This window comes from Chiloscyllium punctatum, chromosome 15 (assembly GCF_047496795.1).
Source record: "Chiloscyllium punctatum isolate Juve2018m chromosome 15, sChiPun1.3, whole genome shotgun sequence".
Classification (NCBI taxonomy): Eukaryota; Metazoa; Chordata; class Chondrichthyes; order Orectolobiformes; family Hemiscylliidae; genus Chiloscyllium; species Chiloscyllium punctatum.
Window position 1 is genome coordinate 58,546,060 of NC_092753.1, and position 144,179 is coordinate 58,690,238.

Below are 144,179 nucleotides of genomic sequence, written 5' to 3' on the forward strand. Positions count from 1 at the left end.
GTGCCAGATGTTTATTTTCCAGGCCTGGGACGAGGTCACTGAGGGCTCTTACACCCTCCTCCACGAGGGCACGGCCTACCGTGTCTTCTGGATGGCGGACGGCTGCAGTGCCACACGTGCCGCAAGGTGGGCCACATACGGAAGAACTGCTCCATCCAGAAGGCTGCCCAGGCTACACCCGCAGCCACGGGTAGTGCCACCACACCTATACCCTCCCCCTCCCCCGAAGGCAACACCACAAGCCCCATTAGCAGGGGGCTAAGCCAGGGGCTACTAGTGCCTTGGCCTCTGCCGGGTAGGTGGGTGAATGTCTGGCTGGACAGAAGGTGTGGAAGAAGACATGTGTCAAGCCCACCGCTGTGGAGACTACCCCGTCCCCTCCCTTGGAATCTGACCCTCACCCTACCCCACCCAGGGCAAAAATGCTCCAATGGCCATATTAGCATCACCCCTGCACAGGAAACCTGACACCCAACCCCCACATTCTGTGCCCGAACCCTTCCCTGTTGTGGCAACCCTTGGGGCGTCAATGACTGGCCCTCACCTGGTGCCACCTGACCTTGGGATCCCTGAGCCTGAACTCTGCCCCACTCTCCCAGGCCCTGGTTCTGACCTTGGGTAACCCACTGCTGCTGCTGCTGCCTAACATCCCACTGCAGCTGTTTCTCCAGGTCCTAGGTAGGACGCTGGGTACCTGCCCCACCATCACCTGATAGCCCAGGGGCGGGACAGGAAGGGACATAGATGGCCCTCCCTGACCTTGCCATGCCCCTTGCCTTCCCCAGCCAATCATATTCAGAGACAAGCTGGGGGGACAAGCCCCAGGCCCCATGACCACCAGGGGGGGAGGGCACAGAAGAGCATTCCCCATGGGCACTGTCACTTCAGGGAAGAGGTGCCACCTGTAGGAGGGGAGGACTTCCCTGCGGTATGCCAATGGCACTACCCCTTCCCAAGGGGTTGCCCATGGAGCCTCCTGCCTTTCCTGCACCGCGGCCTGAACTACCCAGTGTCCCGGGAGTCACAGCAGAATCCCCTGCTGCAGCCATTCCACCAGCCCTTGGGAATGAACCTATGCACCATGTAGGCCACAGTGCTGGCTGTAATAGTATTAATTTTAATACCGCTGGGTCCTGTGTTCTTTAAGGAACTGGTGTCTGCTCTCCTTCCTCGGCACAAATTACAACTTTTTTGGCAGGGTGTTGTTTTCTCGCCTGGCTTCCGTGCTGGCCCAAATGATTCGCCCCGACCAGTCCTACATGGTCCCAAGCCAGAGGATACACGACAATGTCCATTTGGTGCGGGACCTGATCTATTTTTGTCGAAGCGCTGATCTGCCGAGTGCCTTCCTGTCTCTCGATCAGCAGAAGGCATTCAACAGGGTTGATCACGAGTATCTGATAGATAGGTACCCTTCAGCATGGAAACAGGCCCTTCGGCCCAACAAGTCCACACCGACCCCTCCAAAGAGTAACCCACGCAAACCCATTCCCCTATTCTATATTCACCCCTAACTAATGCAACTAATTATGGGCAATTTAGCATGGCCAATTCACCTCACCTGCGCGTCTTTGGACTGTGGGAGGAAACCGGAGCACCCAGAGGAAACCCACACAGACACTGGGAGAATGTGCAAACTCCACACAGTCACCTGAGGCTGGAATCGCACCCGGGTCCCTGGTGCTGTGAGGCAGCAGTGCTAACCACTGAGGCACCGTGCCACTTCTGCTCGAGACTCTGCGGGCATTTGGGTTCGGGACGCAGTTCATTGTTCAGATCCTACTTTTGACCGCCGCCGCAGAATGTCTGGTTAAAGTTAATGGTTCCCTGACAATGGCGCCCCTTCGCTTTGGGAGAGGAGTACACCAAGGCTGCCCCTGTCTGGCCAGCTGTATTCCCTGTGCGTGGAGCCTTTCCTGCGTCTCTTGCGGAGGAGGTTGTCGGGGCTGGTTCTGCGCAGCACGGGCACAGGGAGTGGTCCTCTCGGCTTAAGTCAACGACATGCTCCTCACTTTTGTCGACCGGCTGACCAGGTGACGATGCACGAGTGCTAGGCCGTGTACTCGGCAGCATCTTCCGTCAGGATCAACTGGGCGAAATGTTCCAGACTACTGGTGGGTCCATGGCGGGTAAACTCCCTGCTGGAGGAGTTATGGGGATTCAGCTGGAGTACCACCCATCTCCTCTACTTGGGGGTCTACCTCAGCCCGGCTGAGGAATCCTGACCGGCCAATTGGCAGGAGCTGAAGGCCAAGGCCTCGGCTCGCCTAGGCCGCTGGTCAGGACTGCTCAGAGGGCTATCTTACAGGAGTCGGGTACTGGTCATAAACCAGCTGGTAGCTGTCATACTGTGGTACCAGCTGGTTACTTTAGTCCCTCCTCCTGGTTTTATCGCTGACATCCAGAGAACGTTAGTTCACTTCTTCTGGGACAAAAAGATGCGTTGGGTCACTGCGCAGGTCCTCAGTCTCCCTATTGAGGAGGGCGGTCAGTTGCTGGTGTGCTTCCCAGGTGGTGACTTTCCGCCTTCAGACCTTCCAGCGATACCTTTACGTTGAGCATCCTCCTAGGTGGTGCGCCCTGGCAACGTATTTTTTCTGCCAGCTGCGTAACTTCAACTACGACATGCAGCTCCTGTTCATCGACTGTGACAGTTTGGAGGTCGCCCTCAGGATGCTGCCTCGTCTTTTAACAGGATGTGATCACTGTCTGGAATATGTTCAAATTGCATCGCGCCAGCAGGATTTCGGCTGTCGTTAGGGAGCCGTTGCTCAGGAATCCGCACCTCTGTACTCGCGGGTTCGAGTGGCTGTCGGAGGGGAGGGCCGTGGCTGCGAGGGTGACCAGGATCGGGGACGTGCTGGGTTGTCGGGGCCTAGGCTGGACGCTGTCGCAGGATATAGCGAGCAGGGCAGCGGGAGACGTCCAGTTCATGGCCACTGCCATTCGACACCTTAAAACAGCGATGCTCGGACCCGACGTAGTGCACCAGTTGAAGGACGCTCAAGTGTGCGGTGGAATCCCGTCCACGCTCACCCCTGCCCGGACGGAATTTCACATTGATCCCAAGGTCCGTAGATCCCCTGGAAACCTGTGCCCCACAACCTGAGCTGCCTCCGGAGTTTTAGTTTTGCCCCTTTTAGGGACATAAAACACCGGGGCCTGTTATCGACTGTTGCTGCACACCGTCCACTTTTTCTCCCTCATCCACCACCCGGACACGCCTTGGTGTGTCCATTTATCACCGGGCAGTGGGGATCCCCAGTGGAGGGATCTCTACGCAGGGGTCCTCCCCTTTCACTCGGGGATCTGGGGTGGAGGGTGTTGCACGTGGCGTTCCCCTGCAACCGCAGATTGCAGTGGTTCATGGACTCCCAGCCCAACAGCTTATTCTGTGATGCTGTGGAGTCCGTGGACCATGTAAATGTTGGGTGTGGGTGCTTGCATTCCCTTTTTTGATTTTCTAAAAGACCTCCTTCTCTGTTTTTAGTTGCACTTCAGTTCCACGCTCCTGATCTTTGGGCATCTGGTACGGAGGGGGGAGGGTAGGTCAGAGAACCTCCTCATGGGTCTGCTCCTGGACCTGGCCATAAGCAAGTCCAGGCAGCGGGCTGTGGAAGGGGTCTTACGGTCAACTGCCTGCCCCTTTTCCATGGTTACGTTCGAGCCTGGGTATCTCTGGAGAAGGAGCACGTGGCGCCTACCAAAACCCTCGAGTTTAGATTAGATTACATTACAGTGTGGAAACAGGCCCTTCGGCCCAACAAGTCCACACCGACCCACCGAAGCACAACCCACCACAACCCCTACATTTACCCCTTACCTAACACTACGGGCAATTTAGCATGGCCAATTCACCTGACCTGCACATCTTTGGACTGTGGGAGGAAACAGGAGCACCCGGAGGAAACCCACACAGACACGGGGAGAACGTGCAAACTCCACACAGTCAGTCGCCTGAGGCGGGAATTGAACCCGGGTCTCTGGCGCTGTGAGGCAGCAGTGCTAACCATTGTGCCACTGTGCCGCCCATTTGTTCAGGGAGAAGTGGGCACCGCAGGGTGTGGAGTGCTTTATTTTCCCCCTCCAGCACTCTTGATTTAATCCCTTCCCTCCCCTTCACTGGATGATCACGCAGCATTCCCCTTTCTGAAAGGCACTATTTGTCACTGGCCACTCGGGTTTTTTAAAAAAAAACAGGAATGTCAACCATCCTGCTCAGTCTGAGAGCTGGCTCTGAGGGAGCTGGATCAGTGTCAAGGACTCTCCCTGTGTAGGTGAAGGCTAGCTCAGTGACAGGATACCAGCCTTTGTGGAGTTATTACACTCCTCATCCATACTTATCTATCATTCAAACTTTAATTTCTAAAATTGAAAGTTACATTCTTAAACTTATGAAATACAAACTGGATATTCTCAATACTGTTAAGAAATGCAAAACAATGACATTCACAGTGAGTATCCGTGATTTGCCTTTAAGCTGCAAGTCAGTATTGGCAGTAACAAAGGACATGTAAGGGATAGCAATCACTGTCCTTGACGTATTTCACTGTAACAATATTTGAGCTCAGCTGAAGAATGTAACACTGTTCTACAGAAGTTCAGAGCCGATAAATAATACTTCATTCTCAGTCATCATGTCCTCAGTCACTTTTCATCTTTCTCAACTGCTGGAGGTTGCTTTTCATTGGAGTTCTTGTATCCTGATGTCTCCTTGAACGTTCCCGGACACTTCCTATAATGCACTACAACGTGCCTACCTCCTCTGTCCTCCTGTGACCGAGGCAATTCAATTGTCGCTTCAAACCTCCAAACACTGTTCCGTGTGCCCTCTTATTTTTGGCAAGGGCTTCATTGTATTGCTGCTCAGCTTTGTTGGTTGGCATGGTAACTGGTGTAATCAGCAACAGTCAACTAAGATAGCTGGAATTCCCAGAAGCCATCCATCTGGCTTGCTGTTACCAGGGAACAGACCAAGTGTTGACACTGTCACAAACCAAGAGCTATAGCAGCTCCCTGAGACTTGGCATTAATAAAGAACATGCTTAACATGAGCTGACTCAATATCTGTCCACTAATATCCTTTCTTTTGCATATTTGTATGCCATAGCTTGAGGTAATGGAGTCCAAATTTCAAATGGTTTGCTGTATGGGATGTCTGCTCCTGCGGCTTCATGCCAAAGTCCACATAACAGAACTTTGCAGAAGTTAGCTTCGTGAGTACATTCACAGCAACAGAAACCATCATTTGCATCTAATCTCCTGTGACAGCTCAGAATATTCATGAAAAATAATGTCAGGACTCTCGTTACTTTGACAGGCACAAGCAGATTCACACACAGGGTTGATTGCGTATTCGGTTCACATTTAGGCAACAAATCAACTACAAGTGTAGACATACTTATAATTTATTCTGATGCAGTAGATGTGTTCCTGTGAGTGTTTTATGCGAGAGACTAATGGTACGATGTAATCTATATTGCTTTTCAGCATGCTGCATTCTGCACCTCTGCACTTAAATATAAATAGATCTCAACAATGATACTCATGCTGTAAGCAATTTTCTAGTGAAAATAACAAGAATTTTCTATCCTGGAATTACTTTAAACTTTTTAAAATCAGTATAAGAAAAGATGTGGAATGCTTCTTCACAGATCTGTAGAGTGCAACAACATTACTAATCTGGAATATGCTCTCCGAAGGAGAAGACAAAATTTTACTGCCAACCAGGGGAGGAAATAACTTTGCTACAAAGGATTTAAATTGGCTATAGCAAATAAAGAGCTCGTTGAAAAATTTAGCTCAAATTTGGAAGTGAGAGAACATGATTTTTCTCAGATCCATTTTTCTTCAACTTTTACATTAGACCAAAATTATAACTGAGAATCTAACCCAAAGGAAGTGGGAAAACTAAGTTATAGTGTATTATCTTTATTCTTCTCCATATTTTATAGACTACTTTTCATGTTTGAGTTGAACAGCTATTGTACATTAGGGCTCAGTGAACTGCTTTAATCATCATAAAAAAAACAGTTTTTGTTTCAAAGAATGCTATAATAATCAAGTATCAGAGGACATGAGGGATAGGGGTCTTCCGATGCAGTGGCAATGCCCCTGCCTCTAAGCCGGGAGGCCTGGGTTCAAGTCCCACCTACTTTGGAGCTGTGTAATAAATTCTCTGAAAAAGTTGATTTGAAAGTATGTGCCGTTTTGTCTAAATTATCATTAACAATGAGAGGTCCGTTTAGTCAGGGGTCATTAATTTTGTCAAAAAGGTGATTTTTTTTTACCCTGACTCTCACAGCATGAATCTGAGGGCCGGTTAAAATTTCTCTAGATTACGTCATATTCCCCAATGCGTTGGCTGCTCTTTACATTCTGCAATTATTTTGTTGGAAAGGATGCTTGCCAGTTCATACAGTCATAGAGTGGGATAGCGTAGAAGAAGGCCATTTACCCCCAACATGCCTAAATCTTCAGCAAAGTTTTTGGGAATGTTGGTATATAATTTAATGGGGTACTCCCCTGCTGATAAGTGGACCACAATTCCATGTGCATCCATACTGCTAGGACTGCTTCCTGCCTGTGGAGTGCTTTCCTCATTTTTCCTCACTATTTATCCTTAATCAGTGCAACAAACACCAACAACCCAAGAGCAAATAGCTGCTGACGGAAGGGTACTCAGAAAAGACTTTGTGTCAGGGACAACTCAAAGATCACAACATAACTTTCTAACGATAGCAGCTTTGCCGAGGTCTCAGTGGGGAGTGCTTGTAATGGCAGCCGTTCCCTTCAATTTATTTCTCATCTTTTTCAAGTATCAACCCGTGGTGACTTTCCTTCACAGTCTGTACAGGCCAACAGTCACTTTCGTGGATCTATAGAAGGCTGCCATGTTGCAAGTTGTACTCTATGACCTCTGCTCTCTGGCCCTGCTACCTGCTGGATCTGGGGGACAATATAGAGTGAGGGTGGAGGCAGGGGTTTTATACTTTACCAGCAGTCCCTAAAGTTACTACAGCCCTTAAATTCATTTCTACGGGACCCTTCCAGTCTACTACATTCTGCATCTCCCAATCTGTAAGATTTAAGCAACACAACTGGATTTGTCAGGATTTTAGCAGTAGCTCAGATTCCCTTACATCCAGGATATCATTGACTACACACATGCTGTCAGGACATCAGCCAAAAGCCTTCACGACCTGTTCTTTCCTGACTTGAAATCAAAGTATTGCTATAGTGTTATATCCTTCCCCACTCCCATTCATTCTACACTAAGAGCATTGAACCCATTCAGTGAACTCCTGTACCAATAACATACTGGGAATGCAGACACAGAAGCTGATCTGAGATCACAAGATACATCAAAATGCCAAATGTGGTAATAGCAATAAATTGAAAGTCTAACACAATATTTACCTTCTATTCTCTGATTGCCTTGTCATGTGCAAACCCAATTTGAACATCTGCCCCATGGCTATTTCAGCCTACCTTGCTGCAGACTATTTCACCTTGGAGTCTGTGTGACCTCTTTGATTTACTGGCATGATTGGATGTATTGATGGGGAAGATGGTGAATGAACAAATGTGACTGTGCCACTGTCGCTCCTGGGGCTCTGCAATTCCACTGATTTTCCTGGAAGAGGTTGAAAAGAGAAGAGAATGCTGAGAGACTTTGCCATCTGGTCCACCACTCTGTTCAAGTTGGGCACATGTCGCTTCAGAGGGGAGTCCTTGGTGGCTCTGTGGTTAGCACTGCTACCTCACAGCACCAGGGACCCAGGTTTGATTCCAGCCTCGGGTGACTGTCTGCATGGCGTTTGCACTTTCTTCCAGTGCCTGCGTGGGTTTTCTCTGGCTGCTCCGGTTTCCTCTCACAATCCAAAGATGTGCAGGTTAGGTGAACTGGGCGTGCTAGATTGCCCATAGTGTGCAGGGGTGAGTAGGTTAGGTGCATTAGTCAGGGGAAATGTAGATAATGTATGCTACTTAACTATTTGATCTGCCTGTATTGCTCTCAAGACAAAGCTTTTCAACGTTCCTCGGTATACGTGACAATAAATTCAGTAAGTGTGGTAGGGGAATAGGTCTGGGTGGGATACTCTCCAGAGGGTCTGTGTGGACTTGTTGGGCCAAATGGCCTGTTTCCACACTGTAGGGAATCTACGATAATCTATGATAACCTGTGTGAGCTTCGACCAAACCTACAAACTTAGCGACAGAGACAGTTGTTGTGAGGGTCTTGCAGCAGTGTTCTTGGTAATTACCACACTCTCCCAGTACAAAACAGAGTGTTGATACCACGTGAGATGCCACCATGCAAGTTGTAGTGTACACTTCCATACTTTCAGTCATCATTGCTGAAACCCCTTACTAGGCGTTGGATTATCTTGTAGGAGGTGACAGATTTTCATTTTTTTTAGATTAGATTACTAATCTGAGTAATCTGAGTTCCCACAGACCAGTACCATTGCTTGTATCATGTCCTCTGAAAACGCAGAAACATAGAAACTGGGAGCAGGAATAGACCACTCCATCCTTCCCTGTTCTGCCACTCAATATAATCAAGGCTGACTCTCTATCTCAGTCCAGTGTCATTTTCTTGCTTTCTCTCCATACTCCTTGATGAACATTATAATCTAAATATGAATTCATCATTTTCTTGAATATATTCAGTGAACTGGCCTCCATGGCTCCCTGTGGTACAGAATTCCACAGATTCATAACCCTATGAGTAAAAAACGATTTCCTTATCTCACTCCAAAACTCACTACCTTATATCCTGAGACTGTCCCATGGCTCTCTAACCAGGAAACATCCTCTCTGTGTCTAGTCTGTCCATCCTTGTTAAAGTTTGATACCTTCTCATTCTTCCAAACATAGGTTAATATAGGTCCAGTTAAACCAATCTTTCTTCTTAGGATAGTCCTGCTATACTATTATCAGCCAAGAGAGCTTTCGCTGCATCCCTTCTGGGGCAAGTATATTCTTTCTTAGGTAGGAAAGCCAGAGCTGTAGTAAATACTCAAGGTCTAGTCCCCACAATGCCTTGTATTACTGCAGAGTCAAAAGGTGTGGCACTGGAAAACCACAGCAGGTCATGAAACATCTGAAGAGTAGAAGCGTTGACATTTCAGGCATAAGCCCTTCGTTGGGAACGTAATGAAGGGTTTCTGTCTGAAACATGGACTCTCCTGCTCCTCAGATGCTGCCTGACGTACTGTGCTTTTGCAAGGTCACACTTTTTGTCTCTGACTCTCCAACACCTGCAGTCCTCACCTTCTCCTTGTATTACTGCAGTAAGACATCTGCCCAGGTCTGACGGCTAATAGATGCTTCTCCAGGCATTTTGAAACAGTACTTCATCCTTGTGCTGCGAAAGGAATTCTATGCAGGCCTTCAAAAAGGTCGAGGCAGTTGTAGAATTATTCTTACACCAATCAGTTGTATCTACACTGATGCAAAGAAGTCTGGTGTCACGAAATATCCTTTCATTTTAATATCTGAGGTGACTCGTGAAACATTGCACTGAAAATGAGCAAACGGACCATTTTCCAACACTGTCAGATGGGCACCCTTTCAATCTTATTTAAGTGAAAGCCAGGAGGTTCTCATCAATGATGTTACAGGGCATGCTACCCACTCCAACTCGAGCTGTTTGGTTCCTGCACCGAGTTAAAACCAGAGTTGAAGTCAGAGGAATAAGAACTAATCACAGCCCTGTGTGTGATGCAGTCGGCCAGGCACCTGTGCAATACAAATTGATAGATTAATTCCTAATTACCTTTGACAAATTAGAATAATCCACACTTTATGTGATTTACACTGAGATGCTGAAATCACTCAGGGAAAGCAACAGCTGCTGCTGCTGATATCAAGTAATGCTTTTCTGCACTAAGGTCATCAATTATTTAGGCCCCAAACTTCAGAAGCAACGTATTTCCTTGCAATGTTTGAAGACCCAGTTTCCCAATACAACTTTACCTGGCATTTCACTAGGAAGAAGGAGCTACAGGGAGTACCTCAGGATTTTGCATCTTTGGTAGCTACTACTGTTATGTTTATCAAGTTTGCTACAATCGTTTCAATATGACTGCTTTGCCATTATCTTAATATCGCAAAATAATTGTAAACGGCAGCCTTGGACAATAGCCCCAGGGTAAAATAATATTTCTACACTAATTTACCCCATAATCGTTACTTATTAATATTGATGAATATTGCATTCATTGACATAAGAATTCCTAATGCTAGGGGAATGCAACTTTTCTCCATTCTGCTAATGTTGAGAGTTTTTCGGAAGAGGTATCATTTATGTTGAAAGGAAGGTAAAGCTGTACCATGCCTAACAATGTGACTTGATTGTAACCTCAAATGTGAACTCCCTTGCCTGCTACATATTTCTATCGTTCGCAAACATTAATCCTGGTTAAGTAAGTGGCTGTGATTGATAATCACAGAATGTTTTACGTGTGGATTGAACAGCATGGAGCTGTTCAAATTTTCTCAGTTTGAACTCTGGCAGTAGGCCAAAGGAAATGGTCATCCAACAGTCCCGATAAATCTCGAACATAGGGCAGCAAACATACAACTATCTTCGCCAATTGAATGCATTTGTCTCCTGAGCAATGAATGCTGTGTAATCTGTCCTGAGTGGTTTCAAAATAACTATGTCCCAACTGATTGCCAAATAAGTGAACTGAGTGCAGTCTCACATCACTGCCAGCTACAGGCTGAATTGAATCCATGTACAGCATTTGTAACCCTAATATCAACAAGTTACTTACAGAGAAACAGAAAATACTTGCTCGTATTCATTTCAGCTTCTTTTTGTTGTATTGATGTTTAATAACACAGTCACTAATACTTTGTCAATACCCAGCCTATTTGTAGATCACAAGACTGAGCTGTGATGAAAGTGACCTTAAATCTATGAAAAATTGTTTCCAAATCTGACCAATTTAGGTCAAATTAAAGTAAAAAGTAACAACATATAATTGTTTGAAAATGACTGTGGGCATGTTTAGAAGAGTGAACTGGCTGTTTCCAACCAGTGGGGGAGGGGAGTGAATGGCAGAATGTAATATAGACCACAAATGAACAGATGTCCCAGGATTTTCACCCAGGCTCCGAACTGTGACTGTAACAAAAGTCAATTTACCAACTGCACAAAATCCTTTCTCTATTGAACGAAACATAAAAGCCTGAATCAACACAGCTGTGATCCTTCATATTAATAGCTATTTGAGGCAGCATTATAATTACTGACATTTACAGTGTTGGACCTGTAAGTTTGAAGTTTTGAAATGCAAACAACAAATCTCAGAGCAATTTAAAAAGTTGGTACAACTGAATAATTTTTTTTTAATTCATTCTTTTCTGAAGATAGCAAATGTTGATGTAGAACTTTAGCTTTGTAGTAATTTACGGATAGAGTTATCCTTTATATTATTGTTTCTCGTGTATTACTGTGTAGTACCACCGTTAAATCCAGTGCTGTCTTCAGGTCAATTTCTGATCAGAATACTCTCTACCAAGATAAGGCAGGATGGGGATCAAGAAGCAGGTAACATTCTTTATCACTTCCATACCCCAAGACTCTGATTATACTGTTCTCAGGCAAACCATTTACAGCAACTAACACAATCTATGGGATGTACTGTATGTGATTTTGGCTGCTTCCATGTTGCGTGTTCACTGGGATTCAAAGATGACCAACAACTGGTGGCAACTCAGAGAATACATGATGTGGAAGGTGTCAGTGTTGAATTGGGGTGGGCCGAGCCAGAAGTCACACAATATTAGACTATAGTCCAACAGGTTTATTTGGAAGCACTAGCTTTTGGAGCATTGTTCCTTTGTCAGGTGAAGTGGAGGGAAGTACACAGGCACGGACGTTATTGATGTTGCAAGATAAGTAATTAAACGTGTCAAAAGATAGTACAAACGATGTGAGTGGAGTGTCGACGTGCTGAATAGTAAGTCTTTGCAGATGTTCAAAAGTGTCAAACAATGTGAGTAAAGTGTCAACAGCTGAACAGCAAGTGAAGGGATGACCTAGGAAGGAAGGCACAGAGATAATTACAAAAAATTAAAAATGAGGTAGTGCGAGAGACAACCAAATGGCTAGAATAACATGATAGGTATAAGAGCCACATGCATGCCAAGGGTTTAACCAAAGTAACAAGTAATCCAAAACTGTACAAACCAATTAAGGTAGAGAGATCATATCATGTTATCAAGGAGACGGTGTCAAGATAAGGACAGTAAGGAAGATTTTACAGATACAGAACAATATGGTGGGGTCACATTTAGAGCGACATGAACTCACAATCTCGGTTGAGGCTGTCTTCATGGGTAAGGAGCTTGGCTATCAGTGTCTGCTTGATGATTCTGCATTGTTGTGTACCTCGAAGGTCACCTTGGAGGATGTTTACCCAAAGATTGGAGGCTGAATGTCCTTGAAGTTTTGCGTGACTGGGAGGGAACATTCCTGTCTGACAATTGTTTTGTGCGGTGTCCATTCTAGATGGTGAAAGTGAGGACTGCAGATGCTGGAGATTAGAGTCAAAAGTGCTGGAAAGGCACAGCAGGTTAGGCAGCATCCAAGGAGCAAGAGAATCGATGTTTCGGGCAAAAGCCTTTCATCAGGATTTAGGGTGGAAGCTAGAGAAGTGCATCATCATGAGGTTATCTGAGGGCTTATGGTAGTGTGAGGTACTGATGCATCTGTCCTTGATGGAGATAGTGTCTACAAGGTCTCACCTTGGGGCATCCTTTCCTGCAATGTATGAGGTAGACAACATTCACCGAGTCACATGAGTATCTCCTGTGTATGTGGTGGGTGGTGTTCCCACATGTGATGGTAGTGTCCGTGTTGATGATCTGACATGTCTTGCAGTGGTTGCCGTGACAGTATTGTGTGATGTTGTGCTGTCCTGAAGACTAGGTAATTTGTTATGAACAATGGTCTGTTTAAGGTTTGGAGGTTGTTTGAAGGTGAGAAGTGGAGACATAGGGATCATCTTGGTGAGATATTTGTTGTCATCAGTGACATGTTTAAGGCTGCGAACAACATGGCGTAGTGTCTCCACTCCAGGGAAGTATCGGACAACGAAGGGTACTCTATCCATCGTGTCTTGTGTCTGCCTCATGAGAAGGTCACTGTGGTTTCTTGCTGTGGTACATTAGAACTAGTGATCGATGAGCTGAGCATCATATCCTGTTCTCATGATGACATCTTTCAGCATCTTTAGGTGTCCATCAAACTCCTCCCCATTTGAGCAGATTCTGTGTATATGGAGGCTTGTCTGTAGGGGATGGCTTCTTTAAAATGTTTAGGGTGGAAGCAAGACAAGTGCAACATCATGAGGTTATTCATGGGCTTGTGGTAGAGCGAGGTACTGATGAGTCTGTCCTTGATGGAGATGTGTGTATCCAATACTGGTTCTGAGTCTTCCCTCCCAGTCAGAGAACACTTCAGTGGTCAAGGACATTCAGCCTCCGATCTTTGGGTAAGTGTCCTCCAGGGCGGCCTTCGATATACAGAACAACACACAATCACCGAACAGAAACTGAGCCAAGTTCTGTACCCATGAAGACAGCCTCAACTGTGATCTTGGCTTCATGTTGCGCTACATGTAACCCAACCACACTGTAATGTATCTGCAAACTCTTCCTCACTGTTCTGTTTTGACAACATTAATTAAGATCATAACAAGTTTTCAAGATAATCAGATGATAGGTCATCCCTTCATTTGCTGTTCAGCTGTTGACATATTACTCACACTGTCTGACACTTTTGATCATCTGCAAATACTTATTATTCAGCCTGTTGACACCCCACTCACACCATTTGTACTATCTTTTGACAGGGGAAGTATTGACCAGGTTGGTTTTGTCCTACTTTTTGTGTACAGGAACAATTTTCCATGTTGCTGGATAGATGTCAGTATTGCAGCAATACTAGAACAGCTTGGCTCGGGGAGCAGCAGGTACTGGAGCACAGGTTGCCAGTACTATTGAGGGAATGTTGTCAGGCATACAGCCTTTGAGTGTATCCAGTACCCCGCACTGGTTCTGGATATCATGTGGAGAGAATCAAACTGGTTGATAATGGGCACCTCTGATGCTAGTGGCCTGTGGAAGAGGCTGAGATAGATCCTCCACTTGGCCCTTCTGGCTGAAAATTGTTAAAAATGCTTTGGTTTTTTTTGCACTGATGTGCTGGGCTCTTGCATCATTGTGGTTTGGGATATTTTTGAGCCTCCTCCTCCAGTGAGTTATTTAATAGTCCATCACTATCCATGATTGAATGTGGCAGGACTGCAGAGTTTAGATCTGATCTACTGGTGTAGGATTGTTTAGCTCTGTCAGTTGCTGCATGTGCTGTTTGACACTCATATGTTGGGTTACTTCATCAGATTGACACCTCATTTTTAGGCATGCCTGGTGCTGCTCCTGTCATGCTCTCCTGCATTCTCCATTGAACCAGGGTTGATTCCCCTGGTTTGATGGTAATGGTAGAGTCGGGGTATATGTTGTATCATAAGATTTCATATTGTGTTGGAATATGATTCTGCTACTCACAGTCCAATGTCTACTGGATGCCCAGTCTAGGGGTGCTAGGTCTGTTTGAGGTCTATCAATGTAGCATGGTGATGGTGCCACACAATACGGTGAAGACATCCTCAATGTGAAAGCAGAACTTTGCTTTCATAATATCCATGTGATTATCATCTTACTGATACTGTTATGGACAGATGCATCTGCAGTCAGCAGATTAATATTTTCCTCTTATTGGTTGCCTCAGATCTGTTGCATACCCTGTCTGGTAGTAATGTACTGTACCACTCAACAAGCTCGTCTGCAGTAAGGTTGCTGAGCCACTCTTGGTGTTGACAATGAAGCTTCTCATCCAGGGTGCATTCTGTGCCCTTGTCCCTCAGTGCTTCCACCAACATGGTGTTCATGCTGTTGAACATGTTGAATATGGACATGCTGTTCATTATGGAAGTGCATTGATTGATTGATCAGCTGAGGGAGGACAGTGCATGGTAATTAGCAGGAGGTTTCCTTGCCCATGTATGACCTAATGCCATGAGACTTCATAGTGCTCAGCATCAATGCTGAGGACTCCCTCCTGACTGTGTACTGTTGTGCTGCCCACCTCTCCCAGGGGCTCAGGACAGACCCAAGAATGGTGATGGCAGTGTCTCAACAATGTCAGTAAGGTGGGATTCCTTGAGATGCTTGATTAGTTTGTGAGACATCTCTTCCAATTTTGGTGTGAGTCCCCAGATAAGAGGAAATGAGGATTTTTAAAGGTCGACAGGGCTGTTTATGCCATTGGCATTTCTGGTGCATAGGCTATGCCATGTTTTCCATTCAGTTACATTCCCTTTTTGAATGTTCCAGCGATTTTTTTTTTGGAGGGCAGTTGAGAGTCAACCACGTTACTGTGGAAATGGAATCATATTAAGGCCAGATTAAGTAAAGATGCCAGTTTCATTAATGCCTTTTAGGCAAGGAATCATATGAGTTTTTCTGACAATTGGAAATGGTTGCATGGTATTAATCATACATTGAATTCTATATATTTTCTTCAAAATTGAATTCAAATTCCACCATGGTGGGATTTAAGCATGCGTCCCTTGAACATTATCTGAATCTCTGGATTATTAGTCCAGTGATTATAACACTAGGCCATCACCACCCCACTAACAGCTACATGCTACTATTTGGAAACTAAAAATCCAAAAATGATATTCATCTCTATATATTATACACATTTTATCACCAATGCCACTTCCAAGTTGCTGCCAGCCTCCAGACTCAGTGTGGGGCTGGTTCAATGCCAGAAAATATTGTCAGCCTCAGAAGCGTGCTCTTAAGTGGGACCTTGGTTGTCCAATTGGTTACTCACTATTGTTGGACTGGGAACCTCTGTCGCTTTGAATCTGCCTTTGGCAGCATTGCATGGAGGCAGGAATGCACACCTTCCAAATTTCAACACACCCCTGCGTCCAAAGTCAGATCTGTGGAGGTCATTCTACTCAAATATCTGCCTCTTGTCAAAAAGAATCTATCAAGGAAAACCAAATTGACAAAACAGAAAATAAAACATGTTCATGTTTGGAAACTCTTTCAGTGTAGCCTTTTTGCAGTCACTCACTTATATATATTATCATTCAATGTGGTGAATCTTTTGAAATCTGTCAGTTCCCATGAGGATTTCTGGGACATCTTTCAGAAAATGTATTATTGAATACATTTCAGGCTGGAAGAGACAAGTTCCTGACCTCTTGGAGAATCAAGCATGATGGAGAGCTCATGGGAAAGTGGAGTTGAAGGCCGAGATCATCCATGATCATATTGAATAACCATGTGAAACACTGAAGATCTGAATGGCCTGTCCCTGCACCTACATTCCTATGAATGTTGTGGTCAGCTCAAAGTACCGCATAGTCTACCGCTGTTCCTGCCTCTTATATTCTGAGGAAAGCCCAACTATTCAGCTTATCAATTTAGAATACTCCATGCTTAAAGTCACATTAATTTCTAGTTGTCACAAATATCTCTTTTTCTAATATTAATTTTAGAATGAAAACAGATTTAAACATTATTTTCCAATGTCATGATTATGATATTGAATCTTATGGAATCAAGGAATTTGGAATGATATCAAAACTAGATTAGATAGATATGGAAAATCAGAGTTACTTGAAATAAAATTCTCTTGCACTATCCCAAGTTAATAAACTGATGATTGGCAAGTGGCTACAATAAAATATACGGACAGTATTTCCATTTTGACCATGAGGGGGCAGCATAGATCCAAAACCCGTCAGGACTGCACAGCTGAATCCAGTTACACACACACATAACTTGCCAATAACTGTTTTACCCATATCAGCATTTCTCTATTGCCCAATTTTTTTCCCCTTCTTGCCAGAAGACAGTGACTCATTCTGTGCTTTGATACCTTGCCTATGATGCATTTCATGTGAATGCAGATATTGAGTGTTTGAAGCATTGTGCATCAACCATGCCTAATCCTGTCCTTCGCGTTCTCAGCTGTGGGTTACTAAAGAGCAACAAAAATGGAAATGTGAGCACATTTTTGCTGTCCCAAACTCTGCAGACTGCATGCAAGTGCAATTCCCTCTCTGTAGATCATTTAAAATATTCCCATATACTAGAGAACTAATTCTTTACTAAGAAGTATCAGGTTTCACCAAACCTCCAAGACTACAGTGTCACCTGTGCTGCCATCAACTCCCACCATCCACAGCCAGTGACCCACCTTATGGTATTCCATACCCTAATATGTGTTCTGCTGCACTCACAACAATTAAGTCAGTCCCATCATTTAAAATACAATGTCTTTTGGCTCTAACTACCAGAATCTTTTGTATGTCTATGATACATCAACTAACTTCCTTTCCAATACGTGCACACCCTGGTTACCTCTCCATTGCTCATAGTTCTTGCAACATCCTCTCGTTATTAAAGATCTCAATACCTTTTTTCTTCCTCTGACAATCTACACAAAATTCCTCACCCTCTTCATTACTGTCACATGACTCATAGCTTCAGGCAAACTAACTCTCATCCCGTTATCTTGCTGTATATCTTAGCCATAAAACCAAGCAGTACATATCCTTACAATACACAAACATTGTACAGTCTAATTCAACTTGAGTTTTATCGCCCAAGATACCATATTAATGAAGCAGAAGTGATTTGTATAGGCAAGGGTACAAACATTAGCCAGTAATGCCCACAGCTCAACAATGAATATTGAAATTGTTAAAGATCTCTGCACAAACTCTACAAATGGACCTGAGTCCAGTTTCACCTTCATCACTATTATCATCATCATCCCTTCCCTTCTTCAGCATTATATGTAGTTTACAAGACAGAACTCAGCAGATCTCCTGGGGTAGGCTAGCCACAAGCAGCAGCAGGAAGTAATTATATCCCTGTTCCTTTTCTACACTTTCATCGTTACTCCGCATGCTCCTTTCGACTTCCCGATTCCCCCACTACTTTGATGCACCTGCAAGAATGGCAGGGTACAAGCTAAGAATAGGTGAGCATCATTTGATGGACAGGGAAGGAGGTCAAATCCAAGGTCCAACGTGGTTCCAACTTAAATTGACCAAAGTGTATTACTACCTTCTCTCAGGGCAAAAACACATACCATACCTTAGACTTTTTCCCTTCAGAACATCCATGTGAGTCTTTGATAATAAAATTGAAGACATTTGTCACCTCTACATTTACAAAGTGCAATGTGGTCAGATGTCCAAAGCTCCAGTCTTTGTACGGATCATAACAGAACTTCCCCATTGTCTTCTTTCTTACTTTTATACACTTCTCATTACTATTTATATCTCTGATGCTTCCAGTTCCATTGGATATTCTCACAGCCAGTCACACCTTATTATCCAAGACCCCAAAACCATGTCCTACGGCTATCACAATGGATGATTATCTATCAGTATCCACCTAACTTTTCTGATGGTGTAACGTTCCTTAAATGCTGCCTGACTCCCCTTTGCCCCAGCCTCTATTCCTCCTACATCTGCCACTTGGTAATACAATCACTGCTCCTGAGAAGTCATCACTGTGGAAGAAGGTGGGGGAAGGTGAAAAGACCCTGTCATCTCCCACACTCCGCAGTAATCAGCATCTGTAAAAGGACTGAAGCAATGCAGTCAGGACGTTGGTTTTGACATAGTTCTAACTAAAATTCCTATCCTCCCAAGGATTAATCACATCGAAGCAGAAATGTACACAGGATATGAGTTAGAATAAGAAATACACACAAAGCTCATAAATCACTTGGTGTACATGCTGTGGCTAGCATGGCAGACAGAGAGCAGCTCAGATTACAGTCTGGGATTGGTGCACTAATGTACAGTGTAGGGCTGTTATGTGGCTGGTGGTTACCTCAGTAACTGTACTGACAGAAGAAAAATGGGTAAATGACACATTGTAGTGTCATTCAGTGCTGTGCAATTGAGCATAATGTTATACTGTGCTCTGTTAGTCTGTGCTAAACTCAGGTGTTATACAGTGCAACAATGTGATATTCCACGCTTTACATTCAAATGGAATCTGAGGGGAATTTTAATATAACTATCCAGAAACTTCTCTTGAGAACAAGTAAGATCATACAGTCTAACTTTGGGAAGTATCTACTTCTTCAATTTTATCAAAGAAAGTTTGTGGCTAGTTGGACAGCCAAAGAACTATTGGGACTCCTCAGGGAACCAGCTATTAATTATAGGACACTCATACACACAATTTAAATTTCAAATTTAGAGAGTTGCCCCACTGGTTTCTCAGCTCCCTATTGCACTGGAAATTTGAATCTGCTGATTGTAATGTACACCAGTACCAGTAAATAGCTGATACTTAGCAGTACCTCATGATAATGCTGATTTTGGACCATTAGCCCATTAACACGAAAGACAGAATCATGCAATGAAAATAAAAAATCTTGCCATCAACTCTGGAATTGTCAGTCCAGAAAAAACTCATGAATCATCTGTTATTAACATAAACAACTGAAATTGTACCTAACAGTATTGTTTTTAAAAAAGGAAAGGTGGGACAAAAACCAGAATTATAAATGCAATTTTAAATTCTTTGTGCAATTCCAGAATGGAATCATGAACATTTCAACACTTCATTTTGTATTTGCTGATTAAGTCACTATGTTGTTTTTTACATTTTATTAGTAAAATAATTACACAAAATATATGTTTAAATTTTGTTTCTTTAAAATAGAGTTTAAAAAGCAATCCAATCAAATAAAAGACACATCTCATCCAAGTCAAACTGATAAATAAATACTCTGAAAATGCTATGAATCTGGTCCCTGACTTAATCTCATTCTACTTTCATAAACCTGTTTCATCTTTAAAGATAGCAGGCCCCGGTGCATATATTCACTGGAATTTTAATTCCAAGCATCATATTCTCAATGGTAAGAATGCGGAGATGTGATGAATCCTATCATCACACTCTAGCCTCCATCTTGAGACTGCAGGCACCTGGGTCCTTTTGGAAGTCCAGGCCCTAAAAGGCCTGAATGCAATATCCTTCTGTGGTTAAATCAAAAGTGGGCAGATTAAAAAGCCTTCATCTCTCCCGCAGAAGCTAGTGCCTCTGAGGTGATCAGCAGCTCATTTGTATACAATTGAATGTTCTAACCACTTTAAACCACCTTGACCTTGGTCCCTCACACCTGTCACCTCAACATCTCACCCTCAATGGTTTCACCCTTACCCACTAGCCACTGTATGATCAGAACTCACACAAGCTCTGTTATAACAATTGGAAGCCATTCAATAACCCAAATAAATTCAAGTTGCCAAATAGACTTTTCAAACCAATTGGATAAATGATGTCAATCACTTGAAAAGTGATTAGGGAGTTAGGTTGCAGCCAAGAGCACACAAGCCCCACCCCCCCAAAAAAGTGAACAGACTTCAGAACCTCTGTCTGAATAGATGTCTAGAATATATAAGGAATAAGGAACTAGGAAAACATGAAACATTCATACTTGCTTATCACACTCAGCTACTCTCTCAAGAAACTGAATCCACTACTTTATCCATCAAATCCACATTTTTAATTCATCTAAAGATTTTTTCCACATTTACAATGTTGACCTTTTACTTGACAACTCGCCAGCTGGCAGAACTAACAATCTGGCAATGGTTAGTTATATCTTCCATCACAGCACTGTCACAATTCAGCTTACTGAACCCTGATATAACTCAGGCTCCAACATACTGTGATGAACTGTAAAGAAGGCAAAACCATTTTATTTCTCTGTAAAAGTCTTTCCACCTCTGAGCCATAGCTCATGTCTTGAGCAGCTGGTTGAAAATCTAACAGCTTCTAACATTGAGCTCTTCCTATAAAACTTTTTAAACCTTACCTAAGATTGACTGTCAAAATGCTGTCACTGCTTCCTTCATAGACCCAATTCCACCCTCTTCGGCCCTTGTGAAAATGGGAACAAAGGCAGAACAACTGGCCACCCTGCTCACTGGTCATCTTTTTCAGTCTTCCCTCTATCTGGTCTCAGTTGGGACCAGAAAAACCTTACCCCAAGATTCAATGAATACAATGTCTGCACCAAATATATTTTTGAGTGTGATTCAGTTCAAGGCTCGGATGATATTCATGAGTTTAGCAAGAGCAGTATTCTGAAATTACTACCAGTCATATGTTCTGGTGCCAGCTGTGGTTCAGTGGTAACATTCTTATGTCTGAGTCAGAGTTTGTGGGTTTCAAGTCCCCAGCCAGACACTTGAGTTCAAAATTTAGCTTGACTCTCCAGTGCAAATTGAGGAGTGCTGCACTGTTGAAGAACTGTTTTACAGATCTGATGTCAAACTGAGGGCTTGTCTGCCATCTCAGGTACATGTAAGACATTACATGATTCTGGATCCAAGAACAGCAAAGAATTCTTTGAAGTTGCCGAGCCAATAATTGTCTTTAAGTAACATTGCAAGAAACAAATTATCTGGTTATTACCTTATCATTGTTTATGGAACTTAAGATGTGCAAATTGGCTGCTAGATTTTTTATATTATGACAGTAACCACACTTTAGAGATACTTCACTAATTGTAAGGTCTTGTGGCGGTGAGAGCTGCTGTATAATAGAAACTCTTTTTATTTTGACTCTTTGCATTAGTATCAGTCTAGTGCAGTGCTATGCAGTGCAGCATGCACTTTGGACGATATCTTACTGCATGGTATTATAAAAAGCTGAACAGATAGCCATGTTGTTTCTGTCGATGGAAATTACTTCCAGTACCAACTGTGCTGTTTGCTCCATCATGTTTCCTTTCAATCTTTTTGTTCCACATTGTTCAGCAGTTATTACAATAAAGAGTGAAGGTCCCAATATTACACGTCCTAACCACAAGAAACTGATGCCATCAAGATTGCCTTTGTAAACATGAGCCACAGAAAGGCACGAAGGCATCAAGGCAGAGTCAGGAGCCAGATTTAATTGAACGATGTGATTTAGTTATTGCAACAAAAAATGCAAGAAAATGAATTGCATAACTTTTTATTCTCTAGAAAATGGTCATGAGATTTTTCTCTTCTCTGCATTTTAATTAACTGTCTTCATTTTATCACTCTATGTCATATCGTTCCTCTTAAAAAATACTTGTTGCTAGCTCTAACGACAATGTTTTTGAACTGGCTTTGGTGAGATTCACCTGGGGAGTCAGGATGACTTGTTTTTTTCTTTATTTTCCTTGTCATCCTCATAAAGATATAAAATGTGTCTGTCAACCCAATTTATGTCAAAAGCAGGGATTATGCTGAGGAGATCAGAGGGTAAATATTTCAGCATAACATATTACATTGTAATATTTTTGACTGTACCCTATTCCTCTTTTGAAAATATTTAAAATAGTACCTCTGCTATGAAAATCAGATAGATACCAAAATTCTGCCAGCAAAGACAATTCCAAAAACATCTTTATTTGATAACTCTGCTGTTGAGGTTACTGCACTTCCTTCTAATAAGAGAGGTAGCTTTACATGTTTGTTGAGTTCACCACATAGCTGTTGGTGTTTCATTCATCTTAATTTTGTTCACGTCAAATGCTCCAATAATAACACAACAATGGCAAAAGGTGCCCAGCCTTTGAACTCATCTGTGTAAGTGTTTTCAAGAGACCTTTGGGATTATATTGACAGATTGATCTGTTCTTCTCCTTCACACAATCATTAAATTGTCCTCATCTCAATGGCACCCTACAAAGTAAGTATGATCATTATTCCTCCACAAATACTTCAACAACAATGCCTTGCTCTCTTCTTTTGAATTGCAAGTTATAGAAACAGTTGTTATTGAATATTTCCCTGTCCAGTCATTGAATCCAATTTTCACTGGGTTAAATCATCTTTGCAATAAACAGTTCTAGAGTCATAGAGCTAAAGGGTAAAGAGTCACACTGCATGTAAACAGATACTTTGGTTCAACCGGTCCATGCCAACCATCATTCCAAACTATACTAGTCCTGCACTTGGCCCATGGCCCTCCAAACCTTTCCTGTCATGAACTTACCCAAATGTCTTTTAGAAATTGTAACTGTGCCTGCATCTCTACATATCTTTTTGGAAAGGAATCCCCATAACTATTAGTGGGACATTGGCAATTGTGTATGAAGAAATTCCTACTTGTAGGACCTACATGTTTCTATCCAGCAGTCGAAGGAAGAGAGTTTGGTGCTCCTCCCAAGGCTACCATTGATTAAGGGGGTGGCTGTTGGGCTACTTGATTTTGCTCTCTCTGGTTTACTTGTTGTCATTTGTATGAGTAACATACAGATCCAGTCATTGCACAATCCTTAAAAAGAACACTGGGGTTGATAAAGATGCTATTAAGATACTTGGTTACTCACCTTCTAGCTTTAGTAAATTATTTGGATGGTGCATAAAATTAAGTTTGAGAACTATGCTCCACACCAGGTAGCACAGTAACCTGGGTATTCCTGTACGTGTAATGCAATATGGCATTCAGTCAGAAGCTTAGGGTGTGTTAGGAATTTTTTAAAATCGCAGTTAAATGATTCCTTGAAATCTTGGTTCAAACATGTTTCCAACTGCACTTTTATTCCTCAGCCATAGATATTCTAATTATTTTTATGGCTATACAAAAGAGTCATGCAACCTGATTTCCTGTAAACCCAAGATAACCAAACTTGCCTTCAGGAGATGTTGTCAGTTCTACATTTGGAGAGTTTGTTCCTTAATATTTTGTACATCACATCACATGATACCCAAATTATATATCGAACCAAATTCATTCTCATAAAACTTCTAGACATGACGTAATAGCTACTTGATTATAAGTATTAAGAGGTTAATATTGCTAAAGTAAAAGGATGATCTTGACAATCTCAAATAGTTAAGTGACACAGTTTGTGTTCTACAGTTTTTCCAGCCAATACCTGGTTCCTGCACTGGACGTAGGTTGTAGCCAGCATGTCTGCTTCTATTGTTCTGGACAATACCTACTGTTAACGCAGATTCTGGTTCTGCTAATCTGATTCTGATAATGACATTGAGATGTGATTAATCAGTGGAATCTGGCAAGTCCTATCAGGGAGACAATATAATGTAATTAAAAAATATCTACAACAACAAAACGCTGACCCAGAAATTTTCAAAAATGAGTCTGTCACTGTTGTTACAGTCCAATATTTATTGTTTCTTATAGAATTCCATCAGCAGGATAGTGTTTTCTGTTCCTGGTATGGACAGGTCACTTATTTTCTTAGCAAGCTCTCTATGATGTTCTTCTTCATCATTAACTGAAACGTAAATTTCACAATGGATGAAATGATACAAGAGCTAACCTCACTTCTAGAGATCATCTAATTTCACCTGTGACTGCTGAACTATTCAATTTCATAATCTCAATGGGTGGAATTCTAACCCCTGGAAAGGGTAAATTGGTTTCAGGTGGCAGTTAAAAGCTTGTTGAAGTTTACTTGTTAATCATATCTACAACCTCGTTACAACATGTTCACTCCAGGGATTAGTGGGGGATCTTTTGGATCCAGTGAGAAACCGTTGGACCAGAGTCAGGGATTCAATTATTGCAGAAGCTAATCATTCAATAGACATCCTCAGGAGATCTTGAATGTTTGTAAAAATGTGTTACTTAGCTATAAACTTAAAACCTGCAGTTCCTCAGAGTCAAGGAAACTGACCAAGAAAATTGTCCCATTTGAGCAAAATCTCACACTTCTAGCTGCTTTTTCCTAATGACAAATATTTCGCAGAGTTCTTATGTGGATACAGATTTCATCTCTTGGGGCAGCTAGTTCTATCTATATACATTCATCATTAAGTCAATGATACCTGTGACAGCTTGATTACATTCATCAGATGGATGACAGCTGTTTACCCACTGGACTTTGACCTTGTGGACATCCATACTTCTACTACAGGTACATCAGTAACCAAAATATGAAGAGGGCAGAGACATCAACACAACCAACTGGGAGATAGTTGCTGATAGCCATGACTGTCTGTTTGGAGGGGATTGGGAGAGGCGAGGAATCACGGAAAGTGGCCAGGAAGAGGATCCAGAAGAGAAACCAGTGGATGCTAAACCTACTCAGCAGCAGTCAATTCCAGGGTGAGGTGTCTGACCTGCATATGTCAGCACACATTTTCTCAGCAATGCACAAATCATGATCTCACAGGATGGAATACTGACAGAAGACACTGTCAATGAGATTGAATGTTGGATGCGTTTGACTGTGTCCCTATTCCTGGCAGTGACAATGTGCAATGGTGGGACAACCTTTATGTAAAAGGATGATGTGCAGGAGAGGGGTCATGGATGCAGCTGTCACTACCACAACACAAGGTTTACAGACAGATGTGCAGCTTCCTTAATCTATCAAATGATCCATGTTCCTATTGTCTGAGGTTGTCATGGTGCCAAACATCTGCAGCTTCATCAAAGTTAACTTGTTTCTTTTGCAATTAGCTAAGATGCATTACCAGTGACTGTGTATAACACCATTGTCCTCAATGTACCTCTGGTTCATTTCACGTTGTTACTGATGACATGGGATCTCACAGTCCACTCTAAATAAATGTATGAGGAAGGTGACAGACAGATAGATTGCTAGGCATGAGGGTTTTGTGAAATTCCTCTGTGATGACAGTTGCCATAATGAGCAGCCACTTGAATACATGTCCACAGCAATCTGACCATCATCATAACAACCAGGAGTTTCTCTAAACTGAACAGGATTTGTGTCCACCAGCGATTTCAGTGCAATTGCTGAAAGAGATTGTGAAGCTGTCCAGATGGCAGTTGTCAGGATCCATTTCTGGTAGATCAACGTTTCAGAGCATTTTGTTCCTGGAAGAAGATTTGGAGAACTGGCTCACAGACCGTAAAAGATATTAGTACTGAGCTTGTCTCACTTATAAATGAGGAACTGATTATTGAGGTGGACAGAAGTTCTCTGACCACAGCCAAGTGGCCATTGGTTGTGTTGTCAAGCAAACCAGTGGAAGGTCTGATTGAAATGCTTAAATATTTCTACAGGTACCTTTCAGTACTCTTCAGTGAGGGTGCAGAATGATAAATTCTGCATTCTGCACAACATAGCACACAGAGAGGATCACAGGTGGAGGATCCTATTTACCTGCGACTGCACTTTCAGGAACTATGAACCTGCACTCCAAGGTCTTTTTGTTCAGCAACACCCCTGAGGACCTTACCATTAAGTGTATAAGTCCTGCTAAGATTTGCTTTCCTAAAATACAGAACCTCGCATTTATCTAAATTAAACTCCACCTGTCACTCCTCAGCCAACTGGCCCATCTGATCAAGATCCCATTGTAATCTAAGGTAATCTCTTTCACTGTCCACTACACCTCCAATTTTATTGTCACCTGCAAACTTATTAACCATATCTCCTATGCTCACATCCAAATCATTTATATAAATGACAAAAAGCAGTGGACCCAGCACTGATTCTTGTGGCACTCCACTCCTCACAGGCTTCTAGTCTGAAAGGTAACCTTCCACCACCACCCTCTGTCTTCTACCTTCGAGCCATTTCTGTATGCAAATGTGATCCCTGTATCCCATGTGATCTAACCTTGCTAACCAGTCCACCATGAGGAACCTTGATGAATACCGTACTGAAGACCATATAGAATCATGTCCATCAATCTGCCCTCATCAATCCTCTTCGTTACTTCTTCAAAAAAATTCAACTAAGTTTGTAAGACATGATTTCCCACGCACATAGCCATGCTGACTATCCCTAATCAGTCATTGCCTTTCCAAATACTTGTAATCCTGTCCCTCAGGATTCCCTCCAACAACTTGCCTACCACGATGTCAGGCTCACTGGTCAATAGTTTTCTGGCTTGTCCTTACCACCTTTCTTAAATAGTGGCACCATGTTAGCCAACCTCCAGTCCTCCAGCACCTCACCTGTGGCTATCAATGATACAAGTATCTTAACAAAGAGCTCAGCAATCACTTTTCCAGCTTCCCACAGAGTCCTAGGGTACACCTGATCAAGTCACTGGGATTTGTGCACTTTTATGCATTTTAAGGCATCCAGCACCTCCTCCTCTGTAATATGGACATTTCCACTGTGTCGTTATTTATTTCCCCATGTTCTATACTTTTTGTATCCTTCTCCATGGTAAACACTGATACAAATTACTCGTTTAGTATCTCTCCCATCTGCTGTGGTTCCACACATAGGCAGCTTCGCTGAAATTTAAGGGACCCTATTCTCTCCCTAGTTACTCTCTTGTCCTTAATGTATTTGTAGAATCCCTTTGGATGCTCCTTAACCTTAATTGCCAAAAGTATCTCATGTCCCCTTTTTGCCCTCCTGATTTCCCTCTTAAATACGCTCCTACTGTCTTTATACTCTTCTATGGATTCACTCGATCTCTACTGTCTATACCTGACATTTGCTTCCATCTTTTTCCTGACCAAAGCCTTAATTTCACTACTCATCCAGCATTCCCTATACCTACCAGCCTTTCCTTTCACCCTAACAGGAACATAGTGTCTCTGGACTCTCATTATCTTATTTTTGAAGTCAAAAATCACACAACACCAGGTTATGGTCCAACAGGTTTATCTGAAACCACAAGCTTCTGAAGCTCCTGCTCATTCCTCAGGCAAAAACAATGAAAAACAATACATCAGACACAGAATTTATAAGTAAAAGATAAAAGGGTCATACAACTTATGCTATTGTATTGAACAAACCTATTAAGTCTTTAATTAGTTAGAATGGAGGTGCAGGTTTCGATTGATTAATATGTAAATCCCAGAATTTCTTTCAAGTCACTGGCCCCAGATAACTTCAGGTTTTATCAGAATAAAGGCGACACCTCATGTCAGACAATGCATTTTAGGTGTAAGGCCATGTTTCAAGTCTATCTGTATCCCAACTTGGAGCTAGACTGGTTTTATTTCCAAAGTAGGGATTTATAAACAGTCACATTGACTGACTGCTTACAGATCATGTGCCTTCTGATCAAAATAAAATGCAGCTGCAAATACTGATCTGTAAATGCAAATTCACCCAATAGATTTTTATGTGTGTATGTACGTGCTCCATCTCATTTTGGAAAGCTTCCCATCTTCCAGCCATTCCTTTGCCTGTGGACGTTTTGCCCCCAGTCAACCTTTGAAAGTTCTTGCATAATACCGTCAAAATTGGCCTTCCTCCAATTTAGAAATGTAACTTTTAGATCTGAACTACCCTTTCGCATCACTTTTTAAAACTAATAGAATTATGGTCACTGGCCGCAAAGTGTTCCCCCACTGTCACCTCAGTCACCTGCCCTGCCTTATTTCCTAAGAGTAGGTCAAGTTTTGCATCTTCTCTACTAGGTACATCCACAGGCTGAATCAGAAAATTTTCTTGTACACACTTAACAAATTCCTCTTCATCCAAGCCTTAACACTATGGCAGTCCAAGTCTTTATTTAGAAAGTTAAAATCTCTTACCATAACCACCCTATTATTCTTACAGATAACTGAGATCTCTTTACAAATTTGCTTCTCAGCTTCCCAGTGACTATTGGGTGGTCTATAGAACAATCCCAATAAAGTGATTATCCCTTTCTCATTTCTCAGTTCCACCCATTAACTTCCTTGGAATATTCCCAGGAATATCCTCCCTAAGTACAGCTATAATGTTAAGCCTAAGTAAAAACACCACTCCCCCTAATCTCTTGTCCCCCTTTCTATCCTTCCTATAGCATTTATATCCTGGAACATTAAGCTGCCAGTCCTGTCCATCCCTGAGCCATGTCACTCTATTTCTATAATATCAGAGTCCCATGTTCCCAACCAAGCCCTGGGTTCACCTGCCTTCCCTGTTAGGCCTCTTGCATTGAAGTAAATGCAGTTTATCAGTTCTACCTTGTTCTCTGCTTTATTCCTGCCTGTCTTGACTGTTGGACTTGCTCCTTTTCCCAACTATTATACCAGCCTCAGTCTGATGTCTTTCCTCACTATCTCTCTGGGATCCCCTCCCTGCCAACTTACCAGCTTAAATCCTCTTCAGCAGCTCTAGCAAGGATTTGCCAGTATATTAGTCCCCTTCCAATTCAGGAACAATCCATCCTTCTTGTACAGGTCACTTGTACAGAGATTCCAATGATCCAAAAATGTGAACCCTTCTCCTGTACACCAGCTCCTCAGCCACACATTCACCTGCTCTATCCTTCTATTCTTACCCTCACTAGCTTGTAGCACAGGGAGTAATCCAGATATTACTCCCCTTGAGGCCCTCTTTTTTTAAGTTCCTGCCTTACTTCCTATGTTCTCTCCTCAGAATCTCATCCTTTTCCCTTCCAATGTCATTAGTTCCAATGTGTACAATGACCTCCTGCTGGGCCCTCTCCCCTTTCAGAAAATGGCATAGTCTTACTGCTCTAAAAAACACTGCTCCAGGTTAACAGTGCAAATGTTTTATATATTTCAAATTTAATCAAGAGACAGATCTCAATAAAACATATAATCAAAAAAAGAACCCACTCTACTCACTACTGTAGATTTACGATAAAAACAGCAAGGTTCCACTTTAACAAGCCACTTCGCTGCTACCGTGTTGTGAGCTCTCCCACACAGGTTCCTCCAAGGTCAGCTGTGAGTTTCACTGTTTGCTATTTTTTCTTAAAAGACTCCAAAATCCAGAGATACTTGATATCAAACAGCAGAACAGTCAGCTGTGCAGATTCACTGATGGGTCAGACAGCAGTGCAGGTTTATTTCTCTATTTTATTTGCTTCCCATATGGTATTTACCTTTGTCTGCCTTCCTTTTTAATGTATCTTTGTTTTTTCCTTTTGTCCCCCAAAGTTCCAAAACAATGCAACAGCTTACAAAACTGTAATTACTGTTCCTAGAATTTGAGGAAATCAGCTCAAAAAATACCTCCAAGAAGGAGCAGCTGTTACAGACTAAATTTTTTTCCCCATCCTCCATCTAGCGTAAGAGTGAATTGATACTCAGTATTTAATAATAGGTAAGATATAAAGGTGGTGCTCATCAATAACTTTTATTTGGTGTTTAAAAAAATGGAAAATTAACAGGACATTATGAAAAATGCCCACGGATAAATTCTTGGTGAATTCTGATTTCTATAATTAATGTTCCTCTCTTGCGCTTCAGCAGACAATGAGACTGTCAGCTCACCAACTGCTGAGATACATTCTGGCCAATATTCACCAAGTTTTGGAAACTCTGAGGGCCTTGTGAATGACAGTTTAACAGAGCTGACTTAGCCACAGGGAGATGAGGCAGCATGTCAGCTATTGGCTGGGCTGGGAGATGAGGACAATGCTCTGGATTAGAGAGGTGCTGGAAAAGCACAGCAGTTCAGGCAGTATCCGAGGGGCAGGAAAATCGACGTTTCGGGCAAAAGCCCGACGTTTCAGGAATAGAGGCAGAGTGCCTGCAGGGTGGAGAGATAAATGAGAGGACTCCCTGAGATTCTTTTAGAGAGAGGAGGAAAACGTCTTCAAGGCAGGCATCCTTGCAAGAGGATTCGCAGTAGGGTTAAAATCAACTAGGTAAAAACAAGGACTGCACATGCTGGAAACCAGATTCTATACAGCATCTCCAGTATTTCACTTTTGTTCAGAACTTCTGACTTCCCTGTTGTCAACCCAGAGTTCACAAACAAACTGTTATGCATTGGTGCATAAAATACATTTTTTTGTATATAATTACAGAGCTACAATCAAATTATTTTATCCGCAGACAGTGGTTGTCAATACCCAACTTGTTCAGCAAGAATGATTCCTGGTCTGATCACTAAATCATTTTTATTACCATCCACAGTGCCACTTCTCTTGGCATAGAAAAAAAATTCTAATTCTTTCATGAATACGATCTCTACCTTACAAGACATTTTTTCTTTTTATTTCTTTCTTTTTCAATATCCTGGCATTTCTGCTGCTATAGATGTATTGAACCACTGTTGTAGCTTTATTTTTGACAGCCTTGCTTTCAGCAACTCCACCTGTGTATCTGCTAACATCCTCTCAGATTTCTAACAACCAATTCTGAACGCGCACCATTAATTGCGTTTTTAATACTTTTCCAAACTCAACCCCTGTGAGATCCTCTCCCCATGTCCTTCCGTGTCACTGTACTACTCTTCCTAGTGCTCATGAGGCTTGACATCAATACCTTCCTTCAACAATTGTCCTTTCTCTGGCACAAGTCTTGCCTCCTCAAAAATACAATCATCAATTCTCTACACAAAAAACTCACCATCCCCCATCCATAATATCTATTAGCCCATCTCCGGTTTCCCTGCATTTTCACTCATATTAAGGCAACTTGTGACATGTTATTACATTGCTTTGTTTACTATGCCTACATAAAGTCTTTCTCATTATTCCATGACTACACTGACTAGAAGATGACGGTGTATGATGATGTCGATGTCACTATTTGTACTAAAAACAAGGCTCTATTGATGAAAGTGAACCAAAAAAAAGGCAGGATAAGTCTGTCTATGTCTGGTGTTGTTTGGGTTCAGATAAACATCAGACAAAGGCATAGTAAGTGGATTCAATTGTCATCTGCAATGATCCATAATGCGTACATGTGGGAATCAATTGCTCCATTCACTTTCCTCAGTCCTTCGGGAATCGAATGGACCTAAACATAACACTGCATATGAATGTGCTTTATGACATCTAGGGTATTGACTGGAACTAACCTGGTGATAACAGTTTATCTATACCAGTCCAATATATTTACATGATTTGATTGACATCTCCATTGATAGCTGTATTGATGTGTCAAGTAACTGATCGAGAATGAAATTCTGAAATTTTCTATAATCATTTCACACAAGAAGCTGAGGACAATTATTAAACGAGTCAGTTTTTATCATATAGCAAAACTGAAAGAAGCAGTTGTTTTTTTTTAAAGCTACACACCTTTGGGTACTGAAAGTTGCAATTTGCTATATAGCTTCCCTTGTGTTCAAATGTTCAAATATGTCAACATAAGAATTTCAGGCCTTGATTTGTACAAAAGTAAAAGGGAAAATGACAAGCTGTAGATATCATGCTGCAGGGCTAACTAAGTAATACTAAAATTGAGGGCAACAGTGAGTTCAAGAAGGCAGCTTATCATGTCTTCCTCAAGGGCAATTAGTGGTGGGTAATAAATAATAGTCTGACTTACATCTCATGAATGAATAAATAAAAGTATTGGATCAGGCAGGACATTTGATGAGTACATTTTTCTTGATGAAATCTGCTTTTGAAGAAATTTGATGAAAGACTGTCATGAATAATGATGCTTATCTCATTGTGAGAGAGAAGGCAACGAAGTCTCAGATGCAGGACATGTTGCTTCCTCAACCTGTACGTGCCCTTCGTTACAGACACTTTTAACAGAAATTTGTTGTACGTTTGTGGATATGTACTAAGTGTGGCAATCACTGACAAATTATTCTAATGCATTGAAACAGTTTTGAATTAGAATTAAATCTCTTTGATTAAATCATTTTCTTTCTGTACCGTTATTATACAGTTACACATATTTTAACAAAATGTGCCCATAATTAATTTCCATATGGACAATAAAGTGGAATTGAGTTGAATTAAAACGAAAGCCCATAGTTGTCTTCGTTTAACAGCTATCTGTACCAATTTCTTAATTTCCTTAAGAACATTCAATCACCCATGTACAACTTCTACCTCCACAGTAAGACAGAGACTGTCTTGCTTTTAGGTTCTTTTGTATGCTGTGAACTCCCCCACAGCTACCTGGACTACAAGTCCTCCCACATCTCCCCACCACCACCCCCCCCCCCCCACCCCCCCTGGAAAAATGCTAACCCCTACTCCCAATTCCTCAGCCTCTGCTGTATCTGCTTCCAGGAAGAACAATTCCAATCCAGAACATTCCAGATGGCCTCCTATTTCAATTATGGCAATTTCCCCTCCCACATGATCAAGAATGCCCTCCAGTGCATCCCCTCCATTTCCTGCCCTTGAACTCCACCCAACCAACCTCAACAAGCACAGAAACCCCCCTGGTCCTCAAACTCCACCCCCCAATCTCCGGATTCAATGCATCCTTCCTCCGCTATTTCTGCCACCTATCGTCACATCCCACCACCAGAGATATATTTCCCTCCCCATCCCTATTAGCAGTCCATAGAGACCATTCCCTCTGTGACTCCCTCGTTAGATCCATGCACCCAACTAACTCACCCTCCACTCCCGGCACCTTTCCTTACCACCACAAGAGGCGTAAAACCTGCGCCCACCCCTCACCCCTTAACTCCATCCAAGGCCCCAAAAGATCCTTCTATATCTGGCAGAGATTTTCCTGCACATCCAAACACCTCATCTACTGTGTCTGTTGCACCCGATGTGGTCTCCTCTACATTGGGGAGACAGGACGTCAACTCATAGAACATTTCAGAGAACATCTCTGGGACACATCAATCCAACAACCCCACTGCCCTGTGGCAGACCACTTCAACTCCCCATCCCACTCCGCCAAGGACATGCAAGTCCTGGGCCTCCTCCACCACCAAATCCTAGCCACCTGGTTCCTGGAGGAAGATCGCCTCATCTTCCTGTTATGGACTAGGCCAGCGCACTCAAAACATTCTTAAGCAGGCAGCCTCAAACCATAATTTTGCAATTAGTTTCGGTAAGTGTACAATGAACATTACCCAGAGTAAGTTAGCTAGGTTGACTACAAGATTTTAAAGCAGACAAAAAAAATGTATTCACAAATTGACAAAATGTAACACAAAGATCAGAATAAAGAACCCCAATAGAACTCAACCTATCCAGTTAGACTTAATTATGCTGTTCCAAATACTGTATACACAATAGTCCTAATAATCAAACGCCCTTTAAAACCCAGTATAAATGGAACATATGTTTACGGGTTGAGGTTGAAGGGCAGAAAAGAGAGAGAGTTTCCAAACAGCTCCCCGTTGAATTTCCCAGTTCAAGACTGAACTAAAACTGCTTAGCCCAGCTAAAGAGCTGGGTCATTATACAGGTCACTTCTAAAACATTATCACTTTGGCCTGAAGTCTCATCTGTTTACATATTAACAAAAGGCCTCTCAAAATTCTTTTTATCTCTGTACCAAACCAGACTGATTGGAGCCCGGCTCAGTTTATTGCCCCTCTGAAAAAAATCAAGGACAGAGTCTCCTTGAGCCAAGGAGAAGCTTTAAGGAAAAAAGGGACTAGCTTTGTGACATTCCACCTTAGGACCCTCCAACCACATGGCAGCAACGTGATTTTCCTCATTTCCCATTCCCCCACCTCATCCCAAATCCAACCCTCCAACTCGGCACCACCTTCTTGAACTGTCCTATCTGTTCATCATCCTTCCCACCCATCCGCTCCATCCTCCATTCCGACCTATCACCATCACCCCCACCTTCATCTACCTGTCACCTTCCAAGCTACCATCCCCCCCAGCCCCACCTCCTTCCTATTTATCTCACAGCTTCCTTGGGCCCCCCCTCGCAACACTCCTGATGAAGGGCTTATGGCCATAACGTTGATTTCCCTGTTCCTCAGATGCTGCCCTGACCTGCTGTGCTTTTCCAGAGCCATACTTTTTAACTGTGAACTTGTTATTGGTGTCCTTGTTTTTAGTATCTAAGTGCAATTTGAGGAAGTGATCATTTTCAAAACCCTCCAACTCAATGTAACTTGACTTACAAAACGTTTTGACCAAGTTCTTCATGGAAAATGACTAATTAGGTTACATAAAAATAAGGAACTCAAGGGAAATCTGAGAGTCATTTTAAAAGATAAAAACCATGAAACTAGTTTTTTTAACAGGCAGTTAGGTGTAAAAGATGCTGGGGTAAGAAATGCTGTGTAGTGAGCCCGAGGAATTATTCTGCAGATCTGTACTGTTTCATTGGAGGATTAATGATTTAGATCAGTCACAGAAACTGATCTCAAGAAGGAACTTCCCCTGAACCCATAATACTATTTGGCAAACTATGTAAGTGAATGGAACAAGAGAAGCATGAAGTCTTATAAAGGTAAGTGTAAAACATTGTCTACAGGAAGAAAACAAAATGAAAAATATATGTACTCTATGGAATTTGTTGAAGTAGCTCATGGAAATGTAATCGATCTATTCACTTTACATGTAATGTAGCACATGTTCATTCCTTGTGTGATAACAACCAACAAATCAAATACAATTCTGCTTTGTACAGCCAAAACATTCAAATATAGGTTAGAAGGGGACATGAATGACTGCACGGGAACACCTCCACCTGCAAGTTCACCTCCAAGCCACACACCACTGTCACAAAATTAAAATCCTAGAACCCCTTTCCTAACAGCATAGTGAGTGTTGCTACATCACGTGGACTGCACCATTTCAAAAAGGCAGCTTCTCAAGGGAAATTAAGGGATAGGCAATAAATATTCATCTAGCCAGCATTTCCACATCCTGTGAACGAATTACAAGAATAGTGTGCTGGCTAGATAACACTTCATGAACTGTGCCCAAACCTAACAATTAAACCATTAAGGGCGCACATAACAATGGTAAGAATCCAGAGAGAAGATATAAAAATCATTCCTTACGGCTAATTAAAAGGTAATCCACTCAGCAGAGAACTAATGAGATTGGATCACAACCTGTTTTACCAGGTGTATGTTTTTGTAATTTAATAAAAAATCAATTATGTAAAATTGGTGTTTGTTTCTTGCAGGGCAAGTTAACATAGAATTAAACCCCTAATGTCAAAGTTTTGAGCCAAAAGGAAAGGCTGAACAAACTTGCACTTTTCACCTTTTAAAGCGGTGGCTCAGTGGCTCATACTACAGCCTCACAGTGCTGGGATCCAGGTTCAATCCCAACCTCAGGTGACTGTCTGTCTGGAGTTTTCATATTCTCCCAGTGTCTGCGTGGGTTTCCTCCCACAGTCCAAAGATGTGCAGGTTAGGTGAATTGGTCATGCTAAGTTGCCCATAGTGTTCAGGGATGTGTAGATTATGTGCATTAGTCAGGGGTAAAGGTGGGGTGGGGGAATCGGTCTGGATGGGTTGCTCTTCGGAGGTCAGTGTGGACTTGTTGGAAGGGCCTGTTTCCACGCTGTAGGGATTCTATGATGATTCTTCTATTCTATGAAGAAGGTGGCTGCAAAATGATCTATTGATTGCTTATAAGTTAGTAAAGGATGTAAAAAGAGTAATTAAAAAAAAACTAAACTGTAACACAGGTAGAACCGACTTCATATGAGTACGAGTCAAATGCTGCTGGGGAGAGAAGTGAAAGCAAAAAAACCCTACAATTATTTTGGGAATTGATGCTGTACTAATTTATCTGGTTGAGCTCAGATGGATTTAATCGTGATACTCAAAAAGTCTATGTCATCTGTTGTGGTGTCAGTAAGCAGTTCAACTAAATTTCAGTAATCATCTACAGATGGAACTGAAATATAGTCTTTGTTGTAGTTTGGGCAATGATGCAGTCAATTTGTATACATCAATGAAACAAAGAATCAGATTATCAGTTATGGTGTTGTTAGATGGATAAATTTTACATAGGACAATGGGAAAACTCCACTGCTCTTCTCCAAATAATGCCAAGTTATCTATTTATCTTCATCGGAAGGGTCACGCCTCTACTAGTGTACCACTCCCTCAGTGCTGATCTATTAGGCTCAACTCTGAGACGTGGGGTTTGAACCTTCAACCCAAGGCGTGTGAATCGATTGTAATTACAGGAGAATAGGTCGATTGCGTTTTCTTTCTCTGTGAATTGATTTTACGTTGCACAACATCCATGCAGGGCAAAACCATGCTCGTTGACCATTTTGATTTAAGATGTGTTCAACACTATTTGCAGGATGAGGTGAATGTTCACAGAGGAAGTGATACCAACCTCAGCAACTGAAATGCAACAGCGGATCATAATGATCCCAATACTTTCCAACGATAGGATATCGACGAACACGAACAAACAACTGCAGAAATGAAAATAAAAATTCCCATGAGGCAGGATTGCAATCTTTGGATTTTTTTTATGCGTGTGTCGCCTGACGTCTTTCTCCTCCCCTTTTAACGGAGCCAATTACCTGAAAGAAAGGGAAGTTCCTGGGTGTTTCCGCCAGCTTTCTGTGGTAAAGGATCAGAAACTTTCCAAGTGCTTGACCGGTAAAGTTAGCCTCGGGGTTCCTCGTTCCCAAGGGTAAAATAAACTTTCTGGCAGTACATTAAGTTTTTTTTTGAAGTTTCAGCCTGGAATTCGGTCATATTGCAAGAAGTGTTACCTGGAGACAGACAGCTGTTGGAAAGATTCCAGTTGGGAGTGAAAGAGGGAGGGATTTTGACTTCTCTTTCTGTTTCCCGAGTTTGGGGAGTGTTTGCCATTAAAGGCAGATCCTGGGAGAGGATGGAGCGATCGATGTTACTGCTGCTTCTGGTGGTCAATTGGGGTAAGTGTGGGGGTCGCTGGCTGCAGTGGAGAACCCCTGGATTTCCTATTCCCCCCCCCCCCCCCCCATCTCCCAACCTTACCCTTGTGTCTTCCCATCTCCTTAGAGGAGCCCCGGAGGCTGCGACACTGTGGGACTGGGAGTGAACGCTAAGCCGAGGGCTGTGAGAGGGGAGGCAGGAGCAGCGCGCTGATTCCCGCCGGGGTTGGTGGGGGGGGGGGGGGAAGTGCCGAGTGAGGACAGTGAAAGCGCTTCACTGAACACACACAGTCCGTTGAATCACCCCCAAGCCGTTTGTCCTTTATTATAACTGCCCATCCGGATTCTTTTTGTTCAAGAAGCTCAATAATGCTAACATTGGACTTTTATTTCCCAGTGAATTCGCAATCCGCCTCACCCTTAAAGCTACTGGTCTTGGGGGAATTATTCTCTCGTGAGTTTTCACAGACACTGGCCTCATTTTCTTAGCGCTGTTCCTGTCGTTCGACTGTCCTCGTAATCTTTTCGTGTTTTTTTTTAAATGCGTTTTATTGTCTCTTTTTTTTAAGGGTATTTGAATGTTTTCTGGGATCTGAGATTAATTGAAACTTGGCGCGTGGTACTTATCGTCCTTTTCTGTCCTCCGTATTCCCAGTTTAAATTTTGAGTTTTTCTTTCAACCCGAGAATGAGCCTGGGCAGCGATTCCTGATTAATGATTTGTGTAAATTCGCTGTCAGTATTCACTTAGTTAGTATGGACAATGCTAAGATGTGTTTATTTCTGAACTTCAGTAAAGGGAGAAGGTAGCATGCGACACAGCATACAACGGCCTTCTGCTCACCTTCACCTCAAATCTGACTTTGAACTTTGTCTCTCATTTTGCTCTCCTGGCTGGCTAGAAATTTCTCCCGTGTTGTTTTATCCAGGGTGGTTACTATTGGAGCCCTAAATTGTACTTCAAAAATGCATTATTTATAAATGTAAGGTTCAATAATGTTTGACACATCTCAGCAGTCTACCACCACCTGGGTCCACCATATACCTGAATATAATTACCCATGCTCCTGAAAGGGAAGTCTTAATTGTCATTTACTTTAAACTCATTGGCAATGGTAGACCTGTTTCTATTCTTTGAATTCCAATGTATAAAAAATTTCCTTTTACAGGGTCGTGTTTGGACTTTGAGCCTTGTATTTAAAAGGAAGCTAAATGCAGTCCTGGTGATTAATCTTTCCAAACTGTGAGATCACTCTGTTTCAGTCTGGAGTTACTCACAGCCTGCCCCAATGACTCCCTAATAAATGTGCAGTCTGCTCACTTAGTGTAATATTTGGGCTGATAACGTCTAAAATTTTCTTCCATTTTGATATTTGTACCTGTTTATTTCTGACCACATTGTTGCCATAGCGATGCCCTAAAAACGGTTTTCCAAAAAGGTTTGCAGCCACACCTTACTGCAAACAATTTCTGTGGGATCATAGTGTTGAGTTACCAAGCATTGTTGTCCTGGTTTTTTTTTGCGCTGGTTTTTCTCCCACTTTTTAATTGAAGTATGATTTCACTTCTGCAAGTCACACCCTGTTACTTTGTCCATGTAGTCATTGTTAATTTGTAACTCTATACAACAGTTCAAAATACAACCGTAATTTTATAGTGCCTTTAACTTGAAGTGCCTTGAATGTACTTGAGGGAAAATAAACTGTGAAAAGATTGTCCTGCCACAAGAAGTGACTAACAGGTAAGAAGTATTAAGGAGCGTCTTGAATGTGGAGAGCTTCGAGTCTAGAGGATGGAAGGCACAGATGTCAGTGCTGAGGTACACTGGGCTGGAGGTGCAGAAGAGTCTGCACTTAGAGGAATATAGAATTCTCAAATGGTTGTAGTGTCAGTCCATCTAATACATGAAGATAGGCAAGATTGCTAAGAGATTTGAACATGCAGATGAACATTTTGTTTTGTGATGTTAGTTTGCAGTACTGCAATGTAGGTTATTGAGTGCTGAGGCGTTGGACAAGTGGGGCTTGCTTCTTGTAGTATTTAGACAGCAGAGGTTTAGCAACACTGCAGTTTATGAATGGTGGTTGGACAGGAGGCTGTTGGAATTGTGCACTCTGGGATCGACAGAAGAGATTTGCCAGCAAACTTGTTGGTGATGGAGGCTGACACACGATTGAAATGGGCAGTCTGTGTTGGAGATGGAGAGTTCAGGAGCCCCTGATCTCTGTCCTATTAGGATAGTGAGGTTGACTGCAATCTGTTAGGGGTACAGGGTAGAATTGTTGGTAAAGGCTGAATGTTTGTGACTAGGAATCAAAAGTAACAACCTTGTTTGCCCCACTATTTAAATCCAGGACATTGCAACTTGTCCAAGCCTGGTTGGTGGATAAGCTGTCTGACAGTGGCAAAACAGTGAAAGGATTGTGGAAATAGCTCAAATGTCACTTTATTTTTATTTGTGAAATGTGGGAATCACCTGAGAAGGCTAGCATTTATTGCCCATCCCTAATTGCCCTTGATCTGAGTGATAGGCTATTCTGAAGTCACATATGGGAAAGCAAATCTTAGCAGGACTTGTACACTTAATGGTAAGGTCCTAGGGAGTGTTATTAAGCAGAGACCTTGGAGTGCAGGTTCATAGCTCCTTGAATGCAGAGTCGCAGGTAGATAGGATAGTGAAGGTGTTTGGTATGTTTTCCTTTTATTGGTCAGAGTATGGTTTACAGGAGTTGGGAGGTCATGTTGCAGCTGTACAGAACATTGGTTAGCCCACTGTTGGAATATTGTGTGTTCTGGTCTCCTTCTTCCTACCGGAAGGATGTTGTGAAACTTGAAAGGGTTCAGAAAAGATTTACAAGGATGTTGGCAAGGTTGGAGGATTTGGGCTATAGGGAGAGGTTGAATAGGCTTGGGTTGTTTTTCCTGCAGCGTCGGAGGCTATGGGGTGACCTTATAGAGGTTTATAAAGTCATTGGGGGGGGGGGGGCATGGACAGGATAAATAGACAAGTCTTTTCCCTGAGGTATGAGAGGGGAAAGATATAAAAGAAACCTAAGGGGCAACATTTTTGCTCAGAGGGTAATACGTATATGGAATGTGCTGCCAGAGGAAGTGGTGGAGGCTAGTACAATTTGTAACATTTAAAAGACATCTGGATGGGTATATGAATAGGAAGGGTTTAGAGGGATATGGGCCAGGTATTGGGCCTAGGTTGGGTTGGGATGTCTGGAAGGCATGGCTGAGTTAGACTGGGTCTGTTTCCATGCTATATATCTCTATCACTGATTCTTTATAAGCCAGGTCAGATAAAGGTAGCAGATTTCCTCTCCTAAAGAACATTTGTGAACCAGATTTTTGATATGTGGCTAGTAATGGTAACATGAAAATGGTAATAAGGTTATCATTGCTTTTATTTATTCATCCATCTGATATGGAATATGTTGACTCAGCCAGCATTTATTACCTATTCCTAAATGCTGTGGAGATGAGTGAATTGCTGTTTAAAGATATGACAATCTTTGGAGTGTAGAAATACCCAAATATTGTTAGGAAGGAAATTCCAGAATTTTAATACAGCAACAGTGAAGGAACAGTGATATGTTTCCAGGTTAAGATGGTGAATGGCTTGGAGGGGAACCTCCAGGTGCAGTGTTCCTATGCATCTGCAGCTCCTGTCCTTTAGTGGTTGTGGGTTTCAAAGGTGTTGCCAAAGTAACTTTGAGTTACTGTCGTCCATTTTGTAGATGGTACATGGTGGCACGATGGCTCAGTGGTGAGCACTGTTGCCTCACAGCACCAGGGTCTCTGGTTTGATTCCAGCCTCAGGCCTCTCACACCACGATGGACAGTGTCCTCCGTGTTAAGATGCACCTCCATCTCCGCAAGGACTGTGTGCATTGGCCACTCCTACCAATACTCATGGATGAGGTCAAAAAGAACTTTCTCCCCTTTTGGTCCCTTCCGCACCTATCGGAGGTGTTACCAACTGTATTCTTTACAGTGAACTCTGCTGCTACTGAGCCAGTCTGTGATAGATATGGAAGTCTCCCATTCAGAGTACATGCTGTGCCATTACCATCAACTCTTGTTTCCTCCAGATTGTGTTGTGTGGAGGAGTACTGTTTTGTCAGCTCTCCGGAGGTTTCTTTGCCCATATTTGACCTGATGCCATGAGATATCATGGTGTCTGGAGTCTAGTTTAAGGCCCATAGACTGTGTACCACTGTTGCCACCTCCAGTTGGTCAGTCCTACCAGTGGGACACATAATCGAGGATGATATTAGTGGTTTCCAGCACATCATTATTCTCTTAGAATCATCATATTTTCTAAACAATGTCAGGCTGTTACTTGATTAGTCTGTGGGACAGCTCTCTTAATTTTGGCACAAGCCCCCTCAATGTTGGTAAGGAGGATTTTTGTCATTGTCTTCAGTGCCGTTGTTGATTCTGGGTGGTCGTCTTGGTTTCATTTCTTTTGCTTAGCCTTCATAGCAGTTTGATACAACTAAATTACTTACTGGGTCACTTTTTTTTCGTAGGCAGTTGAAAGTCAACCATGTTGCTGTGGGTCTGTAGTCATGTGTAGGACAACAATAGATTTTCTCTCTGAGAAGATGTTAGTGAACCAGATAGGTTTTTCACAGCAATGAGTGATGGTTAAGTGATAGCTAGTTTACAGGCAGTTATTTTTAGAATCAATTAATTTCAAATTCTGCAATCTGCCATGGTGGGATTTGAATGCAGAACACCCCAGAACCCTATGCCTCTCAACACACCAGCATCTCCAAACCATCATCTAACCAAAATAAAAATTGGGATCTCATGCAAATCTTAAGTTGATTTTGGTGGTTCCAAGTCATTACTGCAGTTTGCAAGGAATGAGCTTGTACTTGGGGATTTTATAATGTTAAGTGTAATTAGTTTTTTGCAATGGGTACTTGGTACAAGGAATGTGAAGACTCCAGGGTCTCCTGGTTTGTCTATGTTGCAATATCATTTGTTCCAGTTGAGTTCTTATTTGCTCAGTGTAGCTACTATTCCCTCATGGATGTACTTCAGAAGGTTTAACTTCCAGCATTTGGTCGACTCTCTCCTGTTGTTTTCAGCAAGTGTAGACTTTCCCTGTCAGTGTCAAATAATCCATTGAAAGCATTGAGAACTTTGAAGAGTCCAAGGAAGAAAAGTTTTTTTTTATTTTAAAATCTGTTGTCAGTGGGCTGTAAGACTTTCTACAAACCTTTTTTATGTTTGGAAGCTTAAGTTTTTTTTTTCTGATGTTGATGCAGGATAAATGTTTGAGAAACTACCTGTCTGTCACTGCTTCTCTCCAATTCTAAAATGTCAAACACCAGAACAAAAATTAGAATGAATCTATAGTTATAAAGATTTTGTTTTCCTTTTTCCAGCCCTCCAACTCTGCAGTTGTTCTTGAGGCGATTCTTGAGAACTGGTTTGAGGTTTGTTTTTCTTAGTGCTAGGAAATGCTTACTTTCTGACAGTTGCAATACCAGATTAGAGACAGCAATGAAATAAGATCCAAGGGAAAATTACTGCAGATGCTGGAATCTGTACTAAAATCAAAAAGTGCCAGAGACCACAGCGGGTCTCAGAAGTTATCTGGTCTCCATGGATGCCGCCTGATCCACTGTGATCTCCAGCACTTTTTTTTGTTTTCAGTCATGGAATACAATCTGACTTTTTTTTTCATCCCAGATTTTCCAAAGTAACCAGAAAGTTTGAAAATGGTCTAAATTTGATGAATAACGATTAAGAGGAGCTGCTGTTTTTCTGAACATAGCGATTCTACTTTACCTTAAACTGGTATTGGTTGGATCCATTTTTGTAGTGTGTGCATGAAATCCTGGCAAAGCGCTAGCCTGTTGACATACTACCTGATTTAAGGTCTGTACAATTTGAGAGTACATAATTGGCCTTGGGATTGAATTAAGGCACTGGTCAGAATCCTAAAACCTTCAATGCAATGTCAAGGTAGTTTTCCTTTCCCACTAAACACTAACTTAGTGTTAGTACCCTGTCTATCCTTGATCATCCCTCGTGAGAATTTTACATTGCAGAATGCATACACTGTGTAATGATTGATTTGACTATTGATGTGCAAAATGCCTGACTCCTGAATCTGGTGAAAAGTATTTTGGGTATCAGCACTGTCAAACGGTGTGCAAGTTTCAGGATAACATTTTAAACTTGATATATGCATAATCATTTTCTACTAGTATTTGAAATGTTTGATATTACTTACAGCATACAAAGAACAGATTGTAAAGGCACACAATACTATCTCTATTTTCTTGTTTAGTATCACTTTTTTTTGAGTCAAGAGGTTGTAATTCCAAACTCCATGCCAGGAATTAAGCACATCAGCTGTTTGACACTTTGGTGAAATACTTTGCGTTTTATAGATATTCTAGATGTTAAATTGAGGCACTAGTTGTTTTTGTGTGAATGTGAAATATTCAATGACACTGTCTAAAGTGCTGGTAGTTCTCTCATCTTTACTCATGTTCTTCCCCTAAATAACCTCATGAAAAATGTAGATTAATTTGTTGATTATCCTATTTTAATTTTGGAACATCGATTGTGTACAAAACCATGATTGTGCCTTAAAACTTAATTGGATATGAAATAACTTGTGAAATCTTGACCTTGTGACTAGGTGTTTGGAAAAAGATGTTCTTTGCTAGATTAAAATATTGTAACAACAACATTGACGCAAGCATCAACCCTAAAATACTTGTCTGTCTTGTTCATGACTTTTGTTTGACTATTCAAATGGTCATCCTCCTGATGACGAGGAGCAAATTTTCAATTATGATATACAATCTGTTACGACATATGTCAAATAGTATTGTGCATTAACATCAAAATGAAATAAAATCTGATGTGATCCTAGTTAGCCTTTGCTTTTTAATTCTCAAGTAATCCCTCTGATGTGGAAAGAATAGGGGCTTGATCTTTGAGCCCAGCTTACCCCCAGAAAACCTCAGGACATGGTCTAATACGAGTGGGAGTTAAAAATAGCCTGTCTGGTATGTCATTTCCCTGACTCCATCCAGCCCCTGGACACTGGATGGCTTGTTAAGGGCCACGTGCTTTCCCCTCCAGGTTTCAGCAGGGAAGAATGGGATTGTTTTAGGTGCCTGGAAGTTGCTCCCTGCTGAAAGGATGCAAACTCTGCTTCAAGCAAACCTGCTCATCTAGGTTTAGATTAGATTACTTAGTGTGGAAACAGGCCCTTCGGTCCAACAAGCCCACACCGACCCATTCCCCTACATTTACTCCTTCACCTAACACTACAGGCAATTTTAGTATGGCCAATTCACTTTACCTGCACATCTTTGGATTGTGGGAGGAAACCGGAACACCCGGAGGAAACCCACGCAGACACTGGGAGAATGTGCAAACTCCACACAGTCAGTCGCCTGAGGCGGGAATTGAACCCGGGTCTGTGGTGCTGTGAGGCAGCAGTGCTAACCACTGTGCAACCATGCTGCCTGGGTTCTTTCAGCTGCCAGCCCCATGTGGATGGGTTTAACCCCTCCTTCCCACCCACTGTGACACTTTTTAAAAATTGAACAAAGTAAGAGGAGAGGGTATCACTTTGAAGCATCCTTTCCCTCACTTATCTTCCAGTGCAGCTTGCTAGAATAGAGAACCTATACCCTCAGGCTTTGATAGCTGACCTGGCAAACATTTCATTGACTGACTACTTGCACAGTGCAGTTCAGAAGCCTTTTTTTTTTCAAAATCCTGTCCTGTCTCTTTCACCCTTCTATATGAGCAGCACAGTGGCTCGGTGGCTAGCACTGCTGCCTCACAACGTCAGGGACCCAGGTTTGATTCTAGCCTCTGGTGACTGTGTGGAGTTTGCACATTCTCCCCATGTTTGCATGGGTTTCCTCTGGGTGTTCCAGTTTACTCTCAGTCTAAAGATGAGCAGGTTAGGCGAATTGGCCATGCTAAATTGCCCATGGTGTTAGGTGCATTAATCCGAGGGGAATGGGTCTGGGTGGGACCCTCTTCGGAGGGTCAGTGTGGACCTGTTGGACCAAAGGGCCTGTTTCCATACTGTAGGGAATCTAATCTAATTCTTGCGTCCTCCCCCACTGTGTACTTTAACAGTCCTTTTGCTTAGTTTGTTTTGACTTTGATCCTGTTGTGCTGATTCTTCTGTGCATGTTCTCCCAGATGTGTGTACACTCATCGACAAAATTATTTCATCACTCGGACCCAAAGATTGAACTTTTACAGAGTGAATATAAAGTCCAAGCCAGTGGTTCTGAAATGTTGCTTCTAGTTGTTTTTTAAATACAAACTTCTCCATTGGCTGTGGTTGGAACCAGAACGTTGCCAGGGTCTCTAGATTAATAGTCAGGTGATAATATCACTAGGTCATAAGTTTCCCAAAATGTTGCTTCCATTTTCTCCTCCAAAGTTCCCTAGTTGTTAACCCTATAATCATAAATTTCACCCCTCAGATTTTCTGCAGTTTGTAGGGGATTGGGGGAATTGCAGTGTACAAGTAGGTGATTTGGGCGTTCAAGCCTATCCTGCTTTTCAATCAGGAAATCTCCTCCTTAAATCCTCACTTCTCTTCCTTTTTATAGCCCTTGTTAAAACCAACCTTTGTTGGTCAAGTTTTTTTGTTTAGCTACCCATGTCGTCTTTCCAGTGCTTAATTTAACATTATAATGCTCCTGTGAAATGCATTGCTTAGTTTTATATTATATTAAAGGCACAATAATTAATTAAGAGTAGCTGTTGAAGATTGTCTGAAACGAAAATGCCTTAGTCAACTTTTGCTTTCTATCCCAGGCACCTCCATTATGTAGACAGGCCAACAAGGGGCGAAACCACATTTAGATTTGGTACTGGGTAATGAGCCCAGCCAGGTGTTAGACTTGGAGGTAGGTGAGCACTTTGGTGATAGCGATCACAATTCTGTTATGTTTACTTTAGTGATAGAAAGGGATAGGTGTATACCACTGGTAAGAGTTACAGCTGGGGAAAAGGCAATTACGATGTGATTAGGCAAGATTTAGGAAGCATAGGATGGAGAAGGAAACTGTAGGGGATAGGCACATTAGAAATGTGGAGCTTATTCAAGGAAAAACTACCGTGTGTCCTAGATACGTATGTACCTGTCAGGCAGGGAGGAAGCTGTAGAGCGAGGGAGCAGTGGTTTATGAAGGAAGTGGAATCTCTGGTCAAGAGGAAGAAGGCGGCTTATGTTAGGATGAGATGTGAAGGCTCAGTTAGGGCACTTGAGGGTTGTAAGGTAGCCAGGAAAGACCTAAAGAGTGAGCTCTGAAGAGCCAGGAGGAGACATGAGAAGTTGTTGGCAGATAGGATCAGGGTAAATCCCAAGGCTTTCTATAGGTGTTTAAGGAATAAAAGAATGACAAGAGTAAGATTAGGGACAGTCAGCATGGTTTTGTGAAGGGTAGGTCGTGCCTCACAAACCTTATTGAGTTCTTTGAGAAGGTGACCAAACAGGTCGAACGCCTTGCTGAAATCTATATACACCACATCATAAGACCATAAGACATAGGAGTGGAAGTAAGGCCATTCGGCCCATCGAGTCCACTCCGCCATTCAATCATGGCTGATGCGCATTTCAGCTCCACTTGCCAGCGTTCTCCCCGTAGCCCTTAATTCCTCTAGACAACAAGAACCTATCAATCTCGGCCTTGAAGACATTTAGCGTCCCGGCTTCCACTGCACTCCGTGGCAATGAATTCCACAGGCCCACCACTCTCTGGCTGAAGAAATGTCTCCGCATTTCCGTTCTGAAATGACCCCCTCTAATTCTAAGGTTGTGTCCACGGGTCCTAGTCTCCTCGCCTAACAGAAACAATTTTCTAGCATCCACCTTTTCAAAGCCATGTATTATTTTGTACGTCTCTATTAGATCTCCCCTTAATCTTCTAAACTCCAACGAATACAATCCCAGTATCCTCAGCCGTTCCTCATATGCTAGACCTGTCATTCCAGGGATCATCCGTGCGAATCTCCGCTGGACACGTTCCAGTGCCAGTATGTCCTTCCTGAGGTGTGGGGACCAAAACTGGACACAGTACTCCAAATGGGGCCTAACCAGAGCTTTACTCACCGGTTTACTCTCATCTACAAGGTTCCCCACAGTAGGCTATTGTACAAAATGCGGAGGAATGGGATTGTGGGAGATATAGCAGTTTGGATCAGTAATTGGCTTGCTGAAAGAAGACAGAAGGTGGTGTTGATGGGAAATGTTCATCCTGGAGTCCAGTTACCAGTGGTGTACCGTAAGGGTCGGTGTTGGGTCCACTGCTGTTCATCATTTTCATAAACGACCTGGATGAGGGCATAGAAGGGTGGGTTATTAAATTTGCAGATGACACTATGGTCAGTGGAGTTGTGGATAGTGACGAAGGATGTTGTAGGTTACAGAGAGACATAGATAAGCTGCAGAGCTGGGCTGAGAGGTGGCAAATGGAGTTTAATGCAGACAAGTGTGAGGTGATTCACTTTGGTCGGAGTAACTGGAATGCAACGTACTGAGCTAATAGTAAGATTCTTGGTATTGTAGGTGAGCAGAGAGATCTGTGTCCATGTACACCGATCCTTGAAAGTTGCCACCCAGGTTGACAGGGTTGTTAAGAAGGCAGTGTTTTAGCTTTTTATTAATAGAGGGTTCATGTTCCAGAACTATGAGGCTATGCTGCAGCTGTACAAAACTCTGGTGTGGCTGCACTTGGAGTATTGTGTACAGTTCCGGTTGCTGCATTATAAGAAGGATGTGGAATCTTTGGAAAGGGTGCAGAGGAGATTTACTAGGATGTTGTCTGGTATGGAGAGAAGGTCTTATGAGGAAAGGTGGAGGGACTTGAGGCTGTTTTCGTTAGAGAGAAGAAGGTTGAGAGGTGAATTAATAGAGACATAAGATAATCAGAGGGTTCGATAGGGTGGACAGGGAGAGCCTTTTTTCAAGTATGGTGACAGCGAGCACAAGGGGGATAGCTTTAAATTGAGGGGTGATAGGTATAGGATAGATGTCAGAGGTAGTCTCTTTACTCCGAGTAGTAAGGGTATGGAATGCTTTGCCTGCAACAGTAGTAAATTTGCCAACTTTAAGTACATTTAAGTCATCATTGGACAAGCATATGGACATACATGGAATAGCGTAGGTTAGATGGGCTTCAGATTGGTGTGACAGGTTGGCACAATGTCGAGGGTCGAAGGGCCTGTACTGCACTGTAATGTTCTATTTTAGGTGATCTAATCTTCCATTTTAAGAAATACGCTTGGCTTATACTAAAATGATCTCTTCCCTGTTTACCCTCCATTACTCCATCAATGCTTTATCCTGCAATTCTTTTCTAAACCAACTACCACCTTAAACCAGTAAAATGAGCTCTTTCCATTTGAGCATTTTTAAAAATCTTTGTTCTCGTCTCATCTCTCCCTGATTACTTTAAACTGAATTGCACTGTTGTCAATATTACCTGGCTGATCACCTAATTAGACACACCTCACTTACCCTAATTTTATTTCACAGAACCAGATCCAAACTTCCTTCCTTCATTGGAACTATATTGAGGAACTAGGTTTAATGGGCATCATTTTATTTCTTTTTCAGCCCTACTCTTAGCAACATGTTTTTCCCAGTCGTTAAGCTTCTTTATTACTACTGTCATTATTGCTGGCAAACTTGCTAATCTAGCTTCTCAAGCTCGAAGAAATTGTTTTTCTCTACCTTCCACTATATTGTCCTTTCTTTCATGTCACTGGTACCTAAATAGGGTTTTCCATCAGGTCAATCTGCTGTGTAGTTTCTCTTAGTGTCACCTTTGGAGTCGCAGGTAGATAGCATAGTGAAAAAGGAAAGCATACTAAATGCCTTTATTGGTCAGAGTATTGAGTACAGGGGTTGGGAGGTCATGATGCAACTGTACAGGACATTGGTTAGGCCACTGTTGGAATGTTGCGTGCAATTCTGGTCTCCTTCCTATTGGAAAGATGCTGAGAAACTTGAAAGGGTTCAGAAAAGATTTACAAGGATGTTGGAGGATTTGAGCTATAGGGAGAGGTTGAATAGGCTGGGGTTGTTTTCCCTGGAGTGTCGGAGGCTGACCTTAGAGGTTTACAAAATTGAGGGGTACGGATAGGATAAATAGACAAAGTCTTTTCCTTGGGGTGGGGGAGTCCAGAACTAGAGGGCATAGGTTTAGGGTGAGAGGGGAAAGATATAAAAGAGAACTAAGGGGTGACTTTTTCACACAGGTGTATAGAATGAGCTGCCAGAAGAAGTGGTGGAGGCTGGTACAATTGCAACATTTTAGAGACATTTGGATGGGTATATGAATAGGAAGGGTTTGGAGGGATATGGGCCGGGTTGAGATATCTGGTCGGCATGGACGGGTTGGACCGAAGGGGCTGTATCCATGCTGTACATCTCTATGACTCTGCCTAACTGTTGGTCTGCTTTGCTACAAGCTGCAGACACAGTAATCAATCACTTACATGAGGTACATTTACATGATGCATCTGCCACCCCCACACTGATTGTCAATTCTGCCCCCATCATGGCCACTCCCACAACCACTTCCGCCCCTCACAATTCCTCATGCATCACATGTAACATCACTTCCACCCCTCCCATCATCGCTGATGCCACACGCTCAGTGACTTCCGCCACCCCTACTCCCGTGGTCACCACCACTTCCGCCCCCACCAGCGCCACTCACCTGCATTCTGCTGATAAGCCCCCCACAGACCCCACTGTCACTATCCCCACCCCCAGAACCCCAAGGGGAACACTACCCCTTCTCATGACTCTACGCCCATTCCCCCCACCACCACACCCACTCCAGTTCCACACCTACATCAGCTCCCAGCCCTGCTGAGTTTTCACCATCCCTCCAGACCTCCCCCTCACTGAGGACAAATGATCAGTCCTCAGCAAAGGATTCTCCTTCATCCCCCTCTGCCCACGCATCAATGAATTTAATACATGCCGTGACGTCGAACAATTCTTCCACCGCCTCCGTCCCAGAGCTTACTTTCACAATCAGAGCTCACCTTCCGAGGACCCCTTCGCCCACCTCCAACACACTGCAGCCACCTGGACACCCCACGCTGGCTTATTACCTGTCCTCAACCTCTTCATTTCCAACTGCTGCCGGGACATTAACCACCTCAACCTGTGTACCCCCACTCCAACCTCTCACCCTCACAACGCGCATCCCTCCAATCCCTCTGCTCCAATCTCAACATTGCCATCAAGCCAGTGGATAAAGGGGACGCAGTGGTAGTCTGGCGCACTGACCTCTACACCGCTGAAGCCAAACGCCAACTCGAGGACACCTCTTTCTACTGCCCCCTCAACCATGACCCCACCCGCCATCACCAAACCATCATCTCCCAGACCATACAGAACCTCATCACCTCAGGAGATATCCCATCCACAGCTTCCAACCCCATAGTCCGGGAACCCCGCACTGCCCGGTTCTACCTCCTTTCCAAGATCTAACAAAGCCTGACCACCCTGGCCGACCCATTGTCTCAGCATGCTCCTGCCCCACTGAACTCATCTCTACCTACCTCGACACTGTCCTATTCCCCCCACATACATTCGCGACACCACCCATGCCCTCCACCTCCTCCAAGACTTCAGTTTCCCCGGCCCCCAATGCCTCATCTTCACCATGGATATCCAATCCCTCTATACCTCCATCCACCGTGACCAGGGCCTCCAAGCCCTCCGTTTTTTTCCTCTCCAGACGTTCCCAACAGTACCCTTCCACCGACACACTCATTCGTTTGGCTGAACTGGTCCTCACCCTTAACAATTTCTCCTTCGAATCCTCCCACTTCCTCCAGACCAAAGGGGTAGCCATGGGCACACGTATGGGCCCCAGCTATGCCTGTCTCTTTTATGGCTATGTAGAACAGTTGATCTTCTGTAATTACACCGGCACCCACTCCCCACCTCCTCCTCCGCTACATTGATGACTGCATTGGCGCCATCTCGTGCTCCCGCGAGGAGGTTGAGCAATTCATCAATTTCACCAACACGTTCCACCCTGACCTTTAAATTTACCTGGACCATCTCTGACACCTCCCTCCCCTTCCTGGACCTCTCCATCTCCATTAATGACGACCGACTTGACACTGACATTTTTTACAAACCCACCGACTCCCACAACTACCTGGATTACACCTCTTCCTACCCTACCTCTTGCAAAAATGCCATCCCGTATTCCCAATTCCTCCGCCTCCGCCGTATCTGCTCCCAGGAGGACAAGTTCCACCATAGAACACACCAGATGGCTTCCTTCTTTAGAGACCACAATTTCCCTTCCCACGTGGTTAAAGATGCCCTCCAACGCATCTCGTCCACATCCTGCACCTCCGCCCGCAGACCCCACCCCTTTAACCGTAACAAGGACAGAACGCCCCTGCTGCTCACCTTCCACCCTACCAACCTTCACACAAACCAAATTATCCGCTGACATTTGCGCCACCTCCAAAAAGATCCCACCACCAGGGATATATTTCCCTCCCCACCCCTTTCCGCCTTCCGCAAAGACCATTCCCTCTGTGACTACCTGGTCAGGTCCACGCCGCCCCCCCCCCCCCCCACAACCCACCCTCCCATCCTGGCACCTTCCCCTACCACCGCATGAACTGTAAAACCTGCGCCCACACCACCTCCCTCACCTCTATCCAAGGCCCTAAAGGAGCCTTCCACATCCATCAAAGTTTTACCTGCACATCCACTAATATAACTTATTGTATCCGTTGCTCCCGATGCGGTCTCCCCTACATTGGGGAGACTGGACACGTCCTGGCAGAGTGCTTTAGGGAACATCTCTGGGGCATCCGCACCAATCAACCACGCTGCCCCGTGGCCCAACATTTCAACTCCCCCTCCCACTCTGCTGAGGACATGGAGGTCCTGGGCCTCCTTCACCGCCGCTCCCTCACCACCAGACGCCTGGAGGAAGAACACCTCATCTTCCGCCTTGGAACACTTCAACCTCAGGGCATCAATGTGGACTTCAACAGTTTCCTCGTTTCCCCTTCCCCCACCTCACCCTCGTTCCAAACTTCCAGCTCAGCACTGTCCCCATGACTTGTCCGGACTTGTCCTATCTGCCTATCTCCTTTTCCACCTATCCACTCCACCCTCTCCTCCCTGACCTATCACCTTCATCCCCTCCCCCACTCACCCATTGTACTCTATGCTACTTTCTCCCCACCCCCACCCTCCTCTAGCTTATCTCTCCACGCTTCAGGCTCTCTGCCTTTATCCCTGATGGAGGGCTTTTGCCTGAAACATCGATTTCGCTGCTCGTTGGATGCTGCCTGAACTGCTGTGCTCTTCCAGCACCACTAATCCAGAATCATTTTATATGATTTGTCTGCTTCATAACTTATTGTATTTCACTATATTGAATAGAGCAACACATGGAATTAATTGATCCAGAATGAACAACTCATCATTTAAGCTGTTGTGATTAACATGTGCAGGGGAATGGGAAACATTGTCCTGGTGAGAACTATCAAGTGCAAATTTTTTCAGTAAAAGCTAAACATTATTTTTTTTGAGGGAACGGGTCGTTTTTGTAAAACTGAGCCCTAACAGCGTTCTAGCAATTATAATGAGGACTTGTACCAAAGAAATTGCTGTGTGCCTAGCTGAGCTGTACCCTTACAGCTACGATACTGACACTTTCCCCAGAATGTGGAAAATTTTGTCCAGGTATGTCCTGTACACAAAGGACAAATCCATCACAAATCATTGTACCATCTATCTGCTCATCAATAAAGGGATTATTCTGTCCTATAAAGTAGCGCTGCTTAAAATTGGAGGTGCTGATGTTGGAATGGGGTGGACAAATTTAAAAATCACACCACACCAGGTTATAATCCAGCAGGTTTAATTGGAAGCATTGGCTTTTGGAGCGCTGGGCCGATATGGCACCTATTGTTAAAGTTCACTTGGGAATGTAACTTTTTTTTTATAAAGAATCTTGGACTTACATAATGAAAGAACTGAAACCAACATGGTCATTCTAAAAGATGAGAGACTTAACAAACAATCCAGGTCTTTTTCCATTATAATTTCAATTGTATCACGCTAAACTTTTGCTATAAATTCTGTGCCTTACATTCTTATACTCCACAACCACCTGATAAAGTCGCAGCGCCTGAAAGCTAGTGCTTCCAAATAAACCTGCTGCACTATAACTTTAGTGTTGTGTGATTTTTAACTTTGCTCAGAAACAGCCTATTTGTTGATACTCTATTTAGGTTCCAGTACCAGGGTCACTGTAGTGGCTCCTCATTACAGTGGGCTGTTTCACCCTGAATGGTGTCAAACTTGGCTCAAACATGTGCAGAAGAGGTGAGGTCAGAGTAATTGCCCTTGACATCAAGGCTGCCTTTAACCAAAGGAGTTTGAGCAAAACTTAATTCAATGGGAATCCGGCAAAGCTCTCCACTGGTAGACTCTCACCTGGCAAAGTATGATAGAGGTCCATTGTTTCATTCCCAGGGTATCATTTCAGGAGTTCCCAAGTATAGATATTTTCTAATCAATCTTTTTTTCGAGATGTTGTTATGCACCTCTGGAACAGGTACGTGTTGAAATCAGATCTCCAGGTTCAAAGGTAGGGACTCAATGTCTGCACCACAAGAGCCCGTAGTTGTCAGTGTAGTGTTCTAGATGCAATCTTCAGCTGCTTCATCAATTCCCTTCCCTCAATCATAAAGCCTAAAGTAGAGATGTTTGCTGAGGATTGCACTATGTTCAACACTGTTTGCAACTCCTCAAATACTGCATTTAGACATGGAACATTTCTGTCAGACTGGACAATATTCCGGTTTGGGCTGAGAAGTGGCAAAGACCATTTGTGCCACACAAGCCTGGCAATGACCGTACCCAACAGGAGAGAAGGTAACCTCTCTGGCATTACCATCACTGAATTTCTCCACTACCAATACTGAGATTGCCATCGACCAGAAGCTGAACTGGACCTGCCTTACAAATACTATGGCTACTTCTTCTGCCTCCCCAAAGCCTATCCATCATAAAGGCACAGTTTGGACATGTAAGTGAGGAGTATTCCATTACCTCAAATGCAGCTCCAGCAACAATTGAAGCTGGACACCATCCAGGTCAAAAGAGCCTGCTTGTTTGGCATCACAAATGTTCATTCCCTCTACTAGCATACAGCAAATGAATATCATCTACAAGATGCACTGTAGAAGTTCAAAGATCCTTAGACAACAGCTTTCAAACCCACAACCAGTGCCATTTAGAAAGAGAAGGGCAGCAAATATGTGGGAGCACCCCCACTTGCCTCCAAGTTCCCCTTCAAGCCACTCTCTATCCTGACTTTGAAATGTATCACCGTTCCTCCGCTGTCACTGGATCAGAATCCTGGAAATTCCCCACCCTAAAGGTATTGTGGGTCCACCAGCACATGGATTTCTGTGATTCACAGAGGCAGCTCATCACCTTCTTGAGGGCAACTATGAATGGCTAATAAATGCTGGCCCGACCAGGGAAGCCCATATCACAAACAAATTTTTTTTAAAAACCATGTTGCAACTGTGTGCAACATGATAAAGCATATTAACTGTCAAGCAATCAGTTGGTTTGCTGTAATCAACTGCTTAATAACTTATTTGTTTTACTGTTGTTTTTAAAATTGGGTTAAACGGTGGATCCTTGGAAATTGCTAGTTCACCCATTATCACTAACATTGTTTACAACTATTCCCTTTTCTGCCCACAACCATCCAGTCTCCCTTGCTAGCTTGTTGTTCCTAATGCCCTGGGAAAGGGTGGGGGATATGATCATCATCCCAGATGCCTACTTCAGAAACACTTATCCATCTGAAATATTGTGAAGGGTTCAGTTGACTTTCGAGTGGTGAACCTTTCACCTGAAAATGCAATTAACAAATCGTAGAATCCGAGTCATACAGCACAGAAACAGACCCTTCAGTCCAACTTATCCATGCTAACCAAATTTCCCAAACTAAACTAGTCCCACTTGTCTGCATTTGGCTGATATTCCTCTGAGCTTTCTTATTCACTTACCTATCCAAATGTCTTTTAAATGTTGTAACTGTACCTGCACCTACCACTTCCCCTGGCAGTTAATCCCACATATGAATCGCCGTGTGGAAAAAGTTGCCCCCCATCCCATATAAATCTATCTTCTCTCTCCTTGAAAATATGTCCCCTACTTTCGAACTCTTCCCCACTGTCAACCTTTTGCTGTTCACCTTGTCCATACCCCTCATGATTTTATAAACCTCCAAAAGGTCATCCCTCAATCTTCTACCCTCCAGTGAACAAAGTCCCAGCCTCTCCTTATAACTCAAACCTTTCATTCCTGGCAACATCCTGGTAATTTTTTTCTTTAACCTCTTTTCCAATTTAATAATCTCCCTCCTGTAGCAGGATGGCCAGAATTGTGTATAGTACTACAATTGGGAAAACGTTAGCACAGCGTTTTAAAAATTTTATATTGTAATCAAGCAGAGTCAGCATGGCTTCATGAAGGGGAAATCAAGCCTTACAAAAAATAATTAGAATCCCTTTGAGGTGGTAACAAGCAGGATTGATAAAGGGAAACCAGAAGATCCAATGTCTTTGGATTTCCAAAAGGCATTGGATAGGTAGACAAAACTATTTAACGAAAGCCCACAGTGTTTAAGGGAGTATATTAACATAGCTTTAAAAAAAATTGGCTAATTAGCAGAAGACCAAAGTTATAACAATGGGACCATTTTCAGGGTGGCAGTCTGGAACCAGTGGTATTACAGGGATCATAAATATTTACAAAAATATATTAAGATGGAGGCTGGTACAATTGCAATATTTAAGAGGCATTTGGATGGGTATATGAATAGGAAGGGTTTGGAGGGATATGGACCGGGTGCTGGCAGGTGGGACTAGATTGGGTTGGGATATCTGGTCAGCATGGACGGGTTGGACCGAAGGGTCTGTTTCCGTGCTGTACATCTCTATGGCTCTATAACTTGGAAGAGGAAAATATATGATCACCAAGTTTGTGAATGATACAAATAAAATGGGAAGGTGAGTAGCAAGGATGACCAAAGAGCCTACAAAGGGATATAAACAGGCTAAATGATGTTTTCACCCTGCTTAGTTTGTGTTGGCACACGTGACTAATGTTGATTATGCCACACCTATTTATGTCGGTATACCAAGTTGCTCAATATAAAAGATCCATTTACATTTATATTAAAAATTGCATCTTCCATCCATGTCATAGTAGTCAACTTATTGCACAAAATGAGTGGCATATTTTGTGTAAGACCCATTAAAGGATTTGTATCTAAAATGGTCAGACCAGGTACATTTAGTAGTGCTGATGCATATGTTTGAACATTTGCCTAAAGAATAGGCCATGAAAAGCCAGGGGTGTTTTGTTTCATACATGGAAACATTAAACATATAAAGGACATTATTTTGCATTTGTATAGAATATTGGTTAGAAAACTGCAGTATTTTGCACAATCCTGGGCACTCCTGTTGTCAGGAGGATTTTGGAATGATGGAAATACAGAGCCATTTAGATTTCAGGGAAATCATGCTTGGAATGGGAGGTTATTGTTGAGGCTTGAATATTGATCCCTTTCTTTAACCACAAGAATGTAGGATTTTGAGTGGATTCAGTTGTTTTTTTTTGGAATTATGCAAGATTTTGAGGAAGTAAATATCAAATGAGATTAGAAAGAGATCTTGATCAGTTGAGTCAGTGAGCTGAGGAGTGGTAGATGAAGTTTGGTTTGGATAAATGTAAGATATTGCATTTTGGTAATACAAAGAAGGTCAGGACTTAGACAATAAGTGGTCGGGCCGTGGGTCAAGCAGGGAGACCGAGGAGTTCAGGTGTATGATCTTTGAAATTTGAGTCCTAGGTAGACTGGCTAGTTAAGGTGTTTAGCATGTTTGCCTTCATTGCTCAGACCATTGAGTCGGGATGTCCTGTTGAGGTTGTACAGGATGTTGGGGAGGCCTCTTCTGGAGTAGTGTGTGCAAGTCTGGTCAGCCTGTTATAGGAAGATAGTAAACTTGAGAGGGTACAGCAAAGACTTACCAGGATGTTGCTGGGAATGGAAGATTTGAGATACAAAAATAGACCAGAAGGATTGGGGCTTTTCTTCACAAGAGTGTAGGAGGTTGCAGGGTGACCGTTTATTGAAGTTTATACAATTGTGAGGGGCTTAGGTAATGTCTATCATAAGGGCAGTTCAAGACTAGGGGGCATATTTTTCAGATGAGGAGAATGGGTTTTTTTTCAGTAGCTTGTGTGGAATAATCTGTTGAAGTGGTGGATGCAGGTACAGTTACAACATTTAGATCAGATTCCCTGCAGTGTGGAAACAGGCCCTTCGGCCCAACAAGTCTGCACTGACCCTCTAAAGAGCAACCCACCCAGACCCATTCCCATATTCACCCCTGATTAATGCACCTAATACTACGGGCAATTTAGCATGGCCAATTAACCTGCACATCTTTGGACTGCGGGAGAAAACCGGAACACCCAGAGGAAGCCCACACAGACACGGGGAGAATGTACAAACTCCACACAGTCACCCAAGGCTGGAGTTGAACCTGGGTCCCTGGCATTGAGACAGCAGTGCTAACCACTAAGCCACCGTGCTGCCCCAAGACATTAAAAGACACTTTGGATAAGTACATCAGTGGGAAAGATTTAGAGGGATATGGGCCAAAAACAGGCAAGTGGGCCTAGTTTAGTTTGGGAACATGGTCAGCATGGACTAGTTGGACCAAAGGTTCTGTTTCTATGCATGCATGACTGTCTGACTACATGAAAACCTTTTTCATACAGTGGATTGACTGCCTACAAAAGTCATATATTTCAAGGTTCTGACAAGAGGACAGTTGAGGAAGGTTGAGGGAAGTAAAAGTTATGCAATGCTTTTCTCGAAGTTAGTGAGACAGAGATAATGATGTCACTTTAAAGTGAAATTGGCAAGGGATTTGAAAAGGCTGAATGCAGGAATTTTGCAGCCAAAGATGGGGAAAATAGAACTGGAATGAAGAGCTGGCCAATTGGCCTCTTCCCAAGATTGAAATTAATCCTGTTTATACCCATCCATAATTGTTTCTGTTTAAAATTTTTGGATGATTTGTTATTAAATGAATCAGTCTAAACTCACTGGAAACATTGGTAGAGTGTCATTGTGGATATTATTGGGCTTGTTTTTCTTGTCTATATTTCTTGTTATATCAGATAACAGCATTTTGGCCAAGAATACAACTTGAATTATGGTCAACTTGCTTGAAATAGATATTGGATCTACATAACTCTATTTGAAATGGGAAGCATGTTCCCATGTAAGTACTTAGTTGTGTGGTTAATTGGAGATACTGAATTCCAGTAACTGCCTAGACACTCCTGCAATAGAGTCAGAATAATGAGCAAGTGCTGATATGAGCTCCAGTAAAAGTTGTAAATGAGGGAAAGTTCTTTCCACACAGTAATATGAACCTATGTTGGCTAGTGAACTGAAGCCAGGATTGAGCTAACAGTGAACAGATCTGGCGATCTACTTCACTGACTACTGCTACCAGCATCATGTTTTTTGCTTGATGCTTGGGAAAGCCCATGTCATAAGGGTGTGGATATTGAAAACAGCATAAATAAATCTCTCTGCAATATGGTTTTATATAGCAAAATGCAAGCCAAGCAGTCAGCAAATGATTTGGCCATTTAAGGTTAATCACTGGCTTTTTAGTGATTTGAAGGGACAGTGTCCCCTCCAGTATGCAGTGTTTGTATCTTCACCAGTTCATGAGTTTATACTGGGGCCCCAGTGTTGGAAGTTGTCTGTGCAGTCACTAACCTGTTTAGCAAGGGCCACTCGACATGACGATTGAAAGGCTACCATCTAACATTGGGAACTTTGTTTGCGACTCCCTATCTTTCCTATTCCTTGATCCAAAGAATGTCTACTGATTGGCTCTTACGAAGACTTGACCATTTTGACTCATGACGTGAAAATGGGCAATAGTTGGAGTGAGTGTTTCATCCCGGAGTGGAAAGTGACGTGTAACAAGTGGTTTAGACCTGGGCATAGGTTTTTGTCAGTTGGTGTATGTGTGTAAATTGCTGTCTGTGAGGAAGTTAGCAGAAGTGTGTTGAGGGGGTTCCAGTTCAATAAGACAATGGTACTTGATGGATTTAATGAAAAACACTTTTCGTACGCAGTTCCATCCGAGCCAGTCACCTTTAATGAACTGAATCCTGAATACAGGTACTAAAGGAGAACTTGGTCTTTCAGTTGGGACATTAAGCTGGGGTCCCAAATGCCCCGTCAAGTAGGTATTAAAGATCCCCTGGTATTGTGAATGAATGGTGGGCAATAATTGTTGACCTTGCCAGCTATGTGCATGTCCTGTGAATGACTTTAATTTGAAGCATGGGAGTTCTTACTGGTGTCCTGGCTAATAGGTACTCCTCACTAACCTCAATCCAGTTGTTATTATTGCTGTTTGTGGGATATTGCTGTATTTGAAAATCTGCAAGTGTCAATTCAAAGTTTGACTTTTCCTCCCATTTCTAAAAAAGTTTTTTTACCCTGGATGTTTTTAAGGGATTACAAGCGCAATCCCAATATTTGCATACAATCAGGCTTTTCAAGACTCTGCTGTGATGCCAGAATATATCTGCATAAAATTTTGGAAGAACTGCAGTCCACGTTGTAGGGTCTTCAGCATCAAAACTGCCTCCAGTTATTGCACACTAAGATTATGGATGTGTCCAGGGTTGAGAGCACCAGGTGTTAATATTGAAAAGAATGGGGGAGGGGGGGGGAGGAGACTGAATATGCTTTCAATGAGCTTATTTTCATATTGTGATTTTTAAAATAATTATTAATGTTCCACTGGGGTGTGATTGGTTGTTAATTTTAAAAGCAAAATAATCAAATGAAACTGTGTGGTGGCAGAAACTGAATCAAAACATGTTGCTCAATCCTGATTGCATTTCTGGTTTGCAAGAGAATTAGTTTTGATGATTCTCCTCCACTAACACCTCTTAAATCTGAGGTACTAGTTTGATCATGTTCATTGATATTGATCAGATTAACTGATGCGTTCAAGAAAGTATTCTGTTTTGGTTTATGGGGTTGTTTTCACTCTATACTCCCAACTGAAGAAGTGTTCACTGGGGAATTCTGAAATATCATTCAGATTCTAGGGACTTTTCAGTTTATGCCTAATTTTTTGACAGATTGTATGATGAAATGCTACAAGGAGTTCCTCACAAGGCTGGCTGTAGAATAACAATAAACAGATAGCATTATACTAGGGACACCGGAGAATTCATCCTCTGGTGAATTCTATTTTGCTCCAGACTATTCTTCATTTTCGAACTTTTCAGTTTTCTGCCTCCATTTTATTCAAGCAGAGATCTAGTGTCCAATTGGGAAATATGAACTGTAACACTTCAAACCTAAACTACTTTATGAATCTTGCTATCCTTGCTCTTTTCAAGATTAGAGTGGTGTTGGAAAAGGACAGCAGGTCAGGCAGCATCAGAGGAGCAGGAAAATCAACATTTTCAGGCAGGAGTCCTTCATCAGGAATGAGGCTGGAAGCCTCCAGGGTGGAGACATAAATGGGAGGGGGTGGGGCTGGAGAGAAGGTAGTTGAGAACAATAGGTGGATGGAGGAAGTGGTAAAGGTGATAGAGAAGAGGGTGGAGCGGATAGGTTGGAAGTAAGATTTGACAGATGGGACAGGCCATGAGTATGGTGCTGAGCTGTAAGTTGGAACTGGGGTAAGGTTGCCCTGGGGGACGAGGGGAGGGGGAAGGGTGGAGGAGGGGTGTGTGAAGGGGATAGGAATGAAGATACTGGTGAAGTCCACATTTTAGTAATAGGCTAGCTCCTGAATCTGTTTATTATTTTCCTTACTGTATGCAATCTCAATATTGATATAAACATTTGCTTTTAGAGAGTCAATTGTTTGTTTGTTTTTTGCCTCTGGATCAACTATTTCAGTTCCCATCTGGGGAAGCAAAACCAGGATTGTAACAAACCCATGACAGTTACATTTTAACAAAAATGCCGCTTGCAATACTCAAGGTAGAGCACCATTTATGTAAATTCTAATTATTACACTCACTCACTCACTCTACAGACCCTGAAAGTAAAATCAGGAGGTATATATTTTGTGCCTGATTAATCGAAAATGGTTAACTCTTTCATCTCTGACCTCAGTCAATGTGAACCCACAATTGTGCTGTAAGTGGTGCTTCATGTGTATTGCTGATAATAGTACTCCTTTCCCTTTGGTGTTGAAAATTGTGTTTTCCTTCTGTGTTCTGGTGTTGGTGCCCTCCCTTGTGTATTGCCTTTAATGGTTTTCTTTTGCTCTCTTTTCCTTCTCCTATTTACAAGGGAAGATGAGAACAGCAAGATTTTTCAAACCTCTAATAACACAAATATATGATCAATATGTAATCCGCTTAAGTTCAAGAAAAGGCTATTCAGCCTCAAAAACAAATTACTTCCTCAAGAATAGATGATTTATATCCTAAAGTGTTTGGACTTTTTTTTAAGTTACAGATCTGCAGTTCAGTTGTAGCTATAAGGAAGCCATTGGACATGGAGAGGCACCAGTAGGATGGGAAGAACATGTTCAGAAAGGGTGGCAATAGGCAACAGCAACTTGAAACTAAGGATTAATTCTCAGGAGTAAATGAGAACACATCTGTATAGTAGCAAGCTAGTAAACAGTCAATATTGATGCAGTAAAGCATGTTGCCACCTGACTTAATTGAGTAGCTGTCAAACCTAATATATTTTCAAGTCACATAATATATACCTCAATTTCTATAAATTTTGATAAATGTATCTGCAAAGATTCATCTTTTTAATCCTTTTTAAAGCTGAGGAATTCAGGATACATCTGGGAATGCCTTCAACCAAACACTTGTTCAATGCTAGTAAATGACTGTCATGGGTCTGTTACTATCCTGGAGTTGTCAGAATGTTACAGATCTGGGCAGGGGGTGAGGGGGGATGGTAGTGGTCATTGTTGGGGAAAGCTCTGAGTGAATAGTTGTTTCTGATTTGACTTATTGTTGTATATTTACACCAAGTAAGACTTAACACGTGCTCAGCTGTAGCCAGCCATTATAAAACTAACTTCAGCAACACCTAGCCAGTAGAGACAGAAAGATAGCAATATTCAGATCTTGCAACATAACATTGTTTAAGTGGACAATGGTACAACCCACTGGGGTATCATGCTAAAAGCTGAGCCCTGTTATTCCTGGAGTTGTACAACATATTAAGTTTCTTTTTCAAAGTGTGTACACTATCCCAATTTACATGAGGTTTGGATCCAGATTGATGGACAGCACCGATCAGATTTCTGGACTGAACACTAGTTATTTATTAAAGTAATTAATCTATAACTATAGGTGTACAGGTACAAACCGTTGGCATGTAACAAACTAAAACTCTAGTCACCCTGAAATTCTCCCTAATACACAAGCAACAAATAGAAAAAAGCAATTATTAGAGTCATAGAGATGTACAGCATGGAAACAGACCCTTCGGTCCAATCAGATATCCCAACTCGATCTAGTCCCACCTGCCAGTACCCGGCCCATATCCCTCCAAACTCTTCCTATTCATATACCCATCCAAATGCCTTTTAAATGTTGCAATTGTACCAGCCTCCTCCACATCCTCTGGCAGCTCATTCCATAAACATAAAACCCTCTGTATGAAAATGTTGCCCCTTAGGTCTCTTTTTATTATCTCTCCCCCCCCCCCCCCCCCCAACCCTAAACCTATGCCGTCTAGTTCTGGACTCCCCGACCCCAGAGAAAAAAAATTGTCTATTTATCCTATCCATGTCCCCTCCTAACTTTGTAAACCTCTATAAGGTCACCCCTCAGCCTCCGCTCCTGGGAAAACAGCACCAGCCTGTTCAGCCTCTCCCCATAGCTCAAATCCTCCAACCCTGGCAACATCCTTGTAAATCTTTTCTGAACCCTTTCAAGTTTCACAACATCTTTCCGATAGGAAGGAGACCAGAATTGCACACAGTATTCCAACAGTGACCTAACCAATGTCCTGTACAGCCGCAACATGACCTCCCAACTCCTGTACTCAATACTCTGACCAATAAAGGAAAGCATACCAAATGCTGCCTTCACTATCCTATCTACCTGCGACTCCACTTTCAGGGAGCTATGAACCTGCACTCCAAGGTCTCTTTGTTCAGCAGCACTCCCTGAACCTTACCATTAAGTGTATAAGTCCTGCTAAGATTTGCTTTCCCAAAATGCATTTATCTGAATTAAACGCCATCTGCCATCTGGTCCATCTGGTTACTGTCATGTTGCAATCTGAGGTAACACTCTTCACTGTCCACTACACCTCCAATTGTGGTGTCATTTGCAAACTTGCTAACTGTAACTCTTATGCTTGCATCCAAATCATTTATGTAAATGAAAAAAAGTAGAGGACCCAGCACCGATCCTTGTGACCAGTGGAATGCCACAGGCCTCCAGTCTGAAAAGCAACCCTCCACCACCACCCTCTGTCTTCTACCTTTTGAGTCAGTTCTGTATCCATATGGTGAGTTCTCCCTGTATTCCATGAGATTTTACCTTGCTAACCAGTCTCCCATGGGGAACCTTGTTGAACCCCTTACTGAAGTCCATATAGATCACATCTACCACTCTGCCCTCATCAATCCTCTTTGTTATTTCCTCAAAAAACTCAATCAAGTTTGTGACATGATTTCCCACACACAAAGCCAAGTTGACTATCCCTAATCAGTCCTTGCCTTTCCAAATACATGTACATCCTGTCTGTCAGGATTCCCTCCAATAACGTGCCCACCACCGTCAGGCTCACTGCTCTATAGTTCCCTGGCTTGTCCTTACCACCCTTCTTAAACAGTGGCACCATGTTTGCCAACCTCCAGTCTTCTGGCACCTTGCCTGTGACTATCGATGATACAAATATCTCAGCAAGAGGCCCAGCAATCACTTCTCTAGCTTCCCAAGTTCTAGGGTACACCTGATCAGGTCCTGGGGATTTGTCCACCTTTGTGCATTTCAAGACATCCAGCACTTCCTCCTCTGTAATATGGACACTTTGCAAGGTGTCACCATCTATTTCCCTACAGTCTATATCTTCCATATCCTTTTCCACAGTAAATACTGATACAAAGTACTTATTTAGTATCTGCCCACTCTCCTGTGACTCCACAAAGGCCACCTTGCTGATCTTTGAGGGGCCCTATTCTCTCCCCAGTTGCCTAATTATTGGCAGAGATTGAAAACCTGGAACGTTGTTGTTTCAGTTCTGATATTGAGGTAGTTCTTTGACTGTCCAGGCATTCCTTTATTGTTCAGATATCTTTTTTTTTTCTTCTTCGGGTGTGTCTACTAGTCTCTAAGAAATAGAGTAACTAATTCAGCACACTTGATTAGCACCGCATCCACAAGCATCTACTCCTTCACCACAAAAATCAGTAGCGGGAGTATGCACAATCGACGAGATACACTGCAGAAATTCAACAAAGATCATTAGCCGGTCTCTTCCAAACCTATGACTGCTGTAATCTAAGAGGGCAAAAGCAGCAGTTACCTGGGATACATATTGCACCTGCAGGTTCTCCTCCAAGCCATTCCCCACCCTGTCTTGGAAATATGTTCCTTCGCTGTTGCTGGGTCAAATCCTAGAATTCCTGCCCTATGGGCATTGTGGATCAACCTTCTCAAGGGCAACAAGGGATAGGCACTAAATGCTGGCCAGCCAGCAATTCCCACATCTGAAGAATTTTTTTAAAAAACTCGGTTGGAACATGTCTTTATCAATGTAAAAGTCACAGTGACTGCTGTAGAAAAAGTCACTGGTGTTCTTCAGTGTTAAAATTGGTTGTTTTGACTGCACAGAACAGGTGGCTTCTAGGCTGGGAGGAGACCTGGACACTTCAGTCCCTCTCTCCGGTCAGTTATGTTCTTGCTGGTCAGTAACTCTTTTGTAACTTGTTTCCAGCTCCAAGTTGCTCAGCCACTCTAGACTCCATCTCAGTTGGCAAGCAGGTGGTCAATCATTGACCACTGCCACCAAGAACTACATCAGTAGGCGTCCTCCCTTCCCAGATGTTCAGGAAGTTTGAGCTTACAAGTTAGGTGACTCTTTGTTAAATGCAATGTTGCTAGAAATTTGTTTAAAAAAAAACCCACTTGCTGGTTCAAGTGGGGTTGTTCAAATTACCTACTGTGGATGTCCAATTATCTGCTTTCAAAACTGCAGCCGACTTTTCCAACACTGGTATTGAAAACAGTTTCTCATTTCAGTCCACTTTTTAAAAATAAAAAGTTTAAGTCTTCACAATATGTAACAATTTTGCAGAACACTTGTCAGAAGAAATATCAACCATACCTGAAATGTAACAGATTAGTTTGCACATTTATTTTTTTTAGAATAATCACAACTCAAATATTCATAACTGTTACAGTCGGAGTTTTTTTTTGAACCAATTTCTAGCAACATTGCGTTTAACAAAGAGTCACCTAACTTATAAATATTGAAAAGGACCACTTTTTTCCCCCTTCTTTCTACATGCTTTCAATTAACTTACCTGACCCCCTTCTTTCTGCTGAGATGTTTCCTCTTCCATGAGCTTGACTTTGAGAAAGTAAAGTCTTTGAATGTGAAGCCTGAACTTAAGGCTATGGGTAAAATTTCTACTCTTTCTGAGAGATCATTTTCTCTTTCTCGTAAATTTTCTGCATGACACTGACCGTGTCTGTCTCGAGTATTCATTTGAGATGTAAATGCACCTAGTTTCATTTTTACAGCTACTTCTCCCAATTCTTCTAGTTTCATATTTGCCATGCCAAGGATGTTTGCTGGCAGATGAAGTTAGTGGTTTTTGTAAACTATGGTCTGATGCTCTTCAAGTGACAGAGGTGGTTGAGCATATTGGCATTTGCAATGTTTGAGAAGAATATAAACACAGATGACCTGTTAGTGATCTACCTGGAGTGGCTGATCTACTAGATTGCTCCCGATGCAGTCTCCTCTACACTGGGGAGACTGGGCACCTCCTAGCAGAGCGCTTTAGGGAACATCTCCGGGACACCCGCAACAATCAACCACACTGCCCCGTGGCCCAATATTTCAACTCCCCCTCCCACTCTGCCGAGGACATGGAGGTCCTGGGCCTCCTTCACCGCTGCTCCCTCACCACCAGACGCCTGGAGGAAGAACGCCTAATCTTCCACCTCAGAACACTTCAATCCCAGGGCATCAATGTGGACTTCAACAGTTTCCTCATTTCCCCTTTTCCCCCACCTCACCCTAGTTCTAAACTTCCAGCTCAGCACTGTCCCCATGACTTGTCTGGACTTGTCCTACCTGCCTATCTCATTTTCCACCAATCCACTCCACCCTCTCCTCCCTGACCTATCACCTTCATCTCCTCCCCCACTCACCCATTGTACTCTATGCTACTCTCTCCCCACTCCCACCCTCCTCTAGCCTATCTCTCCACGCTTCAGGCTCTCTGCCTTTACTCCTGATGGAGGGCTTTTGCCCGAAACGTCGATTTCGAAGCTCCTTGGATGCTGCCTGAACTGCTGTGCTCTTCCAGCACCACTAATCCAGAATCTGGTTTCCAGCATCTGCAGTCATTGTTTTTACCACCTAGATTGTGGATGTGGCAACGCCCCGGAAGAAGCCATCGTTTGATCCCTATCAAAACATAGTGTGACTGTTTGTTTGACAGAGCTCACCAAGTGAACCTGAAGTTGGAGAAGGTTACAATTTAATATGTAAAATCAACTACATTGACCTGTCCATATCGTTGCATGGCTTTTACCCAGGTCGTAAAGTGAGAGCTATAGCAATTGTGCTGCAACCAACAGATGTAAAAGCCTGGCAATGATTTGGAGTTGTCAACTGTTTGGAAATTTCTTAGTCAATTTTATTTTCCACTGGAGTGTGAACCATTATGTGAACTCTGCCAAGGTCATACAGTGGTACTGGAGCTCCGAACAAGAATTAGTATCGACTAAAATCCAGGACCCCAGTCACAGCAATACCAGTGCTAAATTATCATGATCTATATGAGGGAGACAGGGTGTGAAACAGCACTAATGTAGGAAGGTCAACCAGTTGCATTTGCATCCATAAAGTATGTTATGCCCTGATCAAGAGAGAATGTCCAGACCTTGTTTGTTGCTTCTGAATATTTTCATCAGTTTGCAAGTGGAAGAGATAAAGTGACAGTTGAGTCTCAATGCAAGCCACTTCAGAGCATCTTCCTTAGCCACCACCCTTTGCTCCACTTGCAGCAAATGTTAGGGCTACCATCCAAATGTTACACACCAGTAAGGAAAACTGATGTGTATTGCAGACATGCTGTTGAGAGCACACTCAGTAAAGACTGCACGGTGCTACAACAGATTGAAATCTTCCGGATTCAACACAAATCAGCAGTCAACAACTGCACAGAGACTCTGAATATAAGAGGCAAGAGCCTTAGTCCAATCAAACAAGCTATCCAAGAAGATGTAAATCTCTAACCTTAAGTATTGCAGGAAGCTGTGATAAAAGGATGGCTAGGGAGCATTAAGTGCACATCCTTTTGCTGTATTGGGTACATAGAGGTGAATTGACAACCTAATATAACATGGACAAAGGAAATAGCTATTTCTCCTGAAGGAGTTGAGGAGAGCTGTTTAAAGCCCATCCATATGAGTCACCAGTGATTGCAAGTAAAGTCTGAGGAAATCAAGAAATATCCTTTTTTACTGGCCAAAAATGAGCAATGAAATAAAGGGCCATATCAGCTAGTACAGCCTGCAATGAATACCAAACTGAGCAAGCTAGAGAGTTGTTGTGACATCCCAGACAGACTGTGGATGAAGCTGGGTATAAATTTCTTCATGCTTAAGAACTGATTTGTCTTGTCGTAGAACTGTACAATGCTGGGAGGTGGACTGATTACTTCAGTCCTGAAGAACGGTTACACCCGAAACGTTGACTTCTCCACCTCCTGATGCTGCCTGGCTTGCTGTGTTCTTTCAGCCTCCTGCCTGCCTACTTTGGATTCGAGCATCTGCAGTTTTTCTGTAAAATCTGATTACTTCAGAAGCTGCTGCTGAGATTGTTAAATGCCTTAAAGTGCACCTCAGTCATTATGGCATTCCTGATATTGTTGTGAGCAATGAAGGCCCTCTACTCATGAGTGAAAAAATTCAATCACTTCATGAAAGGTTGGGAAATTTAACACTGCACATCATTTCCACACTCTGTCCCCTGTCAAATGGAAAGCTTGAGGTGGCAGTGAAAATTGAAGGATAAATGAATCCCACAAAGATAAACAATCCCCAGGTGGAGAAACACAATCTGAAGGCATGGAGAGTAGGGCAGGACAGTTGTCACCATGTATGTGTTTTTCTACTCTAGCTTCCAAAAGTTGAAGTGAGAGAAAATTAAGTTGAAACATCAAAATTTTCACTTCATTTTTGACAAGACTGTGTTTAAACAACTTATGATTTGGAGATGCCGGTGTTGGACTGGGGTGTACAAAGTTAAAGATCACACAACACCAGGTTATAGTCCAACAGGTTTAACTGGAAGCACACTAGCTTTCGGAGCGATGCTCCTTCATGTACCACCTGATGAAGGAGCGACGCTCCGAAAGCTAGTGTGCTTCCAGTTAAACCTGTTGGACTATAACCTGGTGTTGTGATTTTTAACTTTAATACTCAACTTAATTACTTAAAGTTAGCGAGCCAGTCAGGGTGCAAACATTCAATGCTCTCCTCAAAAGCCAGTCCATGTAGCAACTTGGGATTTGTATGGAGCAGTTGTCAACCTGATTGAACATGGTGAGTGTGAATGATGAGCTATGCTGTTGCAACTGCAGGTACATCCACCCAACTGCAGAGGGCAGATCAGGAAGAGGAAAACACACCACTGACACTGAACACTGCTCATTGATTGGACCCAGAGGCTCATTGAGAAACAACTGATAGCACAATAATAATACATGACTGGAATGTTACAGACTGGCAAAATAACATCATCCAGATGAACCACCACCAACAACAATATGCAAACATACTTTTTTAAGAGACTAACGCAATTTTATAATTCCAGTGTCGTGCATATGCAGACACTGTTGGCAATAATGACCTGCTAGGGCCTAAGAACAGAGTAACTGTTGGGTTACTAAAAATATACATGATCCATGTCATTATTCTTGTATCAAAAGGAAGGTGTTTGGATTGAAATGCAAATGTAGACAAATGTCAGTCCTAGTCTGCCATAATCATGTAAAGCCTACATGAAGGTATATACCCTGTAGCCAGTCAATCTCAAACTTCACCTCCGGTAAAGTCCTCATGTTGAACACTCCCTCCCTCTCTCTGCTGTGTTATGGACTCTGGCAGTCAGGAATTTCTAGGAAGGAGGGCAAGAGTCACTTTAATGTCTAAGAAAACCATTTCAACAGACACGAAAAGATTCTCATTACTGCACTATGTATAGTTGTGGAAATGTTTAGGAGCTGTAAATTTTAGATTAAAAATAAAGTTTCTGTACATAAATGCATTTTGACATCTATCTTCCTTTTTAGAAAGGAGGATGTGATTATATCCTCTATATCTGGATGATTCAGTGTATTAATTGTTTGTGAATCTTCAATTCCAGCTGTTTGCTTGTACAAAATTACTGCTTCAGGAAATTTTTATATGAAGATATAAATAATAGCTATTACCTATTCAGGCAGATGTTGAAGTTTTCATGTAGTGACATGTAAATGTGTGAGATGTAGCAACGTATGGATAGCACAGCACAACTTCAGTCTGTGATGTCACTGGATTCATTTTATAGAGAATAAATGTTTCAATTGCTGGGAATATACTTTAAATATCCTGTACTGTTGATGCATGCGTTGGTTTCTTTATGAATTTTTAATGCATCGTTTTAATGTGGCAAAATTGATACTTGTAAAAATATGACCCACTCCCTGGGATAAAGGGAATGCCTTTTATGGATGTTTTCAGTTTCAGAGCAGTAGTCTTGTTGTCACTTAATGACTAAATGTAGCTGATTTTTTTTTCTCTTTGCTAACCATGAGTTTTATAATTAATGAGTCACAATGGCATTTTGACTAACAGTTACATGCTGTACACCATATGATCTGGCAATAGTGTTTATGTAAATTTTATTGCTTTAAATTTGCATTTATTCATTGCCTACAGACTCCAGACTTCATGTTTTTCTTTACAAAGTAGTACTGATGGCACAGAAGGAGTAATGAGAGCATTCTATTTTTATTGCTGACCGCTCTGAAATCTAGCTTAACTCCTTTTTGAGCTACTGATTCTTTGCAGTTGCTGAAGGCTTCAGCTAATGTCATTGACTACAGCAAAAGATTTAAGATAAAATCAATGTATGCTGTGGGCAAACACTGTCTTCAATATGGGACTTTGGAATATTTGGGATTTATGGGACGTGGAAATTATGTATGTGATGGTACTTAGAATGTGACTCAAGTCCATATTAAATTTAGCTTTAAGTATTCCACCAGTCCATATTTATACCAGATGTTTCTTTTTATGGTAATTACATTCCATTTAAGTAATGGAAATTGTGCTTGTTCAAGGACCATGGGTTGAATTTTGACCCTATATATTCGATATAAACAGAGTACACTTCGCTGATCCAACATTTAACCTGCAGGATTGTGTACCATCTGTCTACAGAAGACCTAAGATGATCAGGGCCCTATTATTCACTTGATCCTGAAGGCAAAACTGCTGTGGGTTTTTCTCCTAAAACAGAACCAATTTTGTGGTTGGTCTGAAGGCAGAAGAAAATCATTACATTGGCCCAAAACTTTCCATTTGAGACCAAGACTAACTCTGAGACGTGCCAGGAATGTCACGGCTGGAAATCTGTTGATGTAGTTTCCCACTCCCTGTTCCAAATTACAATGTTCCCAAATGCAGTGATATGGAAAAATTGAATAATTGCTTTGCCATGTGGCGCATTTGGTTCACTGACTCAATTTCCAGGCTCAGAGTCTGGCACAGCATTTGATTAAATGCCGCTATATCCTTTTGTGTTGCGGTTAAAACTTCACCGATCAATCTACAGAGCCAAAGTAATAACAAACCACCAATTCAGTCATCTTTTCAAATGTATTTTTGGGTATTCCTTATTTACATCACATCTTCTGTCATTTGATGACCCAAAGGGAATCACAGTGGTGTGCCAGAGGGTCTGAATGATTTGATTTCGGCTGGTATTCTTGAAATAAGGAAATATTCTCTTTTAAAGACCTTTTTTTGGAAAACTGAATCCCCTTCTGAATGTGTTGGACTCTCTATGCAAAGTTCCAACCTGCTCAGTCCAAAAATCACAATTGTAGACGTTTCTCATCTGTGTCATTTCATTGATAGGGACTCCCCCACACCCCCCCTCTCCCCATGACATGATTTGATTATTTTTACATTCTTACTCCTCATAGGACATAATGTGAGGTTTGTGTTTTGCAGGCTGAACTATCTGCTGTTAAGATGTCTATAATCTTAAGTATTAAGGCCAATTGGGGAAAATGCACTAAGGACGCCAACATCTGTGCACTGTTACTTTTGCTCATGAAAGATGTGAGGGCTGTTACCTTTTGAATTAGACAAACAAAATCAAATTGCTTCATGTCAAAAGTTCTGCAAGATCAATGTTGTCATGAAAATATCTGGCTTTTTTTTTTAAATGAAGACTACCCTGGCCATGGAGAAAGCCAAGATAATGCAACTGGATCAACATGAGCTGTTATTTATCAACACTTAGTAGCTTTCAGAAAACTGTACCTTTTTAACTCTGAACTGTTTCAGCTTTTCCTTCATTTATTTCCAAATAAGACGTTTTGCAGATCTCCCAGTTTCTGTACAGTTGTATGGATAAATAATTCTGCAAAAGTGGTTTGAGCACTACTGGATGGTATATCAACATGATTGCCAGCTTCATATCAGCATGTGCTTCCTAAAGAATACAGATTATTTAATTTCAGACAGCGGCGTGATCCCATCTGCATTAGCATTATTGTATGGTGGGGTATTCGGTAGAAGAACAATGCAGTCAATTCTATCACTTTTTTTTCTTCACCAAATCCAACCTTGTGATCCATTAATTTAATTTATTCATGTATCTTGTATCAGTGCTGTAAAATTACTGAATTCACTGCACAGAAATAGGCTATTCATCCTACTGCATTTCTCCCAAAAGGGTCAATTAATTTGATTTAAACCAATTTTTCTGCTTGTTTCCATTTTTATTTGTGATTTTACATCTTTGTTTTCAAGTAGCTTTCCCTTTGTTTCTTGAGGGCTATTCAAAAAAATTTGAACTAGAGAACTGTGCTTTTGTAAATGGGTTGCTTTGGTTACACCATTCGGGCTCTACAAGTTTTTGACATTGGAATTCAGGTTCCTAAAAGTCAGTGAGGAGGAGGAGGAAGGTGGGGACTGTACACTTTTTTTTTGTTTTGGATTATATCTGACTGCAGGCTAAGTTAGTACTGTGCTTCATGTAGAATAGTTAGTGAGCCATATCCACACTGTTAATGTTTTTAGTTTCGACCATAAGCCTGGTCTATGTATAATTATATTCTCCCTAAAATATGCACATATTTCAATTTGCGTAATTTTGATCTGTATGCTTTTAACATCTGTAAGCAATAGCTGTGGCTGTCTCATGGAGATGTACACAGGTCCTTGCAAATTACATGCACACCAATGCCCTTCAGAGGGGTTGCAAATGGTGCTGAATATTGTGCAATTAGCCAACATCCCCACTTCTGACCTTTTTTTTAATCATTTGAAGATAGTTGGGCCTCGGATGCTATCCTGAGGATCTCCTGCAGAGATGACGGAGCTCCAGCAATCATAACCATGTGCTAGGTATGACTCCAACGAGTGGAGCATTTGATCCCATTGATTCCAGCTTTGCTATTGTTGCTTGATGCCAAACTCTGACAAATGTGGCAAAGACATCAGGGGCTAGAATCTTCCTCTCCCCTCATGTGCCTAGCTTTGTTCCTAAAACTAAGATGAGTATCTCCTGTAGGACTCTTTGGCTTAGAAAACTATCCTGGACACATTTCAAGATTTCTGTCTCTTCTAAGTCAGTCATAGAGCTGTACAGCATGGAAACAGACCCTTCTGTCCAATTTGTCCATGCCAACCAGATATCCTAAATTAATCTAGTCCTATTTGCCAGCACTCTGTCTCCAAGTTAATATCTGAGGTACAGTTTGGGGATGGAGAGGAATTGAAATCCCCTTAATTATTACTCCTCCTATTAGCTTTACATTTCTCTGATTATTGCCTACAGGTGTCTTTCTGTCTTTCCAGAGTGTGTGTGTGTGTTGGCCCTTTTTAATTTTTGTTGAAAAGATTTAAAGTTCTACTTATTTGGCATCATTTTGAGGATTCATCTCTCCTCTCCTTTTACTGGAGTAATTGATTATTCTTTGATTAATCATTGTGACCCCCAACTCCCCTCTTCCACCCTGCCAATGCCCACCTGACTGAGCTGCCAGTCCTATCTCTCCCTCAACCATGTCTCTGAGATATCAATGAAATCCTATCGTCATAGGCTAATCAATTCTGTCAACTCCTCTGCCTTACTTGCAAGACTGTTGGCATTAAAATAAATGCCATCGGCCTTGCTATTCTCCCTTCTGCTTCAACTTGACTATATTTAGATTGCTTTCGAGACTGACTTGGTCATTCACCCATTCTTGTCTGTGCATGATAACCCATTGCACCTCCACTCTGTATCCACCACCCACTCATCTGCTAAATTAACTTAGACTCCACCAGCCACACTAACTAACTTTCCCACAAGGATCTTGGTCCCATTCTGGTTTGTGTACAAACTGTCAGACCTGTACAGGTCCCACTTTCCCCAGGAATGAATCCAGTGTCCCGGAATCTAAAACCCTGCCTTTTGCTGCAACTCTTCAACTATGCATTCATCTGTAATAACCACCTGTTCCTCTCTGACGAGCAGGTGGCACTGGGAGTAATCCAGAGATTACTTTTGAGGTCCTGTTTTTTAATCTGCTACCAGCCTCTTTCAATTCTTGTTGTGACAACCCATCCCTTCTATTGTTGGTCCCAATATGAACCACGATCTGACTTTTCACCCACCCTATTCAGAATGCCCTGCAGCTGCTTAGTGACGTATCTGACACTGTCTCTAGGAAAGCAACATACCATCCTGAAGTCATGCCTGCAGCTGCAGAAATGCTTCACTATCAAATCTCCTCCATCAGTTTTCCCCCTCTGTTTTCTACTCCCAAACTCTCCAGAGGAGCCATCACATTCATGTTCTGAAGCACCAAAATCTCTTCTGGAGCTTTCCTGACGATCTACCTGCCAGGCTTATTCTTGCCGGTCACCCATTCCTTCTGACTGCATTTCCTTTAAGGTGGAGGGTTCATCGCACCAATATCTAGATGCAAAATGCACCATGAAGGTACAAACATTGCTATAAACATTATCCTTCATTCCCCATAAACATATCATAATTGGGGTATTTCCAAAGTTTGAAAGAAGAACTGAAATCAATGGGTGAATTAGTCAGGTATCTTTTTGACGTTAAATTACTCAAGCTTTGCAAAATGATTGCAGATTCTAGCTCCCTCACTTTTATCTATTTATTTGTTACTAAACTCCTCTTTGAAGTGACTCCTGCTTAATTCATAGACACTAATTTCAGTTCCTCATGAGAAGGGCAGTGTTCATGCTTAGTCAGATTCTCCTGGTTTAATGCCATCTGCTTCAATAAACCAGTTTTTATGTAGGGGCACAAACAAAGCTTAATTGTGGAATAGGCCATTGCCATTTCATGAAGGGTGCAGCTGATCATATCTGAAAGTTAGTTATTTTGAGACCTCCGATGTGGTGATTTATTTTGGTGGGTTTTTTTTTGTTCATTTAGTAGATGATATTGAGAAGGGACTGCCAGGATTTGACCCAGCAATACTGAAGGAGCTGTGATATATACTCCAAGTCAAGACAGTGAGTGACTTAGTGGGAACTTGTAGCTGATGGTGTTCCCATGTATTTGCTGCGTTTGTCCTTCTAAATGGAAGTGGTTGTGGGTTTGGAAGGTACTGTCTCAGGAGACTCTGTAAATTTCTGAGGTGCCGTTTGTAGATGGTGTACACTGCCCTTGAGTGGTGTGGAGAAAGGAGATCTTTGGGGGCATGGTGCCAATCGAGCAGGATGCTTTGTCTTGGATGCTTTCAGTTGTCTTGTGTTGTTGGAGCTGCACACATCTGTACAGTGGAGTACTCCTCCACAACCCTAACTTTGCCTTGAGGTGATTTTCCTCAAAGCTCAGAAATGGAAGATTATTTAATTGCTGTATTAGCTGGATCATATATAATGGGAATAATTTATAAATTTGCCTTGTCTGATCTCTCTCTCTTGCAGGCTGAGTTTCCACATAGTTTATGACTCCTGATTTGGTTTGTATTTGCTGGGACATTTATGTCCTGACTTATTTGCCCATTTAACTTTCCCATGTGTAGTGTGACTGCTACTTTTCCCCCCTGTAAGTATACCTTAAATCCAACTGAGAGAAATCCTCAGAAGAAATTGACATGCCCACTGCACACAAGCTGTATATGTTAGCTTCAAAAGATATGTTGCAGTTAATATCAGTATAATTTTTAAGAAAAATGCTGCTTTTATTATCAATTGACTTTTACAGTATAAAGATCTAAGGTTCCTTGAATATGACATTGATAAAATACTGCTACTTGTAATCAAACAACTTAATGTGAACCCAGACATGGATGTGCTTATGAATGTCATATTTGTACGTTTCAGTGAGTTCAATAAACATCAGTTAGATCTTTTGATCTTTCTTTCTTTCTACGCAGTTCCTAGTTTATTACCGTAGGCATTTGGATAGCAGATAGAGAGCCTGCTTGGAAGCACATCCTAAAATATCTCTGTACTATCAGGACTGGCCCTAAAACCCCTGTTTGTGCCTGGAAAAGCTTATTCCCTAAGGCCATTATTGATGATCAAAACTTTAGAAGCACTGTAAACTGAGGCCAGTGCAGAATTTCACAAAATGGTCAAGTTGCAGTGAACAGATGAAGTTCAATGTGGAAATATTTTGGCACAAAGAACATGGAGAGATTGTACAGCATAAAGTAAGTATTTTTAAGTGAGAAGCAGGAATACAGAGACCCGTGTGTGTATTTAAATAACCCATTATAGGTGGCAGAAATTGTGGAGAGTTGTTAAAACATCTAATATTTTAGACTTCATTAATAGAGGCATAAACTATAAAAGCAGCAAATTTATGCTGAACTTAAGACACTGGTTTGACCTTAGCTGGAGTATGAAGTACATTTCTGGCTGCCACACAGGAAGGATGGGATTGCTTTGGATTGAGAATGGTCCCACTGATAAGAACCTTTGTTATGAAGGGAAAGTTGAAGGAGTTGAGTGTTTTCCTTTTTAGCGGAGAAGGCTTAGGGGAGATTTTAGTTGACATTTGTAAAATTGAGAGATCTGGGCAGAGTCGATATGGTGAAACTGTTCCTGCTTGTAAAAGGATCGGGTTTCATCAGGCATTTGCTTCTACAACAACACACAATCTGTAAGTTAAGAACCAATTTGCCCATTATAGTAATTAATGAGTCCTGAGGAAGGGTCCTGCCCAAAACATTGACTCTCCTCCTCTTCTGATGCTGCTTGACCTGCTGTGCCTTTTCCAGCTCCACGTTTTCTCAACTCTTGACTTTTTAGCATTTGCAGATCTCACTATATCACAGTGAATTGATTGTGTTTGGAATGCCCTGTGTGGAAATGTGATGGAGGTACATTCAACTGAGGCATTCAAAACAGCATTGCCATTCGTTAAAATCCTCCAATGTGCAGAGTGATAAAGAAAACCCAACACGCCAAGTCAAATGCTCAAAACAGCTGATGCAGACATGATGGGTTAATTAGCTGCTTTCTGCACAGCAACTATTCTGTGGCTTTGTGATTTAAAATTTTTTTACCTGTTCTGGGAAAACAAATTGTTCCATAATTTGCTAAGTGATAATGGATGCTAACAGAGTTTGTTAATTATGTGAAAGTAATACCCAACTTCAAGTAAAGAGAATGAGCTGGTGTATATGTGGAAATTCAAAACTTGTCCAAAATGTTGGTCTCTGCTCTCCGATTTGTTTTGCTGTCTGCCTGCTTTGCAGTTCAAATATTTCAAATAGTTTGAAGTTGCTTCATTAGTGTTGGATGTGCACTAAATTCACCTGAGAAGATTAAGTCTAAGGGTTGAAAATATTCTTTTAATGATGTTTGAGCCTTAAACACTGCCAGTCAACTTTGGCACAGAAATGAACTAATTATAGGTCTCATTCTTTTAAATTTAACTTTTTTGAATACTTTTGAAAATATCACATTTTAAGTTCTTTTGTTTTTAAGTTTGGATTGAGAGAAAATAAAACCATTTTGTCCCTTTTCTGCTGTGGTTTATTTGACTTTGAATTCACCCACTCTAATTTCATTTCCTTCTCCGTTTTTGTACTGCTAATTTCACAATTGTTCAGTCTGATTAAGGAGATGCAAATAAACACTGTCTCCAGGTGCCCAGTTTCCTTGATGCAATATTGAGCTTGTTTCTTAAATCAATTTTCACAAAGGATTGTGGCAATTAAAAGGGAAAGGCTGACAAATAGCAGACATTGAAATGCACTCTCAAATTGTGGCGCTTTGTATCGTTGATTCTATAGTGTCATTATTCATGTGTAAGCCCTAATCTAGACGTGTATGTCATGTAAATGAATATTGAGGTCAAACATTAGTACAGATGTCTTTCTTAATACAGTTGCTCATGTCTGGATTCCTGAATAACAACATTTAATAGCTGATGCATTAGTCAATGACATCATTTATGGCCTGAGGTTTGCATGGAGAAATAGATGGCTCAAAATTTAAAACATTGGTCACAATGGAAAGAGATGTGATTTCATCAATCATATTTTTAAGGAAATCAGTAGAGCTAGCAAGTGCTACTCTTTTTTTTTCTTTTTAAAATACACTTCTCATTTGACTTTTAAGAGCTAATTATCTCCTTTTTCACCATGTATGACCAATTTAACTAAAGCAATCATAGTTCAATCAGTTGAAACCATAGATTAGTAAGATATTTACAAACAAGCATAAACATGCTTATTGACTTTGTTTGTAATGATGTGGGGATTTCTCCTCTGGCTTGATGTTCTATATTGAGACGTTTTCATGTTTGGGTACTCTTCTTCTTGCAGGACTGATTTCAGGACGGGTTGTGAAAGTCCCATCGGGCCCTCTGTACCGTATTGTTGGAACTCCAGTGAGCATTCCCTGTAACGTCAGTGACTATCAAGGGCCGGCTGAACAGAACTTTGACTGGTCTGTGACCCGTGCAAACAAGCACGTTGGGATTGTCAGCACGTTGGAACCTGAATTTTCAGATCCTGAATACAAGGAGAAAATCCAGAAGAAAGAAATTTGGGTGGAGAGAGTTAATGACTACTCTGTTGAGCTGCACTTCAAAAGCGCTAAATTTGAGGATGATGGGAGATATCAGTGCCAGACACCTAGCACAGATGAAAATAGTTCTGGAAATTATGATGACAGTGTGTTCTTGCAGGGTAGGTTTTACAAAGGATATATTAACTGCTATTTTAATCAATTTCCAGTGGATGCATGGGTTACAAGTTGGTTGCATTTGTATTTACACTCACTATATTAACTTGAGGCAAAATATTAATTTTTTTCACACTTTTCTTTCTGTATCCCTTAAATTTTCTGCTGGATAATGGGTTATAATTCTGGCAGCTGACTGCTAATTCCACCAAGTACCAAGTCTCGACCAAAAGCAAGAGTAGGATGTTCGGCTATGGAAGTATTGTTCATTATTATTCCAGTTTATTCAGAACATAGCTTTTTATTTGTACATGTGCAAATGCATATTGCCTTTTTGGCTGTTCCTGGTTACTGATCAGAAAAAGGAAATCCTTGGCCTCTATTCTTCCCCCTCCACCTTATCCCCTCAAGAAGGGTTCCATTGCTAATTCTTATACTTGAGTTGACCCCCTCTTAAAAGTATCTGTAAATGTTGTGATTTTACATTTTGTCTCCACACCTGCACAAATTTATGGGTTGCCTTGGCACACTGGTCTATGTTCAATCGATTGCAGAGTAGCAAATATGTTGAGATTTAATTCTGGACAGTGCTATTTCAATTAAAAGGACATTAATAATAATTAGTGGAAGCTGCAAAGAATCCAATACCAAGAGAGTTCAAATGCAGATTTTGTGATTTGAGTAGTGATAGGGACTTGACCAATGTTGTCCAGGGAAATTAACTGTTTCTTTTCAATAGGCTGTAGTCTGGACAGGGGAGAGTAGTTGATGTTTTATGTTGTCCCGTTTTAAAGAATGATTTTGATAGAAAGGAGAGCTTCCTTCAGAAAGTATTGGTTGAGTTGGGGGTTTCATGTTATAACTAGATGAATCATTAAGTATTTGTGTCTTGTAATGTTGTTTCACAGTTACTGACACTGCTTTGTTGTTACTTGTCAGTTTGAAAATGCTAAACAATCCATCTGATATCCTTGTAAAGATCTTGGGAAGCTGCCAGTTCCCATAATGAGTTTCACTGTGTAGAATGGTTCTTTTGTAAATGAGTTCAGAAACATAAAGTCAATGAAGTTTGAAAGAGTTCATAGAGTCTTGGTGTTCCAGTCTCTACATTGCAGGGTACAAATTACAAAAAATAGAGGTAGTGTTCAACTTGCATGGATCGGCTTCAAGTCAGATATTCTGGTCTGTTTTTTTTTGGGCATCTTCTTTCAAGAAAGCAGGCTTAACCAGAGAAAATAGAGGGTTTCACTAGGATGACAGTGGCATTTTTCAGAGATATTATAGGTGGGAAATGGTTGGGAGAAATCAGAAAGACCAGTTTCAACTGCCATCCAGTTGGTTACGAGAAAGTGTAAATTTAGAGAGCACTGTCAAAAAGCAAACTTATAAAAATTTCTTAAGTTGATGAAACTGGAATGTTTTGTCTAAACTCAATGAAATCTAGCATATAACAGAATCATTGCAAAGAGTATTGCTTCAAAGTGTTCTATCTATCACTTCATTAAAGTTCAAATGATAAAGAAATTCCATTTTCCTTTACTGCAACATTCATATTATGCTGAGCCAACAAATTTCCCAACTATTGGGGTCGGGAGGGGGGGAAAAGAGAACTGAAACTAGTATTGAAATAAGGCATTGTTATTGTAAGAGTTCAGGTAAAGCTCTTGGCTCTACTTTGACTATTCTTTTCAAGTATCTTCTTCGTCTGGTTTTGTTAGTAAATCCTGATGCATTATTCTTCAAACAGTGATCCCAGATGGACTGAGTGTATCACCTAGAAAGTCCCGAAGCACAGTGCCTGTAACTTACTTAGAAGGGAAACCACTGGAACTTCAGTGTGTCGCAAGGACAACTTCATCTGTTTCCACTCACCTCTCTGTCACGTGGCAGTTAAAAGCAAACAGCAATAAGAGTGAGAATCTTCTGTCATTCACTAAAGACCGTTGGATTCAGCCTGGTGATTTGTACAAGGAAAGGTATCAGAATGGAGATATTAGAATGGGATTTGAAACAAATGGTCTCTTCAAGTTAATCATAACCAGTTTGCGACCTGAGGATGAGGGTGTTTACTCTTGCGTGGCAGCAGAATGGGTCAAAGAAGATGGCTTCAACTGGAAACTGATTCAAGAAAAAACTGCAGACATTGCAGTGATTGAAGTGCAGCAGTTGGGTATGTTATTCTCAAAGTAATCCCAAAATTTGGAATGGATTAAATCATCGTGCAAACATTATTGAATGATCGATCCCTCCTCCTTCCCTTGGGTTAAGGGTGGTTTGGATGGAGTCACTAGTGTTAGTGTGATTTTAAATAGTGTTCACATTGAATGTTTCATAAACATTGCCATTTAATTGATTCTTGTCTTTGGCAGCGTCAAAAGTTAATTTTTACATTTGAGTTTAAAATTAAGCTAATGGGTTCCCTCCATGTTGACATGGTTTAAACTCTTATTCATCATCCCTAATGGGGGAGGCAGTGATGTCTTGGTAAACCTCATCTCCTTGGAATCAGGATTACTAGCCCAATGTTCTGGGGCCACACATTCAAATCCAATCATGGCAGGCTGGTTGAAATTTGAATTCATTAATCTGGAATAACAAGTAGCTACCATGTGACCACTGATGTTTTATGATTTAAATAGTATGATGTTGCTTGTTTATTACAGCCCAGACATTAAATGTCTCTGCGATCGGCCAGAAACTCACCTTGAATAAAGGTGATGAAATTGATCTCATCTGCAACGTAACAGGAGTTGAAGACACACTGACAGTTGAAGTTTCCTGGTATTTCAGCGCATCTGCAGCAATGCATCCTCCAAGTGATAAGATCCTAGTGAGCTTGAACCGGGCAGCAGTGGTGAGCGGTACTGATTTTGTCACATTGACCAAGATTAGTAGCAGTGAGTACCGACTGAGAGTGCAACAAATTGATGAAACAGACAGTGGATATTACTACTGTACAGCCTCTGTGTGGGTGCCATATTCCAGTGAGAGCTGGCACAAAGCAGCAGAAGGAACATCCCATCCAATTGGTGTCAATGTTGATATTTTAGGTAATTTAATTCTTCAGTATTTTACAAGTGCTAGAGTACTTAATTAAAGCCCGTACATATGAAATTAGAACATCCATAGAGAATGTCTTGTATTCTATTTCATCTGTTTGCCTTGGCACATATATTGCATGAATGTGAATAATATTCCAGGACCTTAGAAGGAAGCCAGTAGCCCTATGCTCCTGTTTGAGATGGTGGATTAAATGTTTTCTTCTGTCGTCTCCACCTTCAGCCATTCACAAACACCCTTGACTCAGCTCATTTGGCTGCTTGCTGGGAGAGATTGAGGATCCCAGTAAAAGCCCACTTCTGCACTTGTCCAGCTTCTACCTGGCAGTGTTGCTGTGTTCAGGTAAAGCATTTTGTCCTCCATTTATTTAAATAAACCCTTGCAATCCATTTCCAAGTTGAGGCTTTTGAGACCTAAACTGGCTTCAAGATAAAAATTTCCCTTCCAGGCTCGCTCATAAAATCTGTAAGTAGGAGTAGGAGTACATTTTGCATTCTCTCAAATTTGCTTCACATTTAATATGATCGAGGCTGACCTTTGGCCTCCACTTTAATATCTACTCATTCCTAGGTTCCCGGAGAGTCCAAACATCTGTCCATCTTCATCTGAAATGTATTCAAATATGGAACATATACATTCTTAAGGCACGAAATTCCATAGATTTGCAATCCTTTTGAATTAAGAAATTTATTCGCATCTCCAACCCAGATGTTCACTTCCATCTTGAGGCAGTACTCTTCCTCTATAGATTCCCCAACTACCAACTAGGAAATGACCTTTTTTGTATCTATCCCCTTCAGCAGCTTGACTGTTTCAAAGGGATCACCGTCATTCTTCAAAATTCTCAAATGTAGGACCAATTTAACCTAGTCATAGGACATTCCTGTTATCCCAGGAACCAACAGAGTGAATACGTGCTGGACTACCTCTAGTGTAGTCCTGTTGTGGATGTGGAGACCAAAACTGCATGCAGTAGTCTCCAAAGGTTTATACAACTATAAAACTTTACAAGCAAGGCTTTCTTGATACAAGGCAACTGTTGTAATAAAACAGAAGCCAGCAAGCTATTTGCTTATCTAATTACTTGCTGTATCTGAGTGCCAACTTTGTAATCTTTGCATAAATACACCCGAGTCCCTGTGAATATTATTTGCAAGTTCTGCTCTTTTAACGAGATCTTCTGATTTTCCATTCCATTCCATCCCCATCAAAGGGCGCACTTGTTGCTTACTCATTTGAATCTAGTTATTATCTCCTCTTCCTCTTTGTTTCTACCTTGCAGTCTAGCTTTGTATTGTCAGTAAACTTAGGTTTTTTTTTTTTGCTGTCTGTTCTGCTAAATCATCAATAAAGAGTGGAAGTATTTGAGGCCCTGGCACTGATCCTTGTGGCCTTACACTAGTCACAGTCTGCCGAGTGGAAAACTCTCCATTTTATTCCTAACCGTTGCCCACTTAACCAATGCGTTACCTTAACTCTTCCTGGCGTTGTATTGAATGCCTTTTGGAAGCTCCGATTTTACTACATATACTGGTCCTCCTATTAGCAACCTTGCTAGTTGCATCCTGATAAATGTTCTAATAAATTTGTGAAACATGATTTCTGTTTTAACAATGCACTTAGGAAAAAAAAATCACCTTGAATTCCAGTAGGTTCCCAACAGTTTGAGAGTCTAACTGATCTTTTGTTCCTGTTTTTTTTTGCTCTTTCTCCTTTACTTTTGAGGACAGTTGCACTTGTACCACACTTTTGCCTGATCACTGCCAGTGTCTGATCCTGCATTGAATCTCCAGGTTCAGGCAACATTTACATCTTGAAACTGCAGCTTCAGTGTGAATGTGTTGTAATGTTTTCTTGTGGCAGAGTTGTTTGCTCTTGGGTTAGTGTGGCCCATGTTGCACGTTTTTTTTTACCTCAGTTACTTTTGAAATAATTAAAATTTTTCCCACAGTTCTTTGCATCTTGATGGAATGTTTTGAAACTCTGGCATGCAAAGAGTTCCCTTTAACAATCTGCAAACAAGTCTGGAGATTCAGACCTGGATATAAAAATGCTGTTCTAAGTGGAATGTGTTCTAACACAGTTTTCACACTGAACCTGTTTACTGATGAAAATTAATCCAGTGATCCAGATAATGTTCTGGGGACCCAAATTGGAATCCCACCATAGCAAATGGTGGAAATTGAATTTAGTCGAAAAAGTACTGGAATTAAGAGTCCAATGATGGCCATGAATTCATTGTTCGGAAAAACCAGTTTGGTTCACTAATGTCCTTTTTTAGGGAAGGAAACCACCATCCTTAGGTCTAGCCTACATGTGACTCCAGACCCACCGTAATGTGGTTGACTTTTAATTGTCTTCTGGAAAATTTAAGGATCAGCAATAAATGCTGGCTTAGCCAGTGATGCCCACATCCCATGAACGTATTTTAAAAAATACAACTGCAATTTGTCAACATTTTCAAATAGTTACCTATACAATCAACTGTATCATTTGAACTTTTTTGAAGTGTATAACTCATAATCTGCATTTTAATTGCATCTGCAGATCCTACATACACTGTTCAGTTAAAATCCATCAAGGTACCTAGCTCCCCAGGGGAGTCAGCTGAGCTTGAGTGCCGGGTGTTGGACTTACAAAATGCAGATGACACAAAGCTGACTGTAGCCTGGTATGTCAGCCCAAAACAGTTGATTGGAACTTCTGAAGTGACAGTACCTGTAGCAACAATGGATCCAGATTGGACACTACAGTTGTATGGTGAATATGTAGAGCGTGCAGAAAAGGGAGAGATCATTTTTATGAAGTCTGAACTACATACTTTCAAGTTTCAGATGCAGCAGGCTTTACCCTCTGATAGAGGAAAGTATTTTTGCAATGTTACTGCCCAGATTAAACAACGAGGTAACACATGGTTAAAAAAACAAGAAGTCTCTTCACTTGCCATTGATATTGACTGGAAAACCGAAGGTAAAATATTTCAACAGTTCTTTTGTAAGGTCTCCTCTGCTCTTTTTTTTTAGAAAGTCTGATGTTTGGCTGTGTATATAAAAATGCTTTTCTTTGAAAATAGAGAAAGAAAATTAAAATTGATCAACACTTGTAAGAGCTAATGTAGACAAGATAAAGCTGTTAGCTGTTGCTTTCGGTTGTCTAAACAGGCTAATATTGGCTGGGTCTAGTGAATTTATTCTTTTCCATACTACCATCACCACCACCTACAGAATTTCTTGGCCTTTATTTATTTTCCATAATTATGTGGGACATTGGGAGAGTATGGTGTGGGTAACTATGGGTGGTAATTGTCAAAATTCTTTTTCCACTAAAGCAGAATGTTCTGCACACTCTAGAACAATTTGTGACCAAAGTTGGTGTGTGTTAGACATCAGATAAATTGTCTTTTAGATTATAACAACTGGTTTAGAAATATGAAGACCTTTTTATCTTTTTAATTGCACTTTATAGCATTTCCTTTCTTTCATAGATCCAAGCCTAAGTATTGCAGCAATAGAGGAGAAACCAGTATCCACACGAGGCAACACTTTTGAGATGATCTGTAGAGTTTCTGCAGAGCATGTTGAAGTTCCTCATTACTCTGTGGCTATAGCAATGAATGAACCAACTTTTATGGACACACAACACAGTAAAAAACTTATTTCATTGACTCGAGACTCGGTGGTCAAATTGGAGAGATGGGATGACAAGGACCGATCAGAAGATGTTGTTTTGGAAAAAGTTGGTGATGATGAGTTCCGTTTCCGTCTGTACAGGACTCAGTTTTCTGATGAGGGATCGTATTATTGTATTGTCCAAGCTTGGGCTCCAGATACAAATGGACAGTGGTCTGAAATAGTTACAAATTCATCCAACACTGTTGTTGTCACCTTTAAAACAGCGGGTAAGTTCTGAATTTAGTTTAATCAAATTATTGACAATCCTCAGCAGATAAGTTGCTGTGTCTTTCAGATGTGGTTTAATAGAAGACTGCTGAGTATAAAACAAAGTAGCAGTCTTTCTAACGCAGGGATGATTTGAATGTTTTACAACCTAGAAAACGTAGACCGGGAGTCCCTGATTTGTGAATGTCCACACTTAAAATTACGCCCCTGTAATTAAAAGTATTCATAAAAGATCCAACATATGAACATTTCCTGTCCTTGTGAACGATTCCTTTCAAGTTATCCTGCATTGTGTTCTGATTTTGCCTTCAAATTGAAATGCAAACAGACCCAAGAATGGAACCTGTTCACACCCCAGAGACTCTCTGTAATCTCTTTTGCAGTCCAAATGTTACATCTGTTTTCAGAAGCCGATGTTATCTTCTGTTTTGCCTGCATTCAATTGTGGGAATTCAAGTTCCATCAGATTTGAATTTTGTTTCCAAGTTAAAAATTTTAACAGCACTGAAACTTTGGAAACGTTTTGTGTTAAGTATTATAAATTAACCCCGAAGTCCTAATGAAGCTTCAATGTGACCAAAACTCGTTAAATGAATCTTTAGCACTTTAATAAAAAGGCAGTGGAGGGGATGGAGGTTAGATTGGAATAGTTGGTTTTGCAAATGTGTGAACTTGCTAAAAGTACGGTGCAATTTGTTTTTAAACTGTTGACCGTACATCAGTTTTATTTTTGAACACTCAATATTTAATCTGTAAATGACTAATCTAGTTCCTGTATTATCAGCATCTTTTAGTTGCCGTGTTCAAATCTTTAACCTGGATGTGTTTTTGAAACACTCTCTACATTCCTGAAATAATTAACAGAAAACTATAATTATTACTGCATGTGATTTGAGGTTTCTGGGTTTTCATGAGGTGGCAATGTAATTTTACCTGACACTGGTATTTTAGACGCTATATTATTTCCAGAATCTTTGCATTAGTGCACATAGTTTCAGTTGTGGCTGCCCAGTTTAGCTTTTTATAGGTGAATGTTCTGCCAGTGAAATTGTTGGTGGCATATTATTTAGTACAGAATAAGGGAAATGCTGTTTTTAATCAAGTTGCAACTCCCACCACTAAAAAGATGCAGGTTTTCCTTTTATTCTAGAGCTGCAATACGTGTGGTTACCACAGAGTTCAAATTAATTTTTTACTGATTTCAAATGTAATTGTTCATTCTTCACCTTGTGGAGTATCTAATTCAGCCCAGTTGAGGAAATAGAAGTATTCTGAAACAGGACTAAATAGTACAGAATGTGTTAGAACATTTGACTTGGCATACCGTAACTAACCATTTGTAACATCAAACTGTACAGACTGGAAGTTTTCAGATTGAATTAGCTATGTGCTTGGGCTTGGCTGTAAAGGTTTATACAATTCCCCCGGCTGTCCATTCCCATTCAAAAAAAAACACTGCATCAGAAAGTGTCCTTCATAAATTTGGTTGGAAATTTTTGGTCAATGAAGGAAAGACATTTTGAAGGATGAAGTTGGAGGTTAGCCTGTGGCAACAGAACTGCATGCCAGCAAGAGTTCAATGCCTTCAGTGGAGGACGGGTTGGGAGAAAATGTTTTTAAAAAGTGTTTCACTCTTTGACTTATGTTCAATGCTGCTGGCCACTGGCAGTAAATGCACCCTCTTAATTTGGTTCATGGGTCATATGTGACTATGTAAACAAGTCAGAAGGTAGAGCTGGTTTCCTATTTAACAACCCCTTGGCTGTAACAGATGCTTATTTTTAGAATGTGGTGGTCCTGCTTACATTTTAATTTTTAATTAGATTAAAATGCAGGGGCCAAATTACAAGCCTTTCTTGAAAGAGGGATTTTATTGCCTCCCAATGCTCAAACTTAGACAATGACTAATATTGTTTTGTTTTTGTGTATTTGTTTGAGAAGTTAGATTTTTCAACCTAAGGACATTTGTTTAATGGTTGACTTGCACCCTACAGCAATGGTGACATTTTTATGGATTCTGCATTCTCAGCAAATAACTGTTATCCTAAGTGCCTTTTTAAGTACTTATCGGATGCTCCTTCGAGATTGTGACAGACTTTTGTTGGTTCATTTCTTTTCCTTTTTCCTCTTCCTCTGCTTTGATGCTCAAGTGGCCATTAATGTAAGTCAGTTTGTATATTTGTGTCAGATCCATCATCTTTTCAGGCTGATTATTCTCCAGACAACCTTTTCATCTCTGAATTTATCATGCTAGTGTGAGCTTATAAGCAGAAGCTGAAACAGGGGGATCCTACACAAAGTATCTCGGTGCTGGTCTGAGACGTGGAAGAGCTTCTATGGGACTGCCTAGAATCAGTGGACTGGACCATATTCAAAACTTAGCGGATAACCTAGACGAGTGTTCCACCATTGTCACGGACTTCATTTGCAAATGCAGAAAACTGCCAAAGAAATAATTCTGTGTTCTCCAATTGAAAACATTGGTTAAATTGGGAAATCCATTGCTGACTGAAGACTGTGTAATTAAACAGGACTATGGCATTCAAATTAAATGACCCAGACTTTTACAGAAAACCCAGATATGACCTCTGCAAAGCCATCAGAGATGCCAAGAGGTAGTACCAGACCTAGTTAGAGGCCCAAACCAACCATACGTACACTGGCCTGTTGTAAGGCCTACACAACCTAACTGGATACAAAATGGAGCAGAGCACAATAGAGACAATCCCTCCCTGATGTGCTGAAAATGCTTTCAGTTTGAACAGAACGTCAGTGGCATGGTGTCACCTGGCTAGACAGCCCCAGGTGCACCTGTTCCCTCTGTCCCTGCTGCAGATATCCGATTTGGTTTCTGAGTAGACCCGAGAAAAGCTGCTGACCCAGACGGAGTCCCCAGCCATGCACTTAGAACTTCTGGCGGTGGTACTCACTAACCTCTTCAACCTCTCCTTGCTACAAACCGAAGACCACCATCCCAGTACCAGAGAGAACGTTTAAAGTGCCTTAATGATTTACTATCCAGTGCTTAGAGAGGCTTGTTCTAGCCCCCATCAACTCCTAGCCTCCCAGACTGCTTTGATCCCCTGCAATTTGTCTACTGACATAACCGGTCCATAGTGGGTGCAGTTTTGTCGCCCTGTGCTCATCCCTGGAACATCTAGACAACAGGAATATCTATGTCAGACTCTTCCTCGTGGATTACAGTTCTGTCTTCAACATCATTATCCCTTCCAGACTAATCTCAAAAACCTGGGTCTTGGCTCTGCCCTCTGCAACTGGATCCTCCGCTTCCTGACCCACAGACAACAGCACCCTCCTTCACGATAATCCTCAAAACTGGTGCGCCCCCCCCCAAAAGAAAATGTGAGCTCGGCCCCCTACCTTACTCCCGTACACCCATGACACTGTTGCCCAATTCCGTACACAGTAGTTGAATAATCTGAGTACCACCATGGTAGATGGATATCAAACAACGATGATTCAGAATACAGGGAGAGTTTGAAGGCTTGATGTTGTGGTGCAATGATAACATTGTCAATGTCAACAAAACGAAGGAACTGATCCTTTTTTTTTCAAGAAGAAAGGAGGGGTACACTCCTCCATCTACATCAATGGAGCAGAGGTGGAGTTGAGTGTCAAGTTCCTAGGAGTGACAATAACTGACCATCTGTTCTGGACCTCCCACGTAGATGCAATGGTCAAGAAGGCGCAACAACACCACCCCTTCCTCAGGTGGCTTCCAAAATTCAGCATGTCCATAAGGACCCTCATCCAACTTCTACAGATGCATCATTAAAAGGCATTCTATTTGGGTGCATAACAGCCTGGTATAGCCACTGCTCTTCCCAGGACCATAAGAAACCATAGAAGGCTGTGTACGTGGCCTAGACCATCATGGAAGCCAACCTCCCATCTATGGACTCCATCTACATTTCTCACTGCCACAGAAAGGCTGCCAACATCAAGAATATGTGCTACCCAGTAATGTGCTCTCCCAACCTCTTCCCTCAGGCAGGAGATATGGAAGCGTTGAACACTGTCCAACTGGTTCAAGAACAGCTGCTTCCCTGCTGTTAAAGACTGCTGAATGGATTTCTCCAACTTCAAATGTTGTTCTTGCTGATGGTGATCTTATTTTGCACATCTCCTGTGCAACCGTAACCTTGTATGTCTCACTTTGTCTAAGCACCCTATGATCTGTATAATCTTGTTTGTTTGCTATGATCTGCCTGTATTGCTTGCAAAACAAAGCTTTTCTCTCTACTTAAGTACAGTATATACTCGCGTATACTACAAGGCTAAATTTTATGGGGCCGACTATTACATGAATACGACTCGGGCTGAAATTCATGCCTGTCAAAATTCATACTGTATAACCTAGCAGAAGCCCAACTGATCTTGAAATAAATTATGATAATTATGAAAACCTGGAGTGGAACAAACAGCCAGTGGACAGGAAGACCAGGAATGGAGTGGAACAACCAGCAGATTGGAAAGCTAGAGTGGAATGTGACAGCTGGCACATTTAACTCAATGTTGATCTGCTATCGGTGAAGAACTAGGGTCGACTTTTACACTACTTGGAAAATTCCAAGTTATTTGGCCAAAAATAGGGGAGGAGTCTACATTTATATTGATCAACTATTACTGGAGTATATATGGCACATGTGTCTACAATAAATCAAATTGAAACAAGATTTTCTTGATGCTGGCTTGGTCATTGTTTTTTGTTTTGTTTTGTATTTGTTCATTTGTGGTATATGGTTATCACCAGCCAAGCCAGAATTTATTTTGTCTCTAGCTAGAAATGATTTCACTATCTTCCCAGGTATGTACAAAGTTTAAAAACCTCTCAATACCAGATTATAGACCAATGGGTTTAATTGGAAGCACTAGCTTTCGGAGCGCTGCTCCTTCATCAGGTGGTTGTGGAGGACACAGTTGTAAGCCACAGAATTTATAGCAAAAGTTTACAGTGTGATGTAACTGAAATTATACATTGAAAAATACCTTGATTGATGAGTCTCTCATCTGTTAAAGACCATGTTAGTTAACCCGAGAATGTAACTTTTTAAAAAAAAATTTTGAACTTAAATTACTTAAATGGAGTTCATCTTCTGTTCAAATTGGGTCTCAAGCCCTTGAGACAGTGGTGAGCTGCTGCCTTGAACCATGGCAGTCCATGTGCCATAAATTGACCCCAGTGTCCTTGAGGGAATTTCAGGATTTTAAACCAGAGACCGTGAAGGAATGGCAATTTTTTCCCAATTCGGGATGTTGAGTGGCTTGGAGGGGAGCTTGCGGGAAGTGGTGTTCCCATGTATCTGTGCTCTTGTCCTTCTAGATGGAAGTGTGTGGGTTTGGAAAATGCTGTCTAAGGCACTTTGCTGAATTTCTACAGTGCATCCTGTAGATAGTGAGAGCGTGTGCACTGAGTATTGATAGTGGAGGAAGTGAATACTTGTGGAGGTGTTAGTTAAGCAGGCTGTGTTGTCCTGGATGGTGTCAAGCTTCCTGAGTGCTTGTTAGCCCAGTCAAATTCCACTGTCTTTGGATGACTTTGTAATTTCAGTGTAGATAGGTTTTGTACATCTCATTGGTTTATTAAAACTTGTCTCAATCTCAGGCCAGGGGATCATGGTTACTTTAGGTAATTATCTTTTTTTTAAACAAAAGTCACATTTTGGTTCACGAAAGTCTCTGTTAAAAATCAGATGATGGAAGTTGAATGTTGACAATCCATTGTTGCGACCTATATGTTAGAAGGAAGACCACAAGTACTTTGAATGGAATTTCAGTTTAAAGCTGCACTCAGTAAATAATTTGAGGATAATAAAATAAACCATTGCTTGTCTCTTATCTTGCTTTGCAGCCCCTCAATTTAATGTGACTTTACAATCTGAGAAGCCTCATGTATTCCAAGGCGAGACTATGGAAATGACTTGCGCTGTTGATCTATCGGACATCCCTAACAACTCAGGTAACCTTAGCAGCAGGCCCATCACGGAGGTCTATACTAACTTTCTAAGAATGTACCCAGAAGGTTCATGGTTTCAAGCAGATGATGTTTGAAATCTTCAGGCAAGCATGCTTCCATTTCAGCCGCTGTGTTTCTCTGGAATTTGCCACTTGTGCCACCTCACTCCTCTCCTCTGCTCTTTATGTATGTCTATGATGCAACGAATATTGAAGGAAAAATGAGTCCCTGGTCAGACAAAGTGACCCATCATATCTATAACCAGGGCCCAAGCAGCCAAGACTTTATTTATTTTTTTATTTTTTTATTTATTTATATATTAGAAATTTAACATTTTTACAAGTTTACAAACATAAACAAAACTCTTAAGTACAAACATTGATATACAATTAAATCTTAAATATATAACCAAAATTTAACAAAAGAAAAATACTGAGAAAAATAAACAAAACTCCACTAACTACTAATCTAACCTGCAACTAACCAGAGTGTATATTTAAGTCTCTTACATTATTTAAATAAGAGAAAGAGAAGAAGGGAAAAAAAAACAGCGGATAACATAGAAATTGGGTAGTGAGATACATGCTCGGAATGTGTTAACATCAAATATAACAAAACCCGTATTCGTGCAGGATTCCTCTCACCCAGGGGCCCCAGACCAGCCAGGTTCGTAATCTCAATTAAATAAAAGCCCTTGTTAGGATAGCCAAAATATCTGTATTCATATAATTCAAGAAGGGCTGCCATATTTTATAAAATAATTCGGTCTTTCGGTGCACCATATTTGTAAGGAAGTCAAGGGGAATACATTCCATGATTAATCTGTACCAATTCAAAAGTCCAGGGGGGCCCTCAGCAACTCAGTTTACCAAAATATTTTTCCTTGCACAGAAAGAGAGAATAGAAAATAGTCTCTTCCCGTGCATTTCCAGGGAGGGTAAGTTCGAAAAGCCCAAAAGGAGAGATACGGGTCCACTTTAATTTCTGTTCCTAAAATTTCTGTCAGGGCACTTAGTACTTTAGTCCAGTATCTACGGATCTTATGACTGGTCCATAGACAATCTACAAGAGTGCCCACCTCTATTTTACATTTGGGACACATTGGAGATGCCCCTGCCTTTAAATTTTGCCAATCAATCCGGTGCTATATGGGCCCTATGAAGTATCTTCAGCTGGATAGCCTGAGTTCTGTTACAGATGGTGATTCTTCTGGCATTTTCCCAAATGTCATTCCACGTTTCTATAGAGATTTCTAGTCCCAATTCCTGATCCCATGTTTTAAGCAGATTGTCCATATCTCCCGATACTTCATCATGTAGTAAATGATAAATGGTACTGATGGAGGATACCCCCATTGGTCGTAGTACTCTACATTCTCTATCTGATTTATAAAGACTAGCTAATAACGTAGTCGACTTCTGTATATAGTCTCGAATTTGGAAGTATCGATAGAGGTCTTCATTAGGTAATCTGAATTTCTAACACAGCTGTTCAAAAGATATCAGGACCCCATCTTCAAATAGGTCCCCTAGACATGAGATACCCCTGGATCTCCAGAGTTTAAAAGTGGCATCTGTAAACCCCGGTTGGAATCCCCATGCTCCCACTATCGGCGCAGAGGGGGATGTTTTATGTGAGTTGCCCTCATTTTGCTGCATTATATTCCAAGCTTTAATTGTGTTTAGTATTATAGGATTTTTATAGTAATCCGTAATTTTCCTCTTGTCTGAAAATAAAAGGTTAATAAGTGGACATTTTACTTGAGAAGCCTCTATGTCCAGCCAGATTGATTGAGTCTTGTTTGATCCGCAATCAGCTATGTAACTTTAATAAGGAACTTAACTAATATTTCCTAAAATCTGGGAAGTCCAATCCTTCCCTTGCCTGTGGAAGCTGTAGCTTCTTCAGGTTAATGAGGGGCCGTCTATGATTCCAGATAAAGGACCCCAACCAGCCATATAATTTACGTAGTGCCAGCCTCGGCAGCATCACCGGAAGCATTCTCATAGGATATAGGAGACGGGGCAGGACATCCATTTTAATTAGTGCTATTCTACCCAGCCAGGAAATTGGGATGTCTCCCCATTGCTGGAGGTCCTGCCTTATCCTTTCCAGTAAATGCACAAAGTTAGCCTTGTATAACTGACCAAATACTGGGGTAATAAAAATGCCTAAATATAAGAAACCCTCCAGAGACCAACGAAAGGGAAAATGGGATCCATCCAATAGGTGGGGTATCATAGCAAGGCCACCCATTGGCATAGCCTCCGATTTTTGAGAAATTAATTTTATAGCCTGAGAATGCGCTAAATGTATTAATAACTTGGATTAAGTGAGGTACAGACATCAGAGGATTACTGAGGAATAGAAGAACATCATCTGCATACAGGGTAAGCCAAGACTCTTTTTAGTTCCTCTGTTAGTCATAGAGATGTAAAGCACAGAAACAGACCTTTTGGTCCAACTCATCCATGCTGACCAGATATCCTAACCTAATCTAGTCCCGTTTGCCAGCTCTAAACCCTTCCTAGTCATAGACCCATCCAGATGCCTTTTAAATGTTGCAATTGTACTAGTCTCCACCACTTCCTCTGCCAATGCATTTTATGCGTGCACCACCCTCTGCATGAAAAAGTTGCCCCTTAGGTCCCCTCCCCCTAAACCTATGCCCACTAGTTCTGGACTCCCCCACCCTGGGGAAAAGACCTTGCCTATTTACTCTATCCATGTCCCTCTTGATTTTATAAACCTCTATAAGGTCACCCTTCAGCCTCCGATGCTCCAGGGAAAACAGCCCCAGCTTATTCAACCTCTCCCTATAGCTCAAATCCTCTAACCCTGGCAATGTCATTCTAAATCTTTTCTGAATCATTTCAAGTTTCACAACATCCTTCTGATAGGAAGGAGACTATATAGTTGAAATTTCATAGAAAGTTGACTAGGCAATGTACGGCACAGTGGGCAGTTCAAAATGTTGTTTATTTTGGTGTAATAGAGGTGATTGGAGAGAATTGCAACTCCAAAGGAGGGAAAAATGGGAATCTGTTTATTAATAATGTAGCTTGCTTAATGTTTGCTTTGCAATTTGATCTCATTGGCAAATGATTGGAAGGTTATTGACCAATATGACATGGATGGTTTTAATGGTGGAGGATGCAGGTCAAACCTGTTGTTCTTGGGAATCCCAAAAAAACCCTCCCCTACCAGCCTGGTTAAATTTTATGTTTAGGTTAATACCTTTGATGCAGGGAAAATGTTATGTTGTTGCTAAGTAATCTAATGGATCCTTTCATTTTAAAGGACTGAACATTGAAAACCAGGCTTGGCCCCTTTTTTTTTCTATAATCTGCACAATCCTCTAAGGTATTTGTGGTCCTCAGCTCTGGCTGTTTGAACATTACTGATCTTAATTGGTCTATGATTCATGGCCATGCCTTCAGTTGAATGTAAGCTCCAAGTTCTAGAAGTCTCTCTCATCGCTCTGTCTCTACCTTGCTTTTCCCCCTTCACGACCCTCCTTAAGCTGAGTAATGGAGGCAAGTTTTTGATTTATCTGACTTAATTTGCTGACATGGCTGAGTCATTTTGTTTTATAATACTCCTGTGAAATGCTTTGGGATTTTTATTACATTAAACAAGTATTTTTCATGACTGTGTGCTAGTTTTAATGCATCCTACTCCAGTGCAGTAGGGTATGGAAATATTTATTCACATTCAGTCTTTTCCCTGTACAATTCACCCCATCCCCGCCTGGTAAAACTTTGAAACAAAGGTGAATTAAGCTACTGCTTTAGAGTGAGCTGCATGCAGATGTACCTGTTGTATTTCTAAAGCAGCTTTCCTCTCAAATTTTCTAGAATGAAACTACATTTAAAGATCTTGTGTTCAAATCATCTTCTACTTTTTCACTTTGGAATCGATTAGGGTGCTGCAATGAAATTTGGAATTTTTACAGAAAGCATTTTGGCTTTGATTTGATCATCATAGAGATGTACAGCATGGAAAAAGACCCTTCAGTCCAACCCGTCCATGCTGACCAAATATCCCAACCCAATCTAGTCCCACCTGCCAGCACCTGGCCCATATCCCATCTTGCACAGGAGTAATTAAACTCCCTATGAAATCTATTTGAGCCCTGTTAATTACTATAGTTGGTAAAGTTCATTTCATTTGATTTTTTTTTGTAGCTTTCAGAATACACACATTTAATAACACTTTCAATAACACTTTCAAAATAAACTTTCTACTAATGCAAAATGTCTCAAACCATATTTGTGCTTCATGTTTAGCAACTCCTTTAGTTGAGAATAACAGTGAAGTGAGTTGGCTTCATTGCAACATTAACATAACATGACATGGTCTAGAACCCTCCCTTATTGATGTACAAATGCTACAACAATTTGCGACAAAAGCTGTTGCAGAGTGGAACACTGAAATCCCAAAGTAACTGTCTGAGGTGGGCTGATCTTCTATTTGTGTCATGAAAATAACAAAATTTTACTTAACTCCCCACTGAAATGCAGTGAGCAGCATCTTCAGTTTGTGTCCAGATCAAAAGTAATGATGGCCCCTCAAAGTTAGAATTGGTCTGAAGTGAAGCAGGAGTCTATTTTTGAGTATTTTAAATTTCACACCTACTTAGACATACCAAATTCGCTATCCATTTTTAAATACATGTGAAATATTAAGTACTTTCTTAAGATATAGGAACAGAATTAGACCATCTGACCCATTTGAGTCTGCTCTGCCATTCAATCATGGTTGATGTGTTACTCGCCCTCATTTTCCTGTCTTCTCCCCATAACCTTTCAACCCATTACCAATTAAAACTTTAATTGTCTAACTCCTCCTCCTTAAATTTACTCACTGTCCCAGCATCCACTGCACTTTGGAGTAGCAAATTGTTCAGATTCTCAACCCTTTCGGAGTGCTTTCTCTTCAACTCTTTGGTACTTGCCAATGAAACACTGCTAACCTTTTTTGGCATTAATCTGTAGTTACATGAGATTTTAAAACCCTATGTTAAAATAAAACTATTTTGTCCTTTATCTCTTAATCCAATATTTCCTTTTTTGTTTGTACTGTCACTGGCTTGACATTTTGAATTAATTTGATATGAGCCTCACTGACTGGGTCAGCATTAATTGCTCATCACTGGAACAAACAAACAAAAACACAACACCGGACCGTGCCCTTCTGTCCTCCAAGCCTGCACTGACACGTTTTGCCCTTCCATATGAAAACTGTCTTCACTTACAGAATCTGTATCCCTCTATTCTCTTCCTATTCATGTATTTGTCCAGGTGTTTCTTAAATGCTGCTATTGTGTCTGCTTCCACCACCTCTGGCAATGCGTTCCAGGCAGTCACCACATTTTGAGAGAAAAACCCCTCTTTTCAGCTCTTTGACACAGATAGACAGACACCCTTCCTAAACAACATTAGAACCTGTGTCCCCTAGTAATTGGTCCATCCACCCTGGGTGAAAAGCCTCATACTTCCCCTCTATCTATGCCATTCACTATCCTTTTAAACTTCTATCAGGTCTCCCCTCGTCCTCGTGTGTTCCACTGAAAACAAACCCACTCTACCCAGTGTTTTCTTCATAGTTAAGATCCCCCATAGCAGGCAACATCTTGGTAAACCTTTTCTATACCCTCTCCAAAGCATCCACATCTTTCTGGTAGTGTGGTGACCAGAACTCTATGCAATATTCCATGTATGGCCTAACTAAAGTTCTATAAAGGTGTGTTGAGTAAAAGGATAAAGAAGTTATACTGCCCCTTCCAATGAAGGCAAGTATGCCATAGGCCTTTTTTTAACTACTTTATCTACGTGCTTTGCTACCTTCAGTGATCTGTTGGCCTGCACACCCAGATCCCTCTACAGTGAATGGCTGAACCCACTCTCGAGGGTTCTGCCATTCACTGTATACTTTCTACCTGTACTTGACCTTCCAAAATACATCACCTCGCATTTATCTGGATTAAACTCCCTCTGCGATGCAGACAGATGCCAACAGTTTGTGTTCAGTTTCCACTGGCTGTGATTATCACAAGGGACTCCTTCTCTGTCTCCCCCCTCACCTGAAGTGTAGTAACCCTCTGGTTAAACTACCATCAATCATCACTGAGAGCAACCCTATAATCCTATAGGACCATGGTGACTTCACCTTCTGTCTTGAAGTTTATTATGCTTCCAAGTTTTGTATCCTCTGCAAATGTTGAAGTTGAAATTGAAGTTATACAAGGTCCTCTCTCCATTTTTTTTTTGTTTTCAAAAGCAAATACAGGTTGATTGGACTTCACACCTTCCTTCAAATAAAATGTTAATATTGCAATTTTCAGCTCCCTGGCACTACCATGATCCTAATGAAGACTTCAAAATTATTGCTAGTGCCTGAGTGACTTCCTTTCTCGCTTCATTCGGCTCCTTTTTGAATGCATTTCATTTGCTCTGTGACTTGTCACCTTTTAAGTACAGGTGACCTATGCAATTTGCCGTTCTCATCAATTTGAAACCCTCTAGCATATATTTCCTCCTCTGTCTCCCTTCTCAATAAAGAAGGGGTCAATAAAGAAGGACTCTACACCAACTCTTTCTTTTTCTCCCCAGATGCTGCCAGACCTGCTGAGTTTCTCCAGCATTCCCTGTCTGTTTGCCTCATTTTAAGTCCCCCTCCTCCTCTTTAGTACGTACAGGGCAACCTCAATTATCCGAATGACACAGGCGGGGAGTATTCTGTTTGGATAACACAGTTTACCCAAGCATCAGGACCTTGATCTCGTTTGGATTATTGATGTTTGGGTAACTGAGATTGTTCTGTATATGCCCAGAGAAGATACTTGCATTTCCTCTTTTTTTTTGTTAGCTGCTATTCTCATTTGATCTACCCTATTTGCTTCACTTGTCTTCCCTCTTCTCTGCCCTCTTTTTCACCCCCAGCACGTAGCTTCTCAATTTTTATTTTATGCCTGACATTGGCTTAGGCATACTTTTAGTACTTCGTCACAAGTTCTATTTCCCTCTCAACCAGGCACCTTTGGATATATTTGCATGACCATCTGTGTCCATACTATCTGTCTTTTTATTTTGAAGGTGGTCCATTGATCAGCTCCCATTTTTCTGGCTATGCTTGAACTCCAAATTATTCAACCCAGAGCCATTTGTACCTTTTTTCCAAATTTGGCCTTCCTTCAATTGATTATTCTTCTGGATTGTTTATTAACTGCCTTCCTGAAGTAAATTCTGTTGTGAATGAGCTGTGTCTCTTGAGAGATTAAATGAAATTTGAATATATTCAAGGTTATAATGAAGCAATTCTAAACTAAATTTGGATGAATTGACATTACTCCTAGATGTCCTATATGAAGTGGAATGGTTTGTGACCCAACAGTTCTCCAATGACACAAGCGAACGTCCTCTGCTGTTGATAGATCAAAGGTCAGTGGTGACGCATATGAAAGCCAATAGTGATATCAGCGTTGAACGAATCAGCATGCACGAATTCCGTCTACGACTTCATTGTTCTGAGAAGACTGTTGCTGGGGATTATTTCTGCAAAGTCACACCTTGGGTAAAATCAGAGACTGGAACATGGCAGAAAATGCCTCCACAGCGTTCTGATTCTCTTTCTGTACGCATTGATGTTTCAGGTTAGTTTCATTTCTCATTTCAGGAGATATCATTTGAGCAAAACTTAAGTGTATTGTTCTTGGATGTGGTCAGGGATGCTCTCCTTTTTTCAAAGGGATTTTTATTGTTTATTTAAAGTTCAGGGAAGCTGGGAGAAAGAGGGAATTTTATTTTTTCCAACACCAGTATTTATTAAGTTTGGTTTGTTCAAAAGATTTTTGAAGCAAACTGAATTATAATTCAATCTTCTGGCTTTCACTGGCTACTGGAACTGAGCTGTTTCATTCTGTAAGACATTCTGGGGAATTGTACATCTTTTTGTAAATTGGAGAAAAGAAAATATTAGTCAAAAGTTTGCCAAGGAAGATGAATTTAAAAGCTAAAAGCCAAAATTTCTGTTCTAACTATTTATTCTGTTCTTTCCTTTTTATTATGAGTATAATTGTTCTGAATGTGAATTAGGTCCTCTTCTGAAATCCTGATAGTCTCTCACTTTGAATGTGGAGAAAGAATTGACAGGCTATTCCTGTTGGCATCAGAGTCCATTTTGGTTTTACCCAGTGTTAACAGATTGTTCACTCCTTTTTCAAGGTGAATGTTTGGATGGCACATAGGAGCAATAATCCTTTTTTTTTTTAAATTTCCTCTATTTCTCTCCTTCACTGGTCAAGAGCCATATTGGTACCAGACTGAGAATAACAAACTCAATGTTTAAGAGTCAAACCTGCAGAGCCTGTTGTTTTAAACCAGGCAGTCTGTTTAAAGCTTAGATGATCAGGGAAGGTCTTGATTCACTTGCAAACACCAAGAGTGTTCTCCAAATCGGCCCTTGTGCCAGTGATGTTGAGCCCTAGATCTCTAATTTGGCTTCAATAGCTATTATTAAAAGCTATGAAGTGTTGTTGAGAAATGAGCAAAAACACTGGTTAAGCACAAAATATCTACAGGTATTTTTGAATATAATTGTTTTATACTGGCTGCAAAGTTAGCTCTGGCCAGAATGTACTAACTGTGATTCACCATTTGGAACCTAAGGAGAGAAATAATCTGGTCTCCATGCAGAGTGAATTGTCCACGCTTGAAAATTGTGCGTGTTAAGAGTGCACGCATGTAAAGGGACTGCCAGACTTTGCTCCAGTTAATGCAGATGTTGAAAAGCTGAGTGGTTCTCTGCCACAAACTTGTTCTGTTACTCCCCTTTTTGCCCCCCCCCCCTGCCATTAACAAATTCCTACAGTTTTGTGTCTCGGCAGCCCAATGCCTCAGTGTTTGTATCGAAATATCTCCCTTTTTTTAATCCCCCTGTATCGCCATCTGTTTTGAGATGGTGACATCCTGGAGGCCACTAAACAGTGTTTTCAGGAGAAGGTTTCTATGACAACACAATAATTGCTCATCTCCTCTTGTGAAAGTAAACATGTAATAAAAGCTAGTTTGATTGCATGGCTTGTTCTCTTGCAGCTGTGACAATGATATTCTCCTTAGAAACAGAAGATGAAGTACATAATTCACAATTACAACATATAACCACACAGATTTTGCTTGATAATGTTTCTGAACAATCTTTGTGGCACTGTTTTCCCAAGGGTGACACAAAATCTGTGGGCTTTTACCATGAGCTAGCCTGTGTGACACTATATATCCATAGACATATACTAATAGAATGCAGAGGGATGAGTCAACTGGTCTCCTTTTTAGTCATCACTATTTTGAGATCTCTGTTATCAATATAGTTACACACAATCTTTCTAGTGCTAAAATGCTTTTTTTAAAAGTCATTTATTAATATATTATACTATAGCCAAGTTTCAGTAATAGAATTGAACAAAGAAATTGGATAAGAATGAATGGAAAGATGTCAAGCAAAAGCCAGAAATGATTAAAATACAGATGTTTAATGAGAAATGTGATGTAAAGACAGCTTAGGGCATTCTGGGATAATGTGACCATTGCACTCCTCTGTAACCTTGCGCTATAGAAAGTCACTATACCCATTCAGTAGAAAGTTTACATTATCCAAACAGAGCGTCCACAATTTGTCAATTGTGTTATAGTCAATTTGCATTGACTAAATGCGCATTATACAAGAAGTACCTGTATTACAGCTCAAGGGAATGATCAGGCATCTCCGAGAAGCAGCCAATGGAGGTAGGACTCAAAATAAAATTCAAAGATTGGACAAAAGTGGTGTTAGAATACAATATCTGCATATTTCAGCAAGTAAGGGAAGACCAAAGGATCATGATTTGGAGATGCCGGTGTTGGACTGGGATTTACCAAGTTTAAAAATCACAACACCAGGTTATAGTCCAACAGGTTTAATTGGAAGCACTAGGTTTTGGCAAGCTGCACCTTCATCAGGTGGTTGACAACTAATTACTGCCTTTGTTTTCTCTCATTCCCTCCCTGTTCTCCCTTAGTGCTAGATTCCTTCAAAATGCCTTTGATATATGGAATTGGTGTTGCCATATTAATTGGAATTCTCGCCTGTGCAATTGGTTACTGTTCATCTCGATACTGCTGTGGGGAGAGAATAACACCAAGATATGAACAACACAGATTAATATCAATGGCCACCGACTGAGACAACAATCTCTTGCAGGGGTGCAGGAGTGACCATTGGATGAACTAGTTAAGCTCTGCAATTTTGGGAGAAGAAAAGCAGATGTTAAGGAAGTGTTTTGTTTTAAGAATGTTAACATGTGCAATGATTGTAATTTTTTTTAAAAGCCATTTTCAGATATTCAAGTGGGGTACAAACACTCTGTGGGAATGTCACTGTGTGATTTTGTTAATTATTTGATAGCGGAGTGAGTGATATTGTGGAGATTACTGCCAGTGTTCCTCAACATCTGCCCATCTCTATTGATAGAGAAGATCTAACTCGAGCTGCATTTCCTTGGTTTCTGCTGGTCAGTTACCATTACTGTGGTTTCAGATTATTGATCAATTTGGTATTGAACATTATTGTCTTGAATGGGAGTTCATAATGTGAATGCAGGTTCCAAATTACAGTGAAATATTGAATCAAGCAGACAGCCAAGCTTTACCAGTTTACTTTTTTTAGAAAAGCCTGAAGCCAATAAAATAAACAATGTCAACACTATTCTGCAACAGTCTTTCATTCTGATGGAAGACTGGCTTGAAACAGAGACCAGTGCCAGGGGCTAAAATGGGCTGCAGCACAAGTTTCCTTTGGGAGTGTTTTAAAGGGAGAGGCAGTAGTTCTGTTATTATACAATGTACTTTCAAGACATCATTGAGAGAGAACAATTGTGCAATTGTTTATTGCTGTTTTTGAACATGCACAAGTTGGAAATTTACCCAAGTGGATATTGATCTTGCCATGGCTAACTCCAGTAGAGTGCATTTCCGTCTAATCTTGATATGAAAGATCTACATTGAGATCAGTATAGTTTGCTGTTTAAACTTATTGCAATTAATGCAGCTTTAAACAACCAGTCTAAGTTGTTGACTGCTGGTTTGACACACATGCAGGTAGGTTGGGGAAGTAGTTCAGTGTGGGATGATATCGTTCAATAAACCACATTCTATATTTGCTGCATATGACAACTTTTGTACTTTTTTTGCCTCTTTCAAAGAGAATTCAGATGCTGAAAAGACTTGTGTCTAATCAGATCCTGAGACATTGAATGTAGTGTATTTATCTGGGTAAAGCTAGTGCCGTGGAAGACCATTCCATCTCTAGTTAAGTGCTACTACCAACAGAACCTTCCAGATTTCCTTCAGTTTCGTGTGCTGAGCGGGAAATCGGTTCACAAACTGTACAGTGTTTCCCTACTGTATAACTCAGCTCAATTTGGTGCTCTGTGGTGGAAAATTGAAATTGAGTGGAGAGGCCAATTGCTGTATGTCTGTCCCTGTTAGCACCACTGAGGATTTTCCTGTTGTCTAGCTGGTCCTTCTTCACTTCACTTCATGTTAATGATGGAAGTGAATGATGTCCAGGAAATGTACTCCATTTTAATGCATTCTGCCACTATTGATGCTGATTTTAATGACTCTTTTTTTTTTTAAGAGGGATCACTGTTAATTCACTGGCAGCATTGCAAGGCCCATTGGAACTGCTCCAGGAGGGAGTAAACCCACTAAAAGAAGCCTCTCCTTCCTGTTAGGTCCATAATCTTGCTGACTGTAGTATTACTGGATCATTGTTCCTGCTGAGCAGTGGCTGGCTCCCCCTGTCTGGCAGGAACTTTGCTCTGCATCACTAAACAGCACAATCCCTCTGAGGTGAGAGTCTGGCCTTAACAGGCAATGATCCTACCTACCCTGAAGGAGAATCTAGACCTGACCTTTTCATGTTTGTTTGTGGAGCAGTATGCTGGCCACGCACTGTTGGCGCCTCTTTCAGATAAAAGAAGCATATTTGCTAATGGCCTCAATAGAAGGCAACTGTCAAGTATAAAATGGTTCTTCTAATGTCTCCACACTTTAAGAAGAGCATTAACTTATATTTGAAGTGTGCACAATGTTCTGCACCAGTAAGTGAACAAATAGTGCCAATATCATTTGGTGGAAATTACTACTGTAACACAACAGATTCTTTTAAACTGTTTAATTGAGTGACTGAGGATTTATAATTAGTGTTTTCATATAGCATTTAAACTTTAACTTGAATCCATAACCACTGCCTCCGCTCTAGTTGTTCCCTTAAATTCAAGGGAATTGTACCTTCCTTCCTAAAAGCTCATGAAAGTGTGTGTATACTTGTGGAAGCAATGCTGTTACTGATGTTTTGTGTATTCAGATTTTTTTTGTTTTTACTTCAGATTTCCAAATTGTGCAACTTTTGTATTTTGTCAGTTATCAAGATGAATAAATCACCTGCTCTTCTTGAAACATACCACTTTTAGAATGAACCTCTGTGAAGAATTCTGAATGCACTAGAGCCAAGATCCAGGGCAGGTGTTTGAAACAGTTATATTTCCCTCCACTTTTTTTTAATATAAAATCTGAAACTGCGGTCATTTGTTAAGTGATCTTTACATTGCATTCTGTACAATGTCAGCAGCAAAGATGTCTATATTTCTACCATCTTTCTTTTGAGGAGCAATATTCTAATTCCTTCAGTAGACCCGTTTTCAAAATCGAGCTTACTTCAGAAAGAGATTGCATCTTCCAGGGTGGTGAATGTTGAGTGGATGGAAATGTGTTAATCCAGTTGAACCATCTCTACGTTCCATTTTTATTATTCTGCACTTCAGATGCCACTTAATATTTTGATTTGTTACATACCAAATCGTGGTAGGTAGTTGTGCTTAAAAAATCTACTTGGAAACTTTGACAATGAAAAAGTATTGTGTACACTAGGAGGTACACAGCCACTATAAATCTGGCTATGTTTCCAAAACAAAAATGATCCATGCTATGCCCACTCATGTACATTTTTCTGATTTTTAAAAACTGCTTTAATTTTAATCTTAAAATCACCTCCTTCCCCACCCCCATGCCTAGACTTTGCTGCGTGAATTCGTGTCGACAATTCCTGTGCAGCTTGGAAGTAGGTAGGATGTACACCATCACATTCTAGTGTTCAATTACAAAATAACATTAATTTTCCTATATTATTTCTCGAGCTATTCTTAGTCTTTAAAGGATCTGCCACATCATGGTACTAACCTGTTGAAAAACAATGTTAGTCTTCAAGATTTCCAACACATCATTGCTCTTTTTTTATTAACGTATGGGTTAACCAAAATTATCAGTAACTTCAAAATGGTTAAAGTAAAATTCTTAAAACATGCAAATTCTTAGGTGCATTTCAAGTTCTTTAATTGTTTGAATGTCTGTAAATTTTCAGCTGACTCTTACAGCTATACTGTACATAAACCATGCAAATTAAAGTTTTCTCATGGTTCATATTCATGTGCTTGGTGAATGTTTGTTTCTAGCAGGTTTTCATTCCTTATGGTTCATCTCCCAGTGGCATTGCTTAGAGAATTGTAAAAGTGTTTGACCTTTATCTCCTGGAAACCGATTTCCTCAAATCAAATTTGATCAATTTTCAAACCCCAAAACATATCTTTTTTTCCTAGAAAACAGGGGCAAAATGATTGTTTGCCTGGGCTAGTCCTCCTTTCAAAGTGCCCCACTTAATTTTTCTTTTACTTCCTACAGTACCTTTTTAGCCAGTGGTCCTTAAACGACCAGTATACAGAAAGTAAAGCCAAGGGGAATCCAAATGTTCTCATTGGTTCTAAAGAAATTTTGTATGTTTGCTTGTCTCTTGTTCTGCTTCTCCTATGCTCCCTGGATCTTGCTAAGGCTTGCTGTTGACAGGGAAGATCTGCCAATTGAAGAGCTCTGGGTTTGTAACATGACTGAAATGGTACAGAGGGGGAAGTTCTGTGCAAAGGGAAACATGGGAACAAAAACAGAAGTCCATGGTAAAGCTCATGCAAGTACCCATGCACCCCCCCCCCCCCCCCCCCCCCCAGCTGACCTGAAGATAATGGGAGACTGAACTTGGAGGCAGTGGAAGAGTGCGGGTAAGATGAAACTAAATGAGGTTGGTGACTAGTTGATGCGATGGCATGATATTTCATGATGGGGTCATGGTCCTGGGTGAATAGGAGGAAGTATCTGAGAGCTGGCACTTGGCCTCTGCAACATGGAGGTTGGTCCCCCAGACTCCAGCAGCACCACCCTTACCAGCAGGCTTAAAAACAAAATCAGGGCTGGATCAGAGATGGGAATTTCACCCCCCGTCAGAGGCCTTTTCAGTGGTTGTGCACCTCATGATGAACACACCTATCATTCACTACTTTTGCACACTTCTGCACTGGTCCATTACAGATCACTGTGAGCCACCATTCAACAAAAAAAACCTCAACAAATTTACACAATACAAACAATTATGAACTAGTTATTCTTTGTGTGCTGCCTTGGTGTCTTTATACTGTTTGCCCTTGGGCTCCTATGCAGAGAACTCTTGATTTTCAGTTCCCCTGAATTATGGGGGAGATTGCACATGGTGTGGCAGAATGCTGTTTGGGTTTTGCCTTGAGACCATAAGATCATTAAAAATATAGGAGCAGAATTATGCCATTTGGCCTATCAAAATGATTCCACCATTCAATCCTCCTCTTTCTTTTCTTTTCCTTCCATTCCTTTCTCCCCGATTAAACTGAGTATATTTCAGACAAAGATAGATAGGTTCTTGATTAGTAAGGGATCAATGACTTGGCCTTAACAGCCTTCTGCAGCTGCTTTGTTCATTCTTAGCCTGTCCAAGTCCTTCTGCAGCCCCTTTTGCTTCTCAACACTACCTGTCCCTCTACCTATCTTTTGTCTCATCTGCACACTCAGCAACAATGTCCTCCATTCCATCATTTGAATTTTTAATGCATAACACAACATGAACAGTTTGTGGTCTGAACACTGACCTCTGCATAACTCCACTAGGCACCAGCTGCCACTGCCTAAAGAGACCTCATTTATCCCCACTCTCTGCTTTCTGCCAGTCAGCCAATCCTCTATCCAGTACCCAAGACTCTCTGTACAGGCCTTTATCAAAGGCCTTCTGGAAATCCAAATAGATCACATCCACTGGCTCTCCTTTGTTTAACTCACTTGTTACTTCCTGAAATATTTCTAACCAATCTGTCAGATGTGAGTTCCTCTTGATGCAGTGCTTACTCAGTCTGTTTTACCATGCACTTCTAAGTATTCCACACCACAATCTCATTCTTAATGGATTCAAACTTCTTACCAACACCCAAGATCAGGCTAACAGGCCTAAAGTTTCCTGTCCTCTGGCTCCTTTCCCGCACCCACTTCTTAAACAGGGATATTACATTAGCCATTTTAGAGTCCTGAAAGATCACCACTAATGCCCTACAATCCCCTCTGCTTTCTCCTCCGAACTCCTGGGGTGTAATCTATCTGGTCCTAGTGATTTATCTACCCTCAGACCTTTCAGCTTCGTCAGCAGTTTGTTCTTAGTATAGGCCACTCACTCACTTCTGCCCCTTTTACTCTCTCTCTAAGTTCTGGTGTATACTGCTGGTGTCTTCCACTGTGAAAAATGATGCAAAGTACCTGTTCAGTTTCTCCACTTTTTCTTTGTTTCACATTACTACTCCTCCAGCCTCCGTTTCCAGTGGTCTATCTCTCTAACACCTCACTATATTTTAAAAGGTGATCACAAGAATTTCTTAATATTACTAGCTAGCTTGTTTACCCTCTTATTTCATCATCATCCCCCATTTATTGTTTTTTATTTAAGTTATCCTCTTTTGGCTTTTAAAGGCTTCTCAACCTTTGGCTTCCCACTACGGGAGGTTTTTATGCTGTCCCTGACTTCCCTTGTCAGCCATGGTTACGTCATTCTCTCCTTATGTTGTTTCCTCCTTGGGTAGAATTTCAGCTGTGCCTCTGAATTACCTTCAGCCACTTGTACCATTGTGGATCTGCCACCATCCCTTCCCGTCAACTCTGGCCAGCTCCTCCTTCATGTCTTTTACTCTATCATCTTATATCTGATTCCAGCTTTTCTCTCAAACTACAGTCTCATGTTAAGTTATGGTCACTGCGCTCCTGGGGTTCCTTCACCTTAAGATCCATAATCAAGTCTGCCTCATTACTCATCAACAAATTCAGAATTGCCTGTTCGCTAGTGGGATCTTCCAAAAAAAAATCTCCTCTGATATTCTACAAATTCCTTCTCTTAATATCCACTGCAACCTGATTTACCCAGTATACCTGCATATTTTAAAAGGGGCTGCCTTGTATGCATTTTCAATCTCCAGATTTATTTTCTTCCCTATGCCTTGACTGCTGCTTGGAAGCTAATACACACCTCCCATCAGCATCTTTTTCAATTTAGTTTCCCAACCCTAGTCACACAGATGTTATGCCAACTGACTACATCTCCCTTTTCACTATTGATTTAATTATTTTACTAACAAGGTAACCCTGTCCATCTGCCTGTTCTTTTTGGTAGGACTTGTATCCTTGGGTATTTAGACCCCCTTGCAGTCACGTTTGAGATACCCACATTTTTTTACTCACCACTTTCAATTTAACTTGTTTTATATCCTGTGTGTACTGCAGTACAAATCTTCAGACCTGCATCAACTGACCCCACTTTGCACAATTATCTGCTGTGCCTGATGATGTTAGATTCCTGACCCTATTCCGTACTCTCTTTGCTCTGGAAATGTTAATAGGCTGCACTGACCCTCCTTCCCCCCACATACAGCTTATCTCCCCCACCCCAAACATTTTCCATAATTTAATGCAGCTGAACCCATTCCCCCACTATTTAGAATAAAACCCTATTCACAGCCTTTGTTATGTCATTTGCCAGGACCCTAGTGTCAGCATGATTTGGGAAGCTGATTTCATTGGAACAGTTCTCTCCTTCCCAAGTACTGATGCCAATGTCTCATGCGTTTGAACCAGTTTCTCCTACACCAATCTTTGAACTGCGCATTTCCCTCTGTAATCTTGGGTTGACCTTGTGCCAATTTGTTTGTAGCTCAAGTAGTCTGAAGATTACCTTTTTTTGTTCCCTGTTTAATTTAGCCCTAGCTGTTCATATTCTCTCAGAACCTCGTACCTGTATCATTGGTACCTACATGGGCTATGACGACTGGATCTTTCTCCCACTTCAAGTTCTTCTGAAACCCAGATGACATACCCTGCAGCTGAGCACCAGGCAGACAGCATAGCCTTTAGGCCTCTCGGGTAGTGTTCTCTGTGGCCAAGTCTATGAACCTGACTACACTATCCTTGATTACAACTATGTTTTTCTTTATAGAGCCCCATTCGCATCCATACAGGAGTTTGTCAAGTAAGTTTTTTTTTTGAGATTCTCGCTCAAGGGCTGAGGCTCCTTCAGCACCATCTCCTGGATCCTGCTACCTGCCTCGCACATCATCACATCACAGACCACTGCCTGTGACTGTAAACAGTGTCCAGGCGAGTCTTCTCCCAACCCCCACCCCCCCCAAACATGTCAAGATGTTTGAAGCTCAGAATCCAGCTCACCAACGCTGAGCTGAGTTGCTCAAGCTACCAATACTAAGAGTCGTAGAGATCTATGGAAACAGACCTTTCAGACCAATGTGTCCACACTACCAATCAGACATCCTAAATAAACCTAATCGCATTTGGCCCATATCCCTCTAAACTGTTCCTATTCATTCACCCATCCAGCCTCCTCCACTTCCTCTGGCAGCTCATTCCATAGATGCACCACCCTCTGCATGAAAAAGTTGTTCCTTAGGTTCCCATAAATCTTTTCCCGTCATCCTAACCCTATGCTGTCTAGTTATGGACTCCATGCTGGGGAAAATGAATTGTCTATTTACCCTATCCATGCCCCTCATTATTTTAAAAGCCTCTAACACTTCAGGGAAAAGTAGCCAGAGTCTATTCAGCCTCTTGCTGTAGCTCCAACCCTGGCAACACCCTTGTAAATCTTTTCTGAACCCTTTCAAGTTTCACATCATCCTTCCGATAGGAAGGAGACCAGAACCAACCACAGCATTCCAAAAGCAGCTTAATCAATGTCCCTTACAGCAGCAACATGACCTCTTCACTCCTATACTCCATGCACTGCCCAATAAAGGCAAGCCTACCAAACTCCACTTTCACTACCCTATCTAAAGACAACTCCACTTCCAAGGAACTATAAACCTGTATTCCAAGATCTTGCTATCGACATGGTCAATCTGAACCACAAAGGCGAAGAAGGTGGTGTTAGAAGGTGGTGTTGGAAAAGCACAGCCTGCTGGGCAGCATCTAAGGAGCAGAAGAATCAAAGTTTTGGGCATAAGCCCTTCAGCAGGGATGAGGCTTGTGGGCCAAGGTGGTTGAGAGATAAATGGGAGGGGGTGGGGCTGGGGGAAGGTAACTGGGAATGTGATGGGTAGATGAAGGTGGGGTTGAAAGTGATCGGTGAGAGAGGAGGGTGGAGCAGACAGATGGGAAGGAAAATGGGTAGGTAGGACTGTTCAAGAGGGCAGTGCTGAGATAAGGTGGGGTGGGAGGGAAAATGGGGAAACTGCTGAAATCCACATTGATCTTGTGTGGTTGCAGGGTCCCGATGTGTTCTTCCTCCAGGTGTTGGGTAGTAAGGGTTAGGTGAGTTGGAGGGGGGAGTTAGTGTTCAGCCGTGGGGCTGGTGGGCCAGAGGTGTTTTCTGAAACGATTTGCAAGTTGGCATCCTATCTCCCCAGTATAGAGGAGACCACATCGGGAGCAATAGATACAGTAGATGACGTGTGTGGAAGTACAGGTAAATTTCTGTCAGATGTGGATCTGCAGTCCTCACTTTCTCCTAGTTGATGAACCACAAAGTGTTCCACCAACTCCCACATCGTGCAAGTAGAAGATATTACCTGACCCAGTATCGCTTTTTAAATTACTTGTTTCTTAATTTGTAAAAATTCATTAGTCTTTTAGTTTGTCGCTTGTAAATATTTAATCTATTTACCTTAATTCTGGAAGTTACCTATAATAGATAGTTACTAATTTGACTATCACCAACCAAAGAACTTAAGGTTTTCGTGGGATGTCAGTATTCTGTACTGGGTCCCTTCTCCTGCGCTTTAATTTATTCAGTTTTAAAAACAAAACCTTATAAACAACAAGACAAAAAGAAAAAGCAAGCAAAAAGCACCTTGTTCACCTCTGCACTGAATTCCCCTGTTGTCTCCAAATTCCTTGATCTGTATACTCACACCAGATGTAATCTCTCCTTTCTAACTGTGTGAAGCTTACTGATCAGGCCCAGCATTAGACTGTACCAACTTGCAATTGAATCAGCTGGATGGGTGACGAGGGCACTGATATTATTAGAGTGGTGTAAACATGAACACTATGATCTAGAGGACAGTAAGCTGACACTCGGGGATGCCCTGTCGCTGCTACCTGGAAAGCACCTCCACAACCTGATGATGACAGATTGCTAGGCTGCTGAGAGACACTCCAGAGCACCTTTGAACACTAGTATCTGCAGCCATTGTACAACAGAACCCTGAAATTTTATAGAAAACAAAAGCTGAAATTTTGTCATTTCTGTCTGAGCTGCGATGAATCACTGCAGTGCTCCTGTGTTTTGGCAAAATCCAAATATGGGCCAGAGGTGCTCCTTCCTGTTTGATTCTGCTGGTGCTCTCACAGGGTCAGTCAGCATTTGCTGTACTCCAATCTGTCACAGTTTTGAGCTCAAATATTTCACTCTCCCTGGCAGTAATAGAAGATTGTCTAGCAGGCCTGTTGGTGTATGAAGCATCTTGTTTCCGTGCATCAGTGTTGTTTTTTTGGCCACCCTCCTCAAAGTCCATATCTGAGACCTTTATAACACAGCTCCTCTGTGACCTCACCATCCAGGGACCTGTACATAAGCTACGCATTCCCCCTCTCCTCAATATGTCGAAAAGGGTGAGGAGAGATTTGAGGTGGGGTGTAGGACAATCAAGTACTGTCTTCCTTGAAGTGACCAGCCCTGTGTGATCCTCAGCACCATCTCCTTCATCACACTCAGGTGACGGCTGGCAGCCTCCTGCCAACAGACTGATCATCTCTCCTGACATGTGAGACTTCATGCAATGGAGAGGGCAGAATGTCAGGGATTTGTATTGGAGGAGAAAGTGAGGACTGCAGATCAGAGTCGAGAGTGTGCTGCTGGAAAAGCACAGCAGGTCAGGCAGCATCTGAGGAGCAGGAGAATCGATGTTTTGGGCATAAGCCTTTCATCAGGAATGAAGCTTGTGGGCCAAGGGGCCCGAGAGATAAATGGGATGGGGTGGGGGGTGGGGGAGGGGGGGGGAAGGTAGCTGGGAATGTGATAGGTAGATGAAGGTGGGGTGAAAAAAAGTGATAAGTCAAAGAGGATGGTGGAGCAGACAGGTGGGAAGGAAAATGGATAGGTTAAGCATGCGGTGCCGAGTTGGAGGCTTTGGACTTGGATAAAGTTAGGGGAGGGGAAATGAGGAACCTGGTGAAATCCACATTGCTCCTGTGTGGTTGCAGGGTCCCAAGACAGAAGATGAGGCATTCTTCCTCCAGGTATTGGGTGGTTAGGAATTGGTGATAGAGGAGGCCCAGCACCTGCATGTCCTTGATAGAGCGGGAGGGGGAATTGAAGTGTTGTTGAAGTGTTCGGCCACAGGGTGGTGGGATTTGTTGGTGCGGCTGTCGCAGAGATGTTCTCTGAAATGATCCACAACTTGGCATCCTGTCTCCCCAATGTAGCGGAGACCATTTTGGGTGCAACGGATACAGTAGATGACATGTGGAAATCCAGGTAAATTTCTTTCGGATGTGGAAAGATCCTTTGGGGCCTTGGACAGAGGTGAGGGGGGAGGTGTGGGTGCAGGTTTTGCACTTTCTGTGGTGGCAGGGGAAGGTGCCAGGAGTGGGCTGGTGGGGAGTGAGGTGGGGGTGGATTTGTTAAGGGGGTCATGGAGGGAATGGTCTCTCCAAAATGCTGATGGGGTGGGGAGGGAAATATATTCCTAGTGGTGGGGTCTGCTTGTAAGTGGCAGAAGTGGCTGAGGATGATGCGATGTATCTGGAGGTTGATGGGTGGAAGGTGAGGACCAGGGGGGTTCTGTCCTTGTTGTGATTGGTGGAGTGGGGTTCAAGGGCAGAGATGTGAGAAGTGGAGGAGATGTGCTGGAGGGTATCGTCGATCACGTGGGAGGGGAAATTGCAGCCTTTGAAGGAGGAGGCCATCTTGGATGATCTATGGTGGAATTGGTCATCCTGGGAATAGATGCAGCAGTGGTAGAGGATTTGGGAAATAAAAGACAGCATTTTTACAGGATCCAGGTGAAATTGAGGTCAGGGTGGAAAGTGTTGGCATGGAGGCAGGGAGATGCGGCTGAGAGGTTGTAAACGTAACCAAGAGAGAATGCTGAAGGAATGGGTGTGTAGTGTACTGAGAAAGAGTAGAATTTAGTGGCTTGTTGAATAAAAGGCAAATTGAAGATGCATTCATAGACATTACGCCATCATGTTAAATTATGGAATTAAATGCTTGTCTAGCAGCACCTTGTAACTATTGTTCACTGAAATGAAAACACATCTAGTTCACTAATGGCCTTTAGTGAAATAAATCTGCATCCTTACCCAGTCTCCAGCCCCACAGCACTATGGTTAATTCACCTGCTCTTTGAAATGGTTTAACTACTCCAATGGTCACACCAGCAATGTCCACATCCCATACAAGATTTTTTTTAAAATGTGATTTAGACTCCCTTCCAGCAGTTAACTTGTCAAGGTGCAAACTCTGAGCATTGACATTCCTTGCCATCTCCTCCCATTCTCTGTGGAGGGTCTGGCAAGAAGCCAAAAGAAATATGGCTTGTTTGTGGAGTCTATCTTAGAGTCATGGAGATGTACAGTATGGAAACAGACCCTTCGGTCCAACCCGTCCATGCCGACCAGATATTCCAACCCAATCTAGTCCCACCTGCCAGCACCCGGCCCATATCCCTCCAAACCCTTCCTATTCATATACCTATCCAAATGCCTCTTAAATGTTGTAATTGTACCAGCCTCTACCACTTCCTCTGGGAGCTCATTCCATACACGTACCACCCTCTGTGTGAAAAAGTTACCCCTTAGGTCTCTTTAATATCTTTCCCCTCTCACCCTAAACCTATGCCCTCTAGTTCTGGACTCCCCGAACCCAGGGAAAAGACTTTGTCTATTTACCCTATCCATACCCCTCAATTTTGTAAACCTCTACAAGGTCATCCCTCAGCCTCCGATGCTCCAGGGAAAACAGCCCCAGCCTGTTCAACCTCTTCCTATAGCTCAAATCCTCCAACCCTAGCAACATCCTTGTAAATCTTTTCTGAACCCTTTTAAGTTTCACAGCATCTTTCCGATAGGAAGGAGACCAGAATTGCATGCGATATTCCAACAGTAGCCTAACCAATTTCCTGTACAGCTGCAACATGACATCCCAACTCCTGTAGGAGGAAGTGAGGACTGCAGATGCTGGAGACCAGAGTTGAAAAATGTGGTGCTGGAAAAACACAGCAGGCCAGGCACCATCCGAGGAGCAGGTCCTGCTCCTCGGATGCTGCCTGGCCTGCTGTGTTTTTCCAGCACCACATTTTCCAATCCCAACTCCTGTACTCAATACTCTGACCAGTAAAGGAATACACTGACCTTCTTCACTATCCTATCTACCTGCGACTCCACTTTCAAGGAGCTATGAACCTGCACTCCAAGGTCTGTTTGTTCAGCAACACTCCCTAGGACCTTACCATTATCTTCTTGACTCTCATGTACATTAATTAATCTTTGATTCTCTTTGCTGGGGTAATGTTCCATATTTTTCTTTGCTTCCAGAATTGCATGATGTTGGCAACCTTTAGACCTCACTTGAGTGATCAACTGCCTTTTAAGAGATGGAGGCAAACTAGAGACAACAGGTGTTATCTGTGCATCATGTTAGACCTCTATTATGGTTGAAGCCTGTGAACAATGTGATTGCACACCATTGCCATTTGAATGAGGCAGTACAAAATTAACATGCAGCTGGTCTCCAAGGTGATCCTCCGCTCCTGAAAGCTGAGCAATTCAATTCTGTTAAGCACACCAAGAATTAATATTTCCAGATGTATGAAATTGTATTTCTCTTTTCTAATTACTATAATAATCCTGAAAACATTTTTATAAAAGTCCAAGTACCATGGAAACGTTAATCAAATCATGAAGCAAACAATCTATCACTTTCCAAACGCCAATGTCACCTGACCTTGTCTTTTTGCTGAATTGAGATTTTCAAGAACAGCAATTATTTCAATCTATATCGTTCCGTTAGTGTAATAAACATTCCAAAGAGTTTTACAGAGGCATTATAAAACAAAATATTTCACTTTTACATTGAGTCAGATGAAAACATCTTGGTTAAGACGGTACGTTTTAAGGACTGACATAAATGAGGGAAATGAAGCAGAGTTTATGGAGGATGGAATGTGGGAGATCAACCATTGGAATAGATTACTTACAGTGTGGAAACAGGCCCTTTGGGCCAGCAAGTCCACACCGACCTGCCGAAGAGCAACCTACCCAGACCCATTCCCTTAACACTACAGGCAATTTAGTATGGCCAATTCACCTAACCTGCACATCTTTGGACTGTGGGAGGAAACCCACACAGACACAGGGAGAATGTGTAAACTCCACACACAGTTGCCTGAGGCAGGAATTGAACCCGGGTCTCTGGTGCTGTGAGGCAGCAGTGCTGACCACTGTGCCACCATGCCACCCATAATAGTCGAGACTAAGAGTTTCAAAGGCATGAATGAGGGTTTCAGTGTCAGATGAACTGATCCAGAGGTAGAGTTGGATAATGTTATCAAGGTGTAAACAGGCATAGATTTGGCATGAATAAATAATTGAAATCTCATCCCAGGATCAAAACTAAAGATTCTGAAGGGTCTGTTTCATCTTCCAATAATTGGCAGGGATATGAATTGATTTGGTAGCTGGGGAATGTGGCTTGGAGCAGGCTTTCAATCTTCCCAAATTTAATTGGAGGAAATTACTCATTTGGTATTTGATGTCAAATAAGTAGTCTGATAATTTAGCAATAATGGAGGAGTGGAAAGCATGCTTTGTGAAATAAAGGCGTGTCATTGGCACACGTATGAGAGCTAACCTGTTTTCTGATTTTACCAGAAGGCAGAAATATCTGAATAAATGCAAAGGGACAGAGATGGAGCAGTCTGGGCAGAGTGGATAGTGAGGGAGTGAAAAGAGATGACATGCTTGATGGTTCTCTGGGTATAAGTGGGCAGATCAGAATGGCCCCAGATGAATGCAGTTCTACCCTGGATAACAGTAGAGAGGAATTTGAGGATAAACTGCCAAAGGTTGCAAATGATTTAGAATAGAGGGCAAAAGAAAGAACCTTTGTCATATTGAATGTCACTAGTGCCTTTGATAACAGATTTTTGATACAGTAGCAAGAGCACACACCTAATTGGAGGGAATTCCCATAAAGAAGGGCAATAATGAGCTGATAAAGGAGGGTAGGGTTGATGGATAATGTGAGCTTGGCAAAGGCAGTAAGGAGGATAGGAGACACAAGAGGAAAGTATGAGTTTACAGCTCGGACAGAGGAGGGAATGTTTGGTCTGATGGACTAGAAGAAGACAGGAAAGTAAGAGGGATAGTTGACCTATTGTCTCTATCTTAATGACTGAAGTATATGAGCATTTTTGTTGAAGATGTGGTGAGGGAAATGAATGAGAAATGTTTTAAGATGGCAATTTGTGATTGAGAATTGGTTGTTGGAATTATACTTTTGCATCCTAGGATGATCCTAGAATAGTGAACAATTTTAGCAGTTAACAGTACAATGCAACAGCACTTAAATAGAAAATTTTGGAAAAACTCAACAGGATAAAAAAAAACAAGACTGACTGAACACAACAAAAGGAAAAAAAAACACCAAAATTAAGATGGAGGCAAAAGTTATGATCCCAAGTTGTTGAACTCAGTTTTGAGTCCAGAAAGCTGTTAGAGTGCCAAGTCAAAATGTAAGGCAGAGAACTGTAGATGCTGGAGATCTGAACAAAAACAGAGTGTATGATGACAGTAATGTTTCCAGATCTGACAATCCTAAGCAATTGCAGATGATGTAGTGAGTTATGAGATCTTCAATTTATTTTGCAATCTCTGGCATCACACTGCTGACGGAGTCCAAGCTGTATACCTGAAGATGCCTTACTGTTCCTGATGTATCTTTTTATTACATCATCCTGAAGGGAAGCTGGGAAAATTCTCCATCATATGCTAATATGTAGTTTATGGTGCTCAAAATGTGTGTTCTTGGCCAACTTGCTAGACTTTTAATCTGGCCTCTAATACAATACAAAATGAATGATAGCAGACCATTGGCACTATTTTGTTCCAGTTGAATATGGTTGAAACTCTTTTTTGTGTTGGTCACCGTTTCTTCTCAGCCATATGAAACATTTCCTTTTATGCCTTTATCAGTAAACCCAACAGGCTTCTTCTTTTTGGGCATAATTGCTGGGACCAACTGCTCCCTCCAAAAGCTAAAGCAAAACTCCTTGTCTCCACGAACAGACTATGTGGGACATGAGTAGAATGGTTGGAACCAACATCACATGATGGTTAACTTCTCAAGAACTATTACCTTGTGGAATAAAATGGACAATTTAGCTGGTTTGGCCTTCTACAGCATTCAATGAGATCAGGGCTGATCTTAGTCTTCAGTTCTACTTTTTGCACCAATTCCCCTCATCCCATTATTTCACTGAAGGACCATAACTCTGTCAAGCTCAGCCTTTAATATGCTAAACAGTGCACCATTCATAACCTTAAAGTTGACAATTCCAAATATTCATAGCAGAGTGACAGAAGAATCACAGAAGTGTTATGGTGCAGAAGGAACATTCATCCCATTATGTGTGCACCTGCTCTTCCACAAGCATTATTACTCAGTGCCATTCTTCAATCTTTTCCCTATACCCTTGCATACTATATCTATTCAAATAGTCATCTACTACCCTCTTGAATGCCTCGGTTGAACCTGTCTCCACCATAAGTCCAGGCAGTGCATTCCAGATTCAATTCACACAAGTACAAGGTTCAGACCTTTTAAAAATATTTTGCTTTTCCATTCTTAACACCAAGGTGAACACTTCACCACATGATATTTCTCCATCTGACACCATCTTGCCTATTCACTTAATCTGTCAATACCTCTTTGCAGTCTGTCTGTGTCTTCCTCACAGCTTGCATTGTCACCTCACTTCTCAATGTAATTGTCAGTTACTTGCTGCTGTCTCAAGGGGTAGGCTGTGTTGTTGCCTCCAAACTCAGTAAGGTTTTTAAAGAAGGCAGAAATGAGATCAGTAATATATCTTATTGTATATGCAAGTGTCTTGGTGAGCTTACAAGTTGACTAGCAGTGAGATTGGTATCATCTGGTTGATGCATAAACCCAGAAATGCTGCAAACAATTTGCTCAAAAATTTTAACAAATAGCTTTCAAAAATATTTGAACATAGTGGTAATGTCAAGCAACTAGTTCACAGATTAATACTGGCATTTATTTAAATAATCTCCTGTTTTCAATATCTTTAAATAATTTTATTAAAGCAATGTTTTAAATTGGGCTTATCGACATAAACGTTTTAAATAGAGTCATGTAACACTGAAACAGACCCTTCAGTCCAATCAGTCCATACCGACCACAATCCCAAGCTAAACTAGTCCCACCTGCCTGCGCTTGGCCCAAACATTTCTTATTCATGTACTTATCCAAATGTCTTTTTAATTGTTGTAACTGTACCCACATCCATCACTTTTAGAAGTTCATTCCACACACGAACCATGCTGTGTTAAAAAAAATTGTCCCTCATGTCTTTTTTAAATCTTCCTCCTCTCACCTTAAAAATATGGCCCCTAGTCTTGAAACCCCTACACTAGGAAAAAGACACCTGCCATTCACTTTATTTATACCCCTCATGATTTTTAAAACCTCTGTAAGGGTCACCCTTCAACCTCCTATGCTCTAGTGAAAAAAGTCCCAGCCTACCTAGCCTCTCCTTATAACTCAAACCCTTCATTCCTGGCAACATCCTGGTAAATCTTTTCTGAACCCTCTCCAGCTTAAAAATATCCGTCCCATAGCTTCCTATAATAGTTGGCAATTAAGGTTTTTGAGTGCCATGCAGTGATGCTAAATTAGAAATAATTGCAAATGTGTAAGTAACTCTCAATGTGAAAACATATGTTTATCGTTGCTGCTTATCTGTGATTATAATAGTCGACTACCTACAATTGTCATTCCGGATAAACTGAATTATCCAATAGATGGTGTTACAAGTTAAATAATATTAATTGTTTAAACACCAGAATAATGAGAATATCAAAAAATTTCTGAGCACTGAATTTGTAGTATAATTAAGCTGATAACATACCTTAAAGTATTGCTGTTTATATTTTTGAAAATGTTAACAAACTTGCAATCCTGACGTATATTAGACCTCAAAAAGACTGAAGGAACGGAGGGCATTCTAGCCAGGTTTGCAGACAATACAAAGATAGAAGGACAGGTCGCTTAGAGGAGGCGGGGAGGCTGCAGAAGGATTTGGACATGTTAGGAGAGTGGGCAAAGAAGTGGCAGGTGGAGTACAATATGTGAAAGTATGAGGCCATGCACTTTGGGTAGGGAGAAGAGAGGCATGGGCTATTTTCTAAATGGGGAGAAAATTCAGAAGCCTGAAGTGTAAAGAGACTTGCGAGTTCTAGTCCAGGATTCTCTCAAGGTAAACTTGCGGGTATGATTCATAATATTCCAGATGGGCAATGGATGATAATGGGAGAAGACCTCTTCACTCTCACAGGATCTTATCACCATCAATTGCTATTCTGATTATTAGGAATTAGATGAGTTGATGTCAATGACTTGACAGCAAGATTATAGAATCATAATCCAATCATTACTGCATTTGAATCATAGTGATAGTGGTCCTCAATTCACACATGAAGGAATTAACTACTTCATACATGACTGAGAAATTCAACACATCATCTTCTCACTAATCACAATCAAATTGAAAGGCTGTGGGGGCAAAGAAAATTGCCGAAGGGATCATAAAGAAATTGAGAAAATCTAGCTCAGGCAAGGCAATTCTTGAATGGAGAAAGACACTTACCAAAGGCACAAGTAGTTATTGTCCAATCCAAATTCCAATATAATGCTAATCTCAAACTATGAGAAAGTGAGGACTGCAGATGCTGGAGATCAGAGCTGAAAAATGTGTTGCTGGAAAAGCGCAGCAGGTCAGGCAGCATCCAAGGAGCAGGAGAATCGACGTTTCGGGCATAAGCCCTTCTTCAAACTATTCCTCCAATAGTGAAAACACTACTGCAGTGAGAAATAGTAACAGGCATGGATGACAGAATCAAGGTGAAACCACAGAAGTAAATGCTTCACTTTGATAAAACTGCCAAATGATTGTCAGAGTTGAGCATCGACGATCCAGTCAGGGTGCTCTCAACAAGCATCAGCCTATGTGGTAACTTGGGAACATGTGATCAAGTTGCTACCTCACTTATGTGTGATGAATGTGAATGAACAGGTGTACGTGCATTTTATTTGTTTTTCTTGTGAAAAAGGATCTCACTTCTCCCTATCTCTAATCTCTTCCAGACTGTCAATGCTCCCAGATACCTACACTCCCTTGGTGAAAGTATTGCAATAACGCTTAAAACATACAAAGGGTTGGGTTGGCTTGACATATGAACTCCCTTTTCCAACTTCTGAGGGTTTCAAATTCACATATTGACCAATTATTCTTAAGGCTCTTTGATTAGCTCATGACTGGAAACTATTTTAATCTGAGTTCTAAAGTCTTAATGCATTCATCCAATTGAATAATTCAGATGATTGCCATTGATACCTTGTTAATAGGACAGGAGATGAAGGACTCTAATGGCACAGTGATAGTATCCCTACTTCTGGCCTGACTCAAGTCCCACCTATCTGAGACATGACACAATAGTGTGTACACAGGTGATTAAAAATATCTGGGGCAGGGGGTGCAAGTTCTTCAAATCTCCTTGAAGTCTTTAACCGGGCAGCACGGTGGCACAGTGGTTAGCACTGCTGCCTCACAGCGCCAGAGACCTGGGTTCAATTCCCGCCTCAGGCGACTGACTGTGTGGAGTTTGCACATTCTCCCCGTGTCTACGTGGATTTCCTCCGGGTGGTCCGGTTTCCTTCCACAGTCCAAAGATGTGCAGGTCAGGTGAATTGGCCATGCTAAATTGCCCCTAGTGTTAGGTAAGGGATAAATGTAAGGGTATGGGTGGGTTGCGCTTAGGTGGGGCGGTGTGGACTTGTTGGGCCGAAAGGCCTGTTTCCACACTGTAAGTAATCTAATCTAATCTAAAAAACATTTGGTTTTGTCGAGCTACTATTGTGATTCCAATGTTATTTCAAACTCTGTGTTATTAAAAAGTTTGTTTTTAAAAAGTTTAATACAGATTTCCAGCTAAGCATTTCAAAGTTATAATCATTATTTAACATAAAATATGTTCACTGGAAAAGAGGATATTGCACATATGGCACTAACAATGAAGGTAGTGGTAATATTGGATAGGTGATCAACAGTTAAAAATGAAATACTTAACAGGAAACTACTACATATAAATTATTTACAAGAACTTGATGGAAAATCATGTTTGGCTAATTTGATTGAGATTTTTGAAGCCTGAGGAGGCTTGCATAGTTGACATGCTTACAATATAGATTTTTGAAAGGGGTTGCCAAAGAATGTCATAATAGTCTTATTAGCAAAACTAAAATGCATGTGACTCAAGGGGCAGTGGTTGTAAGTATGTAGTATTGTCTAATAGACAGAAACTATGGAGTGTTTGAAGAAATTGAGATCAAAGCTGAGAGAGTTCAATTTTGTGGAGAGATTAAAGTTTTCCTTAAATAGAAGATTAAGAGGAGATTTAATAGAAGTGCGCAAATCAATAATCATTTTGATAGAGTAAATAGTGAGAAATTAGTTTTAATATCAGAAGGATAAGTAACCAGAGAACATAAATTTAAGGTAATGGGTAACAGAATAGAGCACACTTTTTAGACAGCAAGCTGATGAGATCTGCAATGCACTGTCTGAACAGGTAGTGAAAACAAGTTTAATAACATTCAAAAGGGAATTGAATACTTGATGGAAAAAATTATTACAGGGCTCTGGAGAATGAGCAAAGAAGTACAAAAGCTTTACAAGCTAACCACATGTATGACACATTGAGTGGCCTCCTTCTTGCTGTATCATTTTATGATTACAAATACCTTGTGCCTGTTATACCATGTTAATTACAGTTCATCTGTAATCCTGTAATGAGGATGGATGCGTCTTGTGCATGTTAGATGTGTTATCACAAACTAATCTGATCTCCAGGGCAACACCGGCCAGCTTCCTGCTTTCTCCTTGGCTTCAAGCCTCTTTCACATTTATTTTGTTTTGCTGCCATGTTTGTGCTCTTTTCAGTGACAGGGAGCAGGAGCAGTCACATCGGCTGGGCATCAGCTCTGAGAATAGATTGCGCTTCACTGCCTGTCTATCCTCCAGGGACTTTGTTTCTCAGCTATGACTTCCTCCCTACCAGTTTAAATGGTTTTCAGATCTATACCCTTCTGGGTCTATGAGGAATACTACAGGGAACTGACCAGCACAGTTTAACAATTATTTATTGAACAACTCTGCAGCCATATTATACCCGCTATTGTAAGCAAAACAGAATTCAAGCTGAGTTGCCAGTGTAAATTTTGTTTGACAAGATTTACCAGTGAATTCAAAGGTTTCGCATTTGGATAGCAGTAGCAAGGTTTGCACAGTCAACCTAGAAAATTACACTCTTATGAATTTTAAATACCAACACAGAATTGCACATGCCATAAACATACTCGAAAGCCAGAGAATTAAGACGGAACTACAATAGCAAGAAAGTTGGCTCCAAAGATTAAACAAAGATGCTTGCAGATGTCATAAGGGATCTAATGCTAGAGTTAAATACAGTTTATAACAATCAAAGCAGGAGAGACTTGGTTTCAAATCAGTGAGAAACAAATTTGCTTTTAACTTGTCAACAGTATCATTAAAATAGATTAAAATTCATTTTGGAAATTAAACTTAAACCTTTTTATACTATATGATTTTCATTTCTGACTATTTGATTCCTTTTTGTAGATCATTAAGTAGGGCATTCAACTTATGGCACCTACACTTTTAAATAATGTCAACATTGAACATTCAAACTTCATGTTATGCCTAATTTGTCCCCAAGTTTTTGCTCAAATTACCTTTAGTTATCCAATCATTATAAAATATTTCAGTCAAATACAGAATTCAGGCAGAAATGAGACTGAATCTTGTGTTTTACAAGCTCTGTTTATTGTACCAGGTATTAAGGGGCCTAATGATACTTGCAGGATCCACACTGTGTGGTATTCACAGCACAAAATAATCTCTGGCCACTTTTCATTCATTTGAACCTTCTACACAACTTGATTTATCTCTCAGTTCAGTGAAGAAACTACTTGATTTCTCCAAATATGTGAGAATGCTGTTCACCAAATACACAGAAACAAGACACGAAGGTTGGTGGAGTTGTGGATAATGTTGAAAGATGTTACAGGTTACATAGGGACATAGATAAGCAGCAGAGATGGGCTGAGAGGTGGCAAATGGAGTTTAATGCAGAAAAGTGAGGTGATTCACTTTGGAAGGAGCAACAGGAATAAAGAGTACTGGGCTAATGGTAGTGTAGATGAGCAGAGAGATCTCAGTGTCCATATGACATATGGTGTACGTAGATCACAAAGTTGCCATCCAGGTTGATAGGGTTGTTAAGGCAGCATACAGTGTGGTAGCTTTCATTGGTAGAGGCATAGAGTTTCAGAACCATGAGGTCATGCTGCAGCTATACAAAGCAGCCACACTTGGAGTATTGCTTACAGTTCTGGTCACTGCATTATAGGAAGGATGTGGAGGCTTTGGAAAGGGTGCAGAGGAGATTTACTAGGATGCTGCCTAGTTCGGAGAGAGGAAAGGCTGAAGGACTTTTTTTGTTAGAGAGAAGGTTGAGAGGTGTCTTAATTGAGACACAAGAGACAATCAGAAGGTTAGATAGGTGGACAGTGAGAGCCTTTTCCCTCAGATGGTGATGGCTTGCATAAGGGGACATAGCTTTAAATTGAGGGGTGATACATATGGGACAGATGTCAGAGGTAGTTTCTTTACTCAGGAAGTAGTAGGGAGAAGGAACATACTGCCTGCAACAGTAGTAGACTTGCCAGTTTTAAGGGCATTTAAATGGTCATGGGATAGGCATATCGATGAAAATGGAATTGTGTAGGATAGATAGGCTTCAGATTGGTTCCACGGGTTGGCGCAACATTGAGGGCTGAATGGCCTGTACTGCGCTGTAATGTTCTATGTTCTAAGTTGAATTCTAATGTAGCTCAGGCCTTAGGTCTGAAGCCATTATTGCACCTTTGCACGCATATAATTTCTCTAATTAATATTTTTGACAAGTTATAAACTTTTATTTGGACCATTATCTTCAACAAATAACACAAATCTTTGCAATGACATATTGCTACCTATCTGGGCTATAGACATGTGAAAGAAGATGGTCATGTCATGATCATCAATAATCATCCCACTATACTTGTGGTGAATGGTCAAAAACAGTTTCTCGCAACAATGTTATGAATGAACTGTAAATATTGCAATTGTTAATATAGCAGTCCAAAATAGATTTACCCATATTATGGAATCAGGTTGAGACAATGATAAAACAGCCTGTATACATATGGACATACTAATGGAATACCAAGCACAAAAGCACTGGCAAAAGAAAGTAAAATAATTTGATGTAAATATCTCCACTGTTGTTGCACACCTTTACCCCTGCTTCAATGAGCCAGGTAGCTTTCCAAACCAGGTAGAGACCCCATTAATACCCATATCACCTATATTTTCAAAACTGTTAATGGATCCAATAATTAGAGGAAAGTATTGAAATACCTTCATTACGTAAGGCTGGCATTAATCATCTATTACATTAATTACTCCAGAAGGAAGCATGGACTACATAGTTAGAAAAGATACATTTAGGTCTTTTGACCATTTTGTTGCAGCGGGATCTTAATTGCTATGTCTTACATTAAAAAGTTAGCTGCAATAATGTGAGATCTGCAGTTTTATGAGTAAACAGCTACAAGCTTTATTGGACTTAATTATATAGAGAGGACAGCAAGCCTTACTTGGAGCCCTATATTGTCAGTATTCAGAACACAGGTCCCTTTAATGGTCTACAAAGACAGCTCCAGAATAGGTTGAGATCAGGTGATGCTCACTGGAGTTTGGGAACTAGGGTGTATTATATACTCCTCCAACACAGATTTTATTTAGACTCCCTGAGGGTGAGGGTAAGGGGATCTTTTTCACCCTGTGATTTGTAATATTTAATCTTTTCTGTAGCTGCAGTGATTTCTTCTAAAACAGTTTGTGAGAGACAGTCTTCAGAACCATTTTTTTTTGTGTACATTAGGGGTGTTTACAACACAGCAAAGAAAACAATGGTGCATCAAGATCTGTTAGAAATTTCTGGACTTGCCTTTTTAAGCTAAGGGAAAACACTCAGAGCTGAAAGAGAAGAACCTTTCAGTTTTGTGTATTTCAGCAGAAGTCCTTAATGAAGATGACTATACAGCAAGGCTCCTGAGAAGTGAGAAGATAACAAAAATAGGTTACCTCAGAGAAGGAAGTTTAGTGACAGTTCCAAAAGTATTCGGATAAAACTTAAGAGGTCTTTTGAAGCAGACTATGTTTGAACATGGATGCATGATAACGGTGATAACATTATCCTGAAGCTAAGTCTATCAAAGTATTATGAAATGATATTTTCACTGATCTGATTATCGTACAAGGCTTCCTTCTGAGTATTGCATGAGAGATGTTTTTAAGATTTGTATTGGAGTACTTTTAGGATCTGTAAAGGATTGTTGTTAGGATTACTGAGATTATATTTTACCCATGTGCTATATGTAAATAGATTTATTTTGTCCGATTGTCAGTTCTTTAGCTTAGTAAACTTTAATTTTATTGTAAAACCAAAACTGCTATATTGCTGTGTGCTTAGCTTTCATTGAGTGATCAACTAATTAAAAACAAAACAAAGTATCATCTATCAAGTTAGATTTCTAACTGGGATTTAGCTTTTCCAATAATAAAAGCAGATGGAATCATAACAGGTGATTGGGTTACCTGATATTGAAAAATGGGTTGGTTAATTTCCTTTACAATTGTAGCCCAAGATCATTTGTGGACTCTCTGGCCAGTTATGTTTTGTATAGTGCTGTGGAATCCATGGACCACATCTTTAATCAGCAGCATCCACCATTTACAGATGCTTTGTAGAAATATACCAAGGCTCCTTAGACAGCAACTTCCAATCCCCTAACCATGACCTTCTAAAAGAACAAGGGCAGCACATACACAGGAACAACACCACTTGCAAGTTGCTATCCAAGCAACTCAGCATCATAACATGGAAATATATCAGTGCTCTTCCGTTGTGGGCTGGGACAAATGTCTGGACTCCCTTCTAACAGCACTGTCAGTCTACCACAGTAAATGAACATGGTTCAATAAGGCAGCTCACTGCCACCTTCTCAAGGGCGACCAGGGATGAATAATAAATACTGACACAGTCAGTTCTGCTCACAAGTCATCAATGATTTTTTTTAATGGTTGTGGAGGTTGTACCTCCTCGTTAGTTATTTAACAAACCTTTTGGTTTCTTTACAATGCACTTCAGCCCCACTCCCCTGATCTTTGACACAGGGGATACAGGCAAGTCAGAGGGCTGCCTCATAGGACTATTTCTGGGTCTAGCCAAGATGGCTAACCCTATTTTTATTTAGCTAAATTTATCTTTTTTTACTGTTTAACAGTACAATGCACCTAGTGGGAAGTTTTAGTTTTAATTTGGTATATAATAAATGAGCTGTATTATTCCCCAGTGGGGAATTGGCTTCTGAATAGAGAAAAGGATAACTGCTGTCATCTTAATCTATAGATTTATAACAAAACCCTTGTAAATTTCTGAAAGTGTTTTGCTGCTGACTTCGACATAGTGATGTCAGTGTGTTAAATGCTACAGTTCCAGGCTCCTATTCCATGTGATCTGGCATCACCAATGACATCATTTCTTTTCTTCATATTCAGTAAGTTTATCCAGAGTAAAGGTACAACACCCATTACTTTGAATAAGAGCCAAAAGCAAACCTTTGTCAAAATATGGGATAATTATGCTATCTTTCTTCCTGTGACAGTTTAAAAGCTCATTATTTCCTTTAGGTTAACTCATAATTCAGTTTCATTACAGAGAAATCACAATGAAGAAACAGGCCATTCAGCCCAACTGGCAGAGGCTGCTACTTTGACTACATGAGCTTTCTCTCAACCTACAATGTCTAATATATCTCTATTTCACATACATGCATTTAAGGGAAAAATAAGTATGATATTCACCTCAATTACTCCATATCATAGTGACATCTGCATACTAACTGGGCCCAAAGTAAGGACATTTCTGATGAATTGTTTTTTGGATTTATTGGTGATAATATTTTCTAAATGACATTTGGACTTTGACTTTTTTTCTCCACAGCTCAAGCAGATAACATAAGGCTCCTATACTCAAGCCTCTAAAGTCTAGAGAAAAGAATCCAAGGCTGTTCAGTCTTACACATATCAAAAGTGTGCTTAGGGATGAGCATGAAGCAGGATGTAATAACCAGACTGTTGTTTGAACTGTATTCCTTATAAACTGGGCAGGGAAAGATGACTTCATTGGAACAAATCCCACTGCACACTGAATGACATGTTACTTACATCACTTCCTATGATGTAATCATCTATCTTATTATCATCTATCTATTATGTAAGGTTGCAGCCTTATATAATACTTACTCTCAAGTAGTCATTCTGTTCCTGAATGTTTACTTTTACCAATCAATAACATGTCCATATTTTCTATAAGTAACCTGTATCCCACTCCCTTGCCAGTCAGGTTTCTTGTGCTGTCCCTGGATTAGAGTGATAATCTCCATTGCGATGGTGTGGCCAACCTCCCCGATTGTGTTCTTAGATCTGTCGGATGAGATACTGATGTACTGTCATCCTGCAGAGGAACGCTTGGAGGTGCATGGTCAAATAAAGTGGAGTCAGCACGGCTCAATCAGAACATGCCTGACAAATCCGTTCGAATTCTTTGAGAAGGAATGAGCAAATGTTAGATAAAGGAGAGCCAGTGGATGTGATCTCTTTGGATTTCCAGAAGGCCTTTGACAGGTGCTGTGCAGGAGGCTGCAAAATACGATAAGAGCCTATGGTGTGAAGGGCAAGGTACTGGCATGGATAGTGAATCCATTGATCGGCAGGAGGCAGAAAGTGAGGCCATAGGGATCTTTCTCAGGATGGAAACTGGTGACTAGTGGAGTTCTGCAGGGGTCCGAGCTGGGACCATAACTATTCACATTATACATTAACGATCTGTACAAAGGAACTGAGGGCATTCTTGCTAATTTTGCAGATGACAGAAAGATAGGTAGAGGGGATGGGTAGTGCTGAGGATCCAGGGAGGCTGCAGAAGGTCTTGGACAGGCTAAGACAGTGGGCAAAGAAGCGGCAAATGGAATGCAAAGTGGGAAAGTGTGAGGTTATGCATTCTGGTAGGAAGAATAGAGGCGTAGACTATTTCCTAAATGGGGAAAAACTTCAGAAATTGGAAGCTCAAAGGGATAGGGGTGCTGGTTCAGGATTCTCCTTAAGGTTAATATGTAGGTTCAGTTGGCAGTTAGGAAGGCAAATGTAAGGTTTGCATTCATTTCGAGAGGGCTAGAATATATGAGCAGAGATGTACTGATGAGTCTGTATAAGGTTCTGGTCAGACTGCATTTGGAATATTGTGAGAAGTTTTGGGCCCCAATTCGAAGAAAAGATGTGCTGGCATTGAAAGAGATCTATAGATGGTTTACTAGAATGATTCATGGAATGAAGAGCTTGTCATAGGAGGAGTAGTCTGTATTCAATGGAGTTTAGAAGGATGAAGGGGGAATCTGTTTGAAATTTAGAGAATACTGAGGTCTAGATAGAATGACATGAAGATGATGTTTCCACTAACAAGAGAGACTAGGACTCAAAGAGACAGCCTCAGAGTCAATGGACAACCCTTTAGAGCTGAGGTGAAAAGGAATTTCTTCAACCAGACAGTGGTGAATCTGTGGAAAGCAAGTCATTAAATATATTTAAGACAGAGATAGACAAGTTCTTGATTAGTAAGGAGGTCAAGGGTTATGGGGAGAAGGCAGGAGAATGGAGTTTAGAAACATGATTAATGAATGGCTGAGCAAATCCGATGGGCCAAACGGCCTATTCTGCTCTTATATCTTTTGGTCTTATGTTTTATCCTCTAGTAGAATGTCTGGTTGAACTATTGTTATTCGGACTATTTTGTGCGAGGGATGGGGTGAATGTTAGGGTGGGTACCACGATTGACCCGTTTCTTATGAAGTTGCTATGTTGTCATGAGATATGATCTTAGAAATGCATTTTATCTGAGAACCTAATCTTCCAAACGAAGGTCATAGCTCCGTACTGACTCACCTCATCAGGAGTTCTGTTAAAGCCTGTTTTACAGCAGCAGATATAGTTTGTAATCCATTGTGTATGTGCCCCTGTTTATTTCTGTCACCGAGAGGCACAGCTGAAACACATGGAAGTGCTGGCAGCTTACCATAATCACTCCTTCCCATTAGAAGGTCTGATGGAGTCAGAATGATACAGTGACAATTTTGTAAAACTCATATCATTGTTTTTCTTCAATAGACATTTACTTCAGACTGCTGTCTTGTATTTCCCATTAATGTGTGGTTATCAGGGCATGGATGACCTTCAACAGCTGGATGACCCTGAAACGTTTCAAGCTGCATTGGTGAACTGTTGGCCAATATCTTAAATAACTAAGTCTCAAATGCTGCTTATCATGAGCAGAGCCATTCAGCAGTAATGGTGGGACCACATACTCATTCTACCTCAATCATTGCAAGTACCAACTGACTACAAGAAGAAATGCCTTATCTTTGAAGACAAACAGATCCCTCTTGAGGCACTTCTGTGGTCTACAAAGGGAAGAAGCAACCTATCAGCAGCTCTTTGTGTTCTTGACAATGGATGGAGACACTAACATACCAAGAAATTATGTCCTTAAAAGCTTTTAGAGATCCTTGGTCACAAACCACATTTCAAGTTCTGGATTGGCATTTGGTGTTACCCTGATGTTCTTGGAGTAGGTGTTAGAAAATGTTGAATTCTAGGATTCTGAGGCATATTACCTGCTAACAAATTATCCATAATGTTGAGGTATGGATGCTGTTTGATGTGCTGTTCAAGAATAAAGACATTGGGACCTTAGGTCGTCCAGCTGTTGAAGCAATATTCTTGTATTGTGTGTACACTTCACATTTGCTTTTTGTCATTCAAATTTCATGTTTTGCATTTTCACCAGTAGACATTTGATGGTCCAAGAAATGTAGGATTCCATATCCTCAACAATATTAGTCCTGTGGAAGTTGGCATCTACCCAAGAATGTAAGCCTGCTATGGTTAGATAGTTGCCTAAGCCATTTAACTGATTATGACGTTAAGGAGCCCTAATAAAACGAGTTAGTGGGAGTTGGGGGAATCTCTTCACTGATTGAAGTTGTACCTGACACAAAGAAGATGGTTGTGGTTGTTGGAGGTCAGTCATTAGCTCCAGGATATCTCCGCAAGGGCTTGTCAGGGGAATCCCTGAGGCCCAACTATGTTCAGTTGTTTCATCAATGACTTTCTTTCCATCTTAAGGTCAGAAAAGTGATGTTTACTGCTGATTGCACAATGTTCAGCAGTAGATAATGAAGCAGTCTATGTGCTGTTAGCTTATGCTCGAAATGTCTACTTTCTGCTCCTCAGAGGCTGCCTGACTGACTCTGCTTTTCCAGCACCACACTTTTTTATTCTGATCGCCAACATCTGCAGTCCTCACTTTCTCCTGGACAATATCCAGGCTCAGGTTGATGAGTGACAAGTAACATTCGTACCTGACAATGACTATTTCCAACAAATGAGAATCTAACTATTGCCCTCAAGATTCAATGGTATTACCATCACTAAAACCTCTACTATTGAAATCCTGAGAGTTATTCTTGACCAGAAACTGAACTGGACTAGTTCCCAATCCATTCTGAGAAGAGTCACTTGATCTGAAATGTTAACTTTGATGTACCTCCACAGATGCTGTCTGACCTGTTTAGCTTTTCCCGCAATTTCTGTTTATGTTTGGAGATATTTCATTATTCTGGACGCAAAGGAAGGTCAGAGGCTAGCACACCTGCAATAAGTCATGTCCTGACTCACAAAAGCCTGTCCAGTATCTGCAAGGTACAAGTCAGGAGTATAATGAAGCATCTCCCAACTTGCCTGGACAACTGCAGCCCCAAAAACACAAAGAAGCTTGACACTATCCAAGACAAAGCTCCTTGTTTGATTGGAACCATATCAATAAACATTCAGGCTATAACATCTGCACAGTAGCAGCAGTGATCAACATGTACAAGATGCATTGCAGAAGATCAAGGTTCCTTAGACTGCAGCAACTTCCAAACCCATGACCCACACAGGAGAAAGTGAGGACTGCAGATGCTGGAGATCAGAGCTGAAAATGTGTTGCTGGAAAAGCGCAGCAGGTCAGGCAGCATCCAAGGAACAGGAGAATCGATGTATCGGGCATAAGCCCTTCTTCAGGACCCACACAATCTAGAAGGTCAAAAGCAGCTGATAATTGGGAACATGAGCACTTGCAATTCCCTCTAAGCTATTCACCATCCTGACTTGGAAATCAATTCCCTCAGAGTTGCTGGGTGCAAATCATGGAATTCACACCCTAATGATATTGTAGGTCTACTCACAGTGAATGGACTGCGGTGAACCAAAAAGAAACAACTCACCACCATCTTCTCAAGGGCCTATTAGCAATGAGCAACAAATGCTGGCTTAGCCAGCGATCCCCATATTCTATGAAGGAATTAAAGAAAAGGCTCAGGAGTAGATTTATGTCTATGAATTATAGGTGGAATCTCTATATCCAGGCACCATCTTTGCCAATTTCTTGATGTTGAGTGAAGTGATTAAATTCTGGTTTATGAACTGCATGGATAATGACCACTCAGACATCCTTCTGTACAACTCTGTCTCGACCAACACTTTGAATGAATAATAAATGGTCTGTGGAGCATTATTTATCTGGCCTGTGAATGTCATGATCCCTTAAGATGACTAATTTGCTACAACAATGAAGGGACAGTACGTGTCTTAATGACCGAGCATTTGATGAAAGTAAGCATCTGCTTGATGTGCTCACTCTGTTGGTGTTCATTCCAATACCAGGCATGGTCCTGCTTTAAGAGCTGGTGTTATGACTCATTGTCCTGTGGCAGATTAGGAAGGAACTTCCCTAGCTGATTCACCATTTAGGTGAGGCCATGAATCATTGAAATTCCTTGATGTTGTGAGGTGGAAGCAAGTCCCGAATGGGCTTTGACTTCTATGGGTCTGCTCTGCTGCCTGATGCACATGTGATACACTTTAAAACATTGATTGTAGGTCTAGAGAAATCAAATTTATAGATTAGCTGGAGCCTTGCATCCTACAGGCATGACAACACTGGCCAAACCCAAGTGTCCTGTTCCTGCACCACAGACCTATGGATAAGGATGTCATTCATATCACAGCTGACTCCTTTTAACCCATTCAACATGGAAGCAACTGGTCTTTAGAAGATCTCTGGTGTCCAGACAGATTCAAAAACACCAGCTACAGTTCTCCTTCAGGATCCTCCGCTCCACGCTTGCAGCAATGCGCCGTCACCTAACCTCTCTCCAGTCATCCCTGCCTCAGCTGAGGGCCACACTCTCTCAGAATTGCAAAGGACCCACTCTGTACTACATCCTCAGGAGAATTCATACTCTCAACAAACAGTATTTCAATTCCATCTCAAACATCAAAAACTGTAAGTACAACAAACTTTTATCCACCCACCTCCATAACCAGCGCTCCTCAAACATTCCAGAAGATTCCCCTGGCCTCGGAAACGCCATTAGTCATGCGGCTGACGCAGCTACCACCCCCACGCTGAGTGATGATGTCACTTCCGCCCACATCATGGCCACTCCGACAGCCACTTCCGGCCCTCACATCATCGCTGATGCCACACGCTCAGTGACTTCCGCCACCCCTACTGCCATGATCACCACCACTTCTGCCTCCACCAGCGCCACTCACCTGCATTCTGCTAACACACCCCCCACAGACCCCACTGTCACTATCCCCACACCCCAGAACCCCGAGGGCAACATTACCCCAGTTCATGCCTCCACCCCCATTCCCCCACCATCACACCCACTCCAGGTACTGGCTCCGACCCCACTCCCAGCTCCACACCCACACCAGATCCCAGCTCCCGGCCCTGCCGAGTTTTCACCATCCCTCCAGACCTCCCACTCACTGAGGACGAACGATCAGTCCTCAGCAAAGGACTCACCTTCATCCCCCTCCGTCCACGCATCAATGAATTTAATACACGACGTGACATCGAACAATTCTTCCGTCGCCTCCGCCTCCGAGCTTACTTTCACAATCAGGACTCCCGCCCACCTTCCGAGGACCCCTTCACCCACCTCCAACACACTGCATCCACCTGGACACCCCGCGCTGGCCTATTACCTGTCCTCGATCTCTTCATTTCCAACTGCCGCCGGGACATTAACCGCCTCAACCTGTCCACTCCCCTCCCCCACTCCAACCTCTCACCCTCACAACGTGCAGCCCTCCAATCCCTCTGCTCCAATCCCAACCTCACCATCAAGCCAGCGGATAAAGGGGGCGCAGTGGTAGTCTGGCGCACTGACCTCTACACCGCTGAAGCCAAACGCCAACTCGAGGACACCTCTTCCTATTGCTCCCTCGACCATGACCCCACCCCCCATCGCCAAACCATCATCTCCCAGACCATACAGAACCTCATCACCTCAGGAGATCTCCCACCCACAGCTTCCAACCTCATAGTCTGGGAACCCCGCACTGCCCGGTTCTACCTCCTTCCCAAGATCCACAAGCCTGACCACCCTGGCCGACCCATTGTCTCAGCATGCTCCTGCCCCACTGAACTCATCTCTACCTACCTTGACACTGTCCTATCCCCCCTAGTCCAGGAACTCCCCACATACGTTCGAGACACCACCTACGCCCTCCACCTCCTCCAAGACTTCCGTTTCCCCGGCCGCCAACGCCTCATCTTCACCATGGATATCCAATCCGTCTACACCTCCATTCGCCATGACCAGGCCCTCCAAGCCCTCCGTTTTTTCCTCTCCAGACGTCCCCAACAGTACCCTTCCACTGACACTCTCATTCGTTTGGCCGAACTGGTCCTCACCCTTAACAATTTCTCCTTTGAATCCTCCCACTTCCTCCAGACCAAAGGCGTAGCCATGGGCACACGTATGGGCCCCAGCTATGCCTGTCTCTTTGTTGGCTATGTAGAACAGTTGATCTTCCATAGTTACACCGGCACCACCCCCACCTCTTCCTCCGCTACATTGATGACTGCATTGGTGCCACCTCGTGCTCCCGCGAGGAGGTTGAGCAATTCATCAACTTCACCAACACATTCCACCCTGACCTTAAATTTACCTGGACTATCTCTGACACCTCGCTCCCCTTCCTGGACCTCTCCATCTCCATTAGTGACGACCGACTTGACACTGACATTTTTTACAAACCCACCGACTCCCATAGCTACCTGGATTACACCTCTTCCCACCCTATCTCTTGCAAAAATGCCATCCCGTATTCCCAATTTCTCCGCCTCCGCCGTATCTGCTCCCAGGAGGACCAGTTCCACCATAGAACACACCAGATGGCCTCCTTCTTTAGAGACCGCAATTTCCCTTCCCACGTGGTTAAAGATGTCCTCCAACGCATCTCGTCCACATCCCGCACCCCCGCCCTCAGAACCCACCCCTCCAACCGTAACAAGGACAGAACGCCCCTGGTGCTCACCTTCCACCCTACAAACCTTCGCATCAACCAAATCATCCACCGACATTTCCGCCACCTCCAAAAAGACCCCACCACCAGGGATATATTTCCCTCCCCACCCCTTTCCGCCTTCCGCAAAGACCGTTCCCTCCGTGACTACCTGGTCAGGTCCACACCCCCCTACGACCCACTCTCCCATTCTGGCACTTTCCCCTGCCACCGCAGGAACTGTAAAACCTGTGCCCACACCTCCTCCCTCACCTCTATCCAAGGCCCTAAAGGAGCCTTCCACATCCATCAAAGTTTCACCTGCACATCCACCAATATCATTTATTGTATCTGTTGCTCCCAATGTGGTCTCCTCTACATCGGGGAGACTGGTCTCCTCTACATCGGGGAGACTGGTCTCCTCTACATCGGGGAGACTGGTCTGAGCGCTTTAGGGAACATCTCAGAGACACCCGCACCAATCAACCAAACCGCCCCGTGGCCCAACATTTCAACTCCCCCTCCCACTCTGCCGAGGACATGGAGGTCCTGGGCCTCCTTCACCGCCGCTCCCTCACCACCAGACGCCTGGAGGAAGAACGCCTCATCTTCCGTCTCGGAACACTTCAACCCCAGGGCATCAATGTGGACTTCAACAGCTTCCTCATTTCCCCTTCCCCCACCTCTCCTAGTTTCAAACTTCCAGCTCAGTTACTGTCTCCTTGACTTGTCCGACCTGCCTATCTTCTTTTCCACCTATCCACTCCACCCTCTCCTCCTTGACCTATCACCTTCATCTCCTCCCCCACTCACCCATTGTACTCTATGCTACTCTCTCCCCACCCCCACCCTCCTCTAGCTTATCTCTCCATGCTTCAGGCTCACTGCCTTTATTCCTGATGAAGGGCTTTTGCCCGAAACGTCGATTTCGCTGCTCGTTGGATGCTGCCTGAACTGCTGTGCTCTTCCAGCACCACTAATCCAGTATTTAATCTCAAAAGGTAGTCAACTGAAGCTGCATTCCCCCCCAAATGGCATTATAAATATCATCAATACCTTGGACTCATCATCTAAAGGTAGCTGCCAGAACTTCCAGCTGGCCTCTAGCTCGGTAAGGACAGAGTTCTTCACAAGCTTCACAGGGCTTTCATCGAAAGATGTCATGGGGTGGACCTTCCTCTCCACAGATTTGTTCACCAGCTCAAGATCCATGCTGAAAGAGTGTGACCCATTTGGTTTGCAGATTAGAACTGACATATTAATAATAATAATGACAAATTATTCATCAGGAATTGATCAAGTCCCTGATCTACTGAAATAGTAAAACACAAGTTACAAAGAAGACTTACAGCAAACAAACTGGTTCCAGAGTTTGCAGCCTTGCAAACCCATATAGCACAAGCAGAATTGCAACATTGTATACATATAGCACATGAGGTGAACTCTCATAGAAGCAAGATACACATAACAGGAATGATCTCAGGATGAGAATTAGTAGGCTGGGTTACCAGTGACATGACCTCCTGAGGTATTTCTTGTTTAGCCTTCGTAGAAATTGATGTGAATACTTCTTTGGCATATGAAAGGATATCGATTTGATGTTTAGTGATACCATAATGTCATAAGTTTTGCTCAGTTCCTCAATACCGATGAAACATTTTGGGAATTGTAACCTGAACTATTCTGCTTTGTCCTGGTTGCATAATTTGTCCACTTTGTGAGTCGTAGTTATGACCAAGCTCTCGAACTTAGAAGCAAGCAACTTTGTGTATGAATAGTGTTGAATATTTATACACTTTCTCTCCCTTTGGCCTGGATTGCTGTGGCCAGCTGTTCCTCCACCTTCGGTTGGATATCTCAGACACCATGAGGTCGAGTAGTTAAGGGTTGGAAAAATTCCAGCTTCTTCTATCAAGCTGTGCATGAAACAATTGAGACCCCTGCTGCTACATTAAACTTAAAACCTGTTTTGTGAGTTAATTACAGTATGCACACACTGGAAATTTCCATCTTCTGGATTGTACCAGATCAATTGTCATAAAATGTTGTTTTAAAAGGGTTAACTGACATCACTGAGGGAAGCTTCCCCCACCCCGCAGTCAAGCTTTAATTATTCCTGGGTAGAGCTAACCAGTTCTCTTCTGTGTTCATTACCAAATCGGTGGGAGAATACTTCAGTAGCCATAATGTATATTTAGTCTTAAGTTGTACCTATACCTTACAAGAGTCCATCATATATGATTGAAGCAATAGAACTTACTTTTAAGTAATATGTAATAAACTTACACATTGTTGAGTTCAGCTTCTGCTTACTGCCTTTACAATACACTTTGGATCCTACAGAATTGAACAATGCAGCACAGAAACAGGCAATTCAGCTCATTGACTCAGAATTGTATCTTTCAAAAAGAAATCCAATAAGTTATACCACAGCACACAAACCCTCTTTTTTCCCTCTAATTACTTATCCAATTTCCATTAAAGTACTTCCATAATTTTAATCCACCTCAATTTCAGGGACACATTCCAAATCCTAACCACCTTCCTTCTGACCATTTCTGGAATTTTTACAAATCAGTTTAAATGAAGTTAAATGTGCACTTGATTATTGATCCATCAGCCATTGTTAACAGTTTCTATTTGTTAAACTCTTCACAATTTTATGCATCACTTGCAAATCCACTCAGCTACTTGACTCTAAGGAGAGCCATCTCACCTTCTGTGTAGTTTCTCACTACTGAAGCCATTTCAGTATTTTTTTTTCTGAACCCTTCACATCCTTCTGGTACCTTGTCCCTGAGTGCTGCTGATTTCAGGCTATATGATTGCCTGCCTGATGTCTCCGCTACTAGGCCAACCCGTTCCTAGTCCTTTTGCTTACCAGTGAAGCTTGTTTGGTCATCTTTAGGTTCTGGCAGCTCCACATTCTGCTGTTTTATCCCACATGATTTCCTGCTCTTCACATTAGACCACCTTTTGTGGCCTCCTTCATTTCTGCTGCTTTTTTCTCCAGTTTCATTATATTTCTGCCTTTTCTGCCATCCTGATTTTGCAGCCATTGTTACTCGCCTCTGTTTTAAATTTTCACAGCAGTGCTGGGTCATCAAGGGTTATTCCCATTAAACCAAGAAAACTATTTTCAGTTTTTTTTTCAGAATCATCAATTTTGTAAGTGTGCTTAAAAATGGGCATTGAGCAAGTCTTGATAACCAGAGCATTTTTTTCCAACTAAATACATAAGATACAGAACAAGGAGAAATTCTGTAATGACTGTGCCAGAACAAGTCCTTCTGAATGTCATGTGACTCATCTGACATCATTTCCTGTGGTGTCATTGGCTGTCTTATTGGAAGTACTTGCCTAATGCCACAATAATCTCCTTGGAAATCTTTTTTTTACTCATGTTCTCAGAGGTCTGTATACCCTTCTTTGCTACATATTAACACAATTATATTTACACCCTGAAATATTAAATTAAATAACATTTGGGTTAATTTGCTTCCTATGATGATAGGAAATATTATTTGGGCTGATCTGTGTGGTATTCACAGGTGTTGAAGGCAATGTACCTTTGAAGGCAATGTCCGAAATTCTGGTGGGCAGGTGGTCGATTATATTCATAGTCATAGAGTTGTGGAGATGTAAACCATGGAAACAGACCCTTCGGTCCAACTTGTCCATGCCAAATAGATATCCTTAAATTAATCTCATGCCATTTGCCAGTATTTGCCAGTTCAGTGCAAGTAATTTTTTTTATGAAAAGTTTTTGGCCAAACTATGGAAACAGTCCAAATGATAGATCACAAACTAAAATTATTAACCTTATTTTATTCTGTAAAGGTGTTGTCTAACCTAGTGAGAATACCCAACATTTTCTGTTTTTATTTCTGATTTTCAACACCCATAGTATTGAACTGTTGCTTTGGAATGGTAAGCTATCTTTAACAAGACACACTGGCAGGTCAAGTCATGATGAAACATGGTAGTCATTTTGTATGGGAAATGTCAATGTTGTGGCATAGAGCAAGCTCAAACAATATGAACTTTGGAGTAGACACCATGATACCACCTTTGAGAGGAGAATGATATTAACCAATTTTAATACCTCCCTTTGGACTTTTTTACTACCATGAGTTCCAGTTGCTCACTTAATTATGAACCTTAAGATGTGTAGTTTGCAACAGGTTTTCAATGTCACACTTAAAATTTTCAGGCTAGTGCTGTAAGATTTTTTTCAAAGTTGTATGATTTAAAGAATGGTATTTTTCCACAATAAAAAGGGGGACAAAGCATGTTTGAAATGTAGTTTCAGTGATTATTTACTTTAATACAAAGTAAATTATCTAGCCAAGGAGAAAAGAAACCATAATAATGTTTAAACACTTTATTTTCCAGATATAGCTTTCCAAAATAACTTTCATATTATAATTCTTGTGTGTACTTTGTAGCAGTGGGGTGGAGGTAAGGGGGCATTCACAGTAGGGGAATTGAGCCTAGAATCTGATTAGCCATGATCTTATGGAGCAGGCTTAAGGACTGAACTGTCTACTCCTGTTCCTAATTCATGTGTGTGTTTGTGTGTGAATTTACTGCAAAATAATAGACATAAACACTGTTCCCTTGTTACATGTCGAATCCAGATATTGTTTGTCTTACTCCTTGATATTATAGAACTGAGTCTATGAAATGTATCATTCTCTAAAGTGCTAATGCTATTTAAAGATGCTAATTACTCATATTTTGACTACATATATAATGGAATAATAAAAGGAGCATGTCGGTAAACGTCAATAAATTTTAAAGCCAAATTTAAAAAAGCTACAGTCTCAGATTTGGCATTTTATCCCCTTTTAAGGGTTTAAAACATAAATCCTAATATATGCAACATGAGATGGAATGACCTTAATGCTGGCCAACCTTTTAATGACCAATATTCCTATTGTTCTTTTCCATAACTTTTAATTAATTATTAATTATTGCAAAAATAATTATTGTTGAGTTGTGTTAACATGCTTTAGGCTATAGTAGTAGTGATTATTAAATTGGGCTCTTATTCACGCAAGCCTCACCTTATAACAAGAACATGTTGTTTTTGCAGGAATATTATAATTTGCTCAGTATGCAAACTAGCGTGACATAATGTGCATTTTAATGTATGCAAACCATAGGGATGGCAAGCTTTCATGGGCTTTAACAAAGAATAAATCGACTATCCGTCAGTTCATTCTGTAAAGTTTCTAAATCAAAATGCCAATAGTTGCTGCCTTTTTAATTCTCTTTTGTATTTTTACTTGCACCACTCACCCAAGTCAGAAAAAGGACAGCATAGAAGGGTCATATTTTTCTACAAATGGAGGGAAGGTTCCTTCTTGGTTTAGCAGCTCTAATTACCATAGCCAATGCAGGGAACTCTGACCTATCCTTTATGCATGGTGTGTCAATACAAAAATGGGCTATGCTGCTCTCCCTTTTAGAATCCAATACTTTAAAGGTTATTTATTTCCTATCAAAGTAGGTTATTAAAAAAACACAGAATCACAAAAGGGTTACCTCTGTTGTGTTCCTTGAAGTGATTTCATAAATTAATACAGCATTAGCAAACTACTATACTCATTAAATAATCTGAAAAGTCCTTACTGCATTCCTAAACGCTGATGTCACTAATAATCTATACTGTGATGTTCATTCTTCAAAGATTCATCCCTTTAAGTATCTTGGACAAAGTATGCTCACAACTACTGTGGCTTTGTACAGTAGTTCTTGTCTGTTTGAACTGTGTGCATCTCAACAATGGGCTAAAAAGTGAGCAGGAACTCACTGGAACTAATTTAACTGGAATCTAGATTGTTCCCTACGGCAATGCCTTCTGAGCTTTTGAAGCAGACAGAAAAGGGTAGTGTTATATACAGCTAAATTGGACATCTATTTTAGAATAATAATTCACTCCTTTTAGCTTGGCATTTTTGAAGTATACATATATACTCAATGGGGAGTAAATTCTGTTAGGATTTTATGACAATCATATTCCTTTGTTGAGTCAAACTACTTGTATGTCTCACCAGCCAAATTGTGAACCTACAGCACACTGATGAGAATGGTTAATACAGTTTTGAGATTGATAGATGGTCACTGTCTTAGAATCAAAGGTAGAGGCAAGAAGGACCTCCCATAGCTAGTTTCAATCAGAAAAAATGAAATTTTATGAGCTCTTTGAGTTGTAACTCAATGCTGAATCAATGGTGTACATTTTATCAAGGAACACCTGATGTAGTCACAGGGTCCAGGATGGGAGTCAAATCTCAAGGCCCATTTCATAAAGCATAAACGTTTCTTGTGACTAACAGGAGAAACCTCAGGATTGTCAAGTCAGATCAGGAATCAGTGTCATAAAGTCATAGAGTTGTGCAACGTGGAAACAGACCCTTCAGTCCAACTTCTCCATGCCAACCAGATATCCTAAATTAATCTAGTCCCACTTGCCAGCACTTGGCCATATCCTCTAAACCCTTCCTATTCATATACCCATCCAAATGCTTTTTAAATGTTATAATTTTATAAACCTCTACCAGTTCCTCCAGCAACTCATTCCATATATGTACCACTTTCTTTGTGAAAAAGTTGCCCCTCCGGTCTCTTTTATATCTTTCCCCTCTCACCTTTAAACCTACGTTCTCTAGTTTTGAACTCTGCTACCCTGGGTGAAAGACCTTTGCTATTCACTCTATCCATTCTCCTCATGATTTTATAAATCTCTATAAGGTCACTCCTCAGCCTCTGACATTTCGGGAAAAGTAGCCTCTCCCTATAGCACAAAGCCTCCAACCTTGGCAAAATCCTTGTAATTTGTTTCTGAAACCTTTCATGTTTCACAACATCCTTCCTATAGCAGGGAGACCAGAATTGCATTCAGTATTCTAAAAGTGGCCTAAACAATGTCTTGTACAGCTGCAACATGACCTCCCAACTCCAATAAACTTATTTTGAGCAACAGTGGCAAGCATACCAAAAACCTTCTTCACTATACTATCTATCTGAGACTTCACTTTCAAGGAACTATGAACATGCACTCCAAGGTCTCTTTGTTTAGCAACACTCCCCAGGACCTTACCATTAAGTATATAAGTCCTGTCCTGATTTGCCTTTCCAAAAGGCAGCACCTCATATTTACCTAAATTGACTCCATTTGCCACTCCTTAGCCCATTGGCTCATCTGATCAAGATCCCTTTGGACTTTGAGGTAACCTTCTTCGCTGTCCACTACACCTCCAATTTTGGTGTCATCTGCAAACTTACTAACCGTACCTCCTATGTTCATATTGAAATCATTTATAAAAATGACAAAACGTAGTGGACCTAGCACCAATCCTTGCGGTACTCCACTGGTTATAGACCTTCAGTCTGAAAAAACAACCCTCCACCACCACCCTCTGTCTTCTACCTTGGAGCCAGTTCTGTATCCAAATGGCTAGTTCTCCCTGTATTCCATCTGATCTAATTTTGCTAACGTGTCCACCATACCTTACTGATATCCATATAGATCAAGTCCACTGCTCTGCCCTCATCAATCCTCCTTGTTACTTCTTCAAAAAACTCAACCAACTTAGTGAGACATGGTTATCCATGCACAAAGCCATGTTGACGATCCCTAATCAGTCCAAATACATGTACATCCTGTCCCTCAGGATTCCCTCCAACAACTTGCCCACCACCAATGTCAGGCTCAATGATCTATAGTTCCCTGGCTTTTCCTTACCAGCTTTCTTAAATTTTGGCACCGCATTATCCAACTTTCAGTTTTTTGGCATCTCACCTGTGACTATCAATGACACAAATATCTCAGCAAGGGGCCGAGCAATCACTTCCCTAGCTTCCTACAGAGTTCTAGGTTCCACCTGATCAGGTCATGATCAGATATCGGTATCACAGTGATTTGCACTGCTGCCTCATAGTGCCAGGGACCCAGGTTCAATTCCAGCCTTGGGTGACTGTCTGTGTGGAGTTTGCACTTTCTCCCCAGGGTTTGCTTTGGTTTCCTCCCACTCTCCAAAGATGTGCAAGTCAGGTAAATTGGCCATGCTAAATTACACTAAGTGCATTAGTCAGAGGGTAACTGGTCTGGGTGGGTTACTCTTCTGAGGGAGGGTGTGGACATGTTGGGCTCTGTTTCCACTCTGTAGTGCATCCAATCTAAGGTCCTCAAGATTTATCCACTTTTCTTCCTTTTTAAGATGTCCAGCACCTCCTCTTCTGTAATATAGTCATTCTTCAAGATTTTGTTTTTTATTTCCCCACGTTCTCTATCTTTCATATCCTTTTCCACAGTAAACACTGATGCAAAATATTAATTTAGTATCTTCTCCCATCTCCTGTGGCTCCTCACATAGGCTGCCTTGCTGATCTTTGAGGGGTCCTATTTTCTCTGTAGTTACCCTTTTGTCCTTAATGTATTTGTAGAATCTCTTTAGATTCTCCTTAACGTTATTTGCCAAAGTTATATCATGCCCCCTTTTTGCCTTCCTGATTTCTCCCTTAAATATACTCCTACTACCTTTATATTCTTCTACGGTTTCACTCGATCTCTGCTGTCTATACTTGTCATATGCTTCCT

At 41.6% G+C, this 144,179-nt stretch overlaps 1 protein-coding gene across 2 annotated transcripts; it reads left to right on the forward strand.

The window, feature by feature from the left end:
• Positions 1 to 36,915: 36,915 nt before the first annotated feature.
• Positions 36,916 to 105,763, forward strand: LOC140486287 (prostaglandin F2 receptor negative regulator-like). 2 transcript variants are annotated; one of them, XM_072585216.1, is made up of 9 exons: positions 36,916 to 37,539; positions 78,948 to 79,313; positions 81,056 to 81,478; positions 81,972 to 82,358; positions 84,916 to 85,338; positions 85,853 to 86,266; positions 92,140 to 92,247; positions 99,602 to 99,898; positions 102,299 to 105,763. In XM_072585216.1, exons 1-9 carry the CDS (start codon positions 37,497 to 37,499, stop codon positions 102,460 to 102,462), a joined length of 2,625 nt encoding a protein of 874 aa, XP_072441317.1. In that variant the 5' UTR covers positions 36,916 to 37,496; the 3' UTR covers positions 102,463 to 105,763. The 2 variants fall into 2 exon arrangements, with proteins under 2 accessions (XP_072441317.1, XP_072441315.1); XM_072585214.1 differs by lacking the exon at positions 36,916 to 37,539 and adding an exon at positions 37,823 to 37,972.
• The last annotated feature ends 38,416 nt before the right edge of the window (positions 105,764 to 144,179 follow it).

What these genes read in the sequence shown, in the direction of transcription:
- LOC140486287 (XM_072585214.1), top strand. Translation starts at nt 37,888, where the DNA reads ATGCTAACATTGGACTTTTATTTCCCAGTGAATTCGCAATCCGCCTCA. An exon ending in TGACAGTGTGTTCTTGCAGG is followed by an intron (nt 79,314 to 81,055) that starts GTAGGTTTTACA and finishes TTCTTCAAACAG; the next exon opens with TGATCCCAGATGGACTGAGT. An exon ending in TGTCAATGTTGATATTTTAG is followed by an intron (nt 82,359 to 84,915) that starts GTAATTTAATTC and finishes TTGCATCTGCAG; the next exon opens with ATCCTACATACACTGTTCAG.